The sequence below is a fragment of the Neofelis nebulosa genome, chromosome X (genome assembly GCF_028018385.1).
Source record: "Neofelis nebulosa isolate mNeoNeb1 chromosome X, mNeoNeb1.pri, whole genome shotgun sequence".
In the NCBI taxonomy this organism is placed as follows: domain Eukaryota; kingdom Metazoa; phylum Chordata; class Mammalia; order Carnivora; family Felidae; genus Neofelis; species Neofelis nebulosa.
Genome location: NC_080800.1, coordinates 43,207,848 through 43,346,775, shown reverse-complemented (window position 1 = coordinate 43,346,775; position 138,928 = coordinate 43,207,848). Strand labels below are relative to the sequence as shown.

General features: G+C 49.3%; 8 protein-coding genes across 19 annotated transcripts; 4 read left to right on the top strand and 4 right to left on the bottom strand.

Annotated features, from left to right (window-relative positions):
• Positions 1-3,138: 3,138 nt before the first annotated feature.
• On the bottom strand, positions 3,139-9,198 carry GAGE10 (G antigen 10). Its single transcript, XM_058713646.1, is given in 4 exon segments — positions 3,139-3,249; positions 5,999-6,124; positions 8,307-8,439; positions 9,115-9,198. Coding segments are annotated over 4 exon segments (366 nt in total). The 3' UTR covers positions 3,139-3,226.
• A 25,075-nt stretch (positions 9,199-34,273) lies between these two features.
• PPP1R3F (protein phosphatase 1 regulatory subunit 3F) lies at positions 34,274-50,289 on the bottom strand. Its single transcript, XM_058714582.1, has 4 exons — positions 49,187-50,289; positions 39,623-39,678; positions 39,102-39,181; positions 34,274-36,042 (listed from the first exon to the last, which is right to left on the bottom strand). Exons 1-4 carry the CDS (start codon positions 50,197-50,199, stop codon positions 34,747-34,749), a joined length of 2,445 nt encoding a protein of 814 aa, XP_058570565.1. The 5' UTR covers positions 50,200-50,289; the 3' UTR covers positions 34,274-34,746.
• Positions 50,290-54,452: 4,163 nt separating this feature from the next.
• FOXP3 (forkhead box P3) lies at positions 54,453-68,807 on the top strand. 5 transcript variants are annotated; one of them, XM_058714586.1, is made up of 11 exons: positions 61,829-62,309; positions 62,837-62,941; positions 63,029-63,167; positions 63,555-63,642; positions 63,714-63,818; positions 64,711-64,798; positions 64,987-65,067; positions 65,809-65,959; positions 66,633-66,709; positions 67,453-67,554; positions 67,764-68,807. In XM_058714586.1, exons 1-11 carry the CDS (start codon positions 62,049-62,051, stop codon positions 67,911-67,913), a joined length of 1,347 nt encoding a protein of 448 aa, XP_058570569.1. In that variant the 5' UTR covers positions 61,829-62,048; the 3' UTR covers positions 67,914-68,807. The 5 variants fall into 5 exon arrangements, with proteins under 5 accessions (XP_058570571.1, XP_058570569.1, XP_058570570.1 ...); XM_058714588.1 differs by lacking the exons at positions 67,453-67,554; positions 67,764-68,807 and adding an exon at positions 54,453-55,400 and having other exon boundaries at positions 62,081-62,309; positions 66,633-67,425; XM_058714587.1 differs by lacking the exons at positions 67,453-67,554; positions 67,764-68,807 and having other exon boundaries at positions 63,071-63,167; positions 66,633-67,425.
• CCDC22 (coiled-coil domain containing 22) lies at positions 68,739-82,575 on the bottom strand. The gene is made up of 17 exons (XM_058714583.1): positions 82,376-82,575; positions 81,089-81,266; positions 75,599-75,731; positions 74,720-74,826; positions 74,507-74,573; positions 74,220-74,398; positions 72,454-72,648; positions 71,849-71,911; positions 71,645-71,764; positions 70,981-71,100; positions 70,774-70,890; positions 70,565-70,666; positions 70,372-70,479; positions 69,999-70,094; positions 69,693-69,752; positions 69,539-69,613; positions 68,739-69,102 (listed from the first exon to the last, which is right to left on the bottom strand). The coding sequence occupies exons 1-17, from the start codon at positions 82,423-82,425 to the stop codon at positions 68,989-68,991; spliced, it is 1,884 nt and encodes a 627-aa protein (XP_058570566.1). The 5' UTR covers positions 82,426-82,575; the 3' UTR covers positions 68,739-68,988.
• Positions 82,576-84,134: 1,559 nt separating this feature from the next.
• CACNA1F (calcium voltage-gated channel subunit alpha1 F) lies at positions 84,135-108,950 on the top strand. 7 transcript variants are annotated; one of them, XM_058713013.1, is made up of 48 exons: positions 84,135-84,233; positions 85,919-86,171; positions 86,786-86,891; positions 87,115-87,254; positions 87,500-87,642; positions 87,726-87,878; positions 88,504-88,700; positions 88,798-88,901; positions 89,604-89,794; positions 90,061-90,153; positions 90,267-90,360; positions 90,532-90,558; positions 90,697-90,857; positions 91,986-92,211; positions 93,111-93,318; positions 93,410-93,530; positions 93,647-93,728; positions 94,636-94,681; positions 94,866-94,917; positions 95,332-95,488; positions 95,675-95,804; positions 96,274-96,333; positions 96,482-96,588; positions 96,680-96,767; positions 97,217-97,324; positions 97,412-97,464; positions 98,444-98,590; positions 99,408-99,609; positions 99,703-99,861; positions 100,672-100,782; positions 101,032-101,115; positions 101,929-101,949; positions 102,156-102,284; positions 102,614-102,679; positions 102,939-103,030; positions 103,722-103,881; positions 104,109-104,236; positions 104,516-104,612; positions 104,822-104,924; positions 105,186-105,287; positions 105,454-105,584; positions 105,831-105,965; positions 106,259-106,428; positions 107,199-107,324; positions 107,426-107,553; positions 107,660-107,772; positions 108,168-108,365; positions 108,646-108,950. In XM_058713013.1, the coding sequence occupies exons 1-48, from the start codon at positions 84,209-84,211 to the stop codon at positions 108,874-108,876; spliced, it is 5,958 nt and encodes a 1,985-aa protein (XP_058568996.1). In that variant the 5' UTR covers positions 84,135-84,208; the 3' UTR covers positions 108,877-108,950. The 7 variants fall into 7 exon arrangements, with proteins under 7 accessions (XP_058568996.1, XP_058568998.1, XP_058568997.1 ...); XM_058713015.1 differs by lacking the exon at positions 97,217-97,324; XM_058713014.1 differs by lacking the exon at positions 101,929-101,949.
• A 3,739-nt stretch (positions 108,951-112,689) lies between these two features.
• On the top strand, positions 112,690-124,485 carry SYP (synaptophysin). Its single transcript, XM_058713066.1, has 7 exons — positions 112,690-112,752; positions 113,929-113,994; positions 115,114-115,238; positions 118,074-118,269; positions 118,974-119,165; positions 120,324-120,651; positions 122,964-124,485. The coding sequence occupies exons 1-6, from the start codon at positions 112,717-112,719 to the stop codon at positions 120,645-120,647; spliced, it is 939 nt and encodes a 312-aa protein (XP_058569049.1). The 5' UTR covers positions 112,690-112,716; the 3' UTR covers positions 120,648-120,651; positions 122,964-124,485.
• Positions 124,486-125,978: 1,493 nt separating this feature from the next.
• On the top strand, positions 125,979-134,891 carry PRICKLE3 (prickle planar cell polarity protein 3). 2 transcript variants are annotated; one of them, XM_058712683.1, is made up of 9 exons: positions 125,979-126,134; positions 127,277-127,362; positions 128,202-128,385; positions 130,319-130,432; positions 131,003-131,140; positions 131,917-132,120; positions 132,225-132,411; positions 133,198-133,497; positions 134,062-134,891. In XM_058712683.1, the coding sequence occupies exons 1-9, from the start codon at positions 126,093-126,095 to the stop codon at positions 134,649-134,651; spliced, it is 1,845 nt and encodes a 614-aa protein (XP_058568666.1). In that variant the 5' UTR covers positions 125,979-126,092; the 3' UTR covers positions 134,652-134,891. The 2 variants fall into 2 exon arrangements, with proteins under 2 accessions (XP_058568666.1, XP_058568665.1); XM_058712682.1 differs by having other exon boundaries at positions 131,896-132,120.
• Positions 134,892-134,894: 3 nt separating this feature from the next.
• Positions 134,895-137,810, bottom strand: PLP2 (proteolipid protein 2). The gene is made up of 5 exons (XM_058712684.1): positions 137,562-137,810; positions 136,328-136,480; positions 136,127-136,222; positions 135,499-135,589; positions 134,895-135,303 (listed from the first exon to the last, which is right to left on the bottom strand). Exons 1-5 carry the CDS (start codon positions 137,655-137,657, stop codon positions 135,281-135,283), a joined length of 459 nt encoding a protein of 152 aa, XP_058568667.1. The 5' UTR covers positions 137,658-137,810; the 3' UTR covers positions 134,895-135,280.
• Between the last annotated feature and the right edge of the window lie 1,118 nt (positions 137,811-138,928).

Genomic DNA, 138,928 nt, shown 5'->3' with positions numbered 1-138,928 from the left:
GAGGGAGAAATAATTACTTTCTGGAATACCCCGCCATTCCTGAATCAGGGTGGATTCTAAGTAGAGTATTCTTGGTTTTCAAAACTGTTTTAGGTTTCTTTCCAGAACTGTTTTATGGGGTATGAAGATATAAATGGGGTCTCAGAGATGTAACTTGCTGTCATTGTGTATAGGAATAGGAATATAAGGTTTACATCTGGCAGTTAACGAGGATTCTGAGTGAGATGTTAGGCAAATGGAAGACTTTGTTGAAAAAAGAGATTTGTGGCTACTCCCTTCCATCTCTGAATAACTTTGCAGGAGATGTAGTATTTTACCATCATGAGGCTTGTGGCAAAGTTGTTTTCTCTGTCTCCCCACAAACAACTGTTCCAAGTGGCTTTAGTATTCTGGTTATATTTTTCTGTAGCACAAGATAATCATATTATTAAGTGTTTTTTTTTTTTCAACATTTTTTATTTATTTTTGGGACAGAGAGAGACAGAGCATGAACGGGGGAGGGGCAGAGAGAGAGGGAGACACAGAATCGGAAACAGGCTCCAGGCTCCGAGCCATCAGCCCAGAGCCCGACGCGGGGCTCGAACTCACGGACCGCGAGATCGTGACCTGGCTGAAGTCGGACGCTTAACCGACTGCGCCACCCAGGCGCCCCTAAGTGTTTTTTTAAACAATGATTTCATCTTGGACACCATGTGAGGTCTGTTTGGAATATAATAGGAAACCCTTCAAGATAAGAACAAAGCCTTTTAAGTCAAATTATATGTATGTATATATTATATAGATATTGTATATGTATATGATATATATTTAAATTTATATATATTCACATAAACATCAGATTACAACTAAAGTCATCACATAGGCCATAAGTTCTTCCTTACTCACTTTCAGAAGCTTTTACTCTGATAAAAGATCAAGGGTTTTGAACTTAAAACTTCAATCCCCAAATCTGCTTCTTACTGAGGTCAGAGATGGTCAGTTTTGTGACAACACTGACTTACCTTCTTTGTAAGGATTTGATGATGTCATAAATGTACAGAAAATCTAGTACATGGAAGTGGCTAACAGATAATATGCACCCTATAAATGTGAGATAGTGTTCCTGTTATTACCAAAGAATTTAATTAAATGGAGCTGTTGTAACTTGACACAGCTCTGGGTTGGTCATCCATTCACGACCAGACAGCACAGACCAAAACTATCTAGACAAGAGCCAAGAATATTAACTTTCTGGATATAGAAGATTAGTATCAGCATAGAAACAGGAGCAGAGTGATGGCATCATTACAGGTGATCCTGCAGGGAAGTTGAGCACCTCACAAAGTATGAAGGGATGGGAACCTAGAGCTGCCCCTTCAGTCATTGCCCCTTATATAGGGTCTGACTTTAAAATGGAGAAGCAGGGGCGCCTGGGTGGCGCAGTCGGTTAAGCGTCCGACTTCAGCCAGGTCACGATCTCGCGGTCCGTGAGTTCGAGCCCCGCGTCGGGCTCTGGGCTGATGGCTCGGAGCCTGGAGCCTGTTTCTGATTCTGTGTCTCCCTCTCTCTCTGCCCCTCCCCCGTTCATGCTCTGTCTCTCTCTGTCCCAAAAATAAATAAAAAACGTTGAAAAAAAAAATTTTTTAAAAAAAAAATAAAATGGAGAAGCAATCCAGAACCAGCTGGATAGGAAAGACTAGCCCTACGTTACCCACAGCACTGAAGTTTCATAAACAGAAAAATACATTTATATCCCGATTCATTTTATGAAGCTAGCATAACCTTGATACCAAAGTCCAACAAAAAGTTTTAAAAAAAAAGGCTAGTGTCACTCATGAGGACATACATAAAAATCCTAAACAAATCATTAGGACGTAGATTATGCACGATCAAGTTGTTTACCCTAGGAATACAAAGTTGGCTTAAACATAGAAACTTGCGAATGCAATTCACCATATTAACAGATTTAATAGAGGGGAAAAAATCTTACCATCACCTCAATAAATGCCCTGTGTTTGCTGACATTCAACATATTTAAGATGAATACAATCAGCAAATTCAGAATAGAACAGAATGACTTTAGTCTGATAAAATGTATCTACAAAAAATGTACAGTAAACATTATGGTAAAATGTTGAAAATTTTCTATTTCTAATCATGAAAAAGACAAGAATGTCCCATTCACCAGTCCTATTTCACATTGTACTATTTGGGTCTGCCCAGCGCCATAAAATGAGAAAAGGAAATAGAAAATGCAATCTTTAAAATGGCAGAACAAAAAAAAAATAAAATAATAAAATAAAATGGCAGGGACAAAATTATTATTCAAAGATGGTATGATTATGCATTTTGAAAACCGAAAAGGATCTAAAGATAAACTTTTGGAATTAATAAACATATATAGCAAGGTTGCTGGATATAAAAGACAATATACAAGGGCGCCTGGGTGGCTCAGTCGGTTGAGCGTTCGACTCTTGATTTCGGCTCAGGTCATGATCCCAGGGTGCTGGGATCTAGCCCCATGTCAGGCTCCACACTGAGCATGGAGCCTGCTTGAAATTCTCTCTCTCTGACCCTTCTCCTTTCCCCCACTCGCACTCTCTCCCCTCTCTCTCTAAAATAAAAAAGAAAAGAAAAGAAAAAGCGATATACAAAAATTAATGTCTCATTTTCTTTGGGCAAATACCCAGTAGAATTCACTGGATCTTAAGGTAATTCTATTTTTTATTTCTTTTTAATTTTTTTTAACGTTTATTTATTTTTGAGACAGAGAGAGACAGAGCATGAACAGCGGAGGGGCAGAGAGAGAGGGAGACACAGAATCTGAAATAGGCTCCAGGCTCTGAGCTGTCAGCACAGAGTCCGACGCGGGGCTCGAACTCACGGACCGTGAGATCATGACCTGAGCCGAAGTCGGACGCCCAACCGACCAAGCCACCCAGGCGCCCCTATTTTTTATTTTTTGAGGAACCTCCATACTGTTCTCCACAGTGTTGAATTACTATATCATACACCTGAAACTAATATAATGCCATATGTTAATTATGCTGAAATTTAAGAAATAAATTTTAAAAATATAAAATTTCCAAAAAAAGCGCAATTTTCAATAGCATCACATTCCTAGGAATAAATTTAACAATAGATGTGCAAAACTTCTTTGGACAAGATGGCAAAACTTTATTGAGAGAAGTTTAACAGGCAAACTTCCAACACAAAAGCAGTCTGCATGGTTTCAACTTGTCTTCGTTTAAACCTGTGATTGCCCTTCACCTTTAAGAGAAACAGAACAGTTGAGACCATTACTTAGCAGAACTTTATTTAGACAACACTAAAGGCATGCAAATGACACTTTCTAGTGGTACAAAGAAACAAAGGGACAGTTCAAGTTCAGAATGGATTAAACCCAATGCATTTACTCAGAGGTAGTTTTAAATAGCAAGCAAAAATTTCTTACACTGTTAGTAAGAATCCAACCAATCAATGAAAAACCTAAGAAACAAAAGACACTTTTAAAAAGGTATCATTTAAATGTTTTGACTTGAGAAAATACTCAGAATATAGGATATCTGAAACAGTAATGTCACGCTTGGAATTGCATAAGTGAAATAAATAGAAAGGCTAACATTGTATTTGTTTTGACTCTTTAGTGGAAAAGTGCAAAACTGTACTTTAACCTAGTTTAGCCCGTATGTGGTTGTTTTAAGTAGGGTGACCATCTGTCCCTGTTTTCACCTATGCTCCTGCTGTAATTACGAATAGTGCCTCTTTAGATGCTAAAAGTGTGCCAGTTTGAGCAATAAATTATATGCTCACACCAGTTTTAAGTCATTACCATCAAAGGTAACATCAAATTGTGAAGGAGAAACAGTACCATTTCTCAGTTTGGCCAAAAAGGGAGGGGAAAGGAGAAGGGAGGGGAAAGGAGAAGGGTGGCGAAGAAAAAGAAACTCAGAAAGCCAAATATGCATTATACATACATACAATATGTATGTACATACATATACATTATACATATATATACATACAAATATACATATACATTATATAATTATAGAATACATTCAGTATCTGTTAGTGTCTTGTTCATATTCTTTATACTTGCCTTTTGTCTATTTTCTTCAAAATTATATAAACTAGTGGATCTTCTATTCGTATTTGTTTTTAAATTTTTTTTAATGTTTACTTTTGAGAGAGAGAGAGAGAGAGCAGGGGAGGAGCAGAGAAAGAGAAGGAGACACAGAATCTGAAGCAGGCTCCAGGCACTGAGCTGTCAGCACAGAGCCTGACACGGTGCTCAAACCCACAAACTGTGAGATCATGACCTGAACTGAAGTCAGACGCTCAACCAACAGAGCCACCCAGGTGTTCCTATTCATAAGTATTTTCTAAAAGAGCAATCTATCTGTTAGTTGGATTATTTTTCTTTTGCCTGATCATTCATACCGGCCTTTTATTAAGAATCTCTCCTTTACCCTTAGCTTTATTTTGTTGTCTTTTTAATTATTTTGTTTTATATTACATGCTTATATTATTATCTTTACCCTTTTTAATAACATGTATTTAGAGCTATTGTACGTCCCACAGGTACACTTTAGCCATGTTCAGTAAGCTCCCAAGAGCAGTCAAAAACTTGTTTAGTGTACATCATCTAGTGGAATGGACCAGGAATGTAGAGTGAAAATATTTAGAAGACTAATGCAAGTCCATTTCTTCCCTAAATATCAAGCTTTAAATTCAGAAGTTCCTATAATTAAAGGTGCCTAGTTGGCTCAGTCGGTTGAGCGTCCAATGTAGGCTCAGGTCAACATTTTGAAGTTATTACTCAGGAAGGACTTCAGTTATAATCTTTGAACTTCAAATCTTACCAACTGATATCTCAGGGGGGGAATTTTTTATGCCACATTTGACATGGTTAGAGGTGATTAGATCACGGTGTCCACATTTTAGTGGAAACAGTAGTTCATGAAGACTGACAGTGAGGATGAGGATTGTGCTAGGCACAGGTATCTTACATGTGCCTTGGGCATCACTGACTACATACATTCTCTCTACCTGATCAGCCACAGAAACTAGAAACTATATGGTCTCTTGACATTTTATTCAGCCATTTGAGGCTTCATCTGGGGGAAGATTTAAAATACAATTGTCCTTTAAGACCTAGAGAATTGCAAATTTGACAGAATCTGAGGATAGGCATTCAGGACTCTGTACAAAAACAAACATCAAACAGTGTTTGTTCATTTCCTTAGTAGCGTTGAACCCTCAGTTCAGATATTGTAATCTGACTCAGGTGAGGGTTTGGTGATTTATGATAAATCACACAAAACAAATTATCTTTGTATTCTAACCTACAAAACCAGGGCACACAAAATCAGAACTGAAAATGATTTTTACATATCTGATTTGAATCCACTATTTTCCTAAAAGCAAAGATGGGGTCAGAGGTTAAGGGATTTATCCAGAGTCACACAAATTATGTTAGAGCTGGTATTAGAACCTATTTCAGGGCCTCAGCATATTTCATACAAACTGATGTGTGTTACAAATGTGTTACATATCTGTTAAAAGTGGATATCTCTAAAAGTATCTGAAAATCATTAGCTGTTTGCTAAAGGACTTAAACTCAAAAGTAAGAAACTTTTTCTTTTTTTTATTTGAGAAAGAGGAAGTGGGGTAGAGGGGGAGAGAGAATCTCAAGCAGGCTCCATGCTCAGCACAGAGCCCGACGTGGTGCTGGGATCACGACCTGAACCAAAATCAAGAATTGGACACCCAACCGACTAAGCCACCCAGGCACCCCTGTTTTCCTGTCTTGTAATTTAATATGGCTATGACCCAATTTGTTTCTATGCCTGATAGTCTGTAAGTCTGCCATTCAAGGTTTGAACTACATTTCAAATCATTTTTGTATGTGAACTGTGTTACTGGAAGTAGCAATAATGTTACATCTGTGTTATTAAAAATATAACATTGCAGAAAACAGACACCCTATAATTTGCATGCTTAATGTATCACATACCTGCTTCGGGCATTTTAAGGGACCCTAGATTTGCAAGTCTCTTCCCTCTGACATCAGGACCGTCTCCACACTCACGACCAGTCTTTGGAAGAACCAGTTCCTATTGATCAGGTTCCAGGGAAGGCCCTTAAAAATAAAAGGTGTAAGATTTATACAATCTGAAGATTATGGGGCCTCTGGAAATAAAAAGGTAATCAATTTAAGAAGTAAAACATGAGATATGAATAAGGAAATAATATTCATTCCCTCAGCATTATGAAATAAAAGCCTTAGGCTAGTGTGGTAACAAATGTGGTTAAGAATTAGAGCAGGGTGCCTGGGTGGCTCAGTTGGTTAAGCATCTGACTTCAGCTAAGGTCATGATCTCATGGCTTGTGGGTTCAAGCCCTGCGTCAGGCCCTGTGCTAACAGTTCAGAGCCTGGAGCCTGCTTCAGATTCTATGTCTCCCTCTCTCTCTGCCCCTCCCCTGCTCATGCCTGTGTGTGTCTCTCTCTCAAAAAAAAATAAACATAACTTTTTTTAATAAAAATAAAATTAAAATTAAAAAAAGAATTACAAGAGCATTATTTCAGGTGTCTATTACCAGAAACTAGGAAAGCAGGGTTTTATTACCCTCTTCCTTTTTCAAGAGTGCCCTGAGACTACTCAGGTGTCCCCTTTGTACTGATCTGTACTGCACTTGTGATTGTACCTGCCAGTGACTTGAGTCTCTATGACTAGAGTGTGAGTTCAAGGCTGAAATAATGCCTCTCAATACTCAGCATGTTACATGGCACAAGTTGAGTGAAAAAAAAGTCTTAAAACAAAGCCCAAAACTGATAAACATTCTGCAAACCAACTGGTCTGTCCTTTTCAGAAATGTGTGGAACTATTCCAGATTAAAAGAAACTAAATGTAAATGCATGATCCTGGACTGGACTCTGGATAAAAAAATATATATATAAAAGAGATTATCAGGACAACTGGGGAAATTATGTGTGTGTGTGTGTGTGTGTGTGTGTGTGTGTGTGTAATTGTACTGTTCTTGTAACTTTTCTGTAAATTTTGTGGTTTGGAACTATAAAGAATATATGACATCGTCCTATTGTACTCCAGGAAGACAGTGGGGTTTTTTTTTTAAGTAGACTTCAGTCCTAGCACAGAGCGCAATGTGGGGCTTCAACACACAACCCTGAGATCAAGACCTGAGCTGAGATCAAGAGTCGGATGCTTAACTAACTCAGCCACCCTGGCACCCCACTAGCTACTTTATTTTTAATTCTGGTTTTAAAATGCATAACATAAAATACCCCGTCTTACAGCTCTATGAAATCTGAAGTTTACACCATGGGTAGAATTTAAATTACAATTAAAATGTAACTTTCTCAAGAATTATCTGAGTGTATTTGCAGAGCTATGACAAATTTTATAGAAGTGACACCCATCCTCTCTTGGGGTAACTAAAAACTTACTTGGTTAAAATAAACAAGTTATATTTAGGTCCAAAGGCCCTATGTATAATGTTCCATAAATTAATCCCATGCACAACAAAGGACAAAAAATAAGAGCAAAATTATCTGTGAATGACAATAAGTATACTGTCTAACAGTAAGAATAAAGGAAGTAGGGTGGAAAGAAATGAATGGACGTTGTTATCAGTCATGTTCTAGAACCCTTAAAAATGGCCTGAATTATATAAATGCTTTACTTCAAAATACTATATACTAAGAATACTATATATCTGGGAGCAATCCATATGTCTCATGTTAATCTCAGAATAATTAATCTCTTGGTTTTTCTAACCACAGAAGGATTAAAAACCTCCTTTTAAAAGCCACTTTAAAAAATACAAATTTCCTGGGGCACCTGGGTGGCTCAGTCGGTTGAGTGTCCGACTTTGGCTCAGGTCATGATCTTGGGGCCTGTGAATTCAAGCCCCGCATCGGGCTCTGTGCTGACAGCCCAGAGCCTGGAACCTGCTTCAGATTCTGTGTCTCCCTCTCTCTCTGCCCCTCCCCCACTCATTCTCTCTCTCTCTCTCTCTCTCTCTCTCTCTGTCAAAAATAAACATTAAAAAAATTTTAAATACAAATTTTGTTTTCAATAGCCAAATGCTCTTTGATAAACACAACCCTTGAGCCTCAATTTTCTCATTTATAAAATAGGGGAAATTTACTATAGTAAGGAATTGCCCTAGGCTGCAAAGTATATACTCTCTTCACTTTTCCAGCTAATTTCCAAGCAATGTTTGAGATTCCTTTCTATTTTGGTGCTCCCTTCTGTTACAAGTATATCAAGCTACATGAAGCACATCACACACACACATACACGAGGTATTTTTCTTCCCTTTGCCTTCACCTTGAACCACAGGTGCTACTTTATCTTTTTTCTCTTGATCAGGCATACTATCCTGAAGCTCAGTTGGTGGCTCCTCTTGCTGACGTTGTTCAATACTGGGCTGCTGGGCCAAGGGGTGTGTGTATGGATGCACACAAATAAAAAGTTGTGTTATTAATACATGTCAATAATATAAATATACAGAATACATAGATATATTTGATCATAAGTAAATCTAAAAACATTTCACTTCCAGGGAAGATGGCGAGTAGGAAGATTCTAAGCTCACTTTGTCCCACACAGACACCTAGATAATACCCAGTAAGTATAAATAACCCAGAAAAAAATCCACCAAAGACTGGCAGGAACAGACTGTCCACAGCTAAATGTAGAGAGGAGGCCACACTAAAAAGGAATTTATAAAATAGTTCAATGACAACAACAACAAAAATCTAAAGACATTTCTCCAATACTATTCAGTATACTTATTCTTAATAAAATTACTCTTCCCACAGAGAGGCTACTCCAAGAAAAGAGTTACCCATAAGGGCTTTGGAAGCTATTTTAATCTATGTTGGGATGGATGTGTGCAATCTGTTGTTAAAATGTGTAAGAAAGTCATCAGATATATTTCCTGGGAACATAACAGCATTCATCCAAGAAATACCAGAATGTGATGCTCCTGGATAAATGCTCCTTATCAGCATGAAAAACCCTTATCAGTGTATCTATATTAGTTCAACACTTTCACAAAAATAAATTTGTACTAATAAAAAACATCAAATGTTCAAGTACTTACAACCACAGGCCCAACTAGCTGGAAAGAGTTTTGATCATTTCATCTTGCTCTAGGCTTGAATGTTGACCTTATTTGCCAACTCATATTTCACACTGAAAACAGAATACTGGGATTTAGAAAATGCACTTGAGAGGATAGTTATGACCACTTCTGTGGCCAAATGGTGACATGTGCTTTTTTTTCAAGATTGAAAATATGTTCAAAGTAAGTCGAAAGGTAATTTAATTGTGCATACTTTTCAATCACACCAAATCTGGCAGCTTGCGAAGGCAATTGTTTATGTCATGACCAAGCAGACACAGAAATTAAATAAGGCATGTGTTAAAGACAAGAACATATTTCTGAAGGGGTATGGTTTTACAACTTGTTTCACCATCTTGGAGATATTTAAGAAAATACCACTGGAGGGGAACCTGGGCGGCTCAATCGGTTAAGGCTCTGACTCTTGATTTTGCTCAAGCTCAAGTCATGATCTCAAACTTTGTGGGTTTGAGCCCCACGTTGCACAGAGCCTGCTTGAGATCCTTTCTCTACCTCTCTCTCTGCCCCTCCCATTTGTGCTCGCTCGCTCTCCCAAAATAAATAAACTTAAAAAAGAAAAAAAAAGAAAGAAACTACCACAGGAGAATTAAGACTTTGAGTAACTACTACTGCTGGCACACTCTGATTTACTAAGCCCTTTCTTTCCATGCCTCCAATAAAGTTTTATTGGAGCACCTAACTACATTCACTGTTAATATATTGCCTACAGCTAGTTTTGCACTAGAATTGCAGGGTTGAGTGCCTGCAATAAAGACTACATGTGGCACTCTCCTCTCCTGGTACTCCACCTGGCACACTACAAATCTCAGGGATGCAGTTACAACTCCACAACATTCCCCATTTCTAGGGCCTTTCTTTACTACTTGCCCCTTACCCAGGGCCCCACTGAGGACTCCATTGTGTGGATCGTATTGGCAGTTCCTTGTGCCTCCAAGACTCCAATATCTCAAAAAATGCCCCCAAGACTCATGCCATCTTCATTTGACCCCCATCTCTCCCTAGCTTACCCTCCTCCCCTGTCCTGCCACCACATCAAGGGTCATTGATGGGGCCCCTTCACAGGGTGGCTGTGAAGCCTGTGAGAAGAAAGATGACTTTCCTCCTCAGGGGCCAGAAACCACACTGCCCTGACCCCTGCCTCAAAACTACTGGCTCCCTCCTCACACTCACTCACACTTAAACTGCTGGAAAAACTTATCTGCAGACCTACCAGTTGAGTCTCAGACAGCAAAAGAAAAGAATACATATTGTAAGACAAGACCCACACTGCTCAGCACTCAGAATTCATTGCACATACCCCACACCTGCGGGTGAAGGTGCAGCAGTCCTGGGAATGCACACTGTGTCCCACATGTGCAGCACAGGTAAGGGCTTCCCCACCCCCTTGCCTGGGACCCACTTAAGATTCCCAAATTTGCCCTCTGTCGACAGTTCCTGGTGCCTCCGGGACCCAAATACCTCAAATCATGCCCCCAGGACTAGCCCGTCTTAATCTGAACCCCTCCACTCTGCAGCCCACCATTATTCCCTGTACACATCCCACTATATATCAAGGGCCATGACAGCCCCAATACCTGTGAAGAGGAAGAGGATAATCGCTCAAGGACCTTCTTCCTCACAGGCCAGGAACGGTGTCATCCCTACTTGCCCAAAGCCTGCTGCATCCCTCCTCACACTCACTTAAATTCCTGGGAAGACTAATCTGAAAACCTAGCAATTGAGTCTCAGTCAGCAAGAAAGAATGCAGATAGCAGGATGCAACCCACACAGCTCCATACCCGGAACACATTGCACATGTTCCATGCAAATGGCCAGTGGGAAAGAGCATGGCAGTGGGCATGTGCATGGAGTCCTACTGTGCCATGTGGGCGGGGCTTCCAGAAGCCCCACCCAGGATTTCCAAATCTGCCCTCTGTCGGCAGGTCCTGGGGCCTCCAGAGCCCACATACCTCAAATAACGCGCCCAAGATTCACCCCATCTTCATCTGAACGCCTCCCCCCCCAGCCCATCACCCTCCCCTATCCGGGTTCCACCTCAGTAACAAGGGCCATGAAGCAAGGACACCTGTGAGGAGAAAGATGGTAACCTCAAGGCCCTTCCTCTTCTGAGGCCAGGAACCACACCACCCCTATCCACTCAAAGCCTGCTGGCTTCCTCTTCACGCTCAAATTCCTGGGAGGACTGATCTGGGAGCATACCAATTGAGTCTCAGACAGCGAGAAAGAATCCAGACCGTTAGACGCAAACTACGCTGCTCCGCACCCAGAACGCGTGGCACACACCCCACGCCGATGGCCAATGAGAAAGCCCATGACGCTGGGCAGGCGCACTACATCCCACGAGCGCCGGGTGGGCGGGGACTTACCCCACTCCTTCATCCGGGCCCCACTAAAGTTTCCTCAATCTGCCCCCTCTGCCAGTAATTCTTGGGGCTTCCAGGACCCGGAAACCTCAAAACGTGCCCCCAAACACCCCATCTTCATCTCACCCTCCTTCCCCACTGTCCTCTCTTGTTCCACACTCACCAAGACAGACAATGGCCATAGCTGAAACACCCTAAGGTAAAGGAAGACCTTGAGGACCTTCTTCCTTGGAGGCCAGAAACCACACCACCCTTACCCACCCACAGCCTGCTGGCTTCCTCTTCAAGCTCAAATTCCTGGGAAGACTGATCCGGGGACCTACCAATTAAGTTACAGACAGCAAGAAAGAATCCAGACCTTAAAACGTGAACTGCACTGCTCTGCACCCTGAACCCGCTGCACACACCCGGCGCCAGTGGCTGATGGAAAATTGTGTGGTGCTGGGCAGGCGTACTGCATCCTGCGTGTGCCAGGTTGGTGGGGGCTTCCCATCCCCTCACCTGACTGAGGATTCTTGAATCTGCCCTCTGTCAGCAGTTCCTGGGCCCTCCAGAACCCAGATATCTCAAGTCATGCACCAGGACTCACCCCAGCTTCATCTTAACCCCCCTCCCCCATCTGTAAACCATCACCCTCACTTTTCCTACTCCCAGCATGACATCAAGGGCCATGGCGGCCACCACATCTGTGAAGTGAAGGACAATGACCTCAAGACCCTTCTTATTTGGAGGCCAGGAGCCACAGCACCCTTTACTCACCCAAAGCCTGCTGGCTCCCTCTTCACACTTAAATTCCTGAGAGGACTGATCCAGCGACCAACCAATTGAGTCTCAAACAGCAAGAAAAAATCCAGACGGTAAAATGCGGCCTGCGTTGCACACACCCCAGGCCAGTGGCTGATGGGAAAGCACATGGTGGGCAGGTGTACTGAGTCCTGTGCCTGCCATGTATGCAAGGGCTTCCCATTCCCTCACCCCACAGAAGATTCTTGAATCAGCCCTCTATCCGCAGTTCTTGCGCCCTCTAGGACCAAGATACCTCAAATCATGACCCCAAGATTTTTCCCATCTTTCTCTGACGCCCTCCCATCTGAAGACCACTGTTCTCCCTTGTCCTGGCCTGAAATGGTATCAAAGGCAATGGCAGCTGCTGCACCTGTGAAGAGGTTGATGACCTTGAGGATCAATTTGGGGACAATTAACATCTTAACTATATTGAATCTGTCAACCTGCATACATAGTCTGTTCATTATTTAGTTTTTTTTTATTTCTTTCATCAGCTTCCTGTAGTTTACAACATCCACAGATCCTGTACATGTTTGGTTAGATTTTTTTTTGAGGAACTATTGTAAAATAGTATTGTGTGTGTATGTGATTTTTAAAATTTCAGGTTTCGTTGATGGGGCAAAGGAAAGCAGCACAAGACTCAAAGAGTTGTTTCACAGTGGAGTCACACAATTCATCCTCCCAGCAACGAACTGCAATAACACGTATGCAGTGTTGTCTACCAGGGCAGCTCATGATACTCAATGATTTTTCCCTAAGATTGGAAATGGAAAAGAATATCCACTCTCACCCTGGTTATTTAACATTGTATTGGAAATCCTAGCCAGCGCGGAAGGGCAAGAAAAAGTCATCAATGGTTTACAGATTGGGAAGGAAGAAATAAAAACGACCCCAATTCTCAGATGACATGATAATCTGCATAGTAAAGTACTGGAGCTAATATGTGAAGCTAGCAACATTGAAGACTACCAATTCAACACACACAAATCAAGCATATTTCTGTATACTAGCAATGAACAATGAAAACTGAAATTTTATTTATTTATTTATTTATTTATTTATTTATTTATTTATTTTAATGTGTATTTTTGAGAGACAGAGTGTGAATGGGGGAGGGGCAGAGAGAGAATCCTAAGCAGGCTCCAGGCTCTGAGCTATCAGCACAGAACCCAATGAGGGGATTGAACCCATGAACCATGAGATTATGACCTGAGCTGAAGTCAGCCACTTAACCGACTGAGCCACCCAGGCACCCCAAGCCACCTTCATTTTTGTCCCTGCTTCCAAATAAGCACCAATGGGAGAAGCCTAAATATGAGTGAAACCATGTGGTATCTGTCTTTCTCTGTATGGCTTATTTCACTTAGCATCACACTCTCCAGTTCCATCCACGTTGCTACAAAAGGCCATATTTCATTCTTTCTCATTGCCACGTAGTATTCCATTGTGTATATAAACCACAATTTCTTTATCCATTCATCAGTTGATGGACATTTAGGCTCTTTCCATAATTTGGCTATTGTTGAGAGTGCTGCTATAAACATTGGGGTACAAGTGCCCCTATGCATCAGTACTCCTGTATCCCTTGGATAAATTCCTAGCAGTGCTATTGCTGGGTCATAGGGTAGGTCTATTTTTAACTTTCTGAGGAACCTCCACACTGCTTTCCAGAGCAGCTGCACCAATTTGCATTCCCACCAACAGTGCAAGAGGGTTCCCGTTTCTCCACATCCTCTCCAGCATCTATAGTCTCCTGATTTCTTCATTTTGGCCACTCTGACTGGTGTGAGGTGATATCTGAGTGTGGTTTTGATGTGTATTTCCCTGATAAGGAGCGACGTTGAACATCTTTCCATGTGCCTGTTGGCCATCCGGATGTCTTCTTTAGAGAAGTGTCTATTCATGTTTTCTGCCCATTTCTTCACTGGGTTATTTGTTTTTCAGGTGTGGAGTTTGGTGAGCTCTTTATAGATTTTGGATACGAGCCCTTTGTCCGATATGTCATTTGCAAATATCTTTTCCCATTCCGTTGGTTGCCTTTTAGTTTTGTTGGTTGTTTCCTTTCCTGGGCAGAAGCTTTTTATCTTCATAAGGTCCCAGAAGTTCACTTTTGCTTTTAATTCCCTTGCCTTTGGGGATGTGTCAAGTAAGAGATTGCTACGGCTGAGGTCAGAGAGGTCTTTTCCTGCTTTCTCCTCTAGGGTTTTGATGGTTTCCTGTCTCACATTCAGGTCCTTTATCCATTTTGAGTTTATTTTTGTGAATGGTGTGAGAAAGTGGTCTAGTTTCAACCTTCTGCATGTTGCTGTCCAGTTCTCCCAGCACCATTTGTTAAAGAGACTGTCTTTTTTCCACTGGATGTTCTTTCCTGCTTTGTCAAAGATGAGTTGGCCATACGTTTGTAGGTCTAGTTCTGGGGTTTCTATTCTATTCCATTGGTCTATGTGTCTGTTTTTGTGCCAATACCATGCTGTCTTGATGATGACAGCTTTGTAGTAGAGGCTAAAGTCTGGGATTGTGATGCCTCCTGCTTTGGTCTTCTTCAAAATTACTTTGGCTATTCGGGGCCTTTTGTGGTTCCATATGAATTTTAGGATGGCTTGTTCTAGTATCGAGAAGAATGCTGGTGCAATTTTGATTGGGATTGCATTGACTGTGTAGATAGCTTTGGGTAGTATTGACATTTTGACAATATTTATTCTTCCAATCCATGAGCAGGGAATGTCTTTCCATTTCTTTAAATCTTCAATTACCTTCATAAGCTTTCTATAGTTTTCAGCATACGGATCTTTTACATCTTTGGTTAGATTTATTCCTAGGTATTTTATGCTTCTTGGTGCAATTGTGAATGGGATCAGTTTCTTTATTTGTCTTTCTGTTGCTTCATTGTTAGTGTATAAGAATGCAACTGATTTCTGTACATTGATTTTGTATCCTGCAACTTTGCTGAATTCATGTATCAGTTCTAGCAGACTTTTGGTGGAGTCTATCGGATTTTCCATGTATAATATCATGTCATGCGCAAAAAGTGAAAGCTTGACTTCATCTTTGCCAATTTTGATGCCTTTGATTTCCTTTTGTTGTCTGATTGCTGATGCTAGCACTTCCAACACTATGTTAAACAACAGCGGTGAGAGTGGGCATCCCTGTCGTGTTCCTGATCTCAGGGAAAAAGCTCTCAGTTTTTCCCCATTGAGGATGATGTTAGCTGTGGGCTTTTCATAAATGGCTTTTATGATCTTTAAGTATGTTACTTCTATCCCAATTTTCTCAAGGGTTTTTATTAAGAAAGGGTGCTGGATTTTGTCAAAGGCCTTTTCTGCATCGATTGACAGGATCATATGGTTCTTCTCTTTTTTTTTTTTTTTTGTTAATGTGATGTATCACATTGATTTGCGAATGTTGAACCAGCCCTGCATCCAAGGAATGAATCCCATTTGATCATGGTGAATAATTCTTTTTATATGCTGTTGAATTCGATTTGCTAGTATCTTATTGAGAATTTTTGCATCCATATTCATCAGGGATATTGGCCTGTAGTTCTCTTTTTTTACTGGGTCTCTGTCTGGTTTAGGAATCAAAGTAATACTGGTTTCATAGAACGAGTCTGGAAGTTTTCCTTCCCTTTCTATTTCTTGGAATAGCTTGAGAAGGATAGGTATTATCTCTGCTTTAAACGTCTGGTAGAACTCCCCTGGGAAGCCATCTGGTCCTGGACTCTTATTTGTTGGGAGATTTTTGATAACCGATTCAATTTCTTCACTGGTTAGGGTCTGTTCAAGCTTTCTATTTCCTCCTGATTGAGTTTTGGAAGAGTGTGGGTGTTTAGGAATTTGTCCATTTCTTCAAGGTTGTCCAATTTGTTGGCATATAATTTTTCATAGTATTCCCTGATAATTGTTTGTATCTCTGAGGGATTGGTTGTAATCATTCCATTTTCATTCATGATTTTATCTATTTGGGTCATCTCCCTTTTCTTTTTGAGAAGCCTGGCTAGAGGTTTGTCAATTTTGTTTATTTTTTCAAAAAACCAACTCTTGGTTTCGTTGATCTGCTCTACAGTTTTTTCAGATTCTATATTGTTTATTTCTGCTCTGATCTTTATTATTTCTCTTCTTCTGCTGGGTTTAGGCTGCCTTTGCTGTTCTGCTTCTATTTCCTTTAAGTGTGCTGTTAGATTTTGTATTTGGGATTTTTCTTGTTTCTTGAGATAGGCCTGGATTGCAATGCATTTTCCTCTCAGGACTGCCTTTGTTGCGTCCCAAAGCGTTTGGATTGTTGTATTTTCATTTTCGTTTGTTTCCATATATTTTTTAATTTCTTCTCTAATTGCCTGGTTGACCCACTCATTCGTTAGTAGGGTGTTCTTTAACCTCCACACTTTTGGAGGTTTTCCAGACTTTTTCCTGTGGTTGATTTCAAGCTTCATAGCATTGTGGTCTGAAAGTATGCATGGTATAATTTCAATTCTTGTAAACTTATGAAGGGCTGTTTTGTGACCCAGTATATGATCTATCTTGGAGAATGTTCCATGTGCACTTGAGAAGAAAGTATATTCTGTTGCTTTGGGATGCAGAGTTCTAAATAGATCTGTCAAGTCCATCTGACCCAATGTCTCATTCAGGGCCCTTGTTTCTTTATTGACTGTGTGTCTAGATGATCTATCCATTTCTGTAAGTGGGGTGTTAAAGTCCCCTGCAATTACCACATTCTTTTCAATAAGGTTGCTTATGTTTATGAGTAATTGTTTTATATATTTGGGGGCTCCGGTATTCGGCGCATAGACATTTATAATTATTAGCTCTTCCTGATGGATAGACCCTGTAATTATTATATAATGCCCTTCTTCATCTCTTGTTACAGCCTTTAATTTAAAGTCTAGTTTGTCTGATATAAGTATGGCTACTCCAGCTTTCTTTTGGCTTCCAGTAGCATGATAAATAGTTCTCCATCCCCTCACTCTCAATCTAAAGGTGTACTCAGGTCTAAAATGAGTCTCTTGTAGACAGCAAATAGATGGGTCTTGTTTTTTTATCCATTCTGATACCCTGTGTCTTTTGGTTGGCGCATTTAATCCATTTACATTCAGTGTTATTATAGAAAGATATGGGTTTAGAGTCATTGTGATGTCTGTATGTTTTATGCTTGTAGTGATGTCTCTGGTACTTTGTCTCACAGGATCCCCCTTAGGATCTCTTGTAGGGCTGGTTTAGTGGTGACAAATTCCTTCAGTTTTTGTTTGTTTGGGAAGACCTTTATCTCTCCTTCTATTCTAAATGACAGACTTGCTGGATAAAGGATTCTCAGCTGCATATTTTTTCTGCTTAGCACACTGAAGATATCGTGCCAATCCTTTCTGGCCTGCCAAGTTTCAAAAGAGAGATCAGTCACGAGTCTTATAGGTCTCCCTTTATATGTGAGGGCACGTTTATCCCTTGCTGCTTTCAGAATTTTCTCTTTATCCTTGTATTTTGCTAGTTTCACTATGGTATGTCGTGCAGAAGATCGATTCAAGTTACGTCGGAAGGGATTTCTCTGTGCCTCTTGGATTTCAATGCCTTTTTCCTTCCCCAGTTCAGGGAAGTTCTCAGCTATAATTTCTTCAAGTACCCCTTCAGCACCTTTCCCTCTCTCTTCCTCCTCTGGGATACCAATTATGCATATATTATTTCTTTTTAGTGTATCACTTAGTTCTCTAATTTTCCCCTCATACTCCTGGATTCTTTATCTCTCTTTCTCTCAGCTTCCTCTTTTTCCATAACTTTATCTTCTAGTTCACCTATTCTCTCCTCTGCCTCTTCAATCCGAGCTGTCGTCGTTTCCATTTTGTTTTGCATTTCGTTTAAAGCTCCTGTGGCAAAAGATTCTCTGCTGTCCTCTATACTGTTTTCAAGCCCAGCGATTAATTTTATGACTATTATTATAAATTCACTTTCTGTTATATTATTTAAATCCTTTTTGATCAGTTCATTAGCTGTTGTTATTTCCTGGAGATTCTTCTGAGGGGAATTCTTCCATTTGGTCATTTTGGATAGTCCCTGGAGTGGTGAGGACCTGCAGGGCACTTCCCCTGTGCTGTGGTGTATAACTGGAGTTGGTGGGCGGGGCCGCAGTCCGACCTGATGTCTGCCCCCAGCCCACCGCTGGGGCCACAGTCAGACTGGTGTGTGCCTTCTCTTCCCCTCTCCTAGGGGCGGGATTCACTGTGGGGTGGCGTGGCCCATCTGGGCTACTTGCACACTGCCAGGCTTGTGGTGCTGGGGATCTGGCGTATTAGCTGGGGTGGGTAGGCAAGGTGCACGGGGGCAGGAGGGGCAGGCTTAGCTCGCTTCTCCTTAGGTGATCCACTTCAGGAGGGGCCCTGTGGCAGCGGGAGGGAGTCAGATCCGCTGCCGGAGGTTTGGCTCCGCAGAAGCACAGAGTTGGGTGTTTGCGCGGAGCGAGCAAGTTCCCTGGCAGGAACTGGTTCTCTTTGGGATTTTGGCTGGGGGATGGGCGGGGGAGATGGCGCTGGCGAGCGCCTTTGTTCCCAGCCAAACTGAGCTCTGTCGTCCGGGGGCTCAGCAGCTCTCCCTCCCTTTGTCCTCCAGCCTTCCCGCTTTCTGAGCAGAGCTGTTAACTTATGACCTCCCAGACGCTAAGTCACGCTTGCTCTCGGAACACACTCCGTCCGGCCCCTCCACTTTTGCAAGCCAGACTCGGGGGCTCTGCTTGGCCGGCGGGCCATCCCCCCGCCCCGGCTCCCTCCCGCCAGTTCGTTGAGCGCGCACCGCCTCGCCGCCCTTCCTACCCTCTTCCGTGGGCCTCTCGTCTGCGCTTGGCTCTGAAGACTCAGTTCTGCTAATCCTCTGGCGGTTTTCTGGGTTATTTAGGCAGGTGTAGGTGGAATCTAAGTGATCAGCAGGACGCGCAGTAAGCCCAGCGTCCTCCTACACCGCCATCTTCCCTCCGACCCAATGCAATTCCAATCAAAATCACAGTAGGATTTTTTTGGTGGATACAGATTACTCAATTCTAAAATTTACATGGAGGGGCGCCTAAGCGGCTCAGTCATTAAGCACCTGACTTTGGCTCAGGTCAGGAGCTCACATTTCGTGAGTTTCAGTCCCACACGGGGTGAGCTCATGCCCCGCTTCGGGTGAGCCCCGCTTCTCTCTCTCTCTCTCTCTCTCTCTCTCTCTCTCTCTCTCTCTCTCTCTCTCTGCACCTCACTCCCTTGTGCCCTCTAAATAAATAAATAAAATGTATGTGGAAAAACAAAGAAACTAGAATTGTCAAAGTAATTTTGGAAAGGAAAAACAAAATTGGAGGGCTAACATGGACTTTTTTTTTTTTAATTTATTTATTTATTTATTTATTTTTTAATATATGAAATTTACTGTCAAATTGGTTTCCATACAACACCCAGTGCTCATCCCAAAAGGTGCCCTCCTCAATACCCATCACCCACCCTGCCCTCCCTCCCACCCCCCATCAACCCTCAGTTTGTTCTCAGTTTTTAACAGTCTCTTATGCTTTGGCTCTCTCCCACTCTAACCTCTTTTTTTTTTTTCCCTTCCCCTCCCCCATGGGTTTCTGTTACGTTTCTCAGATGAATGGATAAAGAAATTGTGGTTTATATACACAATGGAATACTACGTGGCAATGAGAAAGAATGAAATATGGCCTTTTGTAGCAACGTGGATGGAACTGGAGAGTGTGATGCTAAGTGAAATAAGCCATACAGAGAAAGTCAGATACCATATGGTTTCACTCTTATGTGGATCCTGAGTAACATGGACTTTTTAAAACTTTTTTTAAATTAATTTATTTATTCTTGAGAGAGCAAGCACGTGAGCAAGGGAGGGGAAGAGGGAGAGGAAGAGAGAGAGAATCCCAAGCAGGCTCTACACTGTCAGTGTAGAGTCCTACCTGGGTCTCAAACCCACAAACTGTGAGATCATGACCTGAGCCGAGATCAAGAGTCGAACGCTTAACCAACCAAGCCACCCAGGTGCCTCACTAACATGGATTTTGACTTACCATAAAGCTACAATAATCCCAAGATGGTGTGGTACTGGCACAAGGATAGACACACCTTCATAAACTGTCAATTGGACATATTTGTGTGTGAAGGTATGAGTATGAAGGGACAGCACAAAGGAGCTCTATAAGGTGATGGAACATCCTGAATGTGGTGGTGGTTACATGAATCTACACATGTGCTAAAAATCACAGAAACTGGGCACATGGGTGGCTCAGTTGGTTAAGCATCCAACTTCAGCTCAGGTCATGATCTCACAGTTTGTGAGTTCGAGCCCTAGATTGGGGCTCTCTTCTCTCAGCCCAGAGCCTGCTTTGGATCCTCTGTACCCCCCTCTCTCTCTGCCCCTCCCCTGCTAGTTCTCTTTCTCTCTCTCTCTCTTCTCTCTCTCTCTCTTTCTCTCCTCTCTCTCTCAAAATAAATATACTTTAAAAAAAATCACAGAACCGCAAAGTCATTTTTACATTTTTGCTATCTTGATATTTATTTTTAAAAAATTAGGGGCACCTGGGTGGCTCAGTCGGTTAAGCGGCCGACTTCAGCTCAGGTCATGATCTCACTGTCCGTGAGTTCAAGCCCCGCTTCGGGCTCTGTGCTGACAGCTCAGAGCCTGGAGCCTGTTTCAGATTCTGTGTCCCCCTCTCTCTAACCCTCCCCCGTTCATTCTCTGTCTCTCTCTGTCTCAAAAATAAATAAACGTTAAAAAAAATTAAATTTAAAAAATTATCGTATAGCGTGTCCTATTTAGTGTTATGTCTCTGTGGGTTTCATTCATTCGTTCTCAGAGCTGTGCCGTATTGCATGCTGTGAAACTGCCACAATGGGGGCACCTGGGTGGCTCATTCAGTTAAGTGACCGACTTCGGATCAGGTCATGATCTCACGTTTTGTGGGTTCAAGCCCTGCGTGGGGCTCTGCACTGATGGTGCGGAACCTGCTGGAGATTCACTCTTTCCCTCCCCCCATCTCAAAATAAATAAACTTAAAAAAAGTAAAAAACAAAGAAACTGCCACAATGTATTTACTTGTTTTCCTGTTAGTGTTATAATTGGGTTGTTTCCAGTGTTTAGCTACTACAAATAGAGTTATTATATGACTACTATTGTATGTCCTGGAATGCTCACCACAAGTAGTATGAGATGGCAAAAACCTAAATCATACACTACCTATCCATTCAGTAGAAGAGTGACTGAGTAAATTCTGGCTGTAATAAATAATGACACATCATCAAAACCATTTCAGAACATGTGAGCCACTGTTTGAACAAGTTACACTAGTGTTAATGGGGGTCGGTTGTGAAGATGACACACGACTCTAATGACTGCTGATGGGTCACAGTTACCAGTGAGGTAGTGAGCTCCCTGAGCTCATCTTGGGATCCCTGCAGGCACAGGTAAGGACAAACAGGAAGCACACAAGCGGCCAGAGAGGACCTCAACTGGACCTTGGCCCACAGTTCTGATTTCAGAGCTTCCCACCTGTCTGACTGCCCTGAACAATTCGAGGTGGGCAGCCCCTGGCTGTGCCTGAGGAGACACAAGTTAGGTCTCCCCGCAGCAACTCTGACCTGCTCCTCCTCCTCTTGGGCCAAATCTCCTTTCTCATCACTCCAGACCCCATTCCATTCATGAGCATCCCCTATGTGTGGGGAGACTCCTGCCCATTGTGCAGGTGAGGAGACAGAGACCCATGGAGGGCAGGAGCTGGGTCTGCAGGCCTGTAGCAGGTCTGTGGGCAGATATGGGTGGGTCATTCTTCACCCCATAGCCATACATCCCCTCAAGCCATACAGAGTGTTTCTGCTGCCTCATCCACCAGGCCTGTAACTCCCCCAGGCCAGCAGCCCTGGTGCCTCTACTTGCCCTAGCTAGGGGTTGTAGACCCAGCATTCAGGCTCTGGGAGGTTCCTGGATGGAGGCAGAGCTGGCAGCTGGTCAGGATCTGAATGGGACCTAGGGGCCTTTTCCTAAACCCAGGCTCTGCTGGGGATGTGCCAGTGCCTTCAGGACGAGCTATGGCCCAAACTGCCCTGTGGTCAAGGCCACAGAGCCAGTCCACCTTGTGGAAGGAAAAACTAAAATGCAACCTTACAATGAGAAAAATATTACAAATATGAGACCCTCCCTTTAACCACAGAACCGAGCTTCTGGTAGGAGGAAGAGCAGGAGAAAGAGGAAGGCCATTTGCAGTGACTAAGACCAGGGTTCTCCAGGAGGAAGACGCAGAGCCGACCCTAGGCTGCCCTCAGCTGTCCACATGCAGAGAGGGAGGCTCTGAGGGACACCCAAACTTGGGGCTCACACACCCAAAGCCTGTGACCCCCTGACATAAGAATGTTTAAGCCTCTGTCTTTCCTGTCTTCTTCCCTGAGGCGTCCCTGGTCTTGAAGAGGAGTCGCCCCCTGCTGGTAAAGGTTTTATCATGTACAGTCAGTGGCTGAGCTGTACCTGGTGACACTAACACCTCCACCGTATGAACACGGCTTCAGTCACACTTCCCAGAATTAAAAGAAAAGGCCACTGCCTTAGCAGGAAGCTCAGGTTAAAACTTGGACTCCCCTGGACCCCAGACATCCAGAACAGCAAGTGGAGGGGTTGTACAATGTGGTCAGATGACAGCTGAGCTGACGGCTGAGACCCAAGGTCAGAGAGCAGGGTCCACTCTGAGATCAAGATCCTGGGCCTAGTAACAAGGAGGAGGAGACAGAGGAAGATCAGGGAAGCCACATCAAAGGGCTGTGCTCAGGACTGATGAGAACACACAAGACACTCAGGGCCTCAGTGTCTTCGTCTGTACACTCGTGATAAAAGTAGAATTTACATCGTGGCATTGGTGTGAGAAAAGCATGATTCATGTAAAATGATCATCCCAGTGTCTGGCACAGAGTAACTGGGAAGTAAATGCTGATAGTGTTGTTATTGCTATTATTACAAGAATCACTCAGTCTTAATTATCTGGTGACATGCTCTTGTCCCTTCAGGATGGGCACCTAGCTCCCTTCAAGGGTAAACTCCATCTGCCCACCTCTGTGGCCTCAGTGTGGCAGTGACCACAGGGGCCTGGTGAGAAGGGGGGGGTCTGTGCTAGGCAGAATATGGCCCCCAAATGATATCAACATCATAAACCGTAGGACCTGGAATATATCACTTTACATGACAAAAGGGACTTCGCATATGTGATTAAGTTAACCATTTTGAGAAGGGGGGGGGGTGGGTATCCCGAATTACCTGACTGGGTGCAATGTAATCATAAATGTTCTTATAAGTGAAGGAAGGAGGCAGGACAGAGAGAATCAGAGTGATTTTTTTTTACATTTTTAAATGTTTATTTTTGAGAGAGAGAGAGAGAGCACGAGTGGGTCCCGGGCAGAGAGAGAGGGGGACAAAGGATCTGAAGCAAGCTCCGCGCTGACAGTGGTGAGCCCAATATGGGGCTCGAACCCACAACCATGAGATCATGAACTGAGCTGAAGTCAGACGCTCAACTGACTAAGCCACCCAGTACCCCAGGAGTCAGAGTGATGTGAGACTCAACTGGCTATTGCTGGCTTTGAAGATGGAGGAAGGAGCCATGAACCAAAGACCACAGGCACCCTCTAGAAGCTGGAAAAGGCAAGGGGATAGATTCTCCCCTAGAGCCTCCAGAAGGAACACAGCCCCACAGACACCTTGTGAGGCTCCTGATCTCCAGAACTGTTAAGATAATGCATTTGTGTTGTTCAGCCACTAAGTTTGTTGTAAATTTGTTACATCATTAATAGGAAACTACTAGGTGAGAAAACACCTCATACCCTTCCTTCCTCCCTCTCAGGTCCCCATTTCTGTCAGAAATGCCCAGTGCTGTGGCCCCTACAAGATGGTGCTCCTGGATGAGGTGGTGGCCCTGTTGCCTTGGTTAACCTCAAATACAGGGGGAGACTGAGGAAGGTGTGGGTCCCCTGGGGAGGATGTCTGGGGATCCAATACCTCTCAAGGTGGCAGGCAGGGAAGAGGCCTGGGGTACAAGGAGGTCTCCACCTTTGACATTATCCACCACTATAATAATAAACACACTTGAGGGTGGGAACAAGTTGTCTTGGGTGACAGTCATTGTAAAAGTTCGAGAGGGGGCTGATAACAGCTGACGTTTTATTTATTCTGAGCCAGGCACTGCCCTAGATAACTGACATATTATTTTATGTAACCTTCACCATAACCCTGTGAGGAGGGAAAGTTATTACCCAAGGACAGACAAGCAAAGGAAGGCACAGAGAGCTTGAGTAATTTGCTGATCGTGTGATATGGTCCTGAATTTAGTCCTGAACTGTACCACTCTTGAGTCCCTCCTCTTTCCTGCCCTGCTACACTGCCTGAATTACTAGATTAATCCAAAGTGCTAATGAGTGGCATCATTTCACATGTTTTCCCCAAAGCTCAGAGGGCATAAGCCCCCTTTAAAGAATGAGAAACTGACGGGGCGCCTGGGTGGCTCAGTCAGTTGAGTGTCTAACTTTTGATTTCGGCTCAGGTAATGATCTCACAGTTCATGGGTTCAAGCACCATGTCGGATTCCGTGCTGGCGATGCAGAGCCTGCTGCAGATTCTCCCTCTCTCTCTGCCTTTCCCCTGCTTGCCTGCTCTCATTCTCTCTTAAAAATAAATAAATAAAACTTAACAAAAAGAATGAGAAACTGAGGCTGGGAGGGGACAGATGACCTACCCAAGGTCACACATACCAGGACTTGGGGTTCTGGCTTTTAAATGAACTCTTCCAGGGGCGCCTGGGTGGCTCAGTCGGTTGAGCGTCCGACTTCGGCTCAGGTCATGATCTCTCAGTCTGTGAGTTCGAGCCCTGCGTCGGGCTCTGTGCTGACAGTTCAGAGCCTGGAGCCTGTTTCAGATTCTGTGTCTCCCTCTCTCTGACCCTCCCCTGTTCATGCTCTGTCTCTCTCTGTCTCAAAAATAAATAAATGTTAAAAAAAAATTTTTTTAATAAATAAATAAATGAACTCTTCCAGGCTCTAAAACCGTGTATGAATGAGGTCCAAGGGAAGATGGACTCTGATGTCTGATGACAAAATGGACAGATCCTCTCCATCCCCCAAGAGGTGCGTGTCCCCATTCCATGGCTGGTGTCAGGAGACACAGAATAAACAACCCCAAAACATGACTTCCACAGACAGGGTTGGGGGAGCCTCAGTAACCTACAGGACTAAATGCAAGACTTTGACCCCAGGGGAGGTTCTGAAGGAAGTAGTCCACCTACACTTCGTGGTCTAGACAAGAAAAACTGGGGTCGCTCAGAGCTTGTGTGGAAGAGTCCCAGAGAGTCACATCACTGCCACTACTCACTACATTTTGTTTTAGTTGTAATTTCTTCTTATGCCTGAGAAATGTACATTTCAATGAATATTAATGACTTGTGCACCCATGAACAACCACCCAGGTAAAGTTGTAGACCAGTATTGACATTCCAGAAGTCTCCTGGGCCCCTTTCCAGTTACATCCCTCCCTCCTTCCCGTAGAAGTAAACATTATCATGACTTGGTGATAATCATTCTCTTGATTTTCTTTATAATTTTACCACCAGTAAACGGATTCATTTTGCCCATTTTTCTGTTTGACTTCTTTTGCTCGACATCATGTCTGTGTGATTCATCCAGGCTATTCCATGTTGTTGTAGATTTTTCATTCTTATCATACAATATTCCATTCTATGATATATAATTTATTTATACACTTGTTGGCACCCACCTTGTTGGTTTTTCTATTTGTAGTTTTTTATATGTTCTAGCTTTGAGCTTTTCATCAGTTATATGTGTTTGAATTATCTTCTCACAATTTGTTCCCAAGTTGTGATTTTCACTCTCTTTAGGGTGTTTTTTTGGTTTGTGTTCTTGTTTTTATTTATTTGTTTATTTTAGAGAGAGAAACAGCGCGAATGGGGGAGAGGAGCAGAAGGAGAGAGAGAATCCCAAGCAGACTCCACGCTCAGTGCAGAGTCCAATGCAGGGCTTGACCCCATGACCCTGGGCTCATGACCTGAGCTGAAATCAAGAGTTGAATGCTCAACTGACTGAGCCACCCAGGCACCCCAATGGTGTTTTTTTAATCAACAAACATTCTTAATTTTAACGTAATTGAATGTTTTATAATTGTCATTTATGCTTAGTGTTTTGTGTCTTGTTTAAGAAAAACTTTTAGGGGCTCCTGGGTGGCTCAGTCAGTTAAGCATCCAACTTCGACTCAAGTCATGATCTCATGGTTTGTGGGTTTGAGCCCTGCATCAGGTTCTGTGCTGACAGCTCAGAGCCTGGAGCCTGCTTCAGATTCTGTGTCTCCCTCGCTCTCTGCGCCTCTCCTACTCACACTCTGTCTCTGTCTCTCAAAAATAAATAAACGTTTAAAAATTATTTTAAAAAGAAAACCTTTTCTACCATGAGTATATGAAAGTATTTTTCTATATTAAAATCTTAAAGGTCTTTGGTTTTGCTTTTCACGTTTAGGTTTTGAATCTGCCTAGAGTTATTTTTGTGTTGTGAGGTAAGGATCCGATTTCATTTTTTTTCAATTTGGATAACGGATTGTTCCATTTTTTGAAGTCCCAACTGTTTCCCACTGTCTCATAATACCTCCCTAGCCACCTACTCTGTGTCTATATATGAGTGGGTCTGTTTCTGAGACCACTGGTCTTTCATTGTCTATTTGTCTACCTTCGCAGCAATATCGCACCATCTTAATTGCTATGTCTTACAATAAGTATGAGTGTTCTGGCTAGTTGGCACTTCCACATAAATTTAAGAATTAACTTGCTATGATATGCACACACACATCTATTGAAATCATGATCAGATTTACATTGAACCTATAAAACAGCTTGGAGGGAACCGACAGATTTATGACATGGATGCTTTAATTCGATGAACATGTGTATCTATTTATCTTTTAAAATGTCTTTCTTAAAAATAAAATCTTTAAAAGAAAGATCTTGCCCTCTTTTGATAATTTCTAAGTAGTTCATAAATGGTATCTTTATTAAAATTGTCTGTTTGTTGTTAGCATATAGAAGCAATTGATTTTTTAAAGTGTTTATATTTGAGAGAGAGAGAGGGAGACACAGAATGTGAAGCAGGCTCCAGGCTCTGAGCTGTCCTCACAGAGCCCGAAGCGGGTCTCAAACTCACGGATCACAAGATCATGACCTGAGCAGAAGTCGGACGCTTAACTGACTGAGCCACCCAGGTGCCCCTCAATTGATTTTTGAATATGGATTTTGTATCAGAAAATCAGAGTTTTTAAACTATTAATAATTAATTCTAATACTTTGTCCATGGATTTTTTTGGATTTTCTATATACACAATGGTATCATTTACAAATAATGACAATCCTGTTCTTCATTTCCAGTCTTTAAATATTTTTTATTTCTTTTCCTTGGCTTATTGTGCTTGCTAGGCCCTCCAGTACAATGGTGAGTAGAAATGGCGATAGCAGACATTCTTGCCACGTTCCAAATGTCAGAGCTCTTAAAATTTCATTTGAAGTATGTCATTTACTGTAATTCCTTGCAGATAGATACCTTTTAAGAAAATTTATTCAACTAATTTGCTAAGGTTTTTTTTTTTAATTTACATCCAAATTAGCATATGAAACAATGATTTCAGGAGTAGATTCCTTAGTGCCCGTTACTCATTTAGCCCATACCCCTCCCACAACCCCTCCCGTAACCCTCAGTTTGTTCTCCATATTTATGAGTCTCTTCTGTTTTGTCCCCCTCCCTGTTTTCATATTATTTTTGTTTCCCTTCTCTTATGTTCATCTGTTTTGTCTCTTAAAGTCTTCATATGAGTGAAGTCATATGATTTTTTGTCTTTCTCTAATTTCACTTAGCCTAATACCCTCCAGTTCCATCCACGTAGTTACAAATGGCAAGATTTCATTCTTTTTAATTGCCGAGTAATACTCCATTGTGTGTGTGTGTGTGTGTGTGTGTGTGTGTGTGTGTGTGTGTGTGTATACCACATCTTCTTTATCCATTCATCCATCAAGGGACATTTGGGCTCTTTCCATACTTTGGCTATTGTTGATAGTGCTGCTATAAACATGGGGTGCATGTGTCCCTTCGAAACAGCACACCTGTATCCCGTGGATAAATGCCTAATAGTGCAATTGCTGGGTCGTAGGGTAGTTCTGTTTTTAGTTTTTTGAGGAACCTCCATACTGTTTTCCAGAGTGGCTGCACCAGCTTGCATTGCCACCAACAATGCAAAAGAGATACTTTTTCTCCGCATCCTCGCCAATATCTGTTGTTGCCTGAGTTGTTAATGTTAGCCATTCTGACAGGTGTAAGGTGGTATCTCATTGTGGTTTTGATTTGTATTTCCCTGATGATGAGTGATGTTGAGCCTTTTTTCGTGTCGGATGGCCATCTGGATGTCTTCCTTGGAGAAGTGTCTAGTCATGTCTTTTGCCCATTTCTTCACTGGATTCTTTGTTTTTTGGGTGTTGAGTTTAATAAGTTCTTTATAGATTTCACATACTAACTCTTTATCTGATATGTCATTTGCAAATATCTTCTCCCATTCTGTCGGTTGCCTTTTAGTTTTGCTGATTGTTTCCTTTGCTGTGCAGAAGCTTTTTATTTTGATGAGGTCCCAGTAGTTCATTTTTGCTTTTGTTTCCCTGGCCTCCAGAGACGTGTTGAGTAAGAAGTTGCTGCAGGCAAGATCAAAGAGGTTTTTGCCTGCTTTCTCCTTGAGGATTTTGATGGCTTCCTGTCTTACATTTAGGTCTTTCATCCATTTTGAGTTTATTTTTGTGTATGGTGTAAGAAAGTGGTCCAGGTTCATTCTTCTGTATGTCGCTGTCCAGTTTTCCCAGCATCACTTGTTGAAGAGACTGTCTTTATTCCATTGGATATTCTGTCCTGCTTTGTCAAAGATTAGTTGGCCATACGTGTGTGGGCCATTTATGGGTTCTCTATTCTGTTCCATTGATCTGAGTGTCTGTTCTTGTGCCAGTACCATACTGTCTTGATTATTACAGCTTTGTAGTATAGCTTGAAGTCTGGGATTGTGATGCTTCCTACTTTGGTTTTCTTTTTCAAGATTGCTTTGGCTATTCAGGGTCTTTTCTGGTTCCATACAAATTTTAGGATTATTTGTTCTAGCTCTGTGAAGAATGCTGGTGTTACTTTGATAGGGATTGCATTGAATATGTAGATTGCTTTGGGTAGTATCGACATTTTAACAATATTTGTTCTTCCTATCCAGGAGCATGGAATCTTTTTCCATGTTTTTGTGTCGTCTTCAATTTCTTTCATAAGCTTTCTATAGTTTTCAGTGTATAGATTTTTCACCTCTTTGGTTAGATTTTATGGTTTTTGGTGCAACTGTAAATAGGATTGATTCCTTGATTTCTCTTTCTGTTGCTTCATTGTTGGTGTATAGGAATACAACCAATTTCTATGCATTGATTTTATATCCTGCAACTTTGCTGAATTCATGAATCAGTTCTAGCAGTTTTTTGGTGGAATCTTTTGGGTTTTCCATATAGAGTATCATGTCATTTGCAAAGAGTGAAAGTTTGACCTCCTCCTGGCCGATTGGGATGCCTTTTATTCCTTTGTGTTGTCTGATTGCAGAGGCTAAGATATCCAATACTATGTTGAATAACAGCGGCGAGAGTGGACATCCCTGTCTCGTTCCTGACCTTAGGGGGAAAGCTCTCAGTTTTTCCCCATTGAGGATGATGTTAGCATTGGGTCGTTCATATATGGCTTTTATGATCTCGAGGTATGCTCCTTCTATCCCTGCTTTCTTGAGAGTTTTTATCAAGAAACGATGCTGTATTTTGTCAAATGCTTTCTCTGCATCTATTGAGAGTATCATATGGTTCTTGTCCTTTCTTTTACTGATGTGATGAATCACGTTAATTGTTTTGCAGATATTGAACCAGCCCTGCATCCCAGGTATAAACCCCACTTGGTCGTGGTGAATAATTTTTTTAATGTATTGTTGGAGCCGGTTGGCTAATATCTTGTTGAGGATTTTTGCATCCATGTTCATCAGGGAAATTGGTCTATAGTTTTCCTTTTTAGTGGTGTCTCTGTCTGGTTTGGGGATCAAGGTAATGCTGGCTTCATAGAAAGAGTTTAGAAGTTTTCCTTCCGTTTCTATTTTTTGGAACAGCTTCAAGAGAATAGGTGTTAACTCTTCCTTAAATGTTTAGTAGAATTCCTCTGGAAAGCCATCTGGCCCTGGACTCTTGTTTTTTGGCAGATTTTTGATTACTAATTCGATTTCCTTACTGGTTATGGATCTGTTCAAATTTTCTATTTCTTCCTGTTTCAGTTTTGGTAGTGTGTATGTTTCCAGGAATTTGTACATTTCTTCCAGATTGTATCCATTTTATTAGCATATAATTGCTCATAATATTCTCTTATTATTGTTTTTATTTCTGCTCTGTTGGTTGTGATCTCTTTCATTCTTGATTTTGCTTATTTGGGTCCTTTCCTGTTTCTTTTTGATCAAAGTGGCTAGTGGTTTATCAATTTTGTTAATTCTTTCAAAGAACCAGCTTCTGGTTTCATTTATCTGTTCTACTGTTTTTTTGGTTTAAATAGCATTAAGTTGTGCTCTAATCTTTTTTATTTCCTGTATTCTGCTGGTTTTGGGTTTTATTTGCTGTTCTTTTTCCAGCTCCTTAAGGCGTAAGGTTAGGTTGTGTATCTGAAATCTTTCTTCCTTCTTTAGGAAGGCCTGGATTGCTATATACTTTCCTCTTATGACCACCTTTGCTGTGTCCCAGAGGTTTGGGGTTGTGGTGTTATCATTTTCATTGACTTCTATATACTTTTTAATTTCCTCTTTAACTGCTTGGTTAGCCTATTCATTCTTTAGTAGGATGTTCTTCAGTCTCCAAGTATTTGTTACCTTTCCAATTTTTTTTCTTGTGGTTGATTTTGAGTTTCATAGTGTTGTGGTCTGAAAATATACACGGTATGATCTCGATCTTTTTGTACTTACTTAGGGCTGATTTGTGTCCCAGTATATGGCCTATTCTGGAGAACGTTCCATGTGCACTGGAGAAGAATGTATATTCTGCTGCTTTCGGATGAAATGTTCTGAATATATCTGTTAAGTCCATCTGGTCCAGTGTGTCATTCAAAGCCATTGTTTCCTTGTTGATTTTTTGATTACATGATCTGTCCATTGCTGTGAGTGGTTTGTGGAAGTCTCCTACTATTATGGTATTACTATCAATTAGTTTCTTTATGTTTGTGATTGATTTATATATTTGGGTGTTTCCATATTTGGCGCATAAATGTTTACAATTGTTAGGTCTTCTTGGTCTATAGACCCCTTGATTATGATATAATGCCCTTCTGTATCTCTTGATACAGTCTTTATTTTAAAGTCTAAATTATCTGATATAAGTATGGCTACTCCAGCTTTCTTTTGTTGACCATTAGCATGATAGATTGTTCTCCATCCCCTTATTTTCAATCTGAAGGTGTCTTTAGGTCTAAAGTGGGTCTCTTGTAAACAGCATATAGATGAATCTTGTTTTCTTATCCATTCTAATTTGCTAAGGTTTTTACAATCACGGATAGATGTCAAAGTTTATCTAACCCTTTCTCTACATCTATTGAGATTATTGTGTTTTTTCTCCTTTAATATGTTAATGAAATAACTTATGCTGATTGAGTTCAAATGCTAAACCACATTGCAGTTTTAGAATAAATCCAACTTGACTATACTATACTTTTTAAATATATTGGACATAAGCAGTGCTATAGACTAAATGACTGTGTCCCCTCACAAGTCATATGTTGAAACTTAATTCCCAATGTGATGTTATTAGGAGGTGGGGGGGGGTGTTTGGGAGGTGATTAGATCATGAAAGGTGAAGCCCTCAGGAATGGGATGAGTGCCCTTATGAAAGAGACTGCAGAGGGCAACCTTGCCCCTTCACTATGTGAGGACGCCACTAGAAGACAGCCATCTACGAACCAGGAAGTTGGTCCTCATCAGACACCAAATCTGCAGGTGCTTTGATCTTCAACTTCCCAGCCTCCCAAACTGTAATAAATGTTGTTTTCTAGCCACCTAGTCTACACTATGTTGTTACAGTGGCCTAAACAGACTAAGACAGGCAGTTATTTAAGGTATTTGTATATTTTCTTGAGATCTGTAATATTCTTTCACTCATCAAGTTTTGGTATCAAGGTTGTATCAGTCCCATAAAAAGTATCAGAAATGCTCCCTCTTTCTGCCCTCTGAAATTGCTTTTGCAAAATCAGAATTATTTGTTCCTTGAGTATTTCACCAGGGAAGCCATCTGGACCCAGAGTTTCCATGTGAGAAGATTTTGGGCTATAGGTTCTATTACCTTTAACGGTCATAGGACTGCTCAACTTTTCCTTTTTCGAGACAATTTTGGCAAGTCACAGGTCTGTAGTAATTTGAGTGATTTGTCCATTTAATCTAATTTTTCAATCCAGTTGGCATAAAGTTGCCTTTTTTGACATTGAGCAAATTATCACATCAATGGAAGATGATGGACACATGTCTGGAATTTGGTATTTGACCAAGTCAGAATATCCTCATTGAAAGGCAGGTGAAATAAGTGGGTGTTGAATTTGTTTTCAGTAGCTATTTTCCACTTCCAGACCTCTGAAATGTTATTCTTTCTGACTGGACTTCCCTCGCTTCCCCTTCACTACCTGATGTATTCCTTCTCATATTTTAATTCAGTTAAGACACCATATCCTCCAAAAAGGTTTCCAGAGTCCCCACAGTGGGCTGAGCATCTGTTCTGGGACCCCCATCACTGCAAATGCACCAACCACACTGCACTAAAATCCTTTCTCTGTATCTGTCTCCCCCACTAGACTGTGAGATTCTTCCTCTGCGTCCCCAGAGCAAAGGCGGTCAGTCAATGTCAGTGGAACGGAACTGAGCTTTTGACCACTGAATGGCCAGTTAAGCTCTCTAGCCATGTCTCTGTATTTCCCCACATAGATTTATCTGTTCCTTCATTTATTTCATTCAGTAGGTATGTACTGAGTACCTCCTATGTGCCAAGCACTATTCTAGAAGAGTGGCCGATGAGGAAAGAGGAAAACTAGGCAAATATGCTGTCCTGGAAACCAAGTAAAGAAGGCTTTCAAGGTTGAGGGGATGACCAACTGTGTTAAATGCTGCCAATAGGTCAAGTAAGATGAAGTCTAGGATGTGGCCATTGATATATCAATGTGAATATCACCAGTGACTTCAGCACTTCTGCTGATGTGGTCAGACAAGCAATCTGATCGGAGCTGTTTCAGAAAAGCACCAGGGCCCTGGAAGAGAACTGAAGAAAGCTGGTATAAAATTTTGCTATGAGGGGAGGTAAATAAATATATGGTTTTATTTTGCTATGTAGAGATTTTTATTTGCATGCAGTAAATATATCTACCTTTTCTGTCAAAGCTTCTGAGTTTCCTGTTTCAAGTTAGAAATGCAATGTCTGTGGACAGCAACTCCAGTATGAATTCTTCACAGCACATTTCTGAGACCTTCCCAATCTTGGGGGGTGGAGTGGGGAGAGGGGTCTCCCTCCTGGTGTCAAAGGCTGTTTTTTCTCCCGGTAACCTCAAAACTGTGGCTGATTCAAAACTGGTATCCCCACATCAATGGTGGACCACAGCTACGTGTTTGACACCAAACCCTCATGTGGCAACCACTCTTCCTCCCTCCCTGGCAGAATATGGAAAAGACCAAAGGACCTGCCTCCCCCACAAGACCACTGGACCACACGGAGTAGGCCCATGAGGTGAGGTGACACAGATCCTCAAGGATACACTGAAGCAGCAGCAGCAGGCATGACCATGTCTCATGCCCCCCTCCCCACCCTCATCCTCCCACAGAACACGACCACCCCACACGCTCAGGCCCAAACAGGAGAACACGGCACAGAAAGACACATCATTTCTCATAGAGCTCTATTGTGGCATATAATAATAGGTACTCTATATAAATTAAATTAAAAATAAAGCTCCAGCAGGTTGCACAGGTTGGCTGTTAATAAATATATCTCTGGGTAATTGTGCCCCAAGACCAGCTCACGACCACTCTCCCTCATCCAGAGAATTATACAAAAATAAATACAGGCTTGGGGGGGGGGAAGGGAGGACATGCCCAGTTCCTTTCTGAAAGTTATCTCACACCATCCACCTTGCCCTGTTCCCCTCCACTAGTGTCACCACAGGGAGCCCTGTGCCAACAAGACCTCAGGGACAGGAAGGTCTCTCTTCAGTAGGGCATCCTCAGAAGCAAAAGACCCCTCACTATATAGGCCACATGTACCATCTGAAGCCCCTGGGGGTGGTGCAGGGACTGCCTCTCCCCAGATCCCAGAGAGGGGAATGCCTGCTACTGCTGCTCCCCACAAGCAGCTCCTACGAGAACCAGGCCAGAGAGAGGCACAGTGCAAGCACCAGCAGGGACATACCACTGTTCAGAGCCACAGGGACAACTACCAACCCAGCCAGGACCCCCAGAGTCTGGGTCAAGGGCCCCCGGAGCTGGGGAGGCAATACACACACACATTCTGCATGAGTTGCTAAGGTGGGTGACCTCTTTAGGGGCTCAAGGCTTGGGCCTGAACCCTTTTCATCCTGGGAGCTCACGTGGGGCCTGGCCAAACTGGAAGGGCAGACTTCAGCCCCTGAGGGACTAAGGTTGGTGAGACCTTGCCTCCATAGGGCTGGGGCAGCTGGTTCCTTGCGAGATATAGGAACGAGGCTGTCTGCCCACTCAGTGGTAAACTCCTTGCGGCCTTCTTTCCCACCCAGGGACCTAGTCACCCCAGCTGTCACCTTATTCATGTGCAAAGAACCAGTGTCCTTGCCCAACCCCTTTTCTGGAGCCCCAGCGAACTGACCCTCTGTACCCAGAACCATGGTGCTGTCACATCCCGAGCCCTCTGCCCACGGGAGCCACACATCTCCCATAGTGGCTACCACAGAATGGGCCCCAGAGAGGATTTCCGGAGGTGATTCCTTGGGGGTATCCCCTTCTGGACTGGAGGGTATAATGGAAAGCCCCTCTTCGCCCTCCCCCTCCTCATCAGGATCCTCAGTGTCCTTGATAAGCTCCACACCACGCCCCAGCCGGGCATAGTGCAGTGTGATCTCCTCAGCCAGGGCACTGTTCAGAGCCCGCTCAGGGCCAGGCCACTTCAAGATCAGGTCGCGGTCCGTGAGTATGCCCAGGGGATGGCTGGGGGACACCCCCCCATCTGTGGGGCCCTCCCCACCACCTCCTATCCCACCTGCAGCCACAGCAGCCCGCAGGCGGCTCAGGTGAGACAGGTAGAGCTGCTCCAGCTCTTGGTCAATGGTGTCCTCGCCAAGCAGCTCCTCCAACCCACTCACGACCTCCAGACCCCCAGGGGGTTCATCCATAATGGCCCCCACGACGGAGTCCTTTCGGCCCCCTCCATTCTCACTCGATACTTCCCATGTGGCCTCCACCTGTTGCTGGCTGGGTTCCAGGAGAGGCCCAGCTGCCCCCTCACTTGCATCGGGCCCTGAGGCCTGGTCCCTGGGGAAACCACCCAGGCCAGAGTGAGAGGAAGAGGGGAGAATCCTGATGACTGGTGCCTGGGGGACCTCTGTGAAAGCCAAGGGTGGATTGCTTCTAGGAACGTCACCTTCCTCTGGGGGTTTGCCAGTCACTGTAACTTCAGGAACCTAGAGCCATTGGGAGGGGGCAGGGCAGGAGGGGAGAGAAAGGGAAAGGAAAGAAGTAGAGGAGGGGTTGGGACAAGCAGAGACAGTGAGAGCTGGTGACAGCCCACACCCAGCCCCACAGGTGTTTCCAAATAAACACTCCTTAAGGAGCCCTCTATAATTCTCCAAACTCGAAAGACTATGTCATCTGTATTAAAATAACACAATCAGATGTAGGAAAAGGGGGCTTCTTGCAGATCATAAAGCTAAGGAATTCTGTGAGCACCAATGTTTGGTGAATGGCTGTCAGTAAATATTGTTGATTGGTGTCCAAAACATATCTAGAATATCCACATGTGTTCATGTGTTTTCTCTTTTAAAGCAAATTTATTTTGGGGCACCTGGGTGGCTCAGTCGGTTAAGTGTCCGACTTCGGCTCAGGTCATGATCTTGCGGTTCGTGGGTTTGAGCCCCACGTCGGGCTCTGTGCTGACAGCTCAGAGCCTGGAGCCCGCTTCGGATTCTATGTCTCCCTCTCTCTTTGCCCCTCCCCCCACTCATGCTCTGCCCCCCCCCCCGCCCCTCCCCTGCTTGTGCTTTCTTTCTGTCTCTCAAAACTGAATAAATGTTAAAAAAACAATTAAAACAAATTTATTTTGACAAGGCCTAGCAACAATGACCAATCTAGCAGCAACAAAAACATCTAGCACCCAGATCTTGATTTCTAAATACCATTCTCCACTAAAAGGAACCAGAGCTTTTTTAAATAAATGGCTGCTTCCAGGTGTGAGGCAGGGAAAGCCCAAGATGAGTCTAGGCCATACTGTCATTCCACCATGTAAGGAAGTATTCAAAGAAGGATGGGGAGTGGGTTCACAAGGAATCTGGAACCAATGTAAGTAAGTTCACACTGACCAGAGATAGTTCAATTCAAGCATCAAAACAAATAAATGCAATGGATTGAAACTTATTAAATATGTTTAAAATTCATGAGTTAATAATACCCCAAAACCAAAAATCCTTTAATTGGTCACCCTTGGAGAAGTTCATTACTTCTGAAAACTGGTAAACAAAAGGGAAAAAATTAAGTATTTATACAGCTTTTTCAATATAAACTATATACCCTCAAGGTAGCCAAATGACTGATACGAGAAAGTTTTTTTTTAGAGAGGAATTCCAGTTAATAAATGAAATGGGAATAAGAGAATTCAATAGAGCCCCATTCTAGTTAAATTAGTTTAATAATAATAGATTATATTTAATAAATCAATTGAACAAAATTGATAGTTAAATAAATTAATTCAATTTAATAGAGCATACCAATTAAATGGAATTAATATATTAATAGAGTAAGAAAGGTGTTTCCACATGAATACAATCAGCCAAAACCAGACTGTGGGAAACTCTAAAGGACAAACAAGGTTTCTTCAACAAACAAATTGCCAGAAAAAGTGGGGGAGATTTAAAAATCTAAAAAGACTCATCAACTAAATGCAATGTGTTGACCTGGTTTGGGTCTCACAATGCCTATGAGATAAGGAAATCTGAACACTGATCAAATATTTCATGATACTAAAGATTGACTGTTAATTTCCTGAGGCATGATGTTGCATCAAGTGTATGTGGTTTTTTTATGAGTGCTTAATTTTCTGAGATACAAACTGAAGTCTTTATGGTTAAGATAATGCCTGGATTTTTTTCCAAAATAATTCCATAGGAAATGGGGGAGAGGGAGTAAGGAAAAAGTAGGAATGGACAAGTGCTGAAATTTGTTGAACCTGGGTGATGAATGTATGTGAGTTCATTATACTAGTCTCTTTACTTCTCTGTATGTTTGAAAATCTTTGTACTAAAAAGTTAAAACACACATACACATACACAGTAACATACATCTCCAGAATCTCTCTCTATATATCCCTGCCAGCACCGCACCGCTTGCCTGGATCACTGCAGTAGCCTCCCCCTCACCGTCCCCCTGCTCCTGCCCTCACCCTTACAGCCTATTTCCCTCACAGCAGCCAGAGGGAGCCTGTTAAATCCTGTTAGATCATGGCCCTCCTCTGCTCACGACCTTTTGTGGCTCTTCCATCACTCAGAGTAAAAGTCAGAGCTCTCTCCATGGCCCATGACACCCTACACAATCTGTCCCCCACCCCCTGTCTGACCTCACCCCCTGCTGCTCCCCCCTCCTGGCCACTGCTCCTTGCTATTCCTCACACACATTCGTCATGGCCCTGCCAGGGGACCCTGCACCTGCCCGGGACGTTTTTCCCCTAGTTATCTACATGGCTCACTCTCACCTTCTCCAGATCTTTGCTCAAATCTCACCACTAAGGACTCCCCTGGCCACTGGATCTAAACTCACAAAACTTCCCTCCACCCGTGTGTGTGTGGCTATGTCTCACCCGTGCACATACCACACACACACACACACACACACACACACACACACACACACTCCCCATCCCTTATTTTTTTTTTCCTTAGCACTCATCATCATCTAAAATACCCTACATTTTGGGGCACCTGGGTGGCTCAGTGGGTTGAGCATCTGACTCTTGATTTTGGTTCAGGTCATGATCCCAGGGTCATGGGATTGGCCCCCCCATCGGGCTCTGTGCTGAGCATGGAGCCTGCTTAAGATTCTCTCTCTCTCTCTCTCTCTCTCTGCCTGTCTCCCTCTGCCCCTCTCCTCCATTCTTGCTCTCTAAAAGAATTTTTAACCTTCTAAAAAATAAAATAAAATAAAATGCCATATATTTTAACTATCATTTTGTTTTGTCATGTCTCACTCCACTAAAATGCTAGTAAGCCCCATGAAGACAGAGTTTTTGGTCACTACCATATTCCCAGCATCCATAACTGCTTGGCACAGAGCAAGCAGTCAATAAATATTTGCTAAATTAACAAATGACATTTCTATAAGTTCAAGTGAATAACTGCACCCTACTCCTCCGCCATCAGGTTCTGATTTGCAAGGGGGGACTCCCTCCGACCTAGGATAGACCTAGAGCAAATCAGTCCCCACCACCCAGTCTCCCATTGGGCTGTCCATCCACAGGCTGCCAGGGCCTACTTACCTGAAGTGTCATCTGAGGCCATGGACGGAGAGGGGTGGGGGCCACCAGGGGACCCAGTGACTCCTGGACATTAGGGCGTTCTGTTGGAGATAAGAGAAGGGCAGCATTGGGGTGAGGCAGGTGTCCGAGCAGGCCCGGTTTAGTTAAGTAAATCTGGTCTTTTGGCCACTTGGCAGTTTTGCCTCTGAAGCTTTCTGTGCTAGTCTAAGGCAGAGAGCACCTCTTAATTTGTAAGAAAGAAAACAGGGAGAAAGAAAGAAATGGTAGGGGCGCCTGGGTGGCTCAGTCGCTTGAGCCTCCGATTTTGGCTCAGGTCACGATTTCATGGTCCGTGGGTTCGAGCCCCATGGCAGACTCTGTGCTGACAGCTCAGAGCCTGGAGCCTGCTTCGGATTCTGTGTCTCCCTCTCTCTCTGGCCCTCCCCCGCTCATACTCTCTCTCTCTCTCAAAAAGTAAACATTTAAAAATGTTTCAAAAAGAAAGAAATGGCTAAAACCCCCACAGCCTGCCAATTGCTTACCCACAGCAGGGGGTTTATCATCGGTGTTCTTCATCCTCAGCTCTTCCTCATTAGGCCTGTGGGACAAAAGGGAGAATGCATGGATCTGATATCCCCAGAGGCCAGTCCTGCCACCCACTGGCACCTTCTGAGCCTCTGTGGTGGCCCACCCTCACGTGACAGTGGCTGTTTTCCCTTCTGCCACCTCTTTTTATCCCCTGATTAGAAAAGCCCTACGTGCTCACTCTAGAAGTTTTATGAAACACAGGAAAGCAGAAAGAAGCAGGGAAAGAGTCACACATCAGCCAAAGGCAACTGCGATTACCATTTTGGAAAATTTCATTGCAGAGTCGACAAAATCCCTTAGATTCTGCAGACATAATTTCACAGCTGGCTTTGTCCATTTAGCAGTAAGAAGCATCACTAATACGCTTTTGCAAACATTTGCAATGGCTGTTTACCATCATATAGGCTAACCATAATGTATGTACCCATTCCCATCCTACTGAGCAACTAACTTGTTTCCTTCGTTTTGCTCACAAAGCAGGCTACAGCAGACATTGTTGGGCATAGCTTTATGAACATGTTGGATCGTTTCTGTAGGGTATATTCCCAGTTGTAAAGGAACCCACTTTTTCCAAGAAAGGGCAGGTGAAGACTGTAGGACTCGGAAAGCAGCAGAGGGGAGAAAGGAAGCAACTGGAGAACAGGATGGAGGCCAGCAGAAAAAGGAAGTAACCCAGGCTCACAAAGGCCCGGGTCCCTCCACCAACCCTCCACCCATCACCATGTCAGCCTCACAGGCCACTTAACCTCTCAGAGCCTCAACCTCCTCACCTTAAAACAGAGCACAGGAGAGCCAGGATGTGCACACCAGGCACAGTGCAGTCAAGAGAAATGAAGACATCAAGCCAGACACCAGGGCCTGGCACAGAGCAGGGGTGGATCAACTATAGATATCTACTAGTGTTGGTCCTCCTCCACCAGGCAAGTCAGGCCCGAGGTCTAAGTGGCATAAGCTAAGTGTATTTCAGCCAGCCTCTGCCAGGGGGGTGGGGGTGGGTTACAGGGATCACAGAGAAATCACTGTTCTCATTCTCAGAAATGAGTATCAAATGTTTATACATTAAGGCAAATGAGAGGGAAGCATTAACAAAAACATGTGCAGGGACGGAGAGGAGCTGAGGCAATGGCTCCGACCTTTTTCTTCTAAGAGGTAATATGATGATGTTGACATTTCTGCAGATGGTTGCAACTTTTTGAAAACAATCAGTGACCTCACAAAAACCAAGTACCACTAACTGACCTGAATATAATACTTACTATGATGTGAGGCACTGTTCTGTGTGCTTCACATATGTTAATTTAATCCTCACAGCAATCCTGAGGTAGGTACTTTTAATCCTCTGAAGTAGGCAGTATTATCTTCACCTCACAGATGATGAAGCAGAAAGCCAAGTAAACGGCTCAAGGTCATGCCGCGAGGATTGAAACCTAAGCCTTCCAGCTCCTATGTCTAAATCTGTGCTCTTGATCAACCAACTGGTACTTCCTGGACAAGGGAAACTGGGGTCTTACCTCAACCCCATCTCTGATCCTTTCCAGAAGTAGATGGGGGTAGCAATAATAGACAAGATCTCTCCCTCTTCTTTCATTCAGGCTTTTCTTTGAACCTGTTTTTTGCCCATATATTCATTCCCAGTTTCCCTGCCATCTTGGGACATGTGGCTAGGAGACCACCAGACACAGAAGTGGCTGAAAGATGCCTCAGGGAGGAAATCTGAACCAGGTACATGGATCTAGAGTCTGGAAGCTCCAGAAGGAACCATCTGTCTTTCTCCATGGACTATGGCTCATGCATCCCACCAAAAGCATTTGAATCTGAATATTACAAGGCCCTGGAGCGAGTGACTCTGGAAGCCCAGCCACTAACGCCTGAGCATCACAGATAAAAAAAAAAGGGGGGGATTTGGAACAAACCAGCTTGGTCCTACACCAGTCCCCCCGGTAAGTTTAAAATTCACGTCTTTGGACTTGTGGCCTAACACAATTTCTACTGACTTGCTGGCATAGTCCTCCATTAGATAAAATGTCATCTTCCTAGGATCTTCTAAAGCAAGCCTCTTCAAGAAGACCCACAGACACACAGAGGGGCAGCTCTCCCTCCCAGGGGCAGGACCAGGCAAGCTGTCCCCTGTCATCTGGCCCAGTGCTGACATGCACAGCAACCAGGCTTCTAAATACCACTCCGGGGTCCTAGATGTATGTGAGAGAGAAAAGCAGGAGGAAAAGAAAGAGCTCCACAGTTCAGTTGAAGGGAGAAGAGAGAGAAGAAAAACAAATACAAAACAAATCCCTCAGCCCCCAGAGCATCTCTTCCGCAGCTGAGGAGCGTGAGAAGAGGGGGAACATCCAAAAATCAGGTCAAGCAATTCAGCCGATCCCAAGATGCACAAAGTCAGCAGAAGTACATAGGTCACTCTCCCTACCTCTGAAGTCAGAGACATGAAAGCAGAAGGCACAAGCTTTTATTGTTCATCTCCTCCAACGTGGGCCCTTTTCATTGATACACCAAGTCATTTGAAAACCGTCACATCTATCCTTCAAAGCAACACCCTTCCCTTTTTACAAATGCAGAAACTGAGGCTCAAGGAACCGTGTCTCTACACCCACTAACTACACACCACGCTGATAACAATCCAAAGAGGGCTCCATTTTAAAGACAGTGTTTGAAACTGTGGGCTGAAACAAAAAAAAAAAAAAAAAAAGAAACTAAATATCTTTGAACTGTCTTTCACAGTAAACATTCAGGGGCAGCTATGACTTTAATCAAAAGGAGGATAGTAAGAGAAATGGAGTACAAGTGTATACTGACTCATTGATCAGTAACAGAGAAGAGGGCTTCTCAGAAAAATGGGGAGGGAGGAGATTAAGAACAAAACTGTACCTCCAGGGTGCTTGCTAATTTTCGAGAAGGAAACCTGCTCTTTTGGCACTAGCCCCACAAATGCCACGTGGTATCTGCTCAAGGGCAGTGGGCAGTAGCGGGCCGGGCAAAGGCCTGGGAACCCCTTGGGATGCATCCTTTGGGTGTTCTCGAGAACTAGTCAATACAGCACAGCCTAGAAGGGGCCACGCCGGGCCTGCATGCCAGTCTCCTGGGGGTGAAAATTCCTCCTGCAGTCAGGAAACTCAGTGACCACTCACCTCAGATGGCACCCGGGGAGACCAGAAGGTGAGATTTCAGAAAGAGGTGCCGTTGGCCCCAGCCTGGGCCAACAGAGACACAACCAAAAAAAAAGTGCATTGCCAGAGGCAGAGAGTAAGAGAGGGCTGACAACCCCCAAAGGAGAGGAGCAAAGCAGACTTTCAATGAGCAGTCACATCTCTGCCAGCACCGCCCCGAGTCCTCCGTGAGCACCCCAACGCTGTTTTCAAAGAACTTGGCCAGCCCAAAGTGGGTCATGAGCTGACACCCAGAGGGAAAGTCAGCAGACCCCAGCTCCCATGCAGTCAACTAGAAGAGAACGCTGACTCTCCAGGGGTCGGGTGGCTTCAGAAACCTGCCCTCCGATACTTGGAATTCCGGTTCCAAGCCATCTGCTTTCTGAAAAGAACAGGGTTTGAAGCGGCTGTGAAAGCCACCATATTATGTGGGGCACCGCTCTGCCTTCCCCAGCCACACTGTGTGCTGGTGTCAACCCTGGGACTTAACAGCCCATCCAGCAGGGTGGAGGGAGAGCTGTTTATCTGTGCTATGAGCTTCTTTTACAGCAATGACTTTATTCATTTGGCCATGACCCACAGTAAGATATACATTTTACATCGTAACCCAGCAACACCCATACATGTGTGAATATACATACTTACACAGAACTGAAAAACAGTTGTTCTTTGAATGAAACACTTACCTTCACTACATGTTGTGATGCACACTGATTATTTCCTATGCTAGTTCTTCTTCTTTTAATATTTGTTGGAACCCAGGAAATGGATTTCCCATCTCAGTAAGGAGTCAGGACATGTAATTTTGAATAGCCTCAGCTCTGCCACCTACCAGCTGTGTGACCTGGAGCAAGTTATATAACCTCTCTATGCCTCAGTTTCCTCATCTGCGAAGAAGGTATAATGGTAATACCTACCTCAGAGGGCTGCTGGGTGGATTAAGAAAATAGTGGGAAATTGACTATGAAGTGCTAACAAACAGTAATCCCCTCCAAATTTCCACCAAGGGAAACTGAGGCTCTGAAAAGGAAAGCAACTTGCCCAGCAATGCCCGGCTGGTAAGACGCACCACCCGGCCTGGTACAGCAGTTAAGAACTGGAGAACTAGAGCGGGACCGCCCTAGCTCAGATCCCGGCTCCTCCACTTCTATAGTGTGTGGCCTCAGTCCACTTCCTTAACCATGATGGCCTACCAATTTCCTGTGGAGTCAAAGATGATCACTTTCTCACTAAACCCTCACTTTCCAAACAACTAAGATGGCCTTTGGCCTGTCCTGTTTCAACTGTAATTGTTCTGGTTTCCCCTAAGACTACAAACTCAGATAGCAAGTTGGGTCCCCATCCATTCAGCAACAGGGGACCTAAAAATCATTTGAGGTCTCACTGCACATCAGCCCAGTGACAGACCCTGAAGACACAATGGTGAGCACACTCAACTAGGAAGCTTACAATTTCATGTAGAGGAAGACATTTAAAAAAATAACTCACACTCATTCTTTCAACAAACATTTATTGAGCACCTTTAAGTGCCAAGCACTGTGGCAGGCCCTGCAGGAATACAGTGGTGAACAAAAGCAGACCATGTCCCTACCCCTCACGGAGCTTACAGTCTAAGAGGGCAGAGAGGGCCGTCCAGTAATCCCCTAATGAAGGTCTAACTACAAACTGAGGTCAGTGCCTTCAGGAAAGGAAGAATGCCCTAGAACAAAGGGCCCTGGCCTAAACTCCAGGGTCAGGATGGGCTTAGGATGTGTAGAAGGAAGATAAGCAAGGGATGGGTAGGGGAGAGGCCACTCAGGAACACCACTGGGGAGGTGATGGATTCAGTCTCAAACAAGGGAGGCACCTTTGGGACGTCAGCCAAGTGGAGACATGGAGTTTGGCTATGTGAGGCTGAAGGAAAGAGCAAGGAGAAGGGCCAGAAAGTTAAGAGGAAAAGCAGCAGAGCGTGGTCCCAAGGCAAAGGAAGACAGTGTTTTAAGTAGGAGTGCTCAACCACTTCAAGAAGAAAGCCAAAAACCACCTATGGAATCTGGTAGATGTGGGGGGCTGAAGCAAATGGAGGAGAGCGTAGGCAACTCTTTAGAGGAGGGGAGGGAGGTGATTAGGTGCTGGCCGGAAGTAGCAGGGTCAGGGGTGGGGTCAAAGGACAAGTTTTTAAGACAGTAGACACACTGGCATGTACAAAGGCTGAAATAGAGGATCAGTGAGGAGGGCGGTGAAAAGCTGCCGGGAAAGGGTCAGGTTCTGGAGCAAGTGGCAGAAAACAGAAGCCAGGGCACAAGTTGGGGAACTGGCCTGAGGGGAGGAAAATGGTACCCTCCTCCCCTGTAACACAAGGGAGGGAACTTAGTCTGCACAGGCTTTGGGGGCTGCAAGTTGTGGGGAGTTCCATTCTTATGACCTCATTCTGTTTCTTGAAGCAGGAAGTAAATTCTGAAGGTAAAGAACATTTGAGTCACATCAAGGTGGAGACAAGAGTGGATCAGAAAAATATAATAGGACTGCCAGGCAGGGTAGGAAATGATCCTAAATTGGTGGCAACATACAGCTGTTCTGCCATGTGACTGACATTCTCCAGCTGGACTTGCCTATTTGGCTGTCTGTGCTATAACAACTTTGGGGCCTGAAGATGTTGGGATGGACAGGCTTCCCAGAGGAAGTACTCTTAGAACTGAAGGATCAAAATGAGGAGACTACAAGGAGCACAGGACCAACATTCCTAGTGATGGAAACGGCAAGGGCAAAGGCCCTGAGGCAGGAAGGGGTAAGGTACCTTGTTAAGAGCGCAGTGACAGGACCTCAGAAGGCAGAGGACAGTGTGAGACTAGTAGCGGTGTGGGCCAGACTGCAGGACAGGGCAGGGGGTTCTTGAAGGTCATACTAAAGCTTTCTTGGTCTTTATTTTTAAGAGGAATAGGACACCCCTAAGGGTGCTAAGCCAAGGCAGACCAGGAGGACTCCTCCTGACCCAGCCCTAGGACTCTGGACTCTGGGAGCCTCAGTTTGCTCATCCAGGAAAGAGGGGTAAAAACAGTCTCTCTCCCAGGGAATGTTTTGAAAGGATTAGATGAGGACTGTGCATGCAAACCCTCGGCAAAATGCCCAACACAGAGCAGCGGCTCCACCAAGACTCATACAAGCCCTCGGTACCTGCCTCTCCCACCCAGTTCTACCATTAAACCCTTTGACATCTTAGCGTCAGTCTGCAGCTTTTTCCCCGATTGAACCTAGCACTGTGCCCAGCACATAGTAGGCCCTCAACAAATGCTTGTTGATGGATCATCTCCGAGCCGAAGGGTTATCAAAAGCCTGGTCCAGCGATCCAGAGAATGGGGCCATTTCAGTTTCTGAGCTGTATCCCAGTGGCTACCCAAGACTTGCCCTGTGCCTGGTGCACACCACACAGTGGGCCTGTAGCCAACACTTCTGAACTAGGAGCTCTCTACTGTGGGGCGCCTGCAGGTTAAGCCTATCCCCTGAGATTGGCTACAAGCTACCATTTCCCAAGAGGGCTGGGTCGCAGGGGGCAGCTGTTCTTCAACAGCGCTCCAAGTCACCAGAAGCACACGGCTTTTAAAATGATAATAAGTTGAAATGTACTCGCCAAGGAAGCCACCGACCTACAAAGAAAATCTTACCGCTGATCTTGCAATGAGCAGCAACCTCCCCTTTGCAAGAGCTGAGATCAAAAGATAAAGAAGCTATCCAAAAGCCATCTGCCCACTTAAAATAATATCACAAGTCATGTTAGGAACCACAGACCTGGGGCCAGATACCAAAACAATTGTCTGAACGGGCTGCTTCAATTTCTCCTTAAAACCACCCATGTATTTTAAAAGAAAAACACCCTCCCCACCCACCTTGGCCCTGTGAGCTTTTGATTTCTCTGTTCTCTTCCTCTTACACTCCAAGATGACCAAACTGTTACCCAAACTGCTGCATCTTACAGACAGGGCTCCCATGACAGCCACCTGGGAAGACAACTTAGGAAATGACAGAAATGAAGATGATTCTGGGGCAGTGGAACCACTCGAAACCTTGATCTGGGTGATCTCTACACAAGAACATACATACGTAAAAATCCACTGAACCCTACACTTAAGAGCAGTATGCCTTGTATAGGTATGCCTCAAAAAAGCAAAGAGAGAGAGAGAGACAGAGAGAGAAAGAGAGACAGAGACAGAGGCAGGGACAGAGAGAACAGTTAAAAGGAAAGCATGACCTGCTGGGAACACTGGGAGTGAAATGCAGAATTTTCCCTGAACCTGGTCAGATCTTCCAGAGTAGGAAAAAAAAATGCCCCCAGCATGTCCTCCCTGGTCCTGTCACTCACTAGCTGAGTGGACTTGAGCAAGCTGGCTCACCTCCCTGAGCTACCTCAGTCTCCTTTCTTAAATGTGCATAATCATAGCACCTATACCACACAGCATGCACAGCAGGGCTCAGGAGGGAACAGACTTGAAGCTCTCAGCGCAGAGATCAGTAAATGCTGGCCACTGTTATCTTTCACAGCTACCACCGCACTTCAGTACCTTGCCCATGTTCACTGCATCCAATCCAACCAAAGTGACTGTCATTCCCCTTTAGCAGATGAGAAAACTGAGGCTTACAGATGAAGAAACTGAGGCAAGGCCACACAGCAGGTGACAGGCAGAGCATTTGGGAGGGGTATCCAAAGAACTGTACGTGTGATTCCCTAAATACAAATATAAACACTACCTAACACTTTCTGGCACGACTATGAGCCACGTTCAGTTCCAAGGGCTTTTACTCATCTCCTGTGAAGTAGGGGTTATAATTATGTTTTCCAGATGAGGGTATTGAGGCACAGTGCAGTCAAATGAGTTAGCCAAGCTCACAATGCCAATAGATGGCAGGGCTGCAATTTGAACCGAAGCACTCTGATGTCAGAATCCACTCTCTTAACACAGTAAGGAAAGGCATGCTGCCTGCCCCCTTTAAACTAAGTCTCAGGTTACTATGGAGTTCACAGGTCAGTAAGTGGGTGCTTGCCTGCTTGCTCACATACCCAGACACATCTGCCCACCAGCCCCAAGCTAGACCTTTCTGAACCACTCACTCACAGCCTAAGGCCTTGCCAGGACCACAAACATCTTGCTGCATCCAGAGGCTTCTGATCAAGCATATACAAGGTCCCAAACGCATTTTCCCATCCCCATTTCCAGTCCTCCCAGAAGCAGGGAAATGTATGCACTTCCCACAGGTGCACAGAGACTACTTACCCCAGGCTAGACTCAGGTGACCCCCTCCAAAGAATCAGGCCTAGCTGCTACCCTCAAAGAACTGTTAGTTTGATTGAGAAAACCTAGTCTCCTATCAGGGCCTCCTGGGATTAACTGGTTCCTTCTCCCAGGCTCTGAAAGGCCACAGGCAAAAACAAAGGAGGAGAGCTTCAAGTCCAGGCCCACCTGGTTCTGCCTCTGCCAGAGCCACTGCCTCCCTGGGAGAGCATGGACTCAGCCCCTCAATCCTGCAGGAGGCCTTACACTAGATTAGAACTTAACAGTAAAGAGATGCACAGGCTTCAAGGTCAGTGGTGGTGGAATTGGAAAAGCCAGGCGCCATCTCTTCCTCAACCAGTTTCTCCCTCTGGGTCCCTGGTTTGCTGCTCTGTCAAATGGGGATCAGATTCCCTGTCCCCACTGGCAAGGCCCTTGGCCCACACTACCATGTCACTGAAGTTCTGTCCACTCCCACACACTGCTCATCATTCATGCCAAGCTCACTCTCACTCAGGACCTTTGTACTCACTGTTCCCTCTGCCTGGGAACACCCTTGCTCCCATATGTGTGCATAACCACTCCTCTTTTATCATTCAGGACTCAGTTGAAATGGCAACTCCTTGGAAAAGTTCTCCCTGTTCCCTTTTCTACAAACTTTCTCCCCTCCACTCCATATCTGTGCATGACTCTTCTTATGATCATCAAAGACTCACCTCCTTAAAGGCCTTCCCTGAACACTCTAAAGCAGCTATTCCCTCCAAACTATCCCCTTTTTTCACTTTCCTCTCAGCAACTAATCTTATCCCTATGTATCTTATCTGCTGGCCTGTTTTTCTTCAAACCGTCTCCAATAGGAGCCTGTATGATCCTTGAGGGCAGGGAAGAGGTCTGTCTTGTTCAGGGCTTTACAGTTTAATTCAATAAATGAATGAATGAAACCCCAGTAATTAAAACAGAGCCTAGCATATGTTTGGCCTCTATTACTCTTTGACTAACTGACTGCACCCTCCTCCCTGTCCTGGAGAGCAGGCCTGCAGGGTTCCTGGGTCGGGATGCTCATCCTCCATCCCAGACACAGCCTTGGGTTGGCGGAGGTGGCGCTGGCAGACATTACCTGCGCCTCACCGGCTTCATGCAGCTCTTCAGCTGCCTGGCCTCAGCCTCCACGGGACCCTGGCACTCGGGCTGTGGCTCCAGCTGCTGCAGCTGCTGCTGCTGGGGCAGCCCTTCAGCATCAGTGGGTGTGGGAGCGGGTGCGATCCGGAGCAGGACTGTGTAGTTGCGGCCGTGGTTGTTGGCCCAGAAAGTGCCCTCGGGGGTCTCATAGCGCACCACGAAGTCCAGGCGCGCCCCATCGCCCGCGCCCTCAGCAAAGGGCAGCTGGAAGGCAAAGCGGTCAGTGCGGCCGCCATCGTCGGGCGAGGAGGCGGACGCCTGGCCAGGGCCCAAGCCCAGGCCCAGGCCCAGGCCGGGATCCAGGATGGGATCTCCTGCTCCTGGTCCTCCCGCTCCTGCCCCCGGTGGGCTGCGCGGGACGTAGCGCGCTGGATGGTCGCAGAAGGAAGCCCAGCCGTCGTGTGAGGCCCGCACGTGCACCGCCTTCTCGAAGGAGCGGTTCAGCACGCGTACCAACCCGCGCAGCACCGGCGGGCGTCCCCCAGGCACCCACACCCCGGCACCCCCGGGGACCGCTCCAGGAGGCGGCAGCAGCGCCTCCAGCTCCACCATGACGCGCCCCAAGCGCTCCAGACGGCCCGGCGCAGGCGGCAGCGAAAATGTGGGCACCAGGTAAAACCCCCCGCCAGCGGGGACGGGGCACAGCGGCGAGGGCTCAGGGCAAGCTTCCTCTTCCTCCTCCCCTTCATCCCCATCCTCGCCATCGTCGTCCTCGTCAGCCCCGCCGCCGTCGCCATCTTGCCCGGCCGCCGCCGCCATCTTGCCCGCCCCGGGCCCGCCCCACGGCCGGTAGCGGCGCAGCTGCGCCAGCGGCAGCCCCAGGGCCTCGTCGGCGAACAGCACTCTCCGCGGGGCCACCGCTGCCTCAACTGAGGTGCGGGGCTCGCCCGCAGCCGGCGAGGGGGGCGCGGGATGCCGCAGCGGGGGCTCCACAGGGGCCGGGCGCGCCATATCGGCGGCGGCGGCGGCGGCGGCACCGACGGCACGGGTGGCGGGACCGGCGGGGGCAGGGCCTGGAGGGGCGGGCAGCCAATGGGAAGGCCAGCGCGGGGGGGTTACGGCTCACGGGGGGCGTAGGCGGTGAGATGGAGACAGGTATAGCAGAGAGCCAATGGGGAGCCGCGCTCAGATGACGTAGCGGTAACTCAAGTGCAGGAGAAGCACGCAGCCAATGAGAATGCCCGAGAGTGGGCGGTGCAGGAGGCGGGATGGTCGGGGAAGCAATGGAGGGGGACGCTAAATAGGTATGGTGCGAGGCCCGGGATGAAAAGAGCAAAAGTAGGAGAGGTAGTGGAAGAGCGGGAGCGTGAGTGGCATGTGGGCGACGGGGAAAATGGAATGATTACAGGCGATGGGGGCAATGGGGAGCGAATGGAGAGGCCCGAAAAGTAGGAAATCCCTTAGTTGCGTAGGCGATGGGACGCGAAGACAGAAACTGCAAATAGCCAATGGGGAGCCATGCCCCTGTTGCGTAAAGGAGATGACGATAAGATAATAGCTACAGCGAGCCAATGGGGAGTCTTGTGAGCTTGCACTATACCTTCAGGAGACGATGCCAGGGCTGAACTAGCTAATGCAAAGGCTAGAAAGAGACCAAGGGGCGGTGTTAGAGCGGCCTCGGAGGCGGGACTGGAGAGGCAGGCCCAATGGAAGTGGACCATGGAGGCGGGAGCCAGGAAGATATTGATGGCGGATAGCCAATGAGAGAGCCAGACTGAAGGCAGTTAAGCCCTCAAAGGGCGGTGCTAGAATGAAATAAACCAATGCCAAGGCTAGAAAGCGTAGCGGGACCGCAGGACTCGGAGGCGGGACGAGAAAGAGCAGAGCCAACCGGGATGTTGTAGGTTGTGTGAAGGAGGGGATGAACAGCCAATAATAAGGAGGCCAGAGGAGGGGACGGTGCGTAGACAGTCTGGGCTGTAGGGTGCTTGGGCCACGGATCCGTAGAATGCACGCAGCCATTAGGGAGAGTCTTGTGGTTGGATTTACCTTCTCCTTAGCCCTTCCTGACTTCTCATTGCCCCAGGGCTATGAATGCCCTAGACTGCTCCCTAGTGTGAGGTTTAAGAAAGCAAAACGGACTCGGCTGTCACAGTTACTGGGTCTTCCCTGCCCACCATGGAACCTTTGTTTGAGCAGTGCCACTAGCCAAGAATGTCCTTGATTGTCACCCTCAGCATTCTCCAGGACTTGGCACCATTGTTGAATGAATGGCCAAATGAGAAGTTGACCTTTTCTGGAAAATGAGCTTTTTCTAACTTGAGCTCAGCAAAACACTGAGCCTGACTGCATGCCACCAGGAGTTGGTTGTTGGACATGTTGGCAGACATCAACTAATGTAATCACAAACCAAAGTCCCATCTTTCTTGTCTCGCACTCCACACCCCAAAGTGGCCTCACTTCCCTCTTTCTGTCCCCCATCTCTGCTCTGCTGTTCCCTCTTCCACAAGCACTGCTCCTTCTGCTTCCTCATCCTTTCTCTCTCCCTTTAAGGTCCTCCCTTAAACTGAAATGTAGCTTTTGCCCACTGAGCCATTCATACTTTCCCCCTCCATCCTGGGAGGGTTTTCTGAACACCTACTGTATGCAAGGTTCTGACTTACAGCATCCCTAGGAAGGAGAAGGTTGCCCCCCTAGTCACCTCCCTTTCTCAAGTCTCAGTGTCCAGGGTGAGGTCATGGATCAGGAAGGAATATGTTCAGTTGCAAGTAACAGGAAAACAATCACAAAAGAATAGGGGCTTACACAAGATAGGATTTTTTTTTCCTGACTTCTTGTTAGGGTATTATCTGTGTCCTAGACTGGCCCCGGGACTCTTGCCCTTCAACAAATTCTGTCAGCTCTCCATTCAAAATATTTCCCAGATCCACCCTCTCTACTGCCAGCACCATCATCAGTCACTGGACTATTACAGTAGTCTCCTCGTCTCTGGTGCCTCTGCTTCCACCTTCACTCCTACAGTCTGTTCTACACTCAGCAGTCAGAGATCCTGTTAAATCCTAAAGCAGTTCATGTCTCTCCTGTACTCACAACCCTCCTGTGGCTTCCTCCTTACTCAGAGTAAAAGCCAAAGTCCTTACCACGAGCTACAAGGTCCTGCATGGTCTAACCCCGAAGTCCCCTCTCTGACCTCACCTCCAACCCATCTTCCTCTTGCTCACACCACTCTAACCACACTGACCACCTTCCTAGACGTCGAGAAAATCACACACTCCCACCTCAGGGCCTTTGAGCTGGCTGTTTCCTCTGGAGTCACTTAGATGTCTACATGGCTCCATCCCTCACCTCCTTCAAGTCTTTGTCAAAGGCCTCCCCTTCTCTGGGGACTTTCATGGATGTGCCTGTGTAACCCTGTGTACTCTCCCCCAGAAGCCTTCCATACAAGGGGCACCTGGGTGGCTCAGTCAGTTGAGCGTCTGACTCTTGATTTAGGCTCAGGTCACCATCCCAGGGTCGTGGGATTGAGCTCCACATTGGGCTCTGTGCTGAGTATGCCTGCTTAAGATCCTGTCTCTCTCTCCCTCTGCCCCTCTCCCCTGCTCACTTACTCACTCTCTCTGAAAAAAAAATTTTTTTAAGTCTTCCACACAAGAGGATGTAGTCCAGTACAAAGAGGAGGTGGTGACTTCTGCCTGCCCCTCTCTGCCCTCACTCTGCAAGGGTCCGGCTCTCTGCAGCAGTAGCATCACCCCACCAACACACCGGGCCCCACTCAAGTGGCCTCCTGGTACTCTAGGCCACCATCCTCATTCAGCTATCCCCCTACTTCTCTGGCCACTCATCTCATGGAGTGAGTGACAATAAGGGAGAGATGGCCTAGGGAGGGTATAAGAAGGATGCAGCTCACACCTCTGACCCTGTAAAAGAAAACCAGCCTCCTCTCTCAAGAGGGGACAGGTCCTGGGGCAAGGAATGAGGCCTTGACCTCTAGAACTGGTCTAGTTTATAGTTAGTTATACAGGGAGTACAAAGAATGTTGAGACCCAAGTCCATGAGGAGCAAGGGGTCATTAGCTTTGGGAACATCCCTAAAGTCAGCTCCCCAGGACTCCTTCCTGATCAACAAGCTCCTCACACCCTCTTGCTCACAACCACATGCCACACCTGTTAAGCCCCTGCCGTACATGAGGTCCCTGCAGGCCTCCAATCTGAGAACCTCATTCCACTTTGGTGCCTCCCCTGGCTGCCTTGCGCACACAGGCCATCTTTGGGCTTCAGATGTGTCCCACCAACTCAGAAGCCTCAACCAGTGAAAGTCTTGTTTTGAACTAATGGTAGGGAGGGTTGGTTTCTTATTTTTTTAATTGTTGTTGTTGGCTGATTTTTTTTAGGTCTTTTTTTTTTCTATTCACCTTTTTTTTTTTTTTTTTCTTATCTTCACAAAGCCAGGCCATCAGACCCCCTCAAGGCTTTTCCAGAAAGGTGAGTCTGAGTTAAGGAAAGAGGCTCTCCTTTTTTTCAGGACTTGGGAGGTGGCGGGGGGAAGAAAAAAGGTGAAGGGGCGAAGGAGTGGGTCTTGGCCACTGGGTTTGTATCATGTGAATAAAAAGCCATTTCCAATTTCTCTTCCCCAGGCCCAAAGGCAGTCTTGCAGAGGAGTTGGAGTAGACATTGGATGACAGAACCCTGGGCCATGCAGGGCGCTGAGGAACTGGGGGCTGGGATCCTCAGCCACAGCCTATCAGTAGAAGCCCCTGGGGCCTGGTCTCCCCTGTTAACCATTGGTTAGAGGGGGTCACTGCTGAAGTAAGGAAATGCAGCTACCAATACTTGGACAACCATAAAACCTCACAAGCTTCAAGCCCCCAGAAGAATCTCCAAATCTCAGAACTTCCCTAGAATTTAAAACCCAAGACTTTTGGGCTCAAGGAAACCTGGGGATTTTTAAGCCCAGCACCAAAGAAGGCAGAGCCCCCACTTGCCAGCTCTGTCATCTTGGGCAAGTTGCTCAACTACTCGGCACCTCCGTTTTCCCCATCTGTAGGATGGCTGTGATGACAAGATGGACCGCAACAGGCTGCAGTGAGGACTGAATGTGATCATTTGTGAGAATCATTCAGCACTATGTCTGGCACCTGGAAAACTGGAGATCAATGTCAGCTATGGGGATGATGGCGGTAATCTAGAATCCTAAAACCTTGGAAGCTGGGATTTGTTGAAGTAGAAAATTGCAAAGGCTGAGGGCCTCAGAAGCATCAGGTCATGGTGTCCCTGACTATGAGGGGATTGGGGTCCCAGGGGGCTTCTGGCCATCATGAGAATGGATGCGTTAACACCAGGGGCCTTGTCAGGACCTTCCCTGTAGGATACCCTCCAGGTCTGAGTTCTCAGGCTCTACGACATGATGAGGCAAGACTTTTCTCCCTTTCCTTACTCAGTGATGCTAAGTGGATTCTGGGAGCCAGTGATTCTCAGATTCTTAGATTCTGTGAATTGTGGTGGTGGGGGGTAGAAACGGACTCCCTGCATTTTTCTCCATGAAATAACTTTTTCACCCTCTGTGGGAAGACGGGATGCAGAGCTCCCCCTCCCTGGGCAGTAAGAGCAGTGCTGACCATATCAATTCTCCCTAAGGAGAAACTGAGGCATAGAGCAAAGCAAAGCTTCTGGAAACCCAGTCCTATTCAGTTTCTTTCCCTGGTGTTTCCCGTTCCATCACACACACAGAGTGATGTCTCTACCTGCTTGGGACGCCTCTGTGATTTATTTGAGTTTTTTTCCCTTGTTTTTTTTTTTTCTAACTCTACACACTTTTGTTTAAAAAACTGTGGTTTCTCATGAGCCCTGTTATCTCATTGATACCTCTCACCTCTGTGGTGAGGGGAAGAAATCATATTTTCAGATGACTCGTAAAGGGCAAAGAAAAAACCCAAAATTTCAAAATTTCCGTTTAAGTCTCATAATCAAGAAGAGGAGAAACAGAGTGAGTGAGAGAGAGAGAGAGCAAGAGAGAGAAAAAACTATGAGAACCCCCCCACCCTGTGATTATCAGCACACATACTCATCGAAAAAAAAATTGGATTATTAGAAGAGAGAGGTCTGTGGCTTCCACACCGTGGTTTTTCTTCTCGGTATAAAAGCAAAGTTGTTTTTGATATGCGACAGTTTCCCACAAGCCTGGCTGATCCTTTTCTGTGAGTCCACTTCAAGAAGGTGAGTGTCCCTGCTCTCCTCCATCAGATGCGGGTCCAGTGAAAGAGATGGCAGAGAGGTAGGCACTGGGGGGGGGGGGGGGCGCGGTGCAGGCAGGGGCCCTCCGGTACCGTCAAGACACACACAACTACTGTGGTTCCAGTCAGGTAAGATATTTTTGACAATAATAATAGTAATAATCAATGCCAGAAGACTGATAGGTAAAGTACTTAATCAATGTGTGGGCAGAGGAAAAGATAAATAAATTGATATATAGATGGGCAGGACTTTTAAAATATGCCAACTGCCCGTCTTTATGAATTCCCGAGCCTTGAACAACCTGAAACACTGCCCAGGTGTAACTGAAAATTTCACTTACACCTCTCCCTCCTCTTTGTCTCTTGACTCTTGATAGTTCTCATCCCTCTCTGTCTGCTGGTTCTGTCTCTTTCCATGTTGCTCTGCCTCTCTCTTTCTGTCTTTTTCCCAGGTACTCAGACTCTCCACCACTCTGTCTTTCTCTGGCTCTGTCCAGCTTCCCTGTCTCTGTCCGTCTATCTCCCACTGTCTCTCCTGCTCTCTTGTCTAGCCTCCCCCACCTGCCTTCCCACCCACCATCCAGCACAGAGCTTTGGACTGTTGGTGCTTAATAATAGTGTATTGAGTAACGTTGATGAAGACATTTACATTTCACAAGAGTGAGCATCAGTTTTGTTTGCCCCTATCGAAGGAGGGTTGTGAGCTGTCAGGTCAGGCTGAGCATTTCATTGAACTTGTGCTTGCATGGCATGAAAGACCCTCCTGGGGGGCACTTTCAGTCACTGGAAACCGTGGTTTAGCTCTGTGGTCCTACCCCAGGACTCTGTGTGTGTGTGAGTGTGTGTGTGTGGGTGTGTGTGTCCAGAGTCCATGTCCAGGAGCCAAGCAGTCGTTCAGGGCTGGGGCAAGCTCATCTCTGCAGGCTTAGCAAGTGCTGACTCTTCACTGTTAGTATTTTTTTTTAAAACCAAGTTAGAACCACTCTCTCTATTGGTATTGTTCCTGCTTTATTCAAAGAATAGGAGCATTTTTGTAGATCACTAAAAATTGTCTCAACAGATGATCTTTCATGGCTGTCAAGACTGTCCTCACATTGGTATGAACCATGAATTGACCAAGTGCCAATTATTAGACGTTCAGGTTATTTCTAGATTTTCCCCAGAATCATCCCTGATTAGTTCCTTGGATTCCTGAAAATGGAGTTGCCAGGGCAAGACATGTGTGCGTTTTTAAGGTTTCTGACCCTCTCTGCAAATTGTTCTTCCAAAAGGTTGTCCTGTTTTATGCTCCTTGTACTCGAGCTAGGCCCTGGGTGGGTATTATCATTTTTAAGTCCTTTCTCAGCATAACAGGTAAGAAAAAATATTACCACATTGTTGAAATTTGCATTCTTTGACTACTTATACTGTTGATCATTCGTACTTTTTCTTAAGTCATCTGGTCATATCCTTAGTCCTAATAGAGTATTATCATTTTTTCTTATTGATTTGTCACAGCTTTTTATTTAGAAAGGATATTAACCTTCCAATAGCCATACATATGTAGCAAATATTTTCCCCCAGTTTATCACTCACTATTTCTATTTGTTTATGGAGTTTTGTGATGCTATGATGTTTTTATATAGTCAAATGGGTTACTCTTTTCTTCTGTGGTTACTGTCTCTGGTTTTGTGCTTAGAAAGTCCTTGAAAATGAGATAAATGTTCGCCTGTGTTGGCTTCTAGTCTCTTTTATGGCTTCATTTTTTCCATTTGCTGTGGAGGTTAAGAGTGTGGGTACTGGAGCCAGACTGTCTGGGACAAACCCAGCCTCACACCAAGTCATCTGTGTGATTTTTAGCTAGGCATTTAACTTGTCTGTACCTTCATTTCCTCATATGTACTGTGATGATTCTAGTAGTACCTACCTCAAAGAGTTGTTATAAGGATTAAATATCTTAACCATGTTAAGTGCTTAGCATAGAGTCTGGCATTCAGTAAACCCAAAGGCAGCATTAGATATTATCATTTATCTCTTTAATAGATCTGGATTTTATTGCAGGGTCCATGCTCATGACATTTCAAACTGGGCAGAGAGGAATTGGTGGGAAAATAGACTGATTATTCATTCAATAACTTTATTTTCCCCTTAATTGTCCCAGAAACACTTGTTAAACAATACATTCTCTCCTGTCTCCCAGTTTGAAATGCCACATTCATCACAAACTCGATTCCCTCTAGACATTGGTCTGTGATTGAGCTTCCCATTTTGTTCTGTTCCTCAGTGTCTGTTCTTATACCTGGGCCGTCCTGATTTGCTGATTGTTGCTTTGCAGTACAATATATTCCCTGGCCATAGGTCCCCAGCATCTTGCCCTTCCTTATTCCTTGTTATTTGATGCAGCCTCAGTTCCTCCAGCCAAAAACCAGCTAACAGTAACTGTTCTTATCTGGGGCATCCCTCTCTGTCTCTGTCTCTGTCTCTGTCTCTGTCTCTCTCCATCTCTATGTGCTGTTGTTTCTGTCTCTTGTCCTTTTTGTTTCTCTCATTTTCTGTCTCCCTTTTTGTGTGTACTTCTATGACTTTCTGCTCCTATGAGTTCCCCTCCCTCCATCTCTGTCACTCTGTCTCTCTTTCTCTCAGCATCTCACACTCTCTATTTATCTCTGTCCCACCTCATGTTTCTCCCATCTCTCTGTATCTCTTGTTCTCTGGGTCTTTCTGTTCCCCTATGTCTATCTGTCTGTCTCTTTCTGTTTCTGTCTCTACGTATCCCTGTCTCTCAGTCCCCTGGATAGAGGGGCAGTTGTCAACTTGACGCCCTGCAGACAGGTGAACAACTCACCCAGACACAAAGTAGAAGGGCCCTGGCCCTCATCTACTCCATGCCTCTCCCCACCCAGTGTACAAAGGGGCAAATTGAGGCCCAGAGATGGGCAGGAGGGCTTCTCCCAAGGCCTCACAGAGAAGCAGAGGCAAAGTTGAGACCCAAGCCCAAACCATGGGATTCTCAGTGGGACCCTGGTTCTGTCTGCCCCCACCATGGGCCTCAGTTTACTTCTTAGCACCCATGAGGGGAGGAGGGGGACCTGAGCTGCCCGCCAGCTGCTGCCATTCCCCCTTCTGCCTTCTCATGACTTGGGCCCTTACTCAGGAAGGAGGCTCTGTGGCCACATGGGCCAGTGTAGGGCCCTGCCTCACAAGAGCTAGTCTGGGTGGGGTCCCATAGTCCCATGGGTTCAGAGGCCTTTTGGCCAGAGGGTGGTGATACTGGAGGGACATAAGTCAGCCAATGTATCTGTGGGTCTGGCTATGAATAGAGCTTAGCCATGTCCCGAGAGTTGACCCTGGCCCCTGGTAACTTCCATACTGGAGCCCCTCCATAGAGCCTGGCAGTGGGCTCTCTACTGGCAAAGGCCGAGGCTTTTCCTGCTCCATGCCATGAGGCAGGCCCTAGCTGAAGGCACGCTGGCCTCTACCTCCCGCCTCCTTCCCTATCCCTCATGGAATGGCTATGAGTGTGGGAACATCATCCCAGAATGGACAGGGAGACTGAGGCCCTGTAAGTGTTCATTTACCAAGCTGACATTTTGTTAAGCATTTCATGTACATTAACTTTAGAAGAGGGGTACTATTACTGTCCCACCTTACATATGAGCCTGAGGAGAGTTATAGCTAGTTAGTGGCATAGCCCAGCCCCAGGCTGGGAGAAGGAGAGGAGATGATTCTGACCCTCCTGCCTTCACAGAATTTAGGAGGGAGGCTAAGAGGAGACTTGCTACAATTCCAAGCCTGGTAATCCAGAGACCCTATGAAGTAGTGACCTTCCTGTCCTTCAGGGAGTTCTAGTGAGTTTGGACACCATTGACATTGGCCTTCCCGTATTGAGAGGTTGGACCCCTGAACCCCATAGAGTGGGTTTGGGATTCTGAGATCCTTTGAACCTAAGAAATGATGTTCTGTGATTCTGAAGTATAGTGATTCTGAGGTTCTGTGATTCTGGCATAGTACCATTTGAAGATCCCCAGGGTCCCAATACCTGTAGGCTCTACACGGTACTCCCCAAGCATCAAACCTTGGGCCTCTCCATGACCCAAGAAGGGCCAGGTCTACAGGTCCCAGGGCTTGTCATGGTGGCCAGATGGACGTCACTCACCACATCCGCAAGCACCCACATCACCCCCACCTGGGCCAAGCCAGCTGCAGGATGGGCCAGCCAATTCTCGGAACGAAACCCGTGGGGTGGGGTATCTGCCCCCTTCTCTTCCTCCTTGGTGCCGATGAAGCCCAGTGCATCCGGCCGCCATGACGTCAATGGCGGAAAATCTGGGGAAGTGACAACAGGGCCCAGATGCAGACCCCGATATGAAAACACACTCTGTGTCCCAGAAACATCCTCCATGCAGCTTCTGAGAAACAGTCAGAAAGGGACGCCCCAACAGACGATGCAGGAAGCCGGCTGCCCAGCCCGGCCCTCCAGGTTCCCCACCACCAGACAGACCCTATCTATGTCCCCTTTCTGAGAATGTATTGGTGCTTCCCTGAGTCTGGCCATTCCAGATGTGTTTGGGGAGGAGATTTCTTATAAGCCCTAGCCAAATGTCCAGGCAGCTTAAGAAGTGACCACAGGCCAGTGATGTGGGCCAGGCCAGAGTGGTAGAAATCATCTATAAACTGACCAAAAGTCAGTATTCGCTTACTCAGTTTTCTGTAACAAATTACCAAAAACCAGGGGGCTTAAACAACAGAAATTTATTGTCTCACAGTTCTGGAGGCCAGGAGTCCGAGATCAAGGTGTAGGTAGGGTTGGTTCCTTCTGACGCTGCGAGGGAGAATCTGTCCATGCCGCTCTCCTAGCTACTGGTGGATTGTTGGCAGTCTTTGACATGCCTTGGCTTCTAGAAGCATCACCCCAATCTCTGCCCTCATGCATTTGCTCACCTCCTCATGGTCACTGAGTTCTGAGCCTCCGTAGACCCAGGATCTTGATTCTCACTCAGTAATGTTCTAACCCCGAGCGCCTAAGAGTTTAGTACCTAGTTTCTCACCTCCAACCTCCCTCTGCACTAGAGCTCTGTCAACCCCTGTGAGCTCACAGTAAAGAAAGGAAGGAGTGACTGTTCCCCTAAACCCTCCTTGTGCTGGCCTAGGCTACTATCGACAGCTGTGTGCCTAACCCAGTGCTGCGGGGTGGGGATTCTCTCTCTCTCTCTCTCTCTCTCTCTCTCTCACACACACACACACACACACACAGCCCCACAGCATGGGCCTTGTGAAATGTGCACACATGCACACTTTCTGGAGAAATATATGGAGCTCTCAAGTTGCCATGGGACTGTGAAACGCTGCACCTGGGTGTCCCCTTCAGTAAAACGGAGGCTGGACTAGGCAGTCCCTTCCAGCTCTGGCTTCCTCTTAGACTGGGATTCCGAGAAACTGAAGCCCTGCCTGTTGCAGAGTGTAAGGTTCTGGGGCTCAGCAAAGGTGCCTGGAGCCATTATGGAGAACTTTCTGGATAGGGTTCAGATAGGGGATACCGAGGAAGAGCAGACTTTCCAGGCAGGGCATATAGCACACGAGTGCAGGCTTGGACAGCAGAGTTGGGATAAACTCTGGTGGGGGCTGAGTCAAGATGCTCCCACAGGCCTTGGCTCAAGAGAGTCGGTCTCTCCTCTCTGGCACCTGCCATGTCAGCTCCATTCGGGGCAAGAGCCCAGAGATCAGACCCTGCCCCTGCCTGGGCCCCAGACTCCTGTACTCAGCTGCCGATCAGTATTTCCACTGGCATGTCTAACACCAGACCCTTTGTGTCTATCCACACCTGGTGTCATCACCCCCAACCTTGCTGTCCCCATTGTCCCCATCTCAGGTGATGTCCGCTCTGTCCTTCCAGCTGCTCAGGCAAATACCTGGAGATTACCTTGACCCTCCCTTTCTTACCACCCCCTACCACATCCAAGCTGCCAGCAAATTCTCCTGACTCCACCTTCAAAACACTCAAAATCCACCCACTTCTTACCATCTCCACTGCCACCACCCTGGTCTGTGCCCCAGCTGCCACTTGCTTGGATTATCACAGGACCCTCCTTGCCAGTACTCCTGTTTTCACCTTCCTAGAGTCTGTCCCTCTCACAGCAGCCAGAGGGATCTTGAGTCCATGCTCCCCTCCACTCCTGTGTATGCCAGGTCACTGGGATAAAATAATGCCATCAGGAGAGTCATGGACCAGTCCCAGCAGGATCAGCAAAGGTCATGTGGCCTGTGCAGAGTGCAGAGAGACCCAGGTGGCTGAGGCTTGGAGACAAGCCTCAAATGGTTGGGGAAAAAAGCTGAGACCTGCCCTGGCTGAGGCCCCACAAACCACCCCAAATCCCCCACCTCCCTTGTGGAGGGCATATCGCCACCAGGGCTGTGCCAGCATGCACAGGACCAGTGCACATCTGCACACTGAGCATGTGTGGAGACACACACATACCTGTGTTCCTGACACCAATGTGTGTGTGGTGTGTGCCGCACATACATGTGACCGGTGCTGGGGTTCAGCTGGGGAGCCTTTGGGGACATGCCCCAGCCAATGCCTGCTCTGACCAGCGGAGGTGCCCACATGGTTCAGGTGGTTGAGTAGTTCACACACACACACCCCACAAGGGACATGTGTAACTCCTTCCCCATATGTCCCCACAGCCTGCCCTTGGACAAGGACCCAATGCCCAACCCCAGGCCAGCCAAGCCCTCGGCCCCTTCCTTGGCACTTGGCCCATCCCCAGGAGCCTCACCCAGCTGGAGGGCTGGACCCAAGACTTCAGACCCGCTGGGGGCCAAGGGCCCAGGGGCAACCTTCCAGGGCCGGGACCTCCGAGGCGGGGCCCATGCCTCCTCCTCTTTGAACCCCATGCCACCATCGCAGCTGCAGGTGAGGCCCAGGGCCCAGAATGGGGCAGGCAGGGTGGGGTACCTGGGCCTACAGGTGCCGACCTTTACTGTGGCACTGGGCGGGGGGCCCAGCTGGGGCACAGGAAGTGGTTTTCTGGGTCCCAGGCAAGTCTGTGACTTATGCAGATGTCACAGGGCCAAGAAAGTCCCCAGTTAGCAGGTCTCAGAGATTCGAGGCTCTCCCCAACCTCCCAATCCTTGTCTCAGGAGAGGAGATCCTATCATGGTCCCACAGGCATGGCCATGTGACCCCATCCCCATGTGACAGAGGGGAGGGCTGGAGCCCAAAGAGTTGAGGCAATAGGATTGAGGCCAGCTCTGCCACTTATTAGCTGCTTGATCTTGAAAAAGTCATTCACTCTCCCTGAGCCTCAGTTTCCTCATATGTGCAAAGGGGATGGTCAGAGTCCCTGCCATGTAGGCTTGTGGTGAGGAGTGTGTGAATTAGACATGTAGGCCAATGAGAAGAAGGATGACATCTCACCTGCCTGCCTTCTCCCCCCCTAGCTGCCTACAGTGCCCCTAGTCATGGTGGCACCCTCTGGGACACGGCTGGGCCCCTCGCCCCACTTGCAGGCACTCCTCCAGGACAGGCCACACTTCATGCACCAGGTACTGACCCGGACTGGGCAGGGAGGAGGGAGCAGGAAGGAGAACTGGGTGGGGGCAGGCTAAACCACAGCCCATATGTGCCCCCAGCTCTCAACGGTGGATACCCACGCTCGGACCCCCGTGCTGCAGGTGCGCCCACTGGACAGCCCAGCTATGATCAGCCTCCCGCCACCCACTGCTGCCACTGGTGTCTTCTCCCTCAAGGCCCGGCCCGGCCTGCCACCTGGTAACACCCCACCCCACGGCTCTACAGAACCCAAGCCCCCAAGTCCTTGAATGTGAGCAGTGTAGGCTGCTGAATGGTAGCCCTCAGGAGGGCAGAGGTATCAGGTCTTATCATATTGGAAACTCCAACCTCCAAAAAAATGTCAGGCTCAGAACCTTAAAGATGCAGAATGTCAGAATCACGGAACTGCAGATCTTTGCATAGTCAAAATGTCAGCACTTGCAAATGGCAGCCTTTGAGCGGCTCCACCAGAAGCCTTGGACGTGAGGGACAACAGAACCCATTGGGAGTCAGGGCCTGCGAAGCTCAGGAGGGTGGGAAGCTCAAAATGAGAGTCTCTGTGGGCTGAGCTCTCAGTCCCCAAACGTGCCCTGTCCTGACCTACAGGAATCAACGTGGCCAGCCTGGAATGGGTGTCCAGGGAGCCAGCACTGCTCTGCACCTTCCCAAGCCCCAGCACACCCCGGAAAGACAGGTCAGTGGACAAGGCTGGGAAGGACCCCTGCCCTGGCATTCCCTCCCCTGAACACCCTCTGTTCCCCCTAGCACCCTTTCAACCGTGCCCCAGGGCTCCTATTCACTGCTGGCAAATGGTGTCTGCAAGTGGCCTGGATGTGAGAAGGTCTTCGAGGAGCCAGAGGATTTCCTCAAGTGAGTGACCCAGGCCCTATCCTGTCCAGGAGGGCCCCCAGTTTGTAGGAGGAGTCCTGTGGTACAGGTCTCAGCTCAGGCCTCATAGGTAGCGAAGAGGCAAAAGGCAAAGGCTGAGACTGTAGGTTCAAATCCCAGCTCTATCACTCACTGGCTGTGTGACCTTGGGCAAGTTACTTAGCTTCTCTGGGCCTTGGTTTCCTCATCTGTGTAATGGGGCATCATAATAGAGGTGCATACTATTATTTACCTCCATTTTACAGATACAGAAACTGAGGCCAAAAAAAGTTAAGTGTCTTGATCAAGATCACCCAGTTCCTAAGTGACAGAGCTGTGGTTTGAACCCAGGTAGAAGGCTCCAGGCTCCAGAAACCACACTCCTAACTGCTTTGCCCTGCTACCCCTGATACCAACACACCAGCCTGATTTTATTGATCCCTAAAGTCCTAGATTCTCACAGTGGCTGTTGCTGCCTCCCTCAGCCCCATCACACACGCACATACCCCTTCTCCAACCAAACCCAACTATCAGTGGCGACTCTGCACCCTGTCTTCTTCACGACCAGGCCTTTACACAGGCTGTCCCCTCCACCTGGGGTGCCCCTCCTGCCCTCACCTACCTGGCCTGCTCTCAGTTTAGCAGCCTTCCAACATCATCTCCAGCACCCTGGCCAGGCTCAGGTGGTGAGCTCAGGCCTGGCACCAGGAGGTGCCAAGTAGCGTGTGTTGAAGGAATAGCAGGTGTAAGAGGAAGACTGAGGTATAGAGAGGGGAGGGAGGCTGAGACTCTGAAGAGAGAACTCCCAGAGTGTCTGGCCCTCCTCACTTGGAATATTTGAGCCAGGAAGCCAGGCCCACCATGGTCACCCACATGGAATCTCCTCCCAACCCAGGCACTGCCAGGCGGACCATCTCCTGGATGAGAAGGGCAGGGCACAGTGTCTCCTCCAGAGGGAAGTGGTGCAGTCTCTGGAACAGCAGGTGATGTAGGGGAGGGGTGGTTGGGCGATGATGGGCAAGCCTTATGTCCACCCTGTGCCAGGAGCCAAGTTCACCCAGGATGGGGGCTGGCATAAAGGGAGGGGGTGGAGCACTCCCAGGGAACCTGAGCAAAAAGGTGTGGTGGAGAATGGCCAAGGTGAGGCCTCACTTTGTGCCCATCCTCACAGCTGGTGCTGGAGAAGGAGAAGCTGGGTGCTATGCAGGCCCACCTGGCTGGGAAGATGGCTCTGACCAAAGCTCCATCCACGGTGAGCCATGCCAGGCCCGTAGGTGGCACAGACTGCTTGGGGTGGGGGATGGGGACTTGTCCTTGCACCCAGGCCCCAGGACATCTGGGCCCCTGTCCCCAGCTCCAAACATTCCCAGACCTGGAAATCTGCCCCCTCCAACTACAAAGCCTCTGACCCTAAGATCCCAAAACATCATGCTCTTGAGTTTTCAAAGCAACAGCAAATAGCCAGACACTGACTGAACACAGACCCCTTGCTACTGGCAGGATTGGCTATGTAACTCGCAGGGTCCAGTGCAAGATAACAACACGGGGCTCAGATTTCAAGATGATAACCACAGAGGAGTAAACAAAGTACAGGGACCTATGTGATTAAACAGGTCACACACCCATGAAGCAGGCCCCGGGTGCCAGGCACCGTTTCTGAGAACGTTGCTAGAGCATAATGATCTAATCCTCAATAGTATTACCATCATCCCTAAGGTCACAGGTCACAGTTGGGGAGAAGAGAAGCCTGATTCAACCCCAGCTCGAGGCCCCAGCTTTGGTGTTCTACACACACACACACACACACACACACACACACACACACACGGGTCCACACACACACTCTAATAAATACAGCTCACACTGCTTCATGGGATTCCGCACCAGATGAATTGAGAAGAGAGCTCCCTTGCTTTTAAAAAACACTTACTTATTTAAAATTCAAGTGGAAAGTTTAAGGCTCTGAATCACCAGCCTCTCCCTCCTCCTGCAGGCGTCATCCGACAAGGGCTCCTGCTGCATCATGGCCACTGGCACCTCAGCCGCCACTGGCCCAGCCTGGCCCAGCCCCCAGGAGGCCCCTGACGGCCTGTTTGCTGTGCGGAGGCACCTCTGGGGCAGCCATGGAAATAGCACATTCCCAGGCAAGGATGTCCCATGCCCTACTTGGTGCCTCTTGAACCCCTAATGCCCCTGACTGGCACTGGGTGGGAGACAGGAGCCCCAATAGTGCTCTTCACCAGCACTGCCACCCAGCCTTTGGGAAAACACAACTGCTTACAAAAGCTGTCTGTCAGCATTTCCAAGGCCTGCAAGCCCCCCACTATGGTTTCTAATTTCTAGCCCCATCTCTCCTGGGGACTGGGAGAGAAGCCCTCATTCTGGGCTTCAGCTACTCCATTTGGTCATCGGAAGGGAGGGAACTAGCTAAGCAACTCCCAGGGACTCTCCTTTTCCCTTCTCCCAAGCTCACGAATCCCCTACTACCCACAAGGCCCGGGGCCAGGAGCTTATCAGGAATCAGGGCCCTTGAGTGTCATCCTGGCTCTGCCACATGGCCAGTTACATCCCTTTGTGTGCATACTCCACTTCCTTTAAACTTTGGAAACAATAAGGCCCATTGAGGTGGGAGTGGTACACACAGTAAATGATACATTTGATGTCCGGTGCTCAGCACAAGAACTGTGATGGTGAAGCCTGGTGCTGTTAGCAAGGGATTTTAGGATTTTAGCCACGTAGACTCTGCTTGTAGACTGGAGGATGGGAGAGGGGGCGAGGAGCTCCGGAATGGGACCTGACTCTCCCCCATTCCTACAGAATTCTTCCACAACATGGATTACTTCAAGTTCCACGACATGCGGCCACCCTTCACCTACGCCACCCTCATCCGCTGGGTAAGCAGGCAGCACAGACCATGGAGAAGGAAAAGAAACAGGGGGTGGGGACCAGCCTCCCACAGTCCCAGCCTTCCTCTTGAGTGCCCCCAGTACAGGCTCCTGCACAAACAAACCCATGTCTCAGATGCGACCCCCCCACACTGGCTTCACCCCAGACCTGCCCCGAGCCCAAACCTAACCACTACCCAGGCAAGATTCAGGCCCTTGACCCACCCCTTCCCTTATGCCCATCTCAACCCCATACTTAACCCCCTCCTGGACCTGTAAAATAGTCCCCAAACCAACCTGATCTTTGCCCCTGGCCATAAACCCACCCCAGATATTATCCTAACTCCTTCCCCAGCCCTCACATATCCCAATGTGCCCACATATCCCCCAGCTGGACCCTGCCTCTGACCACTTCCTTGTGACACCTGTCTGACCCTTGTCCTCATCCCATCCCAACCCCTTCATCTGAATCTCCCTAATGCCTTCCCAGAACTTTCATCAGAGCCTGCCTAGACCTTCATCCTAGGCCCACACCTAATCCCTACACAACATCACACATTCCCCTACCTATCCCTAGCCCCATCCTGACATCCTGACCCAGAACCTCACTGGAGCCATCATCTCTGACCCTTAAACCCATTCCTAAATCCAAACAAATCAAGCTCCCACAGTTCTACCCATGTCAGACACTGCCACCCTCAGCCCAACTATGAGGGAGTGTCTCCCTTACCCCCACACCCCCTTACCCCCAGGCCATCCTGGAGGCTCCCGAGAAGCAGCGGACCCTCAACGAGATCTACCACTGGTTCACACGCATGTTTGCCTTCTTCAGAAACCACCCCGCCACCTGGAAGGTGAGCTCCTTTGGGGTGGCGGTGGCTGGGAGGGCCTCAAATGCCACCATGGTGCTACACCAAGTTCAGGAGTGGGAGGGCCTGAGGCTGGGCTTGCAGGCATGCTGGAAAGGGGCAGGAGGCTGGTTTTTGGTAAGTAGTGCTGACCTTGGAGGATGGTTGCCTACCCATCTCCCCTGCCCCTGGCCTGGCCGGCCTTCCTTCCACAGAATGCCATCCGCCACAACCTGAGCCTACACAAGTGCTTTGTGCGGGTGGAGAGTGAGAAGGGGGCCGTATGGACCGTGGATGAATTCGAGTTCCGCAAGAAGAGGAGCCAGAGGCCCAGCAGGTGTTCCAACCCCACACCTGGCCCCTAACCTCAAGACCAAGGAAAGGAGGAAGGAAGGACAGGGGCCGAAACGGGGGACAGGGTGGGGGTGGTGGAAGTGGCCTGGGGCAGGGGTGGCAGGCCCCAGATGTGCCCACAGGGACCAAGAAGTGAGGGGTGCGCAGTCTTGCCTGCCAGGGACCCTGATCCTCAGCTGACTACCCTCCTAGATCATATGCTCTGCACCAAGGCTGCTCACAGAGGCCTGGCTTCCTACAAGCTCTTTAGCCAAACTGAGCCTTTGCAACCAACCACACACATGGCCTGCCTCAGTCACTCTCCCAGATGACCCTGGGGGCTCAAAAAGACACACAGGCAGTCACAGTCCTGTCCCTCGGATACAATACAAGCACCAAAACACAAAGAGCCTGCCACAGCACACCCAGGCAACCTCAAATCTGCAATCACGCAGACGATTGCACCTGAGCACAGTTCTGTCAGCCCACATACCCCAAAGCACACACCCACAACCATCCTCCAGGCCCACAGGTACAGGGCCACACGGGGTGTGCCCAAGCAGCCTTGGTAGCTTCAGGATCTCAGGACCCAAAGAACCACACAGACACATACCAGTCACACACATCCTCTGGCAGCTCCCAACAAATCCTCTTGGTCACACAGCCCATCAGAACACACCTGTGCATCTCACGTGTACGCACACCCACACAGCACCACAGTGGATTTCCTGAGTCCCACATGGGCTTTCACAGCCACACACACACTGAATCACCAAATATACCCCATGCCTCTCCTGTCACCCACCCCACCTCCCCCGTTCTGTGCCTTACGTCCCCATCCATGCCTCAGCTTAGACTGCAGTCAGAGCCCCTCATTTATTCAGGATCCAAGGCCCTAACCCCAATAAACTGTAGCCAAATTCCCACACTCTGGACGATCACCCCAGATAAGGGTTGGGGTCAGGTGGGCAGGGGTCTGGAGCCAAGGCCATAGCAGGAGGAATTGCACAGCCAACAGAGGGAATGGCTAGGGCAAGCACTTGGCCATGGCCCCCAACATCCCAAATCCCTGCCTAAGGCCAGGAGGAGACCTGTGCTGGGGGTTCCTCAGGCCTCACGGACCCGCCCCAGGAGGCCAGCGTTCTCCTGGCGAAGGGCTCGGTAGTCCTCACGGATCTTCTCCAGGTTGCTGAGGGTCTTCTTTCCCATCTCCGTCTCGATCTAAGGCAACGCGAATCGCATCCCTTCAGTGGGCCGGGCCCCCTTCCCAGCTCCTGTTAGCCACCCTGCCTCCATGGAGGCCACTCAAGGCCCCTCCCGTGCTCCCCCCACCCTCCTCCAACAATAGCCTGCTGTGTCCCACCGACAGGCCTCTGCACGTGTCATCCGTTCACCTAAAGCATCATTTGCTATATGGCAGGATTAGCCACCGCATACTCAAGCTGAAGCCCTGGGAGGCAGGTGTGAAGACCTTTGGGGTGGAAACTGGGGCTCAGAGAAGGCCACTGGCCTATGCCAGCTCACACACACACAGCTACTAAGGGGCAAGGCTGAGAGTCCAGCCACAGGCTGTGTCCGGTCCCACAGCCTCTTGTGATGTTAACCAAGCAGCTGTCCACTGGCCTGCCTTGGTTTCCCCTCCTACCCCAAGCCTCACCTGCTCCTCAAGGTCTCGAACCTCCCGCATGATTGTGCCTGTGTCCTCGATGGTCTGGATGAGCTGGCTGCAGTTCTGGGGACGGCAGGAGCAGAAGGCTTGCACCCCAGCCATGCCCCACCCCAGGCAGCCCCAGGCACGCTTCTCCACTCACCTCGTGCAAAGCAGCTAGATACTTGTATGCCTTCCGAACGGCATCATCCTTCTTGGCATCCTGACCGGACAAAAGGGATCAGTGGGCCTCCCCCACGCTCCCCACATCTACCACCTCCAGGACCCCACAAGGCCACCCTCTCCCACTCCCCTGACTTCATCCTCCATGGCACACAGCTAGGCCCAAGCAGCAGTGTACCTACAAGGCTCACACAGGGCCTAGGCCCAAGCCAACCTGTGAGCAGACAGGCAGGCAGTAGCCTAGCACCGCCCCCCACCCCTCCACCTGGCCCAGCCTGTCCCACACCTTGAAAACAAGCTCATCAGTCACTGCAAATGTCCGATCCAGCTTCCCAGACAAGGAGTTGATTTCCTTCTGAAGTTCCTTTGTGTCCGATAAGATCTGGTGAAGAGCAGTGTAGCCAATAAGCCCATGTCTGGCACAGACTAGCCAGCCAGCTGAGGGCATTCCTGCGCATGCTCTCACATCCAGACAGGGTGTGAGTCACTGCATCGGGTGTGGCTGGAGTGGACTGGGTAGGACCGCTCTGTGATGGGGTATGGCTACACAGCTCTGCCTTTCGGAGGGAGTGGGGTGTCCATGTGGCCATGCTACACACATCTGCCCTTTGGGCGTGCCTGCCCGTGTGCCCCAACCCTCCACAGCCATGATGGTGCACCTTAGTGATCTCTTCCTTCTGCTTTCGGATGTTGCCCACAATCTCCAAGATGCGCTGGGTATAGGCCAGCCGGGACACGTCTCGAGGCAGGGTCTCCAGCTCTGATACCTAGGTGGGGACACAGCAGGCATTCCCCTGGGACCCCCACCCCCACCCACTCCGAACCACCCAGGGCTCCCCATGCAGGCCTTACCAGCTGCTTATAGACCTCCTCCTTCCTGCGGGCCTCTTCGGCAGCTGCCCGAACACTCTGGTGCAGCTCCTGGATCTCTGCCAGCCGTCGAGAAGATTCCAGCTGCCAGGACCCCATGGGCAGAGGGACAGTGAGCAGAGCACAGGGATGGCCCCCTAGGGAGGGACTGAACCTGCCCCCCACATACAGCCCAGGACCCCACAACCTACCTCTCTGCAGTCCTGGAGCTTTCGGAGTTGGCGGTACTCAGCCAGGAGAGGGACCCGGTGCTTTTCCCACTGACCAGCCAAGTGGATCACCCGCTGGGCACTACTCTCTACCACGAGCTAGGTGGGGGTGGTGGTAGGGGATACCCGTCACACAGGCTGGACCCTTCCGACTCCAACCCTCCCACCCAGCCATGGCACCAGCCCCACCTGCAGCTTGGCGAGGTTGGCAGCACCGTCAGGCAGCAGCTCCACAGCCCGGCTCTTCAAGCGCAGGGCCTGCTCACGCTCCGCTGTGCTCAGCTCACTCTGCCGACACTCGGTCTCCACCTGGCACCCGTGACCCCCACTGCCGTCATTGCAGGAGCCCAGCCACACACTACATCCCCCACTGAGTCTGGAAAGCCCTAGCCTAGCCTGAGCCCCCACAGATGACAACACATCCCTCTACCCTCTATTGGCCCCCTGGCCCGTCCTGATTGCCACAGAAACCTACAAGCGGTGAGAGACACCCATAGTCCCCTCTGACCCCTCCACATCCACAATGACCCCCAGGAACCCTGACAAGGCCCACCAGCCCCTGCCCACACAGATCTGTCATGCCCACACAAATGCCCACAGATGCTCGCACCCCTCCTGATTCTCATAGACACACACATGGCCTGACTGATGCCCACAGGTGACCCAACCCCATAGGTCCAACCCCCCAACCCTACATCCCTCTCTCACCCCCACTGGTTTTCCTGAATCATCAAGAGCCCACAGGTCCCCAAGGTCGCCTGTGAACCCTTCTAACATCTGCAGACCCCTACAAAGTCCTCTCAGCCCCTTCAAGTCCCTCTAGGCCCCACTGTGACCCACCCCCACCTCCCACCTGCACGAGGCTGATTCCCAGGGTCTTCATGTTGGCTTCAACCTCTTCAATGTTATGCTTCACTCCCTCCAGTTGTTCCCGAAGAGACTCCAGCTCCTGCTCTTGAGCTGCCCGTGTGTCCTGGGAGGCACAGGCCAATTGGATGGGGGTGTCGGGCCCAGCAGGCAGGCAAGGGCCCAGAACGCCCGCCACTGCTCTGCTTACCTGTTCAGGCCGCTGGGAGGTGGCCGGCACATCAGACACCTGGGCTGCCTGGGCCTCAGGCTCCTGGGGGAGTGAGAAGGGAGTATCCTGACTGTTGAGGAAAGGCCCTGCCCCTCCCAGCCCAGCCTTAGCACCCCCTCCAAGTGCCCTCCCTGCACCATCCTCATGTCCACTCAACCACCGACAGCTGTCAGACTGAGTGTATAAGGACCCAGGCACTCTCTGAGACCACAGGCTGGAAGCATTTGCTCATAAAGAAACCTCCCTGACCCTGACAGCTCCTGCCCACCTGCCCATGAGAAGGATCAGCACCCTTCTGGGTAAAGGACAGAAGATCTCTCCAGAGGAGACTGTCTGGGGGAAGCCGGGGGTTGCGCAAGGAGCACTCCTACACCCTTACATGGTCTCCTGCCCTCCACCCTCTCTCCACTGAAGCCCCTGAGAACCCAGGGGACGCCTCTGGGTATCCACCCCAGTGTGGAGAGGGCATGCCCAATGGGAACACAGAAACCTGTGTGGACAAAGTGTGCTGTCTGTACACAGAGCAACCCTGTGAGCCTGCCTCGGCCCCGTCAGCACGCCGGTGTCCATTGAGACACACTCACGGGATGGAAGGTGAACTTCTCTGAGTGTGTGAAGCGGGAGCCCTTGGAAGCACCAGTCCTGGCTCCAGCACCCCAGGCCTGCAGCAGCTCCCCCAGGTCTCGGGCTTGTGGAGGGGCCCCTGGCCGGCCCCAGGTGTGGCGCAGATGCTCAGCCAGGTGCTTCTGTAGCCGCTGCCGCTGAGCCCGTGTGTCCTCCTGGAAACAGATGGCAGGGCAGACAGGAGGGCGTAGAGGCCCACTAGGCACCCAAGGCCCTGTCTCCTCCAGGGAGCTGCCTGACAAAGTGCTACCAACCAGTCATGGCCACCCAGTAGCCTCTCCCACCGAGGGGGCCCAGTCCCCCTCTCCTGACCCACCGGTCTGGGAGCTCCCCAAGGACAGGGTCCCCTCCTCACAGCCACGCTTCTCTCCACACCAGAGGAGCAAATCAGTAGCTCCCAAATAAGAGAGGAACACTAAAGGCTATGTGGGGACAGAGCAGAGACAGAGAGCCAGAGGTGCTGGGCACAGAAGCAGGTAGACGCAGAGTGGAATGGGGCAGGGGACAGAGGTAGTTTTGAGACAACTGAGGAAATCTGATTACAAACTCAGTGACAGTATTAAAAAATCATTGTTAATGTTACTCCGTGTGAAAAAGACCCAGTGGTTACTTTAAAAAGTGAATGCCCTTATGAGTTAAGAGATGTATACTTCAGTATTTAGAGTTGAAATGGCATGAATACTGGGATTTGCTTTAAAATAATACTGAAAGGGGGCACCTGGGTGGCTCAGTCAGTTAAGCGACTGACTCTTGATATCAGCTCAGATCGTGATCTCCTGGTCATGAGATCGAGCCCTGTGTCGGGCTCTGCACTGAGTGTGGACCTGCTTGGGATATATTCTCTCTCTCTCCCTCCCTCTCTCCCTCTCTCTCTCTCTCTCTCTCTCTCTCTCTGCCCTGCACCCATGCTCTCACTCACTCTCTCAAAATAAATAAACATTTTCTTAAAATAAAATAATAGTGAAAAAAGTCAGGGGAGAACAGATGAAGAAAGATTGGTGAGACGCTTATAGTTGAAGGTGGATTACAGCTCCATAAGATTCATTAGAATATTCTATTTCTGTGTTCGAAAATCTCTGTAAGTTTCAAAAAGATGGACAGAAGTAAAGATGGAACAAGTGGCAGTGGGGGAGGCAGGGGGCAAACAGAACAGACAGTTACAGAGGTGAACAGACGGGAAGGGGAGAGACGCAGTACAGACATGAGGAGACAGACAGAAGGGTGGGAAGGAGGGGCAGCAAAGCCACAGAACAAGAAAAACAGTGACCAGAAGAGACAGTGCAGAGATCTAGGGACAGAAAAAAATGAGTATTGGTGACAGTGGCAGAGACAGAGAAAGAATGAGACACTCAAGGGTGGGAAAAAGGTAGTAGAAACAGGAAGGAAGGAGTCAAGTCCTGACCATTCTGGTTGCTGGGAGCCTACACGTGGTTCAGTCAAGCACTAGCCTGAGCTGGAGGGGGGGGGTACTATCAGCTCCTGTATCTCAGAATTGGAAACCAAGGCTCTGGGGAGGGATACTGACTTGTCCGAAGCCCACAGTCTTTCTGGCTCCGGTGTTCTCTCAGGGGAGAAGCCAGGGAGGTGCATGCATGCAGAGGGGGGATGATGAAGGACAAAGTGGGGAAAGGAGGGGGCAGAGGACCAAGGGAAGCTGAGACAGGAGCAGCAGGAAGCAACCATGAGCAGGAGCCCTGGCAGTTGGGAGCCAAGCGTCGGGCAGTACCTGGGTGGGATGGCATGGTGCCCGGTGGACCCAGTCCTCATCCCCAGGGTGGTCCCGGCCCATGTGCTGGCAGAGCTGGATGGCATGGCATTCGAGGAGTGAGGCCACCCTCCCAGTGGGCTGGGGCACCTGGGTGGGGGCTGGTAGCAGCAGAGGACTCGCCTGGAACTCCCGGGACTCTGGAGGCAGGAACAGAGTCAGCTAGCCCTCCTGCCTGGCCGCCTGGCCATAGGGTCAGGCCCACCTTTACCCTTCTCTCCAGCCCCTCTCTGCAGCTTCACACTTACCTCCTCTGGAACTCAACTCAGACATGGCCAGCCTGGTAGTGTGGAAAGGCTTCTGGGAGGCAGAGCCCTGGTGGGAGAGCAGAATCAGAGCCTCCATGATGAACTGTAATAGGGGCACTGGTGGGAGGGGGGGTCAAAAACCTGAGCCCCCTGGGGTGGGGGGGGCAAGCTAGGGATGAGCAACATCGATATAAGTTGGGGGGGGGGTCCCACCTGGAGGTGCTGTAGCTTGGGAGTGCGAAGGAGGGGAGGGACCCAGGGCAGGGCCAGCTGGTCCCGGATTTGGCTCCCGATGGCCCGGAGAAGGATAGCTGAGTCACCTATGAAGAGTGGGGAAGGAGTATCAATCAGGTGACAGTGCCACAGTTCCAAAAATGCATATGCCGGGAAAGCAGCCGTGGCTCTGGGACCCCGTCCCAGAGATGCAGATCTGTCTAGCTATGGTTCTCACACTTGGCCATTCAACACTTACTGAGCACCTACTATGGATCAGTCACTGTTCTAGACTCTTGGGATCCTTCAGTGAACAAGCTGATAAACATCCCTGCCCTCATGGAACCAGCATGCTGGTAGAGGAGAACATGATGAAGGTCATGAGTATGATACAGAAAACTGTCGGATGGTGATCCAAGAGGAGGGTAAAGACTGCGGAGAGGGGCATGTCATTTTAAACAAGGCAGTCTGAGGAGGGCCTCCCCAAGGGGACATGTGAACAAAACCTCTAAAAGGTAAGGGGGTGAACCAGGAGGATATCCAGGGGAAGAATAATTTGGCAAATACAAAGGCCCTGATGCCTGGAGTGGCTGAGAAGCACCAAGGAGGCCCATGTGGTTGGCGGGGGTGAGGGGGGGGAGCAAGGAGGAGGTGAGGCAGAGAGGACCCTCCCAGAACAAACTCCCCACCTGGGGCAGCCCAAGCCCAGACCCCCTTCCCCCTGCACTGCCTCCCCTCCCCCAGCCCCAATCTCCCTCTCCTACCCAGCTCTCCCAAAGACACATCCCACACACACCCCCAACCTTTTTACCACCTCCACCTCTCTCGGCCCCTCCACCACACTCTCCTTCACCCCACCATGCCCTGGGCAGCCCATACCTGCAGGCTGATCTGCATCCTCAGAGGCATCGGAGGGCAGACGCTCAGCCAAGAAGAGAAGTAGATCCCGGAGATCAGGCTCACTGGGATAGAGGAAGTTCTGATAGCCAAGCTCCAGCGGATAGCCCAGGTCCTGGGGGTTGGGGAGGTAGCCTCTATTAGGCAGCCAGAATCCTCCTGCCCTGGGAGCCCTGGGCCTAGACCACAAACGCTCCCACTCTCTCACCAACCAGTACTCTCTGAACTTCCCCTTGGCTCCCCAAGGCTTCCAGACCTCTGGGGGAAGCCACAGAGTGATTACAGTCAATGCTACAGAGAGCAAGAAATAAGATTAAAGCTCTGGCCTAACTATGAGCCAAAATCCAGAGGCCATAAAAGAGAAAATGAATATTTCTGAATACATGAAAAGAAACAAAATTTTTTAATGTTTATTTATTTGTTTTTGAGAGAGAAAGAGAGAGAGAGAGAGAGAGAGGGAGAAGGAAAGAGAGAGAACAAGAGCAGGGGAGGGGAAGAGAGAGAGAGGGCAAAAGAAAATCCCAAGAAGGCTCCTTGCTGCCAGTGCAGAGCCTGATGAGGAGCTCGAACTCACGAATCACAAGTTCATGACCTGAGCTGAAATCAAGAGTCAGACATTTAACCAACTGAACCACCCTCGTATCCAAAACAAAAATTTTAAAGAATATAATTACCAAAGTCAAACAGTGATGACAAGATGGAAAAAAAATATTTGGAGTTCCTATCACACACTAAGAGTAAATCAACCTAGTATATTAAGAGTAAACAAGCAGGGGCCTGGGTGGTTCAGTGGGTTGAGAATCTGACTCTTGATTTTGGCTCAGGTCATGATCCCCGGGTCATGGCATCGAGCCCCACATCGGGCTCTGCTTGGGATTCTCCCTCCCTTTCCCTCTGCCCCTCTCCCTGACTCATGCTTTCTCTCTATACATAAATCTCAAAAAAAAAAAAAAAACTAAAGCAATAAAAGACTGGTAATACAAGAGAAAAGTCGGCAAAAGATAGGAACAAGCAGCTCACAGAAAAAGAAATGAAAATGGCCCTTAAACATAGGCAAATATATCCAACCTTGCTTATAAGAAAGGCGCAAACTGAAAGCACATTGAGAGATCTCACACAAGCATCACCGACCCGGGACCACCTGACATTCTCTTCTCCAGGTGCACGCTGGGAGGGAGCCCCCATTGCTCTGGCAGTGTTCCTGCCCAAAACCTGCATCTAATCATAAGAAAACACTCTGACCAACTCAAATCATAGGGCATTCCATCCAACAGCTGGCCTAGACTCTTCAGAAACATTCCTCATCACAAAAGAAACAAAGAAACAAAAACAAGGGAGGACTGTAGGATGTGTCTGATTAGAGACGCAACAGTGAAATAAAATGTGTGATCCTCGATTAGATTCTACAGGTTTTTAAGGGAAAAAAAAACGCTACAAAGGATATTTTTGGGGACAACGGGGGATATTTGGCCACGCACTAGGTATTAGATACTGGCATTCTAATATATACTGTCAATACTAATATATACTATCAATATTACATTTCATGGGTGTGATCACAACATTGTGGTTATGCTGGCAAATATGCTTCTACTTAGGAGAGGCATGCTGAAAATTTTAGTGTCATGCTGTCTGCCACTTTCAAATGGCTCAGCAAAAAAAAGTGTGTGTGTGTGTGTGTGTGTGTGTGTGTGTGTATGTGTGTGTGTGTGCATCTATATACAGAGACAAGAATGGAGCAAAATGTTAACACTATAGGAAACTAGGAGAAGGGTATACAAGGGTTATACAAGGGTTATCATTCCACTTTTGTTTTTCTTTAAATTTGAAAGTTTGTCAAAGTACAAAGCTGAGGAGAAAAACTATACTGAGATGCCATTCCTCACCTACTGAACAAGCAAAAATCAGTGGACAAGGCTGTGGAGAAACAGGTTCTCTCTCCTACACTGCTGTTGGGAAGGCCAAAATTAAACAAAGCCCAGGGAGGGCAATTTGGCAAAGTCTAACAAAACAACACACTTGATTAATTTACAACGTAGCACCAGTAACTCATAGAGACTTTCCTCAACACAACAGCCAAACTAACGAAAAAGCTGCTAAAGAAGAAATAAAAAGGGGCAGAGACCTAGAAAGTGAAGGGCTCTGAAAAAAAAACTTCACGTGGTTCAAAGATGACCTCAAGTCGACCCTCCTGACAGTTATAAGAGGGCCTTTTCTCCCCAGCTTCAAACCAGGAAGCAGGCTTTTGGTTTTGCTTTTTCCCTTCCAGACTCTGCAGAGTATATAGATGTGCTCTCAGGAGAAAAACCACCAGGAAACGGAGAATATGAAATGCCATGAAAAGGAAGGACAGGCTGTCCAATCATGTTAAATAAAATGCTCCGAGTGGATCACTTTCTGATACAGGTGTTTTAGACTATTTCAAAGAAATATGCTCTCAACTTGCTTCATGGTTTGTTATGTACCTTAGACAGTTATTAAGTTAGATGGAAAGGACTTTTAGTATGAGTCATGAACCATTGCTTATAACCAGAAACTGGGCAATTAAAATCTCTTTAATACGAAAAGAAAGAAAGAAATGAAAAAGAAAGGGGAAAGAAGTATATTCACATTTGCTTATATCTGCATTAAAAAAAAAAAAAGAAAAACCAGAAAGACACACAAGAAGCCAATCAAATAACTCCCTTATAGCAGACAGGCAGGGTAATGGAGTGAACAGTCTGGAATGGGAGCCTCGGCAAGGTATCATGTTCCTTCTGTCACACCTTGGAGATCCCTTTTACCCTTTCAATAGCTAACCACCTTTTACTTGGTTAACACTTCTTTAAAATTTTTTTTTAATGTTTATTTATTTTTGAGAGACAGAGAGAGACAGAGAATGAGCAGGGGAGGGGCAGAGGGAGACACAGAATCCAAAGCAGGCTTCAGGCTCTAAGAGTCAGCACACAGCCTGACACAGGGCTCAAACCCACAAACCGTGAGATCATGACTCAAGCTGAAGTCGGACACTTAACCAACCGAGCCACCCAGGCGCCCCTTGGTTAACAATTCTTTATATCAAAATTTCCCTGTTCCGGGGCGCCTGGGTGGCGCAGTCGGTTAAGCGTCCGACTTCAGCCAGGTCACGATCTCGCGGTCCGTGAGTTCGAGCCCCGCGTCAGGCTCTGGGCTGATGGCTCGGAGCCTGGAGCCTGTTTCCGATTCTGTGTCTCCCTCTCTCTCTGCCCCTCCCCCGTTCATGCTATGTCTCTCTCTGTCCCAAAAATAAATAAAAAACGTTGAAAAAAAAAAATTTAAAAAAAAAATTTCCCTGTTCCAACTACTGCTGGGGTTTCTATCTCCAGACTGGACCCTGTCTAATAAAATGACCTACTCAAAACAATAATTTTTTAGAAATTTTTATTTTTATTTTAGAAATAATTTTCCAGGCTTTGGTATAAAAAGATCGGAGTTGGGGCGCCTGGGTGGCTCAGTCGGTTAAGCGGCCGACTTCGGCTCAGGTTATGATCTCACGGTCCATGAGTTCAAGCCCCACGTCGGGCTCTGTGCTTACAGCTCAGAGCCTGGAGCCTGTTTCAGATTCTGTGTCTCCCTCTCTCTGACCCTCCCCCATTCATGCTCTGTCTCTCTCTGTCTGAAAAATAAATGTTAAAAAAAAATTTAAAAAGATCGGAGTTAAAATCCATCAACTGCTACTTACTGGCTATAAAGCCTTGGACCAGTTATTTAACCACTTGGAAACTCAAGTTTCCTAGCTGTAAAATGGGGCTGATAGTACTTTCCCTATGTGTCTGCCTTAAGAGATCAAAGGCCCTATCGGGGTTCTGGGTGAGGACTGAGACACCGGCCCAGAAAGCCTTTTTCTCTGCCAGAGTTGCTGTTGGTCTGGAGCTGCATGGGCTCTGAAAGCAGACTTCCTGGATCCAAATCCAAGTTTTGCCTCTTCCCAACCTTGTGACCTCAGGCAAATCACTTAACTTCTTGGTGCTTTGCTTTCCTCATCTGAAAAAAGGGATACCAATGGTATCTACTTCTGAAAGTTGTCGCAAGAATTCAGTAAGTTAACATCATGTCACCACAGTGCCCAACACAGGGCATACACTCAGAAAACATCATTATTACCTGCATGTGTGTGTATTAGGTCACAACATAAGGTCACAGTCAAAAGAGTGTGAAAACCACTGGCTTTTAAGCTACCTTATTTTGGGTTCTTTCCGACACCTGCAATCAAAGAGTTGTGACTGATATAGAAACTCATTCCAGGAGTCAGGTATGTGAAGTGATAGACACCAAACTATGGAGGTGGCTGAGTGGCAGAAAGTGGTTCCAGGCATGGGGCACACGAAGAGGCAGACAGCCGAACATGGAAGCATCCATCTGGGTTAGAAGAGATCTTTTCTGCCTACTGCAGGCAAACGGAGGTTCTGGGGCCAATCGAGGGTCCCTCTTGGCCACACTCTCTGCCCCACGCTAGGGAGAGCATAAGCGCAGGTAAGCCAACACCAGATCCAGTGAGAGGCCACACAAACAGAATAGAGGAATAGAGAAACGGGGGAAGCCAGATCCCCAACTCCTCCTCAACATCACTGTGTACTGTCCTTGGTCTAAGAGAACAGAACTTCTCCCTTAAAAAGTGTCATCCTCGAGAAAACAGCTCCAGGCCAGGGGATAGATTGCCGGGCTCGAGAGGGCACCAAGGGCCCCAGAGAGAAGAACCTGAGAACCCCCAAGAGCAAAGTGAACCTGAGATCTGAGGGAAGGGCAGAGCCCCACAGCCTACTGTTAAGAGATAGACACTACGTAAGCAAGGTACAAACTCAAGAAACTTGACCACCCTGTCCCCAGAGGCTAAATGGAAATTTTCACCCTACCACCATATACTAGGTCTGTTTGGCCATGTTTACATTCATTAAAAGCCATAGGTTGCTGGGATGCAAGCAGCCAGATTGGGCCTATCTAAGAAGAGTAAAACCACTTGCACAAAGCTTATTATATCCAGCTTTTTACATATCAGCTCATTTTTAATGCTCATAGCAACCCTATGTGGTGGGTACAATTCTTACGTCCATTTTGCAAGTGAGGAAACTGAAGCCCAAAGATATTAAGAGACTAACCCAAAGTCACAGAGCCAGCAAGCAAGGAGAAATGACATTACTCAGAGCCTCTTGGTGCTAAGCATCACAAACTAGATCAACTCATTTAATGCCCATAAGGACTCTACTTTTATCATCTCAGTTTCACAAATAAGGAAACTGAAGCCCAGAAGGGTTACGGTAAAACAGTTCACAAGCAGTATAGTGAGGGCCTGAGCAACTTGGACGGTTTGACCATAGACCCAACATCCTTAACCACTAATGAACACTAAACCACCAGGGGAGGTGGCAGAGAGGAAAGGCAAGAGTTTCAAAGGAGCTTAGTAACTTTGTGAAGGAGGAAGGAAGAGGCTGTGTGTATTGGGAAGAGGGCACTCACCATGCAGGCCTGAGCCAGGCTCATGGCCAGGCGGAACCGGGCGGACATGGCCAGAGGCAGCAGGGGACTGAGGCCAGAGCCCACAGCAGGATTGATCACACGCAGACAACGGACCACAGCTTCTACAACCAACTCAGTGGTGAAGGCTCGCAGGGTCTGCACATCTGGAGGAACTGCCCTGAAAAAGAAGGGAGCAGGCTCAGTGTAGGAAGTAGCCAGGAAACGGGGATCATGCTGGACCCTGCTGCCTTCTGGAAGCCTTAGTATCAGGTGGGAGTAGGGAGGATGACCACATTTCAAACAGGTCCTAGAGTGTTGGTGACTGCGACTTCCATTTGGGAAACTAAGAACTGGGGAAGTCCTTAGGTCCTAATGGTGGACGGAAGGGATCTGAATTCAAAAAAATCTCAAATTTCCTTATGATTAAAAGTCTTAAATTTCTGGGGTCTGGGAAGGGCAAGGGACCCAGGCGGCATGCTCTCTGGGTTTCTGGATTCCCAGGTATCATGTTCCCTGCATGTCAGGGGCCCCTAGATATTGAGCTCCTGGAGTTTTGAGACTAGATATTGGGAGTCCCGGGTTTTCAGGACTTCCAAACGTCAGGGTCCCTAGATGTCAAGATCCCTGGATAATAAGACCTTCTAGTTTCAAGCAATCTAGACATCAGGCTCCCTAGATATTGGCACCCTGGGGTTTTAGGGGCCTCGAATACAGAAGTCCTTGTGCGTCAGGGTCACTAAGTGTTGAGATCGCCAGATTTTAGGATCTGGGAATTTAAAAAGCCCAGGTGTTGGGGAACAGGGTTTGAAGGTTCCCAAGTATCCAGTCCCAGGGTTTTTGAGTGCCAGGGTCCTGGGTGTTTAAATTCCCTGGTACTCAAAATACAGGTGGCTTAGATTTTCCCAGTATCAGGGTCCCAAGGTATTGACGTCAAGATCCACAGATTTCAGGGTACTGGGTCTTGAGGTTCCAAGGTTTTAAGGTCTCGAGATGTCTGGATCCTGGAGTTTAGTGTTTACCAAGTGTCGGGGTCAAAGGGTTTGGGAAGCCCCTGATGTCACAGTGCCTGCGTGTGTGTGTGTGTGTGTGTGTGTGTGTGTGTGTGTGCGCGCGCGCGCGCGCGCGCACGTATGTGTCTGTGAAAGGGACCAGGGGTGTCTTAGGGTCCTGTAAGTTGGAACCCTGGATATCAACGTCCAGGGTTTTAAGGTTCCTGGGTGACTGGGTCCAGAGTTTTGTAGTCCCGGATGTGGGTATTTAGGGGTGGGCGGGGGGCAGTGTCCTTACGTGCCGGCCTGGCGAAGGGAATGGATGAGGATTCGGTCCGCCTCCTCCATGATGGAGCCGTGTTCGAGTCTGAGGCCGGGTCCAGGGCCGGGTCCGAGCAAGAGAGGCGCGGCTGTAGAAACCCCGCTCCGCACTCGCGGTCCAAGGAGTGTCACGGGCTGCGCGGGGACAGATGGGAAGTGTAGTTCCGAGAGTGAGTGTGGCGCACGCCGGACGCCTGGTGTCCTGGTGCAAAGGTGCGTATGTAGGCTTGAGTGTGCAATGGCTGCTGGGACTTGTAGTTCTTCCGCTTGCAGTCTGGGGGCGGGGGGGGGTGCGGTCTTCCAAGGAGGCAAAGAAATATACCTTGAGCGAGAGCGAGAGCGCGAGCGTTGTACGCGCTTTGTACGCGCGTGCCCGCGCGCATTGTTCAAAAAAGGGACCAGCCTGAGAGCGGCTTCCTGACACGTACGTTCAAGGCGGCATTCATCTTACCGTTGTAAAAGTGTACAAGTTAAGGGCTGGGGCTTTAGCGTAAAGCGGCTACGGTTGAATCTTAGTTTTTTAGCTCAAGTCTTTAGCTCAAGTAGCTAAAAGTGCAACGGTGGGCAGGTTACATAACTTCCCTGTGTCTTAGTTTCTTCATCTAAAATAGAACTATCACTATACCTGCTTCCTAGGATTAAAACAATTAATTCATGTAAAGCATTGTTACCGTGTACCTGACACATAATACAGTAGCAAAGCATTACATACATTGTAATCACTAGTATTCATGCATTCTGTAATGCTTTTTTTCAATTTGTTTACATATGTGTACACTCCAAAGAATAATTGCACAGTAAACATTCATGAAATCCCCATTCATTAAAAAGACCACCCTGTCTCCACTGAGCAGGGTGTGAGTCACATTTGTCACATTTGTCAGGGTGTGAGCCAAATGTGAGCTACATTTGTCATAAATCATGTGGACATATATGTGGGGCTCAGTTTCTGAACTCTGTTCTGTTCTTAATTACTGTAGCTTTATAACAGTAAACAGTGATCTGGAATGTCCTCCCATCTTGTACTTTTTCAAAGGATTTTGGCTTTTCTAGGTCCTTTGTGTGTCGATATACATTTTAGAATCAATTAGTCAAATTCCATGGAAAAATCTTTTAGGATTTCGTTCCGGACTACACTGAATCTCTAGATCATTTTGGGAAGAATTGAAATGTTCACAACATTGACTATTTCTATTAGTAAATTTAACATATCTCTCCATTTGGTTAGGTCCCCTTTAATCACTTGATAATATTTGATCATTTTTTCCCATGGAGATCTTGCCCATACGTATATTGTGTTAGGTCTATCTCTATGTACTTCAAAGTTCAGATACTGTTGGGAAGTGATATCCTTTTTCTTATTTTAATTTCTGACTGGTGCTGGTATGTATTTTACAAAAATATTTTTTAGGGGCGCCTGGGTGGCGCAGTCGGTTAAGCGTCCGACTTCAGCCAGGTCACGATCTCGCGGTCCGTGAGTTCGAGCCCCGCGTCAGGCTCTGGGCTGATGGCTCAGAGCCTGGAGCCTGTTTCCGATTCTGTGTCTCCCTCTCTCTCTGCCCCTCCCCCATTCATGCTCTGTCTCTCTCTGTCCCAAAAATAAATAAAAAAAAAAAAGTTGAAAAAAAAAATATTTTTTAAAAATCAGTGCCATTTCTGTTGCCAAGCCCTGGCCCATAAATATCCTCTTTGCCCCTACTCACCCTCCCATCCAACCCTGCTATGGCCCCGCCCTGTGACCTTAATCTCTCTAAAGCTGGGGGAAGAGAGGGAGGCTGTGTGCAGATGGCTCTTCAACCTCGAAAGGAGGATGTCGGCATCTGAAGGCGGGAAAGGTGAGAGCAGCCTTCCACCCCTATAGACCCTTGGAGCAAGCCTGGGCTCTGCTCTACCCTCTGTCCCTCTGACCCATCTCCTGCCCAACAGGACCCCACTCCCGGAGAGCCACCAGGGGATCAGAACCACATCACCCTGTTTCCATCCCATCCAGCAACAAACATAGCCTTACCACCACCTGAACCCTGACTCTCAGCCTGACCTAGACCCTGCACCTATGGCCTCCCAGCCCCATCCACAGCTTTAGTTCCCAGCTGAATCCTGACCCTAATCCTGGCCCCAACCTCTATTTTAGTGCCCACCCCGAGTCCAATTCCAAAGCCAGCCCCAAGCTTAATCCCAACACAAACCTTACCAACCAAAGGGCAAACTCCTGTTAGAGTCTAAACGCCAACATAGATACAGCCCTTACTATGAGCTCTAAATTCACCTAACCTCAGCCCCAATATCTGGATATCAATACTGTTAATGAGTAGGTCTCTGACTTTCCAAAAAGAGTGCAGATCCATTTTTAAGGACTAAGAGAGAGAGAGAGAGAGGAGAGAGAATTAACACTCTTGGTGGTAGTAATTCATGAAGGCTTAGAGTCAGAAATTGCATAGGTTTGGGGTGCCTGGGTGGCTTAGTCGGGTAAGCATCCGACTTCTGCTTAAGTCATGATACCATGGCTTGTGAGTTCGAGTCCCGCGTCCGGCTCTGTGCTGACAGCTCAGAGCCTGGAGCCTGCTTCAGATTCTGTCTCCCTCTCTCTCTGCTCCTCCCCTGTTCATGCTCTGTCTCTCTCTGTCTCTCTCAAAAATAAATAAAAACATTTAAAAATTTTTTTAAAAAAAGAAATTGCATAGATTTGAATCCCAATTCAGCCACTTCACCAAATCACTTGATCTCTTTTTGCATCAATTTCCTTACCTACAAAATAGGAATAATAGTTGGTGCCAGACATTATTCTGAATGCTAAACTCATTAATCCTTACAACAACTCTAAAATGTAGGTACTCTTATCACTCCATTACACAGATAAGGAAATTGAGGCTCAGAAAGGTTGTGCAATTTTTCCCAAGACTACACACAGCTACCAAGTGGCAGAGTTAGGATTTAAACTCAGACAGCTTGTTTTCTCCAAAGGTTGGGATCTTAACCAAGCCAACTTACTGCCTCACAGAGGCTGAAACAAGGCCGTGGGAATTGGGAATGGCCTTAGCTGAAAACCCCAATGCCAAATTCAAATCCCATTCAAACTTAACTTTAACCCTAATCTTGATCCTAATTCTAATCCCAACTCATTCAAACACCCAGTCCTAACTCTAAATCCTATCTCAAGCACACTCCACTCCCACCGGTATTTAAACCCAACCCAGAAGTCCACCACTCAAATTTAACCCTAAATTTGCCTCCAGCTATAAACTCAATCCTACCCCAAGCCAATTTAAACTCCCTACCAAGTCTAACAGCAAACCCTACTTTACTTGGAAATGTAACGTCACCCTCCGTTCTCCATAAACTCTCTCAACCCCAAATCAATTCCAACACCAATTCTCACCCCTCAATTTTTAACTCAGGCACCCCCCAACTTTCCCTAATTTTACAAGCTCTTCTTTCCCCACACACTGGGATGGGATCAGGAAGGAGGTAGCCATGATTGCCCTAATACCCAGTCCCTCCTTGACTTGGTTTCTCCACACAGACACCATCCCAGAGCCCAGTCCAGCCAATGGGACAGGCCCTGGTCCTGAATGGGGGCTGTGCCCTGGGCCTCCAGCATCAGGGGGTGAAGAAATCAGCGGGGCATCAGGCCTGGGGACCCCTAAGCGAAGGACTCAGCACAGTAAGCACAAGACAGTGGCAGTGGCCAGTGCCCAGCGGTCACCCCGAGCGCTCTTCTGCCTCACTCTGGCCAACCCCCTGCGGCGGTCCTGCATCAGCATTGTGGAGTGGAAGCATCCTTGGAAACCAGGGGCAGCGCTCAGGGGTGAGGGTCACCAGGGTACCAAGAATCAAGGATTAGGCCAGGGCTGGAATGGAGGAGGGCTGAGGTCACTAGGGATCAAGAGTCAAGAGTTGGGGGTGCTTGGGTGGCTCAGTCAGTTAAGCATCCAAGTTTGGCTCAGATCATGATCTCACAGTTCGTGAGTTCGAGCCCCACATGGGCTCTGTGCTATCAGTGCAGAACCGCTTCAGATCCTCTGTCCTCCTCTCTCTCTTTCCCTTCCCTGCTTGCACTTTGTCTCTCTCTCTCCCTCTCTCTCTCTCTCTCTCTCTCTCTCAAAAAAAAAAAAAAAGAGCCAAGAATTGGATTAGAGGGTGAGTTGAGAAAGGTGAAGGTCACTGCGGGGAGGGGGAGTGTCAAGAGTGAAAGACTAAATCACAGCAAGAGTTGGGGATGTCTAAGGTTTCCAGGGGGTTCAAAGTCAAAGCCTTGGTCAGGGCAGGGATTGGGAATGTCAGGGCTGGTTACCTTGGGTCAAGCGCCAACATTGGGTGGGGAGGGCCCCAAGGGAATGTGGGGATATTCTGAGGCCTATCTGCCTGGGTCCTTGACTATCCACCTGAGGCCCTTCGACATCCTCATCCTGCTGACCATCTTTGCCAACTGTGTAGCCCTGGGGGTCTACATCCCCTTCCCAGAGGATGACTCCAATACTGCCAACCACAACCTGGTGAGGCTCACCACCCCCGCCACCCCCAGCCAGATACAGCCCCAGTAGAACCACACCACAACCTTTCAATCCTCCCCACACCCGCTCCTCTCTGACCCAGATGGCCCGCCCCCATCCAGCCCCACCCTAGGTCCCCGACTAAGCTTCCCTTCCCCGGCCCCCCTCAAGCCCCACCCCCAAATAACTCTCTGCTCTCCCACCTCACTCCCGGCTCCGCCCTCAGGAGCAAGTGGAGTACATATTCCTGGTGATTTTCACTGTGGAGACTGTGTTCAAGATCGTGGCCTATGGGCTGGTGCTCCATCCCAGCGCCTACATCCGCAATGGCTGGAACCTACTCGACTTCATCATCGTTGTGGTCGGGTACGCGTCTGTGAGGAACATCCCCACCTTAGTTCAACTTCCTACCCCAGGCCCGCTGAATTCGGGACTCAGGGGAAAGTCTGCTTCCGACTGCCTCCATCTGGCAGCCAGAATCAAGAATATTAACATGTTTTAAACTTGTTTGCATTTCCAGTTACAGGGACTCGTGCTTTTCCGAGAAGGGAGGGGTGGAGGGAGGGCCCAAGGCCGGACCTCTGCCTCCTAATTCCGTGCTACCCCACCAGGCTGTTTAGCGTGCTACTGGAGCAGGGCCCTGGTCGGCCGAGAGACACCCCACATACCGGGGGGAAGCCGGGGGGCTTCGATGTGAAGGCGTTGAGGGCTTTTCGGGTGCTGCGGCCACTGAGGCTGGTGTCTGGGGTCCCAAGTGAGTGGCATGCCCCCGGGGATTGGAGGTGGGGGAGGGGAGCAGGAGAGGGTTAAGCTGACCCCGCCCCTCGGTCCCCACAGGCCTGCACATCGTGCTTAATTCCATCATGAAGGCGCTGGTGCCACTACTGCACATCGCACTGCTCGTGCTGTTCGTCATCATCATTTATGCCATCATCGGACTCGAGCTGTTCCTTGGACGAATGCACAAGACATGTTACTTCCTGGGATCTGGTCAGCCATTCCACCCCTCCCCGTACAGGACACTCCCCTCCACTGGCTACTAGGCCCCACCCACTTCTCCTTGAAACCCACTCAAATCCACGAGACTCCGCCCCCAACCTTAGGCTCCACCTCCAGATAAGCAAGCCCTATCCCTTTACTCAAGACTCTACCCTCAATCCCAGACTACAACCGCCCCTTTGCTAATAGCTCCTCCCTCTATCACAAGCCACTCACAGGCCAAGGCCCTACCCTGCACTCGACACCATCCTCCAGGACTGACCCCATATACTCAGGCCCTTCATCCAGACCTCAGCCCGAGCCTTGCCCCCACTCCATTTTCAAGAGACCCTTCCCAATTCACAGGACTCCTCCCCCAGGCTCAAGTCTCACTGTTATTTACAAGATTCCACCCTAAATTTTACAGTTCCACTACCCGGATACCTGTAGCTGGGACTCACAACTTTCCAGTGGTTCAGAATCCTGACCTAACAGAGTTAGGAGCTTAACCTCGCCCTTGATTTAGAAAAATCTCGAACCCCATACTGAACTTCCCAGGTGGGCGGTGCTACAGGGTAGCCGTGACTTGGGGGGGGGGGCGAGACGTGCTTCAGAATCGGAACTGATCTCCCCACAGACGTGGAAGCGGAGGAGGACCCGTCGCCCTGTGCGTCTTCTGGCTCGGGGCGTGCATGCACACTGAACCAGACCGAGTGCCGCGGGCGCTGGGCAGGGCCCAACGGAGGCATCACCAATTTCGACAACTTCTTCTTCGCCATGCTGACGGTCTTCCAGTGCGTCACCATGGAAGGCTGGACAGATGTGCTCTACTGGGTGAGGTGGATGGCGGGCGCACAGCGCGAGACTGTACCTGCCTTTCCTCCGAGAGTGTCTGCATATCCTGAGAGATGCATGCCCTCTCTCTCCCCAGATGCAGGATGCCATGGGGTATGAGCTGCCCTGGTTATATTTCGTGAGTCTCGTCATCTTTGGGTCCTTCTTCGTCCTCAACCTTGTGCTTGGTGTCCTGAGTGGGTGAGAAGCTTAGACAACTTCGCCAATAGTCCCTTTCCCATTTTTTTTGTTCCTAGCACACTCCTAGGCACTCTTTCAGAACCCTCTGAAATACCCCTTCATTCAGTCAGTCAACATTGAACATCTGTGTGCAAGCACCATTTTAGGAATGGAATAAAAGACAAAAATCCCTGTCTTCTTGGATATTACACTGTGGTGGAGAGAATAGCAACATACACAGTAGATTGTGTATACACCCATGCGTGCACACCCATAGTGGTTTATTTTTATTTTTGTTTTTTATTTTAAGTAGACTCCACGCCCAACGTGGGGCTTGAACTGACAACCCTGAGAGTCGTGTGCTCTACCAACTGAGTCAGCCAGGCGACTCACATATGTAGTGTTTCGTATGGAATCTGTGCTATGGAAAGAAAGGATTGATAAAAATAGAAATGGGCAAATCTTGCAATTATAAATAGGGACAATCAGGACAGACCTCCTTGAGAAGGTGTTATCTGAGTAGAAATGTGACACAGATGAGATAATGGGCCATGTGGATGTCTGAGGAAAGTGTTCCAAGCAAAGGGAACAGCCTTTGCTTCTGCAAAGCTAGAATGTGCTTGACCTATTCAAAGAACAGCAAGGAGGCCGGTGAGGCTGGAATGGTAAAGGTATGGGAGCCAGGGTTGTCCCCCCTCGCAGCCCTCTATCTTCCTCCCTCAGAGAGTTCTCCAAGGAAAGGGAGAAGGCAAAAGCACGAGGGGACTTCCAGAAGCTTCGGGAGAAGCAGCAGTTGGAGGAGGACCTCCGGGGCTACCTGGACTGGATCATGCAGGCTGAGGAGCTGGACATCGAAGAGTCCTCAGCTGATGGCAACTTTGGTTCTATGGCTGAAGAGGGCAGGGCTGGCCACCGTAGGCAATCCCAGTCTGGCCCATTCCCTGCCCCACGCATGCCTCAGATGTGGGCTACCCTCCTGAGACCCAGCCCCAACCGGCAACGACTCCAGGCCCAGCCCCCAGTTCTGACCTAGAATACAGACCCAGACGCAGACCCCAATACCCTTTCCAGACTATACCCAGAACAAAGATTCCAAATAACAGCCCCCCTGCCATACGTGCACGCCTGGCCCTAACCCAGCCTCAAGCCATGCTCCCCAAATGTCCTCCTCACCCCACAGGGCCACAACTGGCAGAGCTAACCACTAGGAGACGTGGACGTCTGCGCTGGTTCAGTCACTCCACCCGCTCCACACACTCCACCAGTAGCCATGGTGAGGGTCCATCCAGGTTGGGGAGGGGGACAGGATGGGTAGACAGAGAAGAAAGCCAAGTGTGGAGCCTTTGGGTCTTCACGGACTGACCTCTATTCCCACCCTGACCACAGCCAGCCTCCCAGCCAGTGACACTGGTTCGATGACAGAGACCCCAGGCGATGAGGAAGAGGAGGAGGGGGCTCTGGCCGGTTGTACACGCTGCCTGTGAGGGCCCGCAGCCCTTAACCCCTGACCCAGCCCAGAACCCAGTCCAGACCCTGACCCCAGTCCTTACTTTACCCTCGAACCTTGATCCAAGCCCCCCACCTGCAACCCCAGCCACTGACTGCCCCTTAGTCCTTTATGACGCCTACCTCCCATCCTCCTCTTTTCCAGAAACAAGATCATGAAAACCAAGGTCTGGTGAGTTGGGATCCTTGGACCCCATGACTTTGTAAGCCCCACCTCCGAGTCCCCCATGACCACCGGGCTACCCAACTGAGCACCCCCAGGCTTGGTTTAGGTAGGTGATTTCATCAGTGGGCTCGCATTTCCCCTCAGCCGCCGCCTCCGCAGAGCCAATCGGGGCCTTCGGGCGCGCTGCCGGCGGGCGGTGAAGTCCAATGCCTGTTACTGGGCCGTGCTGCTGCTCGTCTTCCTCAACACACTGACCATCGCCTCAGAGCACCACGGGCAGCCCATATGGCTCACGCAGATCCAGGGTGCGTACCTCCCCTCGCAGACTGCCAGCCCTCTTCCCCAGTCCCCAATTCCCTCCACCCTAGAAACCCAAGTCCAGGATCTCTAGGGTTCCTCAGACCCCCAGACATTGCATTCCTGCCCTAATAAATGCAGAAACCTTAGCCTGTCCCACCCCACGTTGTAGCTTACACTTATGTAGCACTTGTGTGCACCAAGCTCCATTCTCAGCACTTTACATGTATTAAGTCAATTTCTCTTCACCAAAACATTGTGTGAATTAAGTGCTAAGGCACAAAGTACTGAGCAATGAGGTAGTGAAGAGTTCACTGATTAATCCCAGGACTCAGCTAGTAAGTGAGTCAGGCAGATGGCTCCAGAGTCCAGAATCTTAACTCCACACTGTCTGGATGGGTTAACCCCTCCATCTCTCTGTTTCCCCATCTACAAAATGTGGACAATATGGGGCACCTGGGTGGCTCAGTGGGTTAAGAATCTGACTTCGGCCCAGGTCATGATCTCAGGGTTCATTATTTCGAGCCCCACGTAGGGCTCTGCGCTGACAGCGCGGAGCCTGCTTGAGATTCTGTCTCCCTCTCTCTCTGCCCCTCCCCTGCTCGCTCTCCATCTCTCTTTCTCAAAAATAAATAAATAAAACATTTTTTAAAATGGGGACAGTAATTTTATCTGCTTCATGGGGTGGTTGGGGGGGATTAAGTGAGTTGAAGTGAAAGGTGCTTAGAACATTGCTGGACCCACATAGAGTGCTATTAAGTGTTAGCTCTTACTATTACTTGTTTTCACCTCAACCCCAACCTGAATACTGAACACACTTCTCACTGCAAGCCTCAAACCAGCCTCAGTCCCAACTAAACCCCAGACTCCAATGCTACCTTTGAGTTGGAGTTTTCCTGAACTCATGGAGGCTCACCAAGGCCCCCACCCCAATTCTGTCCCTCACCCCAGTTCCGAGCCCCTCAAAACCTCACCCACTCTGACCTATAAATTCACCCCAATTCCTAACCCTAGAGCTACCACCAACCTGTGTCTTGCCTGATACCAGCTACCTCAGATCGCCCTGTGGCCCCTACCTCCCTGCACATCTCCAAGGAAATTGGCCAGTTCGGTCACCCCTGTCCTTCTCCCTACAGAGTATGCCAACAAAGTGTTGCTCTGTCTGTTCACGGTGGAGATGCTTCTCAAGTTGTACGGTCTTGGCCCCTCTGCTTATGTTTCTTCTTTCTTCAACCGCTTTGACTGCTTTGTGGTCTGTGGGGGCATCCTGGAGACCACCCTGGTGGAGGTGGGCGCCATGCAGCCCCTGGGCATCTCAGTGCTCCGATGTGTGCGCCTCCTCAGGATCTTTAAGGTCACTAGGTGTGTGTGGCGGGGGAGGACTGGGGCCCCAAGCACAGCCCCAACAGCTCCCTCCCCAGTTCCAGTGACTATCTGCATCACCGTTCATTTAGCAAATATCCATTGAGGGCATACTGTGGGCCAGACACCCTTCCAGGTCCTGGGATACCCCAGGAATCAGAGCAGACACAAGTTTCTGCCTCATGGACATTAAAGTCCATTGGGGAGGGTGTCTACTCTATTTCCATCCCCTTCCTCAACCTCAGCTCCAGCTAAAACATTATTCCCAGCACCATCTCTGAACTCAACTCCATACTCATCCCTAACCTTACACCATCTCTAACTCCAACCCCCAGCCACTCATTATACCAAACTCATTTACAGCTCCAACACCCAATCCCAAAGCCAGCCCCATCTCCAATCTCATCCCTAACTTGCAGCCCCAGCCCCATCACTAACCACAACTTCCATGTCCCTAACTCCTAACCAGCAACCTATCTCCAGCTGCAACTCCAGCCCCAGACTCTATCTCATCCCTATCCCCTCCTCTATCCAACTCTCAAACACAACTTTATCCCCAACTCAGCCATCCAAAACACCAAATACTCTCTTAACCCCTAACCCCAACCCCAACCCCAGCTATAGTTCCTAACCCCAATCCCAGCCCCAGTCCCAACCTGAACCCAATTCTAACTTCATCAATTTCCATATAACCTCCATCCTAACTTCATCTGTCATTACACCCTTAACACCAACCCTAACCCCAAACTCAATCTTCCCCTCACTTCTTATTTTCACCTCAACCCAACTCCAAAGTTCATTTTAACCCAGCCCACCCCCAGTGCATCCCAAGCTGGCATCTTGTCCTTGCTCCTGACTCACCACTGGACATGTCCACCCTACCTCCATCTCTATTCTAGGCACTGGGCATCTCTGAGCAATTTGGTGGCATCCCTGCTCAATTCAATGAAATCCATCGCATCGTTGCTGCTTCTTCTCTTCCTCTTTATCATAATCTTCTCCCTGCTTGGCATGCAGCTGTTTGGGGGCAAGTTCAACTTTGATCAGACCCACACCAAACGAAGCACCTTCGATACCTTCCCCCAGGCCCTCCTCACTGTCTTTCAGGTGGGGCCTGGAAAGCATGGAATAGGTGGGTCGGGGGGGGGACCATACGGTGGGGGGTCCAAAGAGATTCACAGTGAACTCCCACCCTCAGATCCTGACAGGTGAGGATTGGAACGTGGTCATGTACGATGGTATCATGGCCTATGGTGGCCCCTTTTTCCCAGGAATGCTGGTCTGCGTCTACTTCATCATCCTCTTCATCTGCGGCAACTGTATCCTTGGAGCTTTGGGGGGCTGGGTGTTGGTAGAACATGGGGTAAGATAGGGGGTTGTTGATGGCCCACAGGCAGGCTGCTTCTTCATCCTTTGTAGCCTAAACTCACCCCAGATATCCTTTTGAACGTGTTTCTCGCCATTGCTGTGGATAACCTGGCCAGTGGAGACACAGGAACTGACAAAGACAAGGGCAGGTGATGTCTGGCTCTGCCATCAAGACAGTCTCTCCCTGGGATCCCTGACTGGGTCCCCACACATACATCCCACACCATCAGAGATGCCTCAGCCACCCTGGCAATCCATATCCCCAGATCCAATCTACTAGTCCCCATTCATTCAACATGCATTCATTGAGCACCTACTTTGTGCCAGGCCATATTCTAGACACTGAGGAGACAAGAGGGGTCAAGGTAGACAAAGTCTTCACCTTCATGAAGCTAACATGTTCATGAAGTTAGGGAAGGCAAGCAAAACACAAACAAATGAATATATAACGTAAGTTAATTAAATATATATTAATAATATGTAATGAAGCAAAGAAAATGGAATAAAAGAATAGAGAGAAATGAAGATTGCTATTTTGGTTAAGTAGTCAAGGAAGGCCTCTATGTGGAGGTGACCGCTGAACAGAGACCCAAGTGAAGTGAGGGAGTGAGCCATGAAAATATCTGGGGAAAGAGTGCTCAAGGCAAAAGGAAAGGAAGTGCAAAGGTCCTGAGGTGCACATTCAGCACATTCACAAAAACCACCAAGGAAATCAATGAGTCTGGAGTGGGGTGAGCAAGGAGGAGAGTGGTAGGAGGTGAGCTCAAATGGGAGAATAGGAAGGCCATACTAGGGGCATTCTGGGCATGGCAAGGACTTCAGTTTTTGCTCTGAGTGGGAGCCATGGGAGAGGTGTGATCAGACGAAGAATGTGCCAGACTTAAGATTTAACAGGACCCCTTTGGCTGCTGTGAAAAGGACAGACTGTGAGGATGAGGGCGGAAGCAGGGAGGTTCTATGGGACCTCAGAAAGGTCTGTTCTGACTACATTGACTCCCCCTAAGCTTTGCCTATCTACTGCAAACCTTAGCAATCACTCCCCCTTTCCTCACACAGGGAGAAGAGTGCTGAGGGGAATCCCCCACAGGAAAATGGAGTATTGGTGAGTCAGAAGCCTGGGCATTGTCTATACCTCCCCTTACCATCAATACCTGTATATGTGTATATCTTTAACCCCCATCTTCTGCCTGTGCATTCCTCCATTATTGTGTTCCTTCCATGCCTCCCCTGGGTCCATCCTATAGTGCCTCCCCCACCATCAGTGACCCCCATATTTCTGTTCCCAGGCGCCTGGTGGGGAGAATGAGGAAGAGGAGGGCAGAAAGAATGAAGGAGCAGGCAAGTGGGCAGGGGCAGGTGGAGGAGGTATGGGACCTTGGAGACAGCACCCAGGCAGAGCTCTTGACCCTTGAGACCCCTCTCTCTGAGCAGAAGCCTTTTCTGAAATCATCTTGAAAATAATGGGCTTGGGGTTTGGCCAACACCATTTGGGATGTTGAGATTAAAGAAGAGAAACAGACATTTTGTTTTACTGCAGAACTTCTCAGAGCCTTTATTATAAAATAGTGTGTATTTGACTGTGAGGATAGTGATGTTCATTCAACACACATTTCTTCAGCTTCTACTGTGCCCCAGGCACTGTTCTAAGTGCTGGAGACACAACAGTGAGTTTGCCACATGACAAGCACTGTTGTAGGTGCTTTACATACATTTTCTCAATTAATTGTCTGTATTTTGATCTTCTGGTGCCAGGCATGGAGGAAGAAGAGGAGGAGGAGGAGGAGGAAGAGGAGGAAGAGGAGGAAGAAGGTGCAGGGCGTGTGGAACTCCTGCAAGAAGTTGTACCCAAGGAGAAGGTGGTACCCATCCCTGAGGGCAGTGCCTTCTTCTGTCTCAGCCAAACGAACCCGTGAGTGCTGGGAGTGGGTAGGGGGCCAAGGCAGGAGGGGATAGGGCAGGTGGAGGGCCAGGAAGCAGCCAGGGCTCTGGCAGGGTGCATGGCCTGATTCAACAGAGCCTGAACTGTGTCCCTTGGGCTCTCCCAACCAACTCTGTGGTCCTGGGCTCTGACCAAAACCCATTCCCTACTCCCCAGGCTGAGGAAGGCCTGCCACACCCTCATCCACCATCATATCTTCACCAATCTTATCCTGGTGTTCATCATCCTCAGCAGCGTATCCCTGGCCGCTGAGGACCCCATCCGAGCCCACTCCTTCCGCAACCATGTGAGCCTTTGGCTGGGGGCTGGGGGGGACACTCCTAGGGGGGTCCTGCTGGGCACAAGCTGGGGCCAGTCTGGAGACACGGAGAAGATCCTAGTTGGGCAGAAAGAGAAGAGTGATAATGGCAGCTGCTGCAGGTGCCAGCCCTTACTGTGCACACTTGGGGAAACACCAGGGAGATCAGTATTTGGCTGAGGAGGAAGCTTGGGCTCAGAGAGGTTGAGCAGGCCAATGGCACCAATATAGATGAGCAGAGGTAGAGGAGCCCAAATCTGCCCAAATCTGAACCCCAGTCTTTCTGGTGGCCAAGACTTTTGCCTTATGGCGAAGTCTTTGATGATGATGAGAGAGGAAGGAGAGGGTGTGGGAGGGACAGGAAAACTTACAGAGAGGTGCACACAGACACACACACACACACCTAGGATTCCCCCCAGTTATGACTCAGTGGCTTTGCCTCTCTCTTGCCTGCCAGATTCTAGGGTACTTTGATTATGCTTTCACCTCCATTTTCACTGTGGAGATTTTACTAAAGGTAACTAACAAGCCCCCAGTTGTACCCCCAGTTGCCCCAATCCACTCTGCACCCACCCTTGCAGCCCACCTCTCCTGTTTCTACACCCTCCTCCCCTCTCTATCCCCACACCTGGAGTCTAGCCTGATGTCCCTCTACCCTTCCACAGATGACAGTGTTTGGGGCCTTCCTGCACCGAGGCTCTTTCTGCCGTAGCTGGTTCAACCTGTTGGATCTGCTGGTGGTCAGCGTGTCCCTCATCTCCTTTGGTATCCAGTGAGTGACTCTCCCTACCCCCTGCCCACTCCAGTCCTCCCAGAATGGAAGCTAAGCCTGGGCCAGGGCCTGAGGACTGACCCCTCCCCAGCTCCAGTGCCATCTCAGTGGTGAAGATTCTGAGAGTCCTCCGAGTACTGAGGCCTCTCCGAGCCATCAACAGGGCCAAGGGACTCAAGGTAACCCAGCCCCACCCAAATGCACAGGACCCATGCCCTGTCCCACTGCTAGGGCCAAGATCTCTAATCAGACTGACCGTTTGCACTGGTGCATGACCGCACAGCCTGGACCCAATCTGTAACCACACATCCCTGACCACTGATCATGTGGCCTCACCCATGTCCCTTACAAGTGACTATAAATCCCTTACCAATGACCACATTTCTCTGATACAGGTTCCTGAAATGTGACCACATATCCCTTCCTGGTAAACACTTATTCCTGGTTGGTGCCCACATGTCCCTGGCCCGTAGCACTGCCCCTTGACCATATGTCCCTGACCACACATCCCTGATCCATGACCAGATGTCACCGGCCCAAGTCCCTGAGCCCCACCTACACCCAGAATCCCTACCCCCGGCTGCTGTGGCCCGCAGTGTTTGTTAGCCATATTTGTGGGTGCCTGCAGCACGTGGTGCAGTGTGTGTTCGTGGCTATCCGGACCATCGGGAATATCATGATTGTGACCACACTCCTGCAATTCATGTTTGCCTGCATTGGCGTGCAGCTCTTCAAGGTGGGAGGAAACACTGGAAGGAAGCCCAGGCATGGGTCAAGGTGGGGAGTAAAGGGTGAACCTGCCTGACAAATATCTTCCATACAGGGGAAATTCTACAGTTGCACTGATGAGGCCAAACACACCCCCCAAGAATGCAAGTGAGTGCTCAAAACCTTGCCCTTTGTGGAGCTCTTGACCTCTACTAAAAGCCAAAGAGGCCCCTAGATCTCACCAAGGCCCCTGGAATACTTAGAGCTTCCTCCTAAGAACTGCAGAGACTCCCTCAAGTTTTATCAAGGCCCCCCCAAACCCCTTGAATTCCCCAAGGCCCCAAGATATACCCCCAGAACTTTCCCAAGAGCTGAAGAGGCCCTCATATCTCACCAACCCCTAAGAAACCCCCCAATACCTCTCCCAAACCCCTCTCCATATTCTCCAGAGTTACCTACATTCTACTCCAGACTCCCAAGAAATCTCCAAATACTCCCCCCACCCACCATCACTGCCACCAAATCCCAGGCTTCCATCTTCAGATTACTGTAGAGGGTAGTGGTTAAAAGCATGGGCTTTGAAGTCAGGCATTCCTGGTTCAAATTCATCTCATGAGACATGGGTACATTTCTCAGCCTTGCTGAATCCCATTTTAATTAACTGAAAAATGGGGATAAAAAGAGTGCAGATCTCACAAGGTGGTGGTGAGGAGTAAATGAGTTACTACATGGAGAGTGTACTACAATGTAAAGTTACTACATGTAAAGCCAAGCACAGTGCCTGGCATATACTTAGTGCTGATAAATGTTGATTATTAGTATTACTTTTTCTTGGGGGTGGTGATGATTATAATGGTGATGATAGCTAATATATATGGTACCAACTAATGCCAGACACTATTCTCATTGAGTGACTTAATTAATCCTTGTAACAAGTCAGGAAATGTGTTATATTATCCTTAATTCATAGATAGGGAAAACTGAAGCACAGAGAGGTTAAATACCCAAGGTCACCCAGCCAGTAAATGGGGGACAGGATATCCAGCTCTACCACTCTGCCCTGTTACTTCCATGCTCTACACCTCAGTCCCCTTTCCCCAGATCCCCACCCTTCCTCACCCACCCAGCCTGTCTGCAACATCCACAGGGGCTCCTTCCTGGTCTACCCTGATGGAGATGTATCACGGCCTCTCGTCCGGGAGCGGCTCTGGGTCAACAGCGATTTCAACTTTGACAATGTCCTTTCAGCCATGATGGCCTTGTTCACTGTCTCCACCTTCGAAGGCTGGCCTGCGTGAGGAGCAGGGCCCCAGGAATGGGCAGGGAACAGGGCAGGAGTCTATGCTAGGGTCTTCTTGGGATGGGTGGGAAGGTACCTTGGGATGTGATAAAGGTCTCTTGAGACTGGATAGGGTTTTGGGGGGACTGGTGGGCATATCAAAGAACTGGCTGGGGGTCCTCCAGAAGTTGGCTGGGGATGCTTTGGGAACTGGGTAAGGGGTGTCTCCAGGAATTGGGTATAGGTCTCTGAGGAGCTAGGTGGAAGTCTAAAGAGGACTGGGTGTGGGATTTTGGGGGGGACTAGGTAGAGGTCTGGAGGGGACACTGGGGGAGGTCTCAGAGGAGATGGAGCTGGAGATTCAGGGGTTTCCAGAGAGATGTACAAGTCTTTAGGGGTACTAGTTGAAGATCTTTGGGGGAGATGGAGCAAGGAATTCAAGTTTATGGGACAGGATTTAGAGATCTTTGGGGGCTTGTGGAGGAGTTCTGGGGAGCTGCATGGGGATTTCCTGGTGGCTGGAGAAGGATATTTAGGGATATGTGGGAACTTAAGGGATTTGGGGGTCTTGGAGGACCAAGGTAGGGATTCTCTATAGGGTTGTATGGGGATCTCTAGGTATCTGGAGGGCTGAGACAGGGAATTGGGGGTCTTTGAGGTCAGGTGGGGGTCTCTTGGGGTATGTGTGGAGGTCTAAGGTGATTAGGTCAGGGGATTTGGGGGTCTTTGGGATGCCAAGCAGGAGATTCTGGAGTGTTTGTTATGAGGTATCTGGGGGCATGTCTGGGAGGGGGCTGGGATATCTCCTCATCTACCGCCATTGTCTCCCCAGTCTACTATACAAGGCCATCGATGCAAACGCAGAGGACAAGGGCCCTATCTATAATTACCACGTGGAGATCTCAGTGTTCTTCATTGTCTACATCATCATCATTGCATTCTTCATGATGAACATCTTTGTGGGCTTTGTCATCATTACTTTCCGTGCCCAGGGCGAGCAAGAGTACCAAAACTGTGAGCTGGACAAGAACCAGGTGACCTCTGACCCCTGACCTATGGCCACCAACCCCTCCCCACCTCCTTGCCTTGAGATACCAAGCTCACTCATGCCCTGCACCCATATGCAGCGCCAGTGTGTGGAGTATGCCCTCAAGGCCCAGCCACTCCGCCGCTACATCCCTAAGAACCCACATCAGTATCGCGTGTGGGCAGCTGTGAACTCTGCTGCCTTCGAGTATCTCATGTTCCTGCTCATCCTGCTCAACACCGTTGCTCTAGCCATGCAGGTCTGATCTCCCCCACCCTGACTCCTGCCAGACACCGGACCCTATTCTGTCCACACAGCCCCCTGGGAAACATTAGGAATGCTTTAGGCTACAAGTGCAAAACCCCCAGCTGACAGAGATTAAGCTATAAAAATATTTGCCACATTTCTTCACATCTAAGGCCAATAATTGTCAGTTGCATCCTGACTTAAGAGATGTAAGAATATAGGGGAAATGGCAGATGGACATTGTAAGTTGCCATTGATTGTGAAATGTACCCCAGTGTCAGAGATTCTAAATGTGAAAAGATGTGCATAGTGGAGTCAACAATATATGATAGCTACCTCACATAACAAGAAGTGTAGAGGTGGGCTGTTTGATTATGGTTCATCAGGTATCCAGGCTCTTTCTCCTCCACCATTCTTAGCAAGTTGGCTTTCATTCTCATGATTGTTGCTTCATTATCGCAAGATAACTGCCACAGCTCTAGACATCAAAACCGCATTCAAGGCAGGAAAAATGAGGGAAGGTTGTACCTGGGGCTCTCCTCATTTGAGCCTTTTATTGGAAAGCAAAAATAGTTTTCATGGAAACTACTTAGCAGCAGACTTCTGTTTCTTTCTTAGTCAGAAATAGATGCAAGGAAAGTCAGGAGATCAAGAGCTGGGCTTTCCAATATCCTTATTGAGAAACAGACAGTGTGAGGGATTTGGCCAACCCATCATGCTATCTCATGCCAGACTCACCTCAGTCCAAGCCAGAAAATATTTTGTTGTGGGTGGGGAGGTCTCTGCCTCAGGCTCTGTCCTCACACCTGACTTTCTCCTCCAGCACTATGAACAGACTGCTCCCTTTAACTACGCCATGGACATCCTCAACATGGTCTTCACTGGCCTTTTCACTGTTGAGATGGTGCTCAAAATCATTGCCTTCAAACCCAAGGTGCCTCCTGCGAGCCTTAGACTCTCCGGCAGTGGGTGAATTCCTTAGGGTGGAGCTCATTGCAGAGCTCTCAGGGGAGGGGGCGGGGAATAGGAACCAAGGACTCTTGAGACCATGGTGTGAGAGGGGTCCATATGCAGGCCTATCATGTGGTCCAAGCTGGGCCCTGCCTCCCCAGTGTCCCCTACCACTATTGGTCCCCTATGCTAGCTCTGAGAAGACAGGGATCTACTTTTTTCCTGCCTACAGCATTACTTTGCTGATGCCTGGAACACATTTGATGCTCTTATTGTGGTGGGCAGCGTAGTGGACATTGCCGTCACTGAAGTCAATGTAAGGACTGGCCTCTCCACTAACCCACCTTTCCGCTACCAACCTTCCATCGCCTCAACCCCAGGTCTTTCTTTCACATGAGTAGGCGCCTCACTCACCTCCATCCTACTCCTGAAGACTCAGTGCTCTTCATTCTAGCTCTATATCTCCTGAGTCCCTATCAGGTTTAGCCAAAGTCCCCCTCCACCAACTCCCTTATTCCATTTGCAACCTATCCTCTGGCTCTGTCATCTCCTAAAATGACTCTCTTTTTATTTCTATTATTTCCTCCATTGTCTCTACATTCCCCTCCATCGGCTCCATCATCTCCACCAACTCCTGCCATCTCTTCTGACTACTTCATTGGCTCCATTTCCACCACTGACTCCATTGTCTCCGACACTGGGTCTTTCACGGCTCTGTCATCACCGATGACTGTACCATTGGCTCCATCATCTCCTCCATGGTTCTATCACCTCAATTGACAATGCTGCTGGTTCCATATCTTCATCGCTGTCTTCTCCATTGGGTCCTCCATCGGTTCGCTCAACTCCATCATCTCATGAAACCACTGGCTCCATCATTTCCTCCATTGGCTCCATTGGCTCTCTTCCATCATTTCCTGTCCCTTCTTCTTTCCCTTCCACCCTCACTGCCAACTTTTCCCACAACCATCTTGATCCACTGCCACATAACCTTCTCCATAATCCCTTGAATAATGACTCTACCATCCATTATCCCCTATATCTGCTACATCATTTCTCCTTTGTTCATTTGGGCCTGTGATCTCATCATATCCTCTATCACCTCTGTCTTGGCCGTATCTCCCTTCAGAATGGTGGCCACCTTGGCGAGGTACCCCCACCTCACAACAGGGACTCTATGCTTCTTTCCACACCCACCTGCCCTTTCTTGCTTCTTAAGAGTCCTTAGAAATGTTCTCTGACTACCCTGGGGCCTGAGTTCTGAGGGATTTGGGGGCTGGGAGGGCCAAAGAATGAGATAGGGAGGTGACTGGGGAAACTGTAGACTGATCATACCCACCACACCCTCAACCTCAGAGCTCTGAAGACAGTTCTCGCATTTCCATCACCTTCTTTCGCCTCTTCCGAGTCATGCGGCTAGTGAAGCTTCTCAGTAAAGGTGAAGGAATCCGCACATTGCTCTGGACATTCATCAAGTCCTTCCAGGTAAGCTCCTGTCCCTTTGACCACCCCTCGCCCACATCTCATACCTCTCAACCTGAACTGCATCTCCCAGTGTGCCATATCCATCTGCAATTTACCATTTCCGGTTTTCTCTCTTTTCTAGGCTCCCAATTCCCAACATACCTTGGCCTCACTAACCTTATTCTATTGTATTTAGTACCGTGTCCACATTTGGGAGACACTGGTAGTCATCGGAACTTTGGGGATGGGCCACATCTCTCATCAAGCCCAGACTTGAGGAAGCAGTGTATTCTGGGGCTTATAGTTCTCTGCCTGGACCTGAATATCTATCCTCCTCTCCACCCCTATAGGCCTTGCCCTATGTGGCTCTTCTCATCGCGATGATATTCTTTATTTATGCAGTCATTGGGATGCAGGCAAGTGGGGACCCTAGGGAGCATCCCTCAGGCACACTTCTGCTGAGGGGTGTTGGGTAAGAATTCATCCACAATGAGGGTGGTGGGTTGAAATACAAGCTGGTTGATGCTGAGTCAGTCCACACACCTGTGAAATGGAATGTGCAGTGCCTGCACATCAGGGTTGTGAGGATCCTTTGAGTATTAGAAGTTGTGAAATGAGTGACAACTTGTAGGGGCATGGGTTCGCCCCTCTGACACATGCCCTGTGTGCCCACAGATGTTTGGTAAAGTGGCTCTTCAAGACGGCACACAGATCAACCGAAACAACAATTTTCAGACCTTTCCACAGGCTGTGCTACTTTTGTTCAGGTGACATCTACCCCCCCCCCCACTGCCACCTTGGTCCCCAGCATGCCCTTGGGTGCTCACATACCCTTGTCTGGGCCCTGGACTGCCTGAGGTGTAGAAATAACAGGGCAGCATGGGGCTACATTTTGCCTGAGGTCTTTTCTGGCTGTGATTTGAAGAATTTTGTATAATAATCTAGCCTCAGCCATCCTTTTCCTGGCTGTAAGATGTATCCTCTTCTTAGGCCTCAGTGCCCCATCAGTAAAACACGAACATGACTGTCATCATCTTGGCCACACCAGCTTCTAAAATATCTAAATGATGGGGCCCTTGGATGTCTCAGTCGGTTAAGTGTCTGACATCAGCTCAGGTCATGATCTCATGGTTCGTGGGTTTGAGCCGCACATTGGGCTCCGTGCTAACAATGCAGAGCCTGCTTGGGATTCGTTCTCTTCCTCTCTCTCTCTCTCTCTCTGCCCATCCCCTGCTTCATGCACTCGCTCTCTTTCTTTCATCTCTCTCGCTTTTTCTCTCAAAAATAAAATTTTTTAAAAAACTTAAAAAAATAAAATAAAATACTGAAATGCTATCTGTGCCAGATACAGCCCCTGGCAAGAAGTGGATCATCTCCTCACCCCTCCAGCCCCCACAATGCCACTTGCCATGACTTCATAGCCTCCCCTCAAGGATGGCCCCTTGTGTGACCCCCCAGGTGTGCCACCGGTGAGGCATGGCAGGAGATAATGCTTGCCAGCCTTCCTGGGAGTCGGTGTGACCCCGAGTCTGACATCAGCCCTGGTGAGGAGTTTACCTGTGGCAGCAATTTTGCCATCGCCTATTTTATCAGTTTCTTCATGCTCTGTGCCTTCCTGGTGAGGACCGTTTCCCCACAACCACCACCAATGCCATGGGGGCTGTCCCTGAGGGGTCTGGGGAGGAGGTGGGGAGCCCAGATCTTCAGAGTAGGTGAAAGGGCTGGTCTGACAAGATCAACCCAGGAACTCGTGACCCAGTAACCATAAGTTTACCTCAGCATCCCACCAACCCCCCACACCCTACTCTGCCCTTCACCTAACCCCCACTATTCACTGGCCCACAGATCATAAATCTCTTTGTGGCTGTCATCATGGACAACTTTGATTATCTAACCAGAGATTGGTCCATCCTGGGCCCACATCACCTCGATGAATTCAAGAGGATCTGGTCTGAATATGACCCTGGAGCCAAGTATGACATGTATCCACATAACTGGGATTGCAGGGGACAGTGCACTGCCCCACCCATTCCCCCAGACACAGAACCTCTGACCTGAACCTCCCATTACCTAGTCAATAGATGCCCCAAGTTTCCACTGCCTCTGTTCTCTGTCTTCCTCAACTACCATAGATAGGGTTGGCTCTGGGGTGTTGGTGGTGGAGGTATTTATAAGCTGGTGGAGTCTTCAGAAAGGGCTGGAGGGGTTATCTCCAATCCAGCGGTGCCTCCTACCCACCCCACCTGCCCCAGGGGTCGCATCAAGCACCTGGACGTGGTTGCCCTGCTAAGACGGATCCAGCCCCCCTTGGGATTTGGGAAGCTGTGTCCACACCGAGTGGCCTGCAAGGTCTGTGCACCCACCCACCCCCCACCTCTGAGAGGGCTGTCCATCACATGGCAAGGGTGGGCAGGGGTGTGCCTTGGGTGCGGAGGGTGTGTTTTGCTTTATCCTTAAAGGTTTCTGCCCCTGGGCATCCAGTACATTTGCTCAAAGTGTCATCCCTGGCATTTGCTGGCATTTGCTCAAAGTGAGTTCTGTGTCCCTGGTGTGTGTAGAGACTTGTGGCGATGAACATGCCCCTCAACTCAGATGGGACAGTGACATTCAATGCCACACTCTTTGCCCTGGTTCGGACATCCTTGAAGATCAAGACAGAAGGTGCATGGGAGGGATGGAGAAAGGACAAGAGCAGGAGAGTCCCTGGGGAGGGTGCAGGGATCACTCATTGAGTGATGGGCCTGGCTCCTGTCTCTGAACCTCGAAATGAGTGACTGGCTTCTCCAGGCCTGTTTTCCCACAAGTTCAATGGGGGCGGTGTGTGACTGCGGTAGAAGCTGGTGAAGCCCCTTCCAACAGGGAGGGAGTGGCTGTGAAAGGCTCTTCCTATTGGCTCAGGCCCCACATCCTCTCCCGATGCAGGGAACCTGGAACAAGCCAATCAGGAGCTGCGGATTGTCATCAAAAAGATCTGGAAGCGGATGAAGCAGAAGCTGCTAGATGAAGTCATCCCCCCTGCTGACGGTGAGCTAGCTCCACCCCAATTCCTTGAGCCCGCCCAAATGTCAAAGGATTGCTCACCATCACAAAACTAGCACTGGATGGAGGGGGGCGAAGGGGAGCCTATGCTCTGGGTAGGGGGGTAACAGGAGACCCCTGTGTGACCTTGACTTTTCTCCCTTGCCCCCAGAGGAAGAGGTCACCGTAGGCAAATTCTACGCCACATTTCTGATCCAGGACTATTTCCGCAAATTCAGGCGGAGGAAGGAGAAGGGGCTACTAGGGAGTGAGGCTCCCTCAAGCACGTCCTCTGCTCTTCAGGTCTTTAGAGGGGCCTGGGTGCGTGGGTGGGAGTATGTGGAGGACTGTGGCTGAGGCTGACTGCCCTCTTGATCTCGTGGAACCCATGTCACAGATGAGGAAACGGAGGCTCCAGGTCTCACAGAGGGTCAGTGGTGGCTGAGGGACCCCTTCCCCCACCCCACACTCCTGCACAGGAAGCAGGCTCATGAACAGGGAAATTTAGACCCTGGGCTGCCTTCCTTCCCCATTTTTTCACCCCCACAGGCTGGTCTAAGGAGCCTACAGAACTTGGGTCCTGAGATCCGGCAGGCCCTCACCTGCGACACAGATGAAGAGGAGGAGGAAGAGGGGCAGGAGGGAGAGGAAGAAGAAGATAAGAAGGATCCAGAAACATACACAGTGAGGACAAGTTTTCACTCCCCTGGGAATTTGATTGTAGAAATAGTTCCTCAATTCCTTAGGTAACTTTGACACTGCCTCTGGGGGAAGGGAGGGAGGCCCCCAGAGAAGTACTCCCCCCGAAACAGGCAAACAGGTATTATTTGATACCTACCATCCACTGTTGGAGGGTGAGACCCAGATTCAGCCCTAGTAAGGTCATTGGAGATAAACTCCAAGCGACTTGTGTCACTGACCAAGTGACTTAGATATGATAACATGAATGGCAACATTCAATCCTGTGACTTCCACAGGCCCCAACGGGCTCCCAGCCCCCATCTCGCCGGAGTTCTGTGATTTCTGTATCTCTGCCTGTCGGGGACAGACTTCCAGATTCACTCTCCCTTGGGCCCAGTGATGATGATGGGGGGACTCCCAATTCCAGACAGTCCAGTGTGCCCCAGGCTGGATCCCATGGCCACAGGTATGGTCAAGGGTCTGGTGGGATATTGTAAGGGAAGGCAGGAACTAGCCAATACATGGAGATAATTCAGGGGCAAGAGGGCCTTTGAGTGGAAATTTGGGAAGGGTGGAAGGGACTCAAGGGCTCAGATGGGAATAGAGGATAAGAAGAGATTCATATGAGAAAGGCAATGCAAAGGTTTAATACAAAGAACACATAGGGGCGCCTGGGTGGTTCAGCATCTGACTCTTGATCTCAGCTAGGGTCTTGATCTCAGGGTCATGAGTTCAAGCCCCACATTGGACTTCACACTGGGCATAAAGCCTACTTAAAAAAAACAAACGAACAAACAAACAAAAGAAGCACATAATGTGGAACTTCCATGGTCCTCAGTTTTGTCACCTGTAAAAGGGGGATAATAATAGCACTTATCTCACGGGGATAATGAAAGAATGAAATGAAGTCACACCTAGCTGTCACTTTGACAGCCTCCTCCTCACCTCTCCCAACACACCCCCAGTTCTTGTGTTGAAGGTGTCTCTTCAACAGGCCAACTTTGATTTTTTTTTAAATGCTGCATCCTTCCCATGAGAAACATGTATTAAAAGAAAGCCCATGTTCATTTTAAAATGATGACAGGTTAATTTTCTGTTATGTGAGTTTTCCCAATTAAAAAAAAAAAACTAAAATCCTACTGTAGGGATGGGGCACAGAACAAGAAGGAACCAGCAGTGCAGGGCCACATACTGGGGGGTGGATCTGGTCTGTCTAACTTGCTTCACTTTCCCCAGGAGAAGCTCTGGGGGGTTCATTTTCACCATTCCAGAAGAAGAAAGTCCTCAGCCCAAGGGAACCAAAGAGCAAGAGAATCAGGACGAGGAAGAGGAAGTCCCCGCCAAGGACTCTGGCCATGACATGTAGGATGAGCCCATTAGCCATGTGCAGGAGGGCAGAACTAATGGAACCCCATTGCCCATTCCCAAGCCTGAGCTCACCCCCAGCCCTCTTTCCCGCACAGGCTCTCCTACCTAGATGAGCAGGCAGGGACTCCCCTGCGCCCCATCCTTTTGCCGCCTCACAGACCCCAGAGATATGTGGATGGCCACAATGCACCACGCCGCCGTCTGCTGCCCCCCACACCTGCAGGTGAGAGCGGGCATGGGTGCTGGGGGCCCCACAAGGGCCAGCAGGGCAGAGGGCTGGGGTGGCATTGAAATTCTTCTTCGCCCCCTCTGCCTCCCCCTACCCCCAGGTCGGAAGCCTTCCTTCACTATCCAGTGTCTGCGTCGCCAGGGCAGTTGTGAAGATTTACCCATCCCAGGCACCTATCATCGTGGGCGCAACTCGGGCCCCAGCAGGGTGCAGGTGAGATGGGGGAATAGGGTGCTAAGGTCTGGAAGGGTAGAGTCATCCTAGGCTGAATTTATCAAACACACTACATCTTCTGAGGAATGGGGCATGTATGAATTCACAAAACCCTCACTGTACCTGTGACATAGGTTAGTCCCAGTTTACAGATGAGGAAACTGAGGCTCAGAGAAGTTTACCCCAGATCACACAGCTAGTAAGTGGCAAAGCTCATATTGAAATCCAGGTCTTATATGCTCTTAAATAAACTCAAGCCTGATTTATATGCATTCAGTTTGACTCCAGCTGTATTTGCAGGGGTGGGGGTGGTAAGATGCAGGCACAGGGCTGAGTCCTAAACTTTCACACGTCACCCATCTATAATTACCCCCCTGATGTTTATTCTGGTCCAGGGTTCCTGGGCAACCCCTCCTCAGCGGGGTCGGCTCCTATATGCCCCACTGTTATTGGTGGAGGAGGGTGCAGCGGGGGAGGGGTACCTCGGCAAATCCAGTGGTCCACTGCGCACCTTCACCTGTCTGCATGTGCCTGGAACCCACTCAGACTCCAGCCATGGCAAGAGGGGCAGTGCCGACAGCCTGGTGGAGGCTGTGAGTCCAGCAGGGCTGTGGGCAAGAGGGATGGGGGAGAAGGGGAGGAAGTGGGAGCTTGGGAAGGAGGGAATAGGGGCCCTCAGTCTCTGTGTTATGCATGTAACTGTCTATCCCCTTGCTCTGTGACTGCTCAGCATGATGTGTGTGTGACCATCCCCAGTGACTACCCTGCACACCTTCATGCATGCACCATCTATCTACACTGACCCCTCTGTACACACTGCTTTGGCTCCATGTTGTGCTCTCTGTCAACTCTGATCCCATCTGTGCCCCCCAGGTGCTCATCTCTGAGGGCCTGGGCCTCTTTGCCCGAGACCCACGCTTTGTGGCCCTGGCCAAGCAAGAGATTGCAGATGCGTGTCGCCTGACACTGGACGAGATGGACAGTGCTGCCAGTGATCTGCTGGCACAGGGGACCAGCTCACTCTATAGTGATGAGGAATCCATCCTCTCTCGCTTAGATGAGGAGGACCTGGGAGACGAAATGGCCTGTGTCCATGCCCTCTGAATTCCCATCTGTCCTCCACTGCTCAATAAACCTCCTGCTCTCCCTTCCCCAGAGGGAGACAGGCATGGACTACACCCCTGGATTTTGATGTCTTTGCACTGGGGGCCTGGGGCTATCCAGCGGCCCCCAGCTATCCATCCCCTGCTTCAGCCCCGAGCCACTGCCCACACACGAGTATTTCCAGAAACCAGGACAGCCAGGCCTGATTATTCAGCGTCAGGGAAGGAGGGAGGAGGAGGAAGAAGAGACAGAAGCCAAAAAAAGCTGGAGACTGAGTGGAGGTGGTGGGGGAAGGGAAGGGGACCAGACAGAGATGGAGGAAGGAGGAGAGAGGATGTGTGGGGGCTTAGATGAGGAGTGGGGGGAAGTCAGAGATGCCACAAGGGGTCAGGCAGGTCAAACTGAGGAAGGACAGACAGATGGGACGGAAAGGATAAGAATACTCAGAATGGAGTCCTGCCAGTAGAAAGGCCAGGAGGTTGGAATTAGTGTGGTATGTAATATGTCAGGCAGAGGGGTCCTCTGACAGCATCAGGAATTTCCGGGAAGCTAAATCAGGATTACCCTGTCTCCCACTTCCTACCTTCTGCCTAAGAGAAAGAAAATCTAAGTCCCTAACAGAAGACATGGATGACAGCAAACGGCGAGGCTCCTGCCCTGGGGGAACCCACTCAGGGCCCACCGGGTATTCCTGAGACCACCTAAGAGTATCCCACTCTCCTCCCACCCGGATCCCAGAGCTCCTATTTCTACTTCTTGACCTGCCTGTAGTCATTACCCACCCTTTGGGGTCTCATTAACTAAGTGAAGCTGTATCGGACATTTACTTTGTGCCAGGCACTCACTGTTCTGGGTTTCCCTCAGACCAAACTGAGCTGGCCTAGACATGACACAGGGCTTGTCCAAGGTGGTAGTCAGCCCTACTCCAAAGGAATTGGAGGCAGTGGTGGGAAAGGTCCTGGATGGGGCCACCACTGGGGAGGATCTGACCTGGGGTTTTATCCCAGCTCTCAGAGCAGTAATTTCTCATTTGTATAATTTGTGTCAATCCAACCAGGACTGAAATTTGAGGGAAGCCAGAATTGGAGACTAGGACTCAGAATATAGGATTTCACCAGGCCTTGAAACCAAGGCTTGGAGTGGTTAGGCTGGGGTATTGTGAGCACAGCAAGTCATGGGCAGAACATAGAGAATGAAAGGAGACTGTTGAGGGGTAAGGTGGAAGAGGCCACCTGAGGCCAGATGATGCAGACCCTTCAATGCCTATCTCTAAACCCTGGGAGTTTTCCTAAAAGCAGTGAGGAGCCATGGGAGAGATATGAGCAGGGTAGTGACATAGTTAACTGCATTTTAGATGGATGCTCTGACGGCTGTGCTGAAAACAGAAGGGAGGGGGAAGAGACTGGAGATGCTAAAATTGGCAGGAACCATGGCTGCCTTAGCCAGGGGAGGTGGCAGAGGAGATGATGAGAAATTAGTGGATTCCAGAGATGTGTAGGAAGTAGAATGAACCATTTATTTGGCCCTGGGCTGAGTGCATAACAGTGATTACCTTGTTTAATCAGTGCAACAACACTATAAGTACCATTTTAAACTATTTCACATGTCTGAAGTCATACAGGAATAAATATTAAAAGTGGTCTTCAAATTGAAGCAATTAAATGCCAAAACCCATGCTCTTTCCCCCAAAAAAGGCACTAAATGGGAAATATCTATTACATATTTGTGTGAATTTGACTGTGAGAGGAGGCTGTTTAAAAGATAGGTACACATTCAGATGGTTCGAAATTCAAAAGGCACAGGGGCGCCTGGGTGGCTCAGCCGATTAAACGTCCTATCTTGGCTCAGGTCATGATCTCAAGGTTCTTGAGTTTGTGCCCCAAGTGGGGTTCTCTACTGTCAGCTCAGAGCCCAGTTCGGATCCTATCTCCCAACCTCTCTGCCCCTCCCCGGCTCACTCTCTCTCTCAAAAATAAACATTTTTTAAAAATTCAAAAGGCACAAAGGGGTACAAAGTGGAAAATTTCCCTTCCCTCTAGAGGCAACCTGTGTTATCAGATGTTTTATACAGGTATAGGATGCTTTACTGTTAACTTAGCACAGTGGTTAAGAATAACAGGTGCTAGAGCCAAGCTTCCTGGTTCAGATCCTGATTCCATTACTTACCAGTTGTGTGAGTTTAGGAAAATTCCTTCACTTCTCTACACCTTAGTTTATTCAGCTATAAAGATGTAAAATGAGGATGATACTAGTACCTGCCTTATAGGGTTGCTGTAAGTATTTGAATGAGTGATATATTGAAGCTATCCCAACAGTGCTTGACATAGAATAGCCACAATTTAAGATGTTAGCTATTCTCTATAATAATTATGATATAATTCTTTCCTTTTCTTTCTACACTATTCCCACACAGTTTGGCATCTTACATTTCTTCTTTAACTATCTTGGTGATCATTCCATATCTCCATATTATTATTTTTTTTAATTTTTTTTAACGTTTATTTTTGAGACAGAGAGAGACAGAGCATGAACAGGGGAGGAGCAGAGAGAGAGGGAGACACAGAATCGTAAACAGGCGCCAGGCTCTGAGCTGTCAGCACAGAGCCCGACTCGGGGCTCGAACTCACGGACCGTGAGATCATGACCTGAGCCGAAGTCGGACGCTTAACCGACCGAGCCACCCAGGCGCCCCTCTCCATATTATTATTAATGACAGCCGCATAGTACTCCATTTTGTGGTTGTATCAGAGTTTACTTAAACAGGTCACCAGTATTGAGCACTTAGGGAGTGTCCATTCTTTCACATTATAAAGTGCTGCAGTGAATCATCTTGTACATACACCTTTTAGCACATGTATGAATCTACCTGTAAGCTAAATTCCTAGAAGTAGAAATACTGAGCCAAACAGTATATGGATTTGTTAGTTTGTTAGATTTTCCCAAATTGCCCACTCTAGAGGTTATACCAACTTAACTTCCACTGGTAATTTATGGGAATGCCTGTTTCTGGCCAACCTGCCAATATTGAGCTTCAGCAAACTTTTTTTTTTTATATTCACCACACTCAAAGACAAAAAACAGTATCTTAGTAGTTTTTGTAGGCATTTCTTTAAGTATAAATGAGGTTGAACATCTTAAATTGCAGTTGTATTTTATCCACCGGATTTTGCAACATGGCAATCGCCATTGACCTTGTAAGCCTAGTTTTAGTAGCATGAAAGAGGGATAGTCCAATTAAGAGGGCTGAGGAATAAACAGGATACAAAGGGTAGAGTAGGAGCAGACAAAAATATGACTAAAAGGAAAGAGATTAATAGGGGAGATCGTTGGAGGGGGAGGGAGGGGTTTTTAAGACCTTGCACTATGTTTAAATCGCAGGGACTTTGGGCACTGCCAATTACTAGCTGGGCGACCTTGTGCAAATAGTTTCACCTCTCTGGGGACTCATTTTCCTCATCCGTAAAAATGGGGCTAATAGTTCCTACCACATAGGGCTGCTGTAATGATTAAATGAGTGAACACATTCAACAAACTCAGTAAAAGGCCTGGCAAAAACGTCATACCGTAGGACCGACCGGTCCTCCTCGCCCCAGACCTTGGGCTGTGTTTTCAGAGACACCGATCTTCCCGGAGCGCTCTCGCGGCCCCAGCCTTAGGACTGGAATGGCGCCTGGCGAGATTGAGGTTCGGCCGGCTGTATGCAGGCGCGCGCGACGAGTGGGGCGGGGGCGCGAGGGGCGGAGCCGCAGCCGCCTAGGCTGTTCCGACGATCGCGCGCCGCCCCCGCCGCGCCCCGCGCCCGCCCTTGTTAGCAGGCGCCTCCCGCCCCCCGCATTGCTGATGCTGCTGCTGGCAGACATGGACGTGGTGAATCAGGTACGCGTTCCAGCACCGAGGACAGAGCCCGCCGCTGTCCGGCTTCCCCGTCCGGATGCAGCGGATCAGGCGACTCTGAGAGGTGGTGGCCAGGGTCCTGGCAGCAGACACCCGGTCCCGGAGCTGGGGCTGGGGTCTGCGGCAGGCGAGGGAGGAAAGGGGAGGTGGAGAAAAGAAGGAGTGAGCCCTTTGCCGCAGCGAGGGCCGTCCTCTCTGCCGCAGCGGGGTCCGCCAGAAGCTGGGTTCCTTACTGGCAACCGTGAGGAGAGGAGAGGAAGAGGGGTCTTGGGACTAGGGTAGGGGCGGAGGGGGGCGAGGGGAGGAGGAGTGGAAGAAGATGGGGGTTGCTGTAGATGAGCTAGGAAATAGAGCGACAGAAGGCGTTGGGGCGGGGGTTGGGGGGGGGGGGAGCTGACACCTACCCCTCCCAGAGAAGGTATCCCAGTGAATGACCACCCTTTCCCCCAGAACAGACCAAGGGGGACGATCCAATTTTGCCTCTCCAAAGCTCCTACTCTCCCCTCCCCTAGCACATATCCAGTGAAGCCATGTCCCAGCCCTCCCCCACCTTAATCAGCCCGGACCCTCTCTGCCATCTCACTCTTCTTCACCACCTCAGAACCTCACCCCCTCTCTAACCAGTACCAACCCCTCCCCATCCTCATCACTTCAGACCCCCCAACCACCATCTGACTCACCTTTACCACTGCAGACCCCTCCCCCACCCTAGCCAACCTGATTCCCTCCCTGTTATGACTCACCTTCACCATCCAAGACCCCATCCCCCACCATAATGAACCCCAACTCCTTCCTCACTCTCTCCACCTGATCCTCTTCGTCATTGACTCACCTTTACCGTTTCAGACCTTTTCCCCTTCCCCAGTTAGTCCTGACCCCTTCCCCATCTTCCTCACCCTGACAACCCTCTGCAACCTACCTCACTATCTCCCCTAACCCCCCCCCACCAGTCCTGAACCCCAGGGGTCTTCTCTCAGAGACCCTGTGCTCAAACCTTCCCTTAAGTGTCACTTTCTCCTTCTCACTCCCTCTCCGAACATCACTCCCTCCTGGAGGTCACATGCCCTATCCCCAAGGGTCATTGCCTGGTGGCCTTGCCCCTCACCTCCCTCTCCATGCCCAACAACCCCACCCCCTCCCCACCGTTTCTCTCCTCAGCTGGTGGCCGGGGGTCAGTTCCGGGTGGTCAAGGAGCCCCTTGGCTTCGTGAAGGTTCTGCAATGGGTGAGTGTGGACTGGGCCATGAGGAGAAAGAAGGAGGTGGTGGGGTCTGGAAGAGCAAGGGTGGAGTAGGGGTGGTGAGCACAGAATGGATGAGTAGGTAGGGGGTGGAAGAGGACGAAAGAATTGGGCTCCAGGGTGAAGTCCCAAGGGGTTGGGGCTAGAGAATCAATGGGCTGTGATGTGACGTCATGTAAGACCAAGGGTACCCCCATTGTAAAGTGGAAGAATGTGACGTCCTACCTCCTCCCCTGAGGTGAGAGAGGGGCAGGGGAGGTGGAGCCTGAAGCTGGTTGCTGTGGAAAAGATGCAAGCCAGAGAAATCCAGGGACAGTGAAAGAATGAGAGGCAGGAAATGATGGAGACAGAGGTGGAAATACAAAGAAAAAAAAAGATACAGAGATGAGAGAAAGTGGAGACAAACAGAAAGAGAAAAAGAAAAGGGAGACAGAGATACAAAGAGAAATAGACACAGGGAAAGTGGCAGAAAAATGGAATGGGGGAGAGATAGAAACAGAGAAAAAGAGATACTCAGAGGAAAGAGAAAAGGAAGAACTGAAAAGAGAGAGATACCACAAGGGAGACAGAGAGAGCATGATACAGAGACCAAGTCAGAGACGGAACAGGAAGATAGAGACAAACAGACCAAGGACAGAAAGACACATAGAGAGAGACATACATTTACACAGAGATAGAGAAAAAAGAGACATAAAAAGACACACATTGATGCTAGAGAGTCAGAGGCAGAGAGAGAAACAGAGATACAGAGACATCTGAGAAAGAGAAACAGACAGATACCAAGAGAACTAGAGACATAGAGAACAACAGAGACAGGCAGAAATACACAGAGAGACACAGAAATAGACTGAAACAGAAGGGGGGGTCAGGGCACGGAGAGGTAGAGACTGAGAGAGACATTGAGAAAAAGACGGAAGAGATGGCCACACCCCTGTAATCAGCTTGTCCTTGGAGCCGATGAGCCCTGATTAGGGGGTGGGGGTGGGGGTGGGGACTGGTCCATCTGGTGCTGCTTGTGCTGGGCCCTGATCTGTCCAGAGGAGGGCATCCCTATCCCACGTGTACACAGGATAACCATGGCCATCTCCATCCCTGCTGCCCAAGGTCTTTGCCATCTTCGCCTTTGCCACATGCGGCAGTTACACCGGGAAGCTCCGGCTGAGTGTAGAGTGTGCCAACAAGTCCGAGAGTGATCTCAGCATCGAGGTTGACTTCGAATACCCCTTCAGGTGCGCCCCCACCCTACCCCACCCCAGAATCCCGAGAGAGAGGGTGGAGGTGGGGTGGGACTGGCCAACGCCACCTCCCCAGTGGCTCCTGTTCAGCCCCCACCTCAGGGTACCACACTGGCTAAGGTCATTGTTATGCACTGAGCACCTACCTTGTGCCTGGCACTGCTCTGGACATCTAGATGTGTGGTGAGCCAGACAGGCCTAGACTGTTGCCCTCTGGCTATGTTCTAGTGAATAGGGAGGGCCAGGAGACTGGTAATAAACAAGATCCCATATATATATATATATATATATATATATATATATATATATATATGGCCTTAATGCAGTAGGTGCTCAATTAATGTCAGCCAATCTTATTTAATTCCCATTCGTTTTTTCAATACACATTTTTGAGAACCTATTGTATGCCAGTTTCTGCTCAAAGTGCTGGGGACCTAACGGGAAAAAACAGACCTAGCTCCCTACCCTTATGGAGCCAAATTATAACAAATAAATTGCTAGAAAGGGATGATTGCAGATTGGGAGAAATTCAAAGAGGGGAATCCTTGTGCTGGGTTTTATAACAGAGAATGATGAGTGGGTGCTAATTAGCTATAGGAAATGACTAAATCCAATTAAGCAATTCTGATATTTACTGAGTTGTGTGCACCAGGTGCTAGGTACATGAGGGCAAGCATAAGCAGGCAAGGTCACTGCCCTCACAATGCTGCTTACCTCCTGGGTGGGTGGGAAGACAGAGACCCACAGACAACTTTAATAGAGACTTTTGAGGCTCCTCTACTACTTAGACAAATTACATAACTGCTTTGGGTCTCAATTTCCTTGTCTGCAAAAGCAGATAATAATACCCACCTTACAAAGTTATGATGAATATTAAGTAAGTTAATACTTGGAAAGTGCTTAGCACAGTGCTGGGAATACAATAAGTGCTCCATGAGTGTTTTTTATTTTTATATTTTTATTTGAGAGAGAGAGAGAGTGTGTGCGTGAGCAGGGGATATGCACAGAGAGAGAGAGAGAGAGAGGGGGAGGGAGAGAGAATCTTAAGCAGGCTCCATGCTAAGCACAGTGCGCAATACGGAGCTGGATCCTACAACTCTGGGATCATGACCTGAACAGAAACCAAGAGTCAGACGCTCAACTGACTGAGTCACCCAGGCGTCCTGCTCCATGAGTGTTTGTTAAAATAAAGAAAATAAATACATTTAAGGAACTCAGGAAAGAGGTCAGGGATTGAGTTGGAAATTGGGCATTTTTTGAGCACTAAGGATAAATGTAGACTCAGGGGATCACGCAGGGTGAGAGGGAAGAGTGGAGAGAGGAAAACCCAGCACAGGCTGTGAGGAATGGTTGAAAGAAAAAGAGGCACCAGGGAGGTGCAGCCTGAGGGGCAAAGGGGAGCAACAGGAATCCACTGGTTCACAGAAGCCAGGCAAGAGAGTTTGGGGAAAGAGGAGTTGGCAGCATGGGATACTGCTGGGGGCAGGCCCTTTGGGAATCCAGAAGGCCACAAAAACCGGTGGACCCCCCCCGATTGCTCCCACACCTAGGACCTCCAGTCCTGAAGATATGCCTTTTACCCATAAGTCTCCTGGAAAAAAAGTCTTTGCCCTGGTCCCCCTAACCGACCCCCACTTCCCTTATAATCCCCCAAGAACCCCTCAGGACACCCCCCTCTACCAACCCAGCCTACTAGGAACCCAGAAACTCAACCCAGATTCAACTCTTAGCTCTGTCACTTAGCAATTATACAACCTTGGGCAACTTAACATAACCTTGCTAAGCCTCTGTTCATCTATAAAATGGGTATAATAATGCCTGCTTTAGAGAATTGAGGGTGGGGAGGGTCATTAAATGAGTCAATTATCTAAAGTGCCTTGTAGGTGATCAATAAGTGCAAGCCCCTTCCCTCAGAACCTTTGCTACACAAGGAGCCTAGCACCATTTGCTCAGTCTCAGGATCCTGCCCCCCAGTCTGAGACCAAGGATCTGGAACCATACCTCAGACCTTCTCCCTAAACACGTTTTCTCCCTATGACCCCTCCTCCATTACACCACAGGAAAGGTCCCAGGATACCTTCCCAATCTGCCTCTCCCCACCTCACATACATATACTCTGTTTGTTCCAGGATCTCTTCCACCCTCCTGTCTTTCTGTCTGTCTCCTGCTTTATAGTCTCTGAGCTTTCCTCTGCTATGCATGTTCCTCTTCTCTTGGGGACCTGAAGTGAGGTAGGGAGAAGAGTCAACATGATGTAGGGAAAAACACAGGGTTCAGATCCCAACTGCACCATTCTCTCTCCAGCTGTGTGACTTTAGGCAAGTTAATGCGCTTCTCTGAGCCTCTGTACATTTCATTTGATACACATTTACTGAGCACCTACTATGGAGAAAAATGGAGCTAGGAAGGGGGCTAAGGAGTGCTGGGAGGGAATGGCTCCATTTCATTTTAATAGTGAGAGCAGGGTAGGCCTCACTGAGGTGACAGTTGAGCAAAACCTGAAGGACATGAAGGGAGTAATACATGAAGATATCTAGGAGAAGGACATTCTAGTGCAAAGATCCTGGGGTGGAAGGGTGCCTGGTATGTTTTACAAGTAATTAAGAGGTCAAAGTGCCTGGGTTGGAGGAGGGGATGAGTAAGACCCATTTCACCAGGATGCTGTGAGTAATCAGTAAACTGTGACTGGAATACAGTAAGTGCTCTGTGACTGGTTACTTCCTCCTCTTTCTTCCTGGGACCTTGTCAGAATCTGGGGAACCCATGGCTGGGTAGGGGGAATGAGAGTGTTCTTAGGGTCTGGGCCACACCTGCCATCTCTCTCCACAGGCTGCACCAAGTGTACTTTGATGCACCCACCTGCCGAGGGGACACTGACAAAGTCTTCCTGGTGGGAGACTACTCCTCATCAGCCGAATTCTTTGTCACAGTGGCCGTGTTTGCCTTCCTCTACTCCATGGGGGCTCTGGCCACCTACATCTTCCTGCAGAACAAGTACCGAGAGAATAACAAAGGACCCATGATGGTGAGCCCCCACCACCACTCAAATGCAGGGGCCAGGGGGACATGAAGGCTCAGGGACACCACCATGTTCACAGGCCACACCGAACCCAGACAGTCCCACATGCAAGCAGTCACCATAACAGCCACAGATGTTACTGCTGCTGAGGCTGTGTGCATAAAAGAAACCAAATCATAGAATGACAGGGACACACTCATAGCCCACACAGAATCCCAGACAGGCCTACACCTGGAAACCCGCCACCTCACACACAACCACACAGTCTAGATCAAAGAAAGGTGCACAGAGGTTCACTGTGACAGTCATGCCTGTCACTGTGCCACCAGACACACTGATTCCTACACAGCTGTACTCATACACCCTCATCCCAGACACAAAGTGACACAGATTCCCACATTCAGACAAAAGCATGAAGACACACTACTTTCCACAGATTCGGAAACCATCCCACAAAATCCCCCTATGCCCACACCCACACATCACAATTACACTCCCACATCCTCTGTGTCACACACACACACAAGCCCAAGCTAGGAACGCTCACCTTCAAGTGAGTATTGGTGGCTTCAGAGCTCAAAAGGTAGAGGAGAGACAGGGCTTTTCTGCAGGACCTCCCCCTCCCCAAGAAAGCCTGTGATCTGAGGAGGCCCCACAGCATGACATGAAGCGGCCCACTCACAGCGTTGTCTGCCTCTCCTCTGTCCTAGGACTTTCTGGCCACGGCAGTGTTCGCCTTCATGTGGCTGGTTAGCTCATCAGCATGGGCCAAGGGGCTGTCAGATGTGAAGATGGCCACTGACCCAGAGAACATTATCAAGGGGATGTCTGTCTGCCATCAGACAGGGAATACATGCAAGGAGCTGAGGGACCCTGTGACCTCTGGCCTCAACACTTCAGTGGTAAGCCCTGGGAAGGTTACTGGGATGGTGGGCCAGCTGGGGAAGGAGGCTGGGAAACCCACTGTCTGGCATGGGGAGTGGTGGAGAGAAAGTATGAGAGGAGAATTCAGAGGAGACCCAAGAGGGCTCCCTGGAGGAAGCATGCCAACAACAGTGCCTTAAAGGATGAGATAGAAATTTTAACCACTGCAATACCCCAAATAATCCCCAAGAGGGGAATATAAGACCTTCTGACCGATTAGGTTAGGGAGATCTGGATCCCAAGCCCAGCCTAGTCATGTAGAATCTCTGACGACTCAAGGCCTTGGGACCTCAGTGTCCTTATACAGTATGCAGAATGAGAGTAACTTGAAATGTTTCCCACTTGGACGCCCCCTACTGGCCGGAGTCAAACTGTCTGAGTTTCAATCCCAGCTCTGCCACCTGTGAGCTCAAAACTAGTTACTCAGCACCTCAGCCTCAGTCTGAGCATGTAATTGAAAACTAGTACGAGGTCCTGCTCCAAAGTTGAGTATTTAGTGAACTAATAACAAAGTGTTTAGAAAAGGGCCTGGCACGTGGTAAGTTGTGTAAAAGTGTTACAGATGCTAAGATTCCAACTTTTTTCTGTTGCTTGCTGGGTGTGAGACCTTGAGCATCTTAGCCTCTAGAGCTGGGCCCCAGTTTCAACTATAAGGAGGAGATATTACTTCCTGCCCCAAAATTGAATTATATTACATATATTTAAGTTCTATATATGTGTTTTAATATAAAAGTACATATTTATATATGTTGTATGTGTATGTACATATATTTGCATATACATACCTATGTGTGTATATGCATCTATAGTGGTATACCTACATATTTAATAAAAATTTATACTTAGCATTTTACTATATTACAAATTTATATTGTTTACCATATTTTATACATGTATAAATATATATATATGTAACAGTGACATCAACATCCCCGAGAATCTGAATTCTAACACGTCTCATGCCCCCGCACCCCAGGTGACTTTTCTCCACATTTACGTTCATGCCCCAGGACTCTACAGGGTCCGAGTTTTAGAAACCACCACCCTTCGGGAGGCCCAACACGCGCAGTCTCGATGTTCCCCAGGGCCAAGTCAAGGGATGCGCGGTACGACAGCAGGGCTTTGTCTCCCCGCAGGTATTCGGCTTCCTGAATCTGGTGCTCTGGGTCGGCAACCTGTGGTTCGTGTTCAAGGAGACAGGCTGGGCCGCCCCATTCATGCGCGCACCCCCTGGCGCCCCCGAGAAGCAGCCAGCGCCCGGGGACGCCTATGGCGAGGCGGGCTACGGGCAGGGCCCCGGCGGGTACGGGCCCCAGGACTCCTACGGACCCCAGGGTGGCTACCAGCCCGACTACGGGCAGCCCGCCGGCGGCGGTGGCGGCGGCTACCCACAGGGAGACTACGGGCAGCAAGGCTATGGCCCTCAGGGTGCGCCCACCTCCTTCTCCAATCAGATGTAGTCTGGTGAGTGACTGGCGGGCGGTGCGGCCAAGGAAGGTATAGGAAAGGAGACGGGCGGGTCAGTAAACCAATAAGAGCCAAGAATAAGTGATTCGTAGATTCAGGGGAGTTGGAGGAGCCAACAGAGAGGCGGAGCTACATGCTAAGGACGAAAAACTAGCCAATAAATGAAGAGCAAGAGAGTGCTGCTTGAAGATGGGCAGAATGAAGAACCAATGGGAGAGAAGTAGAAGTGCCTCTCTGAAGGGAATGGCAGGGAGATTTGCATAGTGTAGGAGCTACGGTGGGAAGAGGAGGTGGGCCTTAGAACTGATTGATAAGCCAATATGTTAGGATAAGGCAGGTAGATGGTGATGGTAAACAGGCTTGGGTCATGAAGGTCAGACAAGCCCACCAATCCCAGAGGAAGTGATAGATCTGCCACTTCTCCCCAACCCTAGTGGTGAGGGAGGTGCTGTGGAATTTCACAGAAGTAAAAGGGGACGGCGGAGGCAATGCGAAAGCTTGCGGGCCTTTTTGCTGGGCCTAAAAAGGGAAGTGTGATTTCCTCACGTAGGAGGGAAGGAAATGGGGAGAAGAGGCAGGGGGATGGCAACACGTGGGTGGAGGTAGCGTCTTGCACTTGGCCAGTATGGAAAGGATAGGGAAGAGTTTATTAGGTACCTCACATCTAATTCATCAAAAAACCCTGTTGATTCTACCTTCAAAATATATCCATAATCTTCCACTTCTCACTGTCCTCTCCGAGCCTGGACATCTTCATAGCTTTCCACCTGCATTCCCATTCTGTTCTACTCACAGCATTGGGAGGAATCCTGTTAAATCCTAAATCAGGACACTGCCCTCCTGTGCTCAGAGCTCTGCCTGGGCTCCCATCTCATTAAAAGCCAATGCCCTCACCAGGGTCTACACAAAGCCTTACCCATCACTTCTCTGACCTCCTGCTTCCTACCACTCCCCACCCCCAACTCTGTTCCAGGCACAATCCAACTTCAGGACCTTGGTACTTGCTCTCCCCCTGGAGTTTTGCACCCACATACCCTGATAACCTTACCTGGCCAGCGGCTTACTAGTCCCCTTTCTAAGTTTTTTTACATTTATTTATTTTTGAGAGACAGAGAGAGACAGAGCACAAGTAGGGGAGGGGCAGAGAGAGAATGAGACACAGAATCCAAAGCAGGCTCCAGGCTCTGAGCTGTCAGCACAGAGCCCAATGAGGGGCTCAAACTCACAAACCGGGAGATCATGACTTGAGCCGAAGCCGGACACTTAACCAACTGAGCCACCCAGGCGTCCCAAGTCCCCTTTCTTATCTCTGTTTTAGTATCCCGTGCTTTTCTTTATCACAGTCCATGATTATTAGTTAATATGTTTATTGACTATCTCCTCCACTAAACTAGGGGATGTCACCATGACTTATTTATGCTGTACATATATCAGAGCCCTACTAATGTTAAGAAACATTTATTGAGGAAATAATAGAAATGACATGAGATATTTTACTCTCATTTTATGCTTCTCTGCTCAAAATCTTCCCATGACTTACACCTCATCCAGAGTCAAAACTAATGTCCTCCCAACCTAGTCCACAAGGCCCTATATGACCCCATTACCTACCTCTCTGACATCACCTCCTCCCATGCTCATACCACTCAAGCCCCACGGACCTCCTTGCTATTCCTCAAACACACTAGACATGGTTCCACTCCAGGGCCTTTGCACTGGGTGTTCCTCCTGCCTGAAACGCTCTTCATTCCAGTTATCTGCATGGCAAATTCCTTCACCTCCTTAATTCTTTATTCCAATATCACTTCTTAAATGAAGTCTTCTCTGACTACCCTACTTACTACAGCAACATTTCTTCCCCTGTTGGTACTCCCAATCCCCCTCACCCTGGTCTACTTTTTGTTTTTCCATTTCCCTTATTATCTCCTTATGTCATCCTACAACTCACTTATACATTTTCGTTATTGTTTGAAGTCTGTCTCCTCTGCCACGATGCAAGCACCACAAAGATAAGGATTTTTGTTTTGCCCAATACAGTTGATCACCAATGGCTAGAACATTACCTGTAAATGGACTTTTGGGGGTTGGGGGAGGGGTGACCTTAATATCTTTGATACTTAACCTAGTGGGCGCAAGGTATATCTTCCCAATAGGAGCAGCTAGGGGACTATGAGTGAAGGAAGAAGGAAGAAAAGGCATGGCAGACAGAGAGTAAAGCCAAGGTGGAGGCATAGAAGCCCAGCCCCCCTCCCTAAGGGTACAACCTAAGTCTGGACCCCCTCTCCTTTCTGTGTCTTTTGTCTCCACAGGTCAGTGCAGCCCGGGAGGACCCCATGGGTGGGCAAGAGCTCAGAAGCCCTGCCCCCCTTCCCACCCCTACACCCCAGGTCTCCGCCCCTCAAGCCAGGAGACTCTAACTCTCTTTGCTGTTTATATATATATATATTATATATAAATATCTATTTATCTGTCTGAGCCCTGCCCCCACTCCACACCCCTCATGCATTAGGGGCCTGACCTTGAGTGGGCCCCTCTCCTACCCCCACTGCTTCCCTTGCATCCCTTGGCCCCTCTCTGTTCTCTGGCCCTGTTCCCTGAGGTTGGGGGACTCTGAAAGGGGGACAGGGAAAAAACAGATCTCAGCTATGTGGGGAGGGTGGGTGTGACTTCAGATTCTCTCCCCTCTCTCCCTTCCCTTCTCCCAACTTGGTCTGGATTCCTCCAGCAATGCCTGGACAGGGGCCATTAGGGGAAATTCAACCTTGAGATGGGATAAAGGTAGACTGGTGGACTTGAGATGCAAGGTGGACTTGGAGAGGAGCTCTGGGGTGGAGAGGACTAGTCAGCCATACTGGATCTGGAGTCAGAAGAGGGATGCCCTAGGGCATTCTGGAGTGAGTCTTGAAAGGAGGCTGAGGGCATGGGTGGAGCCTTGAGTGAGGCAGGGGTTGGGCCCCAAGAGTGGGCAGGATTTGGAGTAGGACAGGATTTTGTGTAAGGGGTGTGACTTGGAACCTGGAGACTGCCTTGGAAGATCATTGAGGGCATGGTTCTAGAGGGGTGGGGCCTGAATCAGGTAATGGGGAAGGCTCCAAAGTGGGCAGGTCTTGTGTTGGGACTCGTCTATGGAAGGGGTGTAACTAGGAACATTCAGGAGAATGAGTTTGATTCTAAAGAGGATAGATCTTGTGCAAGGGAAGAAGTGGGATTCAGGAATGGGCTAAGCTTGAGGTGAGGTCATGGTCTGGGTTCTAGGCAGGGCAGGGCTTAGAGTGGGTGTTCATAGTGGTTTCAGAAGGGGCAGCCCACCCTAATGGAGCAGTGAAAAAAATATGTTTTAGAGTGGGCAAGTTTGGCAGTGGGGGGCGGGGGCAGGAATATCCCTGGCCAAAGCTGGGGACTGAACTGGCCTGGGAGGAGCTAAGAGGTATAGCTTGGAGGGTAAGGGGTGGGACCCAGAGAGAAACATCCTCCACACCCTTGCCCACCCCCATGATGGGACAGCTAGGTAATCAGAGGACAGAGCCAACAGGTCTGTGGGGCCAGCCCACCCTTCTTCCCCTTTCCTTGCCTCCTCCCTCCTTCCATACCCCCACCCATCCTGGGGTGGTTGGAGACCCGGTCTGGAGTCCCTATCCTGCACCCACTGCTGTGTCTGTGACGTCAGTAGTGCCTGTGATTGTGTGTTGCCACTTTGTCTGGCTGTGGTCCCTCCCCCTCTCCTCCAGACACCCACCCTTTTCCTTGCCCTTCAGTATTGTTTGAAGACCTCCCTAAGGAAGAACAAATAGGATTAATTCTCCTCCCCTAAATAAACTCCTCAACCACCTAGTCCACCCGGCTCTGATTTCTCAGTGTGTCTTTTTGATGGGGGGGGCAGTGGGGGGGGGATGAGAAGAAGGACAGATGGGGGAGAGGTAGAAAGAGGAAGCTCCGCCCCTGACCTGCTGGACCTGCCATTCAAGTCACCCCATCATTTTAGGTCCCTCTAGCAGTGTTATGCCAAGCCACATCCTCTGTGAAGCCTCTCCTGTTGATCACTTTAAGTCACACTCTGAGTAGTCCTGCCCAGTGTCCCACTACTGGCAACCGGCTGAATGCTCTATGGTTCAGTTCTAATTCTGGTCCACTAGCCACTCTCCTTCCAAGACTCCGTGGAACCCTGTCTTCAAACCCCAAATGGTCTGAATAGAACCCCTACACTTAATAGGGAGACTTCTCTCTACCTAGCCCACCTCATATTCTTAAGACTCTGCTTTCTTGACATTTTATTCCTCTGCCCCAGCTGGAGAACTGGGAGACCCAATGGGCTGCAAGGCCAGGAGGCAGGACACTGGGGTGACTCATTAGTTCATTCATTCACTCATTCCCTGGCTACTCCATGGGGCAGGGAGGGGCGGGAAGTGATTGGGATGTGCATATTGGAGCTGGGTATGGATGAGGTCCCCTGTGCCCATAATAAAAGGCCCAGCTGCCACCGCCACCATGCCTAATTAGAAACCCCTGCCTGGCACCCGAGTCCTGACTGCCGGGTCAGGGACCCCCTCCTCCCAGCCCTGAGGGGCCGTGAAGCCTGACATGTGAAGGAGAGACTCCCAGCTATGGACTGAACTCAGGGAAAGGGATATCTAGCTGGAGAGAGAAAAATGGGAGCCAGAGAGGGAAGGCTGTAGTATCTATTTCTCAGGATTTAGGGGACAAGACAGCTGGGCCTGTAAGGAAGGGGAGGGAGCGGGGAGTAGGGCCTCCCAACCTGGCCTGTGTCTTTAACCTTCTCCCCATAAATACCAAATGGTCCTGGCTCTGATAGAGTTTTGGTGTGGGGGCTATGGGGGTGAATAAAAGTTAGTTCTCTGATGGTGGTGAGGGAGCACCAGCTGGGACTGCGATGGGCTTGGTGATCACACTTGCAGCATTCACTGGGGAGAAAGAGACCCTCGGAAGATCACCAGTGGGGAGGGGGCCAAGAGGTGGCTTTAACCCCTCCTCCCAATAACATCCAAGATAAATGGACATGAAACGCCAGTACAAGTACCCTAGCGCACCACTCCTTGCAGCCAGGTGGCCACTTCTAAGTTCCCCTCCCCCGTATCCCCCCACCCACCTCTTTAGGCCCTAAGATATTCCGTGAGAGGCCATGTGTTACCCTGAGGTTCTGGGAGGCGTGCCTTCTGAGGCCTGGTTCTGGCTCAGGGCGGGAAAGCTGGGGAGTTCTCCTGTACGGCGCTCCTGGGCTGCGTGCCCCTCACCTCTAGGCAGGGGGCGCCTTGGCCCAGGCATGAGTGCAGGCCCAGGAGCGGGCGGTGCTTGGCGCGCTCCTCCCATGCCGGTGTCAGATATACGGAACAGATCTCCCAGGCCGGACGCGCGGTGGCCTGACTGCCCGTGAGGATTCCATCGGCCTGACCCTGCCCGGCTTGACTCTGCCCGGGCGCGCCATGTTCGCGCGTGGGTCCCGGAGGCGCCGCTCCGGGCGCGCGGTGAGCGATACTCGGGGCAGCGGTGGGAGTCAGGGGTAAACTGAGGCCCAGGAGAGGGGGCAGAGGATAGGGATAGCGAGGAGGCGCGCCACTGAGGGTTTGGGAATCTCCATCTCCAGATTCCCAGAACAGAGGGGCTGGGGCTGCTGGAAACGTGTGGATGAAGGAATGTGGAGATCTGGTGGCAGCTGCTCCCTAATCGCCTCTCTGCACACTTCCATCAGCACCCCAGGACCTGGTGGTCCTCTCGTGTAAATTCTGGGAGGGGATTCTGAGGGCCAAAAGACTGGGTCATGGAGTCCTGAATTGAGTAAGAACCTTCTGAGCATCTGAGGGAATCTTGTACCTTGGCAGAAAGTGATCTTAGGGGTGAGGTCCTACACTCCTGAGGTGCCTAAATACTAAGGGTCCAGGGATTGGGATTTGGAGTTAGAGGGCTTCCAGGCTTCTACCTGAGCCAGGAGCTTTTTGACTTCCTAGACAGTGGGGCTGCTCTTCCTTTGGAGGGGGTCTTTAAGTGGGGTCTGGGTTTGGTGGTCCAAAGGACCAAAGGCCAAGGCTTCTTGGGGTGGGGATTATTGAATGGATCATGGGCCTCCTGAGATCCTGATCCAGTTCCTTAGGTATGAAAGGGGGGAAGCCAGGGTTTGGGGGAAGGGCTTTGGAAAAGAGGGACAGGGTTCATGTGGGGATCCCAAGTGAGGATGGGGCCTCAGACTCCTACCCTATGGAATTGGAGTGCTGCTGGCCTCCTGGATGGAGAAGGGGCCAAGATGAGGCCTGGGAGGGACACCCGGATTCGAGTCTCGGTGCTCTGGTGTGGAGAGTGTTCTGAGTTCTGGGGGAGGTGTTTGAGGCCTGGAGGAGTCAGAGGCTGGTGGGAGGTGTCCAAGGCTGGGTGAGGGGGAAGGGAATTCCCTGAAAAGGGGTATATAGGAAGGTGGCCTCAACTTCCCCGCCTCTACCTCAGTTGTGTCCTCCGCTCCTGCTCTCCCGGCGCTGTCCCAGCCTGCCCAGCGCTGCCCTGGTGGGACAGGCCCTGGCGTGCGGTCGCGGGCCTGGGAGTGGAGAGGTGGGCGTTGACTTCTCTCTCCCCGCCCCCGCACCTCGTCTGGTACCGCGTCTGCCCTCACCCACTTCAGCCTCCAGAGGCGGAGGACCCAGACCGTGGCCAGCCCTGCAACTCCTGCAGGGAACAGTGCCCCGGCTTCCTGCTGCACGGCTGGAGGTAGGTAACCATCCGAGGGCCTTGTCTTTGTCAGGGCCCCGTCCTCAGGGGAACCCCCAGAAGCTCAGGCCACACCCGTAGGCTTGAGCTTAGTCCATGGAAGCAGCTCAGTTGGGGCAATAGCCTAACGCTCAGACTCAGGGCCCCGCCCCCTGACTCATTCCCAATTGTCCAGTTCCCAGGAAAACTCCACCCACTACATAGCCCCGCCCCCCAGAAGTGTTCTCGCCTGGCTGCCAGTCCATCCCTAGGAAAGTCCTCAGTCCCAGGGGCTGAGCACCATCCACTGACATCCAGCCCCTCTCAGACTCAGAACTCTTCTCCCAGACCCAGTGTCCTATCCTCCCCCTGGAGCCCTGTACCCAAAACGTCTCGTGAAATCCCACAGAACCCACAGCCGGCACACTCAGGCCCTACCCACAGGCTCAGAGCCCCCACCCACCCACAAGTTCAGACCCAGCACAGGCTAGAGCCTGCCTCTAGGAAAAGTTCCCCCACAATATCCAAAGCCAGTCCTGGAAAGAAACCTCTGAATATGTAACTCCAATCTCAGACTCAGAGCCCCACCTTTATTCAGGCCCACTGCCAGGACAGTCTGACCGAGTCCCAGAGATGATAGTCAGGGGCCACAGCCCCACCTGCAGTTCACAGCCACTCCCTCTGCTCCTCTCCCACCAACAGCAGTCCCACCCCTGGGCCCAGAGCCCTGTCCTGGCTTAGAGTCCTTGCGTGACGATAATCTGTATGTCCCTGCCCCTTATTTGTACTTCCTTGGGGCTGCCAAAGGGTCCAAGTGAGCTACTACGCCTTAGTAATTGACCCCCTTCCCTCTCCCTCAGAAAGATCTGTCAGCACTGCAAATGCCCAAGGGAAGAGCATGCTGTGCACATGGTGCCTGTGGACCTGGAACGCATCATGTGTCGGCTAATCTCAGACTTCCAGCACCACTCCATCTCCGATGATGACTCTGGCTGTGCCTCGGAGGAGTATGCCTGGGTGCCCCCTGGTCTCAAGCCAGAGCAGGTGACCAGAGGCTGCCACCTGCTCCTGTTCTCCAGTGGATGTACACACATGCAGGCACACACATATACACACTCAGGTAGAAACCTATTTGTGGGACCACACTAGGGTGTGTGGTCAAATTGCATGTATCCTTCTGACCCCTATGTAATCTTACAGTGGTCAGCCCCCCACAATTCTCAGGGAACCCTGAGTGATCATTGAGTGGGTTAATTAGGGCATGTTCACCCCACTCCTATTCTATCTCTTAACTCAGGTCTTATCCCAGCACTTCATTCACCACATCACCATTAATTAATTCATTCAACAAATAGTTATTGAACACCTACTGCATCCCAGACACTGTTCTAGGCACTGAGGACACAGCAGTGAACAAAACACAAAAAAATACATCCACCCACATGGAAGTTAGATTCCTAAAGTGAACAACAGCCAATATAAACAAACCTGTAAAAATATGTCAGATGGTGTAAGGACTATGGAATAAAAAAGCAGAGAAGGAGTAGAGAGAAAGTTAGAACTGTAAATAGGGTGCCCAAGTCAACCTCTGTGAGAATATGATGTTTGGGCTTCCTGAAGGAGGTAAAGAAGTAAGCCATGCAGATACCCAAGGGTAGAGCTATCCAGGCAAAAGGAAGAGTTGATGCAAAGGCCCTGAGGCAGCAGCATTCTTGGCACGTGTGAGGAACAGTGAGGAGACCAGTGTAGCTAGAACAGTGAGTGACTAGGAAAGTGGGGGGAGGTGAAGTCCAAGAGGTGGAGGGGGGTCATGGAGAAGACTTTGACCTCTACTCTGAATGAGGGGGAAGCCACGAAAGTGTTGTGAGCAGAAAGGGATGTGGTTTGTTTTAGGATTAGCAGGATCCCTCTGACTGCTGCGTGTAGAACAGACAAAGAGTAAGGCTGGAAGCGGTGGGGGGGGGGGCAGTGAGGGAGAGGCTACTGGAGTAGTCCTGTGACTGATGACAATATTGGCAGTATAAGTAGCAAGTGGTGATCAGATTGCAGATGTTTCACAAGCAGAGCTAAGAGGATTTGCTTGTGAATATGTGAGAGAGAGGAGTCAAAAATGACCTCAAGGATGGATGGATTAACTGATGTGGGACCGGCCAAGGCCGGAGCAAGTTGAGGAGTAAGAACATAAATTTGGGTTTAGCCATCTGGAGTTTGAGATGCCTGTTAAAGGTTTGAGTGGCCATGTTGCTGGGATCTCAGAGGAGAAGTCACAGGGCTGGAGGTATGCATTTGTGAGGCATTAGCCATGACGTATTCATAGCCATGAGGTTGGACATGATTCCCAAGGGACTGAATGTAGAGAGAGTCAAGAAACCCAAGGATGAGCCTGAGAACCCTCCCACATTTGGGGCTCAGCTATTTGAGGAGGAACCAAAAGGGAGACAGAAGGATCAGCCAATAAGGTAGAGGAAACCCAAGACAGTGTGGTATTCTAGAAGCCAAGGGAACAAAGTGTTCCCGGGATAAGGAAGCGATCAACTGTGTCCAGTGCTACTGATGAGTCCAGTTGTTATAGGGCCTGAGACGTGAACAATGATTTTAATGGTGTGCACCTTGTCAATGACCATGACAGGAACAGCTTTGGAAGAGGGGCAGGGATGGAAGGGGTGGGGAAGCCTGACTGAGGTCGGGTCTGGAGACAATGGGAAGAGAGGAAGTGGACACAGTGAATGCACCCAACTGCTATAAAAGGAAAGAGAATGGTGAAAAGGAAAGTGGGGTCAAGACCTGAAAGAACTTATAGTGTATTTGGGGGGTGATGGAAATGATCCAAACTGTAGGAAGGGGAGATGGAGAGTGTCACTAGACATTCCCTTATGATGACCTTAATTTTCTCAGAGAAGTAGGGTCCCACCATCTCACTGTATCACAACTCACCCCTAGTCTCAATCATTGTCTCCCATTCCCCATGTCCTCCCAGGTATACCAGTTTTTCAGCTGCCTCCCAGAGGACAAGGTCCCCTATGTCAACAGTCCCGGGGAGAAATACAGGATCAAGCAGCTGCTGCACCAGCTGCCCCCACACGACAGTGAGGTGAGGAGAGAAAAGACAGGAAGGGCATGCCAGGTCAGGGTGGGGGAGGCACAGCCTGAGCAAATGCTAAGCAGCTAGAAAGAAATGGACAGGGCCAGGGGCACCTGGGTGGCTCAGCCGGTTAAGCATCGAACTTCGACTCAGGTCATGATCTCACAATTTTGTGAGTTCCATCCCCGTGTTGGGCTCTGCGCTGACACTGCGGAGCCTGCCTGGGATTCTCTCTCTCTCTCTCCCTCTCTCCCTGTCTCTCTATCCCTTCCCTGCTCACACTGTCTCTGTCTCTCTCAAAATAAATAAATAAAACATTTTTTAAAAAAGAAATGGACAGGGTCAGAGGAGGAAAGGTAAGCTGATCTGAGGTGAAAGGTCTGGACAGACAGGGACAATCAGGACATTCCTTGGCAAAACCACAGCTGAGCCTCGGGAGAAGAGGTAAGGGGTGGGAATTTCAGGCAGGAAGTAACATCTATAGAAAGACCTTGAAGTGAACTCTGAGCTGAGATGAATTCTGGAAGGTGGGGAGGGGCAGGCATCATGGGAGGTGCCTGGAAGACCTTCCTACCCCAGGCACAGTACTGCACAGCACTGGAAGAGGAAGAGAAGAAAGAGCTCAGAGCCTTCAGCCAGCAGCGGAAACGAGAGAATCTGGGGCGCGGCACTGTGCGCATCTTCCCCGTGACCATCACTGGAGCCATCTGTGAGGAGGTGAGCAAGGGAGGGCCTGGGTGAGTGAGTAGTGCCTTTGTTCCAGACCCTGGTAAGATGAGGCCTGCCACTTAAGCCCTAGTGGTCTGTCTCTAATGTCCTCTCTGGTGGATGGGGTCTTTTCCTCCTATCCCACTGTTAGGCATGGACCATCCCTTACCACCTCCCTGGCCAGCAAGGTCTGTCTGTAGGACCCCCTGGTGGACAGGGCCTATTCCTCCCATCTCACTGTTGAGTGTGGTCTGTCTCTCGGGAGGCTCTAGTGGACCTTCTCTATTAGTTCCCTCCACTCAGTGGATGTGAGGTGTGGGCTGACTCTCTGGTCCTCTTGTGGTTGCAACATGTCCTTAAGAACTGACCCCCAGTAGCAGGACCTGTCTGTAGGGCCTAGTGGTGGGTCAAATTTATCTTCAAGGCCCCTCCTGGTAGGTAGAGCCTGACCCTAAATCCTACTGTTAGGATCTAAGGTGAGGTTTGTCACTAAGTTTCCCCCACTGGGCCAGGCCTATCTCTTTGATTTCCCCAGCTCCCTAAAGCCAAGACTTGCCTTTAAGGCCACCCATGATTAGAAGGGCCTGTCTCTATGGTTTCCCCCAGGAGTAGGGTCAGTCTCTAAGGTACCCTCCCCTGTAGGCAGGACCTGTCTCAAAATTACCCCACTGGTGGAACCAGTCACAGAGGTCTGCCATGGGGATGGCCCAAGTGCGACCTGCATGACTTGGCTGACCCCATCCATCTGACCATCTTGGTGGCAGTGTCTATCTGTCATTTGGCAGTGTGGGAAGCAGATTGGAGGTGGGGACATCGCAGTGTTTGCCAGCAGGGCAGGCCTGGGTGCCTGCTGGCACCCACAGTGTTTTGTGTGCTCCACGTGCCGGGAGCTGCTGGTGGACCTCATCTACTTCTATCATGCTGGCAAAGTCTACTGTGGTCGCCACCATGCTGAACGCCTGCGCCCGCGCTGCCAAGCCTGTGATGAGGTTCGTGCCTCTCTACCCAGGGGTGGGAGTGGAGGGTGGGCAGGGCCACGGGCAGGCCCCTCTGATGGCCAAGGTGGCCTGTGTTCCCCCCCCCCCCCCCCCAGATCATCTTCTCCCCTGAATGCACCGAGGCTGAGGGCCGGCACTGGCACATGGGTCACTTCTGCTGCTTTGAATGTGAAGCATCGCTAGGAGGGCAGCGCTATGTCATGCGTCAGAGCCGCCCCCACTGCTGTGCCTGCTACGAGGCCCGCCACGCGGAGTACTGTGATGGCTGTGGGGAGCACATTGGTGGGTGAACGTGACATTGAACAAGGGGACAGATGGACAGCTGGGCCATAGCACCACCCCAGCAGGATCCTCCGTTAATATTCCATGCTTTCAGTCTAGTGCCAGGACCAAAGCCCTATACCCTTCAATGCAAATCTCTCACCGGTACCCCCCGTTATGCCGTACTTTCTAAACCCCACCTGCACAACACTAGGCACCACGACACATCTAGGCCCACTTCCAGAGTTCCCTCTAATTCCCAGCCCCTCCTCCCCCCTTAGTCCCTCAGCCAAAGCCCAATTCCCCCAAGCTGTGCCCTATTCTGTAAAGATTCCTCCTTCCTTCTAAACCACACCCTACCATCTAAGACCCACTCCTTTCCCACCAAGGCCCCGCCCTACCTTCTTCTAAGCCCTGTTCCCACCACCCTGGTCTTTTCATCAGGTCTGCCTTCTGCACTGCATGCACCAGAAGCCACTTCTTAAAGTTGAAGCCTGACCCACATCTTAGAGTCCAATGCCAAGCCCCAACTCTGGGAGGGAGCACCCTAGGAAAGAAAGGGAAGGAGGAAACAGTTTCCAGAAAAGAAGGGATGAGGAAACTCAGGGCAAAGCCCAAAGCTCGGGTTTCCTGCTTTCTCCAGAGAAGAGCCCCATTCTGAAGAGTTGGGGGAAGGAGGGAGTCTTGGGACACCCTGGGACACCCTGCCTCAGATTCCCTGCCTCTTCCCAAGAAGGGCCCATTCAGAACGGGTGGGGATATGCCTGATGACCCTGCCTCAGCTTCCCCCTTCTTCGGTCTCTGCAGGCCTGGACCAGGGGCAGATGGCTTATGAGGGCCAGCACTGGCACGCCTCAGACCGCTGCTTCTGCTGTAGTCGCTGCGGGCGAGCCCTGCTGGGCCGCCCCTTCCTGCCACGCCGCGGCCTAATCTTCTGCTCGAGAGCCTGCAGCCTGGGGTCGGAGCCCACGGGTTCTGGGTCCGGCCGCCGTAGCTGGAGCGCGGGCACGGTCCCCGCGCCTCTTGCAGCATCCACGGCCTCTTTCTCTGCTGCGGAGGAGGCGTCCGAGACCTCCACCAAAGGCACCAGCACGGAGCTGGAGCCTGGTGAGCTAACCCTCGAGCCACGCCCAGCCTCTACTCGTCCCTCCGCCTCAACCCTGGCCCCGTGAGCTCGATTCACCCAGGCCCTTCACCTGGGGCATCCCCGGCCCCGCCCCCATCTCAACCCTTGTTCCATCCCCAAACTAGGTCTCGTCTCCAGCCCAAACTACACCCCCCCGTGAACCCTGGTTCCTCCCCGCTCAGTTACAAGGCCAGTCCCCTAGCCTCAACTTGTTCCTGCTTGACCCCGAGTTGTTCCTCCTTCCCTCCAAACCCTCGACCCTCCACCCTCCACGCCCAGGCCCCGCCCCTATCCTAAGGCAAATTTGGTCGGCTTTAGCCCATGCCACGCCCCTTCTATCAGAAGCCTAGCTCCCATTCCCAACACCCAGAGCCTGCCCTAGGCCTCATATTGCCCAAATTCCCCACCTCGCTGCCCCCCTCCGACCCCTGTCCCCACTTTCCCAGTCCCGATGGGGGAAAGCAGAGAAAGCCTTTCCACAGGCCTCCCCTGGGTGGTTGGGGGCGGGGGGAGATAACAGGGAGTTGCTCCATCTCTCTTTTCAGTTACAGGCCCCGAGGAGCCAGCCCGCTTTCTGAGAGGGGCCCCCCACCGCCACTCCATGCCAGAGCTGGGGCTCCGCAGTCCTCCCGAGCCACCCCCGGGACCCCCCAGACAGCCAGACCCGAGCCCGGAAGATGGTGCCTTTGGTCGCCAGAGCACCCCTCGTGTCAGCTTCCGTGACCCTCTGGTGTCCGAGGGAGGCCCGCGGCGGACCCTGAGTGCGCCCCCAGCCCAGCGTCGCAGGCCACGCAGTCCCCCACCCAGGGCCCCCACCCGTCGCCCACGCCACCACCACAACCACCACTATCACCGCCGCCAATCTGGCAGATATCGCCACCACCAATGTGACTTGGGATCAAGATCGGACTCAGGATCTTGTTCCAGCTCACCTTCTAGCCCCAGTTCTGAGTCCTCAGAGGAGGATGGCTTCTTCCTAGGGGAACGCATCCCGCTGCCCCCGCATCTGTGCAGGCCCCGGCCTGCTCAGGACAATGCAACTGGAACCCCTAAATCCCCATCTCCACAGCTCTCCGGGAACTCACGCCCAGGGATGCCTCGCCAGGCCAGAGACAAGAACTGCATCGTGGCTTGAAGGCAGTGTAGTCCTGGAGGGCTCCATTCTCAAGTCCGAGTAGATGATCCCATCCCCCAACCTAAATCATAAATCCCCTTCCTCCTTCATCTGTTTTTTGTTAATGGAGTAATTTAATATTTGTTGTAAAACAGGCCTGGCTTCTTTACCTCCTTGCTCCAGCTGTCCTTCTCCCCAATTTTGCCCCTCCTGATGCTTGAGATTTATCCACATTTGATCAAAGGATTAATTTATTCATTACCATATGTTCTAACAATCTCTTTATTTATCCCTCCACAGAACCACCACCCACACTGAGGAGTTTTTTTGGTGTGGGTCACAACCTGGGACCTAAAATCTCAAATCTGAGGCTCCCTACTCCCTCATTTTGTGGCTTAAGTGGGTGCATAGTCCAGGCAGAACAGGTGTCTCCTTTTGGATACTGCAGAAGGAAGGGGGACATAGGCACACCCATAAAAATGGCCACACCCAGGAGGGATTGGCAGGTAGGAAAACAGATTCTCCCGATAAAGGCACTTTTACTTCAAATAAGGGACTGGGAGTTGGCTGGGAGTGCTGTAGGAGCAGGAGGGAGTTATTTCCATGGAAGTGTTATTTGCAGGTTGCAGAGAGAAATGAAGGGAGTTCACCTACACCGGGCCATCTGCAGGGTCTGCAAGTGAGGAAAAGAGAGGAAAGCATTGGCTGGATTCATACGCCTATTTACAGACAAGAATACTGAAGCTTATGGTACTTACTGGCACTAAAGCCATCAGTACCAATAAGGGGCATTCATGCCCTTGGGAGACCCCTTTCCTTCTCTCCTCAGCCCCCTAAGCAACACTCCCCCCCACACACACACACTTACCAGTAGGGGCTGCTGTATGTCTTTGCTGCCGCAAGGGGAAGGTGATGTAGGCATCATAGCCAAAGAGGCATGAAACAATTAGGCCCAGTACCTGAGGGTGGAGATGGGAGTAAGTGAGGTTGGATTAGGTTGGTCAGCTTACTCAGGCTTTTGCTTCTTTGTCCACCACCTCCAATGACTGCCCTACACAGGGATGGTGACTAAAACCCAGATCAGGAAGTCAGAGAGCCCCAGGGAAAGACCAGGAGACTGGAATCTACCCTACCCTCCCTCCTCCTAGACCCTCCCAACACAGGGAAACCACATGGTGGCCCCACATGTTGGTGGCACCATTCACACTGTACATTTGAGACAAAGTTCTAGCAGATGATAGTCTAATGTAATGACAAAGGGGCTGCCTCTTTGCTCTTCCCACAAAGGTCCCTGTGTTGGACAAAGTATGGCCTTTCACAGCAAATGGTGATCTTGGGAGGAAAACCAGGGCCTGGGCCAGACTTTCCTGTAGGCTCTGAGGACAAGTGTGGCCTGCTAGGGGTCACACACTTTCTGGCAAAAACAGGGGCAGAGATGGCCCCTGGATTCTCAAACCCCTGTCTCTTTACTTTAGAGCTGCCCCTGCAGCTTTTACCCCTGCGATGATTTTGGAGGCATTTCCTCTCTCAACCAGGACAACAATGGAGGTGATCAGGTAGAGGATGGCCGCTATGAGGGTTCGGAAGAAATCCTGTGATGTGTAGAGAGAAGAGGGAAGTCAGCATCCAGAGTTACTGGGACCATCCCACCTGCCCAGGTCCCTCCCTAACCACGCCATTTTCAGCCCCCTTCTCACACTCCAAGGCCAGTTGATGATCTGTATCTTAGTGTGCAGGTCACACATGTAGATGACAAAGAAGATAGTAGCAAGGATCATTTCAACCACCGACAGGGAGGAGTATCCTGGTGTGGAGGCACTGAAGCAGATCAGAATCACCAGGCAAAATATCTGGAAGGATGACAGGGGAAAGGGGGCCTATGATCAGTGCCCATCAGGGCTGAGGGGATTGATTTAAACTGAAGGTCTTAAACTCAGATGCCTACCAGGACTGGAAAGATGACAAATAATAATCGCTAAACATTTATTGTGTGCTCATTGTGTCTCAAAGGTTCTTCTAAGAGCTGTACAAATATTAATTTACTTAATTATCACGACAACCTAATGAGCTGGGTACTATTAGTATATTTTACAGGTGAGAAAAGTGAGCTCCAGAGAGGTTAAGTGACTTGCCCAGGGTCACCTAGCTAGTAAGGGGTAGCGTTGGGTGCCTCAATTTCGCCCCCTTTCCCTTCCAGCATAGGGGCGGGCTGCTGGGAGTGGTGCAGCCAGGTGTTTTGTGAGTACTGCTGGCGCCAGCTTCAGGGCCTTGACAGGGGCGGGACCTGCGGTTCCCTCGGCAACCCTTTTGGGAAGCGGTGAGAATGACACCGGAGGGGCAGGGCTGTGTTAAAGGCGTCGCACCCCTTTTACAAGTGAATCAAAGGCGGCGCCCACTTTGAGGGAGGTAGGAAACCCAGGCTCCCGAGTGGCCGGAATAGCTAAGGACCTCCCGCCCGACCACAGAAGGGTGAGGAAGAACTGGTAAAAGGCGGACCGCCCTACCCCGAAGGACCAGCTCTCAGGGCCCCACCCCAACAGGCCCCGCCCCTGGGCTCCCGGCCAGCCCGCCCGCCTGTGCCCAGGCCGCGCCACGCCCTGCCACGGGAGGCCCCCCACCTCCCAGCCCCCTGGGATCCCTCGGTTGAGCCCACCGATGTGTCCACGCGGTCTCCCTCCACAGGGCCCCCCATATGCTCTATGGACCCCTTGCGTCACCCCGTGGCCCAGCAGCTCCTGACCACCTTCTCCAAACCCCACGGACTCGCCCCGAGCCCCCAGTTTCGGGCTTCTGCCGCTAAGTCACCCACCCACCCTCCCTCACTGGGGAGCGCCTCCGGGCCCACGTCTGCCTCACCTGGGGTCGCCGGGCTACGCGTGGTCCAGCCACCCCACCCCGCCTTTGCCCACCCGCCTATCCCGGGACGCTCACAATCTCAGCCAACAGGAGAATTCCCTTTCGGGTGCGCGAAAAGTTGGTGCAGGCGGCCCAGCAGCCGGGAGCCGAGAGGCGCTCGGAATCCGCCATCGGGTGCGCTGGAGTCCCTAGGGGCGCAGAGTATCTACTTGCTTGCTCGTGGGTTGGGGGACGCTGCACACCCTGCCGTCTTGCCCGCCGTCTGGACGGGAAGGGGGCCCCCGAGGCGAAGGAGGGAGTGAATCACCTCGCAGAGCAGAAGCGGGTGGGGCCGGAGGGGGCCGGGCCAGGTGGCTGCCGCCCCGGAAGCCCCTTTGCCCCGCCTGCCAAGGATACTCCCCGCCTGGCTCATAGCCCCCAGGGCGCCCCACCTCCAGAGGCGCCAGCCTTTGAGGCTTGGCAGTGCGGGGTACCAAGTGCGGTAATGGCGGTAATGGCGAGACCTTTCGCGCTTTCAGAATAGGAATGCTTTCGGTGCTGACTCAATTCGGAACCGCGGGGATCTGGTTTTGGAGGAGGGGGGGGGAGGTATGACTCCGTTTCCTTAGCTGTAAAAATGACTGAGGGCATGGTTAAACCCATGTGTGTTTCCAGAATTCTGAATATTTCGGATCTTAGTTGTGTGTTTCTTGACACTCTCAGCAAGGTTTCAGGCTGCTCCGTTAAAACACACACACACACACACACACACCTTAAATTTCTTCAAGAAAAGGTGTGGATGTCGTTTACAGTAAGTGGGATAAGTCAGAACTGAAAAATTGTGCCTCGTTAAGTCAGGTCAGGTTTTGTAACCAAATGGTTCCCAACATGTGCTTTTTGGACTTCGGAATTTCGGATAAAAGATCATGGTTGGTGGAATAAACCTCTTAGCAGTGATGGAAATGAGACTATGCTAGCGCACCGGCTAAAAGAGAACAGGGCTTGGTGAGCATCAAGCTGCTCAGTAAATTGGGACAGATATTATTAACAGTGTCACAGCCCAGGGTCTGATTCTCTGTTCTGCAATCCTAGGGAATCCCTGGCCCTAAGTGCTGGGCCTCCATTTCCTGGTTCTAAGGAGAGCAGCCACCAGCACAGCCCTTGATGAGGAATGGGGAAGGAGCATGGATTTCTTTATTGCTGGAAGTTTGACAAGATGAGAGGAAGGCTCCTGGGGTGCCAGTCTGGATGACAATGCTGATGACATTTGAAGTGTGTCATCCTAAGTGAGCAATTTCTCCTGACTCAGCCTTGATTTCTGCATCTGAGACATACACCTGGTCACGGGAATCTGGATATCCATGGAGATGTGCTGAGGATCACACTATCCAGACTGGACTTGGTTTTATTCTCACCCCATTTTAGGAGGGAAGAGTTGTAGCTGGAAGGCCAGGACAGTTCAA

Coding starts and splice junctions, on each gene's coding strand:
- PRICKLE3 (XM_058712682.1), top strand. CDS start 126,093: ATGTTCGCGCGTGGGTCCCGGAGGCGCCGCTCCGGGCGCGCG. Junction 128,386..130,318: donor CTGGTCTCAAGCCAGAGCAG/GTGACCAGAGGC, acceptor ATGTCCTCCCAG/GTATACCAGTTTTTCAGCTG. Junction 132,412..133,197: donor TGGCTGTGGGGAGCACATTG/GTGGGTGAACGT, acceptor CGGTCTCTGCAG/GCCTGGACCAGGGGCAGATG.
- PPP1R3F (XM_058714582.1), bottom strand. CDS start 50,199: ATGGCGCGCCCGGCCCCTGTGGAGCCCCCGCTGCGGCATCCCGCGCCC. Junction 39,679..49,186: donor ATGAAGCCGGTGAGGCGCAG/GTAATGTCTGCC, acceptor TTTGTCCCACAG/GCCTAATGAGGAAGAGCTGA. Junction 36,043..39,101: donor GGCCTCAGATGACACTTCAG/GTAAGTAGGCCC, acceptor CAATGGCTCTAG/GTTCCTGAAGTTACAGTGAC.
- SYP (XM_058713066.1), top strand. CDS start 112,717: ATGCTGCTGCTGGCAGACATGGACGTGGTGAATCAG. Junction 112,753..113,928: donor ACATGGACGTGGTGAATCAG/GTACGCGTTCCA, acceptor TTCTCTCCTCAG/CTGGTGGCCGGGGGTCAGTT. Junction 115,239..118,073: donor GACTTCGAATACCCCTTCAG/GTGCGCCCCCAC, acceptor CTCTCTCCACAG/GCTGCACCAAGTGTACTTTG.
- PLP2 (XM_058712684.1), bottom strand. CDS start 137,657: ATGGCGGATTCCGAGCGCCTCTCGGCTCCCGGCTGCTGGGCCGCCTGC. Junction 136,481..137,561: donor TTCTCCTGTTGGCTGAGATT/GTGAGCGTCCCG, acceptor TCATCCTTCCAG/ATATTTTGCCTGGTGATTCT. Junction 136,223..136,327: donor TCATCAACTGGCCTTGGAGT/GTGAGAAGGGGG, acceptor TACACATCACAG/GATTTCTTCCGAACCCTCAT.
- FOXP3 (XM_058714585.1), top strand. CDS start 62,049: ATGTGTAACTCCTTCCCCATATGTCCCCACAGCCTGCCCTTGGACAAG. Junction 62,310..62,836: donor TGCCACCATCGCAGCTGCAG/GTGAGGCCCAGG, acceptor CTCCCCCCCTAG/CTGCCTACAGTGCCCCTAGT. Junction 63,168..63,554: donor CCGGCCCGGCCTGCCACCTG/GTAACACCCCAC, acceptor CCTGACCTACAG/GAATCAACGTGGCCAGCCTG.
- CCDC22 (XM_058714583.1), bottom strand. CDS start 82,425: ATGGAGGAGGCGGACCGAATCCTCATCCATTCCCTTCGCCAGGCCGGC. Junction 71,912..72,453: donor AGAAGTTCACCTTCCATCCC/GTGAGTGTGTCT, acceptor TCACTCCCCCAG/GAGCCTGAGGCCCAGGCAGC. Junction 69,103..69,538: donor TTCGAGACCTTGAGGAGCAG/GTGAGGCTTGGG, acceptor GCGTTGCCTTAG/ATCGAGACGGAGATGGGAAA.
- CACNA1F (XM_058713013.1), top strand. CDS start 84,209: ATGTCGGCATCTGAAGGCGGGAAAG. Junction 87,643..87,725: donor GCTGGTGTCTGGGGTCCCAA/GTGAGTGGCATG, acceptor CGGTCCCCACAG/GCCTGCACATCGTGCTTAAT. Junction 103,882..104,108: donor TCATGCTCTGTGCCTTCCTG/GTGAGGACCGTT, acceptor ACTGGCCCACAG/ATCATAAATCTCTTTGTGGC.